The sequence below is a fragment of the Homo sapiens genome, chromosome 21 (assembly GCF_000001405.40).
Source record: "Homo sapiens chromosome 21, GRCh38.p14 Primary Assembly".
NCBI lineage: Eukaryota > Metazoa > Chordata > Mammalia > Primates > Hominidae > Homo > Homo sapiens.
Genome location: NC_000021.9, coordinates 25,627,206 through 25,770,204, shown reverse-complemented (window position 1 = coordinate 25,770,204; position 142,999 = coordinate 25,627,206). Strand labels below are relative to the sequence as shown.

Below are 142,999 nucleotides of genomic sequence, written 5' to 3'. Positions count from 1 at the left end.
ATTTACTAATGCCTTGAAAGGTAAAGTACTACTGACTGATTTAAAGTCTTCATTTTATCAGAAACAAAGGAATATAAGCTGCTTTGCATAATAAACTGGCACTACAGGGTAATTTTTTAAAAAAGGAAGCCATAACAAACCAAAACAAACCTTTATTTTTGGGTTGAGGTATACCTTTTCAGTTTTTTAAATCTCTGACAGGAAAAACAGAGATCATTTTATAATTTTTATAACAGCTGGTTTATTAGAATTAAATGCCTCTCTCAAAATAATTTAAATTCTTGGTCTGACATGAGTAATCTATACAGAAAATCCTTAAAATTGGCTTGAGTTAATAAGCCAGATTTAAACCTGGATCTCCTCCTTCAGCACTGCTCTTTTGCCAGTCAACTTCTTACTGTCCTTTGCTTGCAAATATATAAATAACCTGATACTCTTAGTTTAGTAATTTATTAATATAAATTTATTCGGTATGAACATTTTAGCTCTGCTTGATTAGATGAAACAGGCACACATGCTTTAGCTGAGAAATTCCATTTTCTGGTTCTATGTAAAGCAACATCTAAAGCAGCAGAGAGGGGAAACAGTTATATTTTCAAAAATAGTTAAGCCAGACTGTTTCCTAGAGATACTTCATTTATTTTTCATTTTCAGATACTACTGGCTATTTTTGGTAGGGCTACACATTAATACTGACCAGTTTAGCCTTCCTGACTGTTAAACTATTCCACAATGAACCTGCCTTCACACTGCAGACATTGTGGAGATCCTTTAACATACACATATTCTAAAATATATGCTCAAAGTAAAAAGATCCAAATTCACAAGAGTATGAAATATTTATAAAAAAATCATGCATCAGACTGTACAGCCTAGAAATAAAAGAAGATTCAAATTCAGTAATAAAGGTAAGAGCTATACTTGCTCTAAACATTTTAAGAAAGACTTTGGAGTCTCAGAATGTCCTGGGGCTCAATTATCCTTTTCCGTTTGCAGAGAAGCAGTAGCCAGAGCTACTGCTGTGACTGGCTGGGCAATTCCATGGAGCTGCATCTTTGCAAGTTTCTTCTGTTCACATTCTGTGACCAAACGGTTCAACTCCGCTGCACTGTATCCAATAAGAGTCTTCAAGTCACAGACAAACTTGTACACAAATCTCTTGCCTTGAACTTTACAAATCATGTCCCCATCGTAATAATATCTTCAAAAAGAGAAAAAAAAATTAGAGACTTCAGAAAAAATGAGACTTCTTACAATAATTTACAGACTATTCCATAAGCAGAAGCCTAGTAGAGTACTGCATCCGCCACAATAGCAATTAATATTGAAGCTATGTAGAATATTTAATGCTACTATCAAATGAAACATCCCAACATTATTTACTAAAATTTCAATGCTCACTACTCCAAAACTCTATACATTAAACTTTCAAAACATATTTTCAACAATTAGAATAAAACATTGATTTAAAAATAATTATTAAACAAAACAAAAAACCTTGAGAGCAGTAGAAGAGCCTAAGAACAAGAGCTTTGGAGTCAGAAAGCCAAGATTCAAAACCTAACATTTTTGAGACCACAGGAGTCATATTTTCTCAAAGCTTTTATTCCTCATCTATAAAGTGAGGTTAACAGTGCTTATACCCTCATATCATTGTTGAGGATTAAAGGGATAATCTTTGTAAAGTGCTTAGTATACAATGACTGGCACACAGCCCTCTACAAAATATAAGCTATGTTAATAAAAATCGATAATATAAAAAAAATTAATACATATATTCCACTTCTTTTCTGTCTTGTAAAGAATCCTATATGATGAAGTCATGTCTTCATCTTTATTATTTCACTATGTAAACGCTTTCCAAATTTCAGATAAATTATCCAAGCCCAATAGGGAGCTTTAAGTCTAAGGAAAAGGTCTAAAAGAAACAGAGGATACAGAAAAACAGGTAAAGGACATTGCAAAGAGACAATGTTTCTAAACGTACACAAGCAGAGTTCCGGCAATCATTCTAGAAATCTAGTTTACTGCTGCATTCTATAGAGATGCAAATGGAGCTGGATTTATGTTTCCTTTGGAAAACAGACTTTATTTAAACACACACTATGTATTGCTAATTCCAACAACAGGAAAAAGAGGCAAGTCAAGCTCTTTCCACGACTGGCAGATTGCAAAGCCCTTATTTTAAAATTGCACTGCCCACTGACAAAGGGCTATTATAAAAGAAACAACTATTTGCAAAAGTACCAGATATAAACTATCACATTTAGCAGGATAAAAGTCACTTGGCTTAATCAAGAGTCTATTAATGAAAGGACTGACCTATATACAGGAAATTGTCATCTTTCCCTAATTCCAGAATAGCAAAAGAAAAATAGTTATGTTTGATTTCCCAGTAAGAGATATAACACATTGGGCAGTCTTGTAGTTTCCATTTATGTCAATTACATTAGTACAGAATTTGGATTTCAGCTCATAAACCAACAATTCCTTGCCATCCAGTTAAAAATGCTATAGGCATATCAATTGCTTTAAAAAATTTCTACATTAATATGTAAGACTATACGTGGGGAAAAAAAGGAAAATGGAAAAGGAAAGAGGTTTTATAATTCTAGGAGGAAAATGGAGTTGGCATAATCATATTTCTTGGTAAGAGGTGATAAAAAAGAATATACACACATAAATTTGAATTTTACTGAATACTTCTTTTGATCTAGTAGATGCATCACACAACTGTATATAGTAGCATTTATTCCACTTGTTGCCTCCCTAAAATGAAAGATACACAATACCTGTATTTCATGGATATGATTTCTTTTCTTCCCTCTTTTTTTTTAAACTTGTATTTTTTTAAACTTTTTAATTGCAAATATATCACACAAACAAAAGGACACAGAAGTGAACAGTTCAGTGATTTATTACAAAGTGAACATTCACTCACCTGTTAAGTATCACTCAGGTCAAGAAACAGAACACTGCCAGCATCTAGAATCCCCTTTATGTCCCCTCCCAATCACTCCCCAAATCCTGGCTCTAAAAGGTAAACACAAGCCTGTATCATGATAGTAATTTGACTGCTTTTTCTTTATATTTTTATCACCCAAACATGCATCCCTAAATACTGAAATTTAATTTTCCTGTTTTTTGAACTTTACTAAATAAATGTAATCATACAGAATTTGGTCTTTTGGGTCTGGATTCTGTCACTGAACATTATGTTTGTGAGGTTCACTGGTCATTGTTTGTAGCAGGAGCTTAGTTTTCAAGAATGCAAGGTATTCTTGTATGAATATACCATAAATGATTCATTCACTCTACTGTTGATAGATATCTGGTTGTTTCTGGGGTTTGGATGTTATAAATAATCTGCTATGAACATGTGTATGGGCATAGAAGTACATCTCTGTTTGATGTGTATGAAACAGTTGCTTAGGGGAGCAACTGTTACAATTTACATTCCTATCAAAAGGGTAGAAGCATTCCCATTGCTCCATATCCTCAACAGAGCTTAGTTCTGGCAATCTTTTAAATTGTAGCCACTCTAGGGGGTGAGTTGTACCATTTAATTATGGTTTTCAATTGCATTACTCTGAATACTAATGAGGCCGTACACCTTTGCATATATTCATTGGCCATTTGGATAATCTCTAGCCTGAGGTGTCTATTCAAGTCTCTTGCCCATTAAAAAATTGATTTGTAAGAATTGGTTAGATATTCTAGATACTTCTGTCCGACATGTGTGGCTCTCTTAATAAGGCTTTCAACGAACAGAAATTCCTAATTTAAATATAGTCCAGTTTATTGATCTTTCCCTTTAGAATTAGTCCTTTTGATTCTGTTTAAATGTCTCCCTACCACCAGAAGTTATGAAAGTATTTCTAGATCCTTTTCTATTTTACTTTTTACATGTAGAGCTACAAGCTACATGGAATTGATTTTTGGTACGGCATAAGCAAGAGGTCAACTTTTACTTTTCCCCAGAGATGGAGAGTAAATTATCCCAGCACTGATTATTGAAAAGCAGGTCGTTTCCTCATATGTTTTCTCCCCACTGCCATTTCTTTAAATCAAATGCTTACATATTCCTGGTTCTATTTTGGCTCCCTATTCTACTGTATGGCCTATTTGTCTTGAGAAAATAGCATAACTGTCTTATTACTGTAACTTTAGAGTCAGTCTCAATATCCTGTGGGACAAGTCTTTCCACTTTGCTAATCTTCAGGTGTCCTGACTACCATGGTACTTTATAGTCCCATGTAAATTTTACAATTATCTTCTCAAGTTCTATGAAAAACTTAGTTTGATTTTTCAAATTAAACTAAGTTGCTGCACTGAAACTTAGATCAATCTGGGGGGGAACTGACATCTTAATTATTAACTCTAACAATTTACCTGTAATTTTGAGGGGACTTGTATGTATACAATCTGTATCAACTCTCAAAAATGGCAGCTTTAATTATGATTATAAACGAAGAATCTTTAGACAGTTGGCAATGTGTTTGAGACTGAATGGTAAAGGATAAGCATTTTGAAAACTAAACATTTTAGTTACTCATGAACTCTGAGAAAAAAAGGGTCATTCAGGAAAAGAAAAATAATCACAGCCAACTATGTAATAATAGTTACATGGCCGTAATACTGTAACAATGAATACTCGCTGAACCAAAATTTCCATATAATTATATTGGGATACTGAGATGAAGGGATGGAAAGGGGAAGGGAGAGTGTGTGTGTGTGAGCTAAATTATAATCTTTCAGTGTGAAAATGGCCAAGTGAAACATGAAGAAGCAGTAAAAGCATGCTATTTAGAAAAACTCGTGAATTGCAGAACTATTTTACTATATTCAATCTCCCAAAAAATCAGACATAATTCCGTGATATTCTTATATATCCTTCTTCTCAGATACTTAAATGTACCTGTTGAATTTCCATCACTGTAGTAGGCATAATTTCTGATAGTAATTTCTGTCAAAAAACCTTATACTACTTACGGAGAGTTTGTATCAATGTAAAGATTGGATATCCAGATTTAGGCAGATTGTGTAGAAAATGGGTCAATATTCTGCTTGTAATTGTAAAAACAGAGGACAGTTTCTGCTTACTCATTAAAAACTAACACTCAATTCATCTATGCAAATAATAAAAACCTCAAAAATTAAACATTTTTTTTTGGGACAGAGTATTATAGCTTTCAAATCAGATAAAAACAAACAATCTTAGAGTAATTTTGTAAAAAAAAAACTGTACCTCGAAATTATTAAGATCTTTTTAAAAAGGTTTTTTAATATGTAAAGAAAAAAACATAAACAAGTTTTTAATATCATTACATAACAATGCTTATTACATCTAGAATAAGAAACTATTTTTTAGAAAGTTTCTATTTTTGATAACAGAAAAAAAAGTAATAAAGGCTTACCTTAATGCACGACTGAGTTTCTCATAGTTCATCGTAGGCTTATTTTTACGCTGTCCCCATTTCTGTGCAACCAGTTCAGGCTGATTTAGCTTAAATTCACCTTCATCACCAACCCAAGAAATGCAGTCTCGAGCGTCCTTATCAGTAAGAAGTTCTAGCAAAAACTGCCATAGTTGGATTTGGCCATTGTTTCCTAAATTGGTAAGAGGAACAAAGCATTAGCTATAGTGTTATAGATTAGCCCAAGGCAAAGACAACAAACTGGTCCCGTGGTTTAAATCTCAGCCATGGCAAAAACAATTTTTGTTTTTCTAGAAATGCTGTCTAAAAACTGCCAGAGGGATAGTCCAAATTCACATTTTTCATACAGTAAAATACAACAAAATATACCTAATTAGATAGATATATTTTATAAATACAAGAAAATACAAAAATACCTGTTCTGTTCCCAGGTGAGCTTCTATCTTCTCCTGAAATCCTCGGCGCTCTTTGTACTTTGGCTGCTTTCGCACTACTATTTATAACTTTAATGGTAGTAGGTGTAGCAGATTGCACTGATGCTGGAATAATTTGCACAGCTGCAAAGACAGACAAGGAGAAATTTTTTTTCTTCCAATACAAGCAGGAAAAAAAAAAAATTACTGAAAGACATTATCACTTTAACTAATGCCCTATGAATTACCCCCAAGAAAGTACTTCACTACAGAAAGCCTCAATCCACAATTTCAAACAAAATAACAAAAAAGTTCAGATGGTAAAGTATAACGCTTGCATTATAGTTTGTGCATCTTAGTAAGAGCTAGTATTCTTGTTTGGAAATAACTTAGTGATGCATACACATTAGACAAAGAGTATTTAAACATGTTTGTTCTTAAAACATTTGTTCATAAAAACGGTTTGTCAAATATATTGTACTAAATGTGGACAAATGAGAATTCACACCACCACTTTGAGAATCTGGCAATATCTGGAGTAAGGCTGAAAGGATAGAAACCCTATGACACGAACATCTCACACATGTTCTTACAAATATTCATTCAATGATGTTTTCACAGCATTTAAAAGATACAGCAGTGAAAATGAATGAAACAGCTGCAAGTATCAACATGAGTAATTCTCAAATGATAAAAAAGTTATAAAATAATATGTACAATGTATTATTTTACAAACAATGTTTAAACATGTGGAAAACAATGCTATACAGTGTTTACGATTACATAGTTGGTAAAAATATAAAATATGCAGACAGTAATAAACATAAAATTCAAGATAGTTCTCTGGTAGGAGAGAGGAAAATGAAACCTACAACAGGTATACTTGGTGTAAAAAATTTTATTTCTAATGATGTACACAGGTGTTAGTTATACTTTCTTTGTGTATCTCAAATTCCTCATTAAAAATTTTAGCCGGTTGGGATGATCTTGTGACGTGTGTGTTCGTACCTCAGGTAAAACATAGCTAAAAGCTTATGGCATAAGCGGAAAAGAAAGATGCATGCTGAAAAGGGGGGAAAAATGCCCCAAAAGAGCTCAGCAGGCTTAAAAGTATTCTCAAACTAGACAGTAATGTTTTAATGAAAGATGTTTAAGAGACAGCAACTGTGGTGGTACCCAAACCCAAACATGCCAAGAGAAAATGCAACATGAGGTAAAAGATGGAAAAGATGACATGAAAATGGAGATGGATATTAAGAGAAACAAAAAGACTCTTCTAGACTGTACTTCTAGCAAGTACAGTACCCAATATAGATGAATCAAAGGTAAAGAATAAAGCTGAAGGCAAAGCGAGAGAAAAGAAAGGGGAAAAGCCAAGCAAAAGTAGTGGAGGCGGCGAAGGGTTTGCCCTGGTAGACTCTTCAAGCCTTGGAAAATGCCACATGGGACAGATGATCCATTAGAATGTATACAACTGTATACTTTGATTGCAACTCCCACCAAATGAAAACTATTTGTTTTCCTATTTTAACTTGGCCTTTTTTCTTCATTTCAAACCCATTGTAACTCCTCAAGTTTGTTTTGGACACTTGAATATTTTCTCTGCTGTATCCAACCTATACTGATATTTCAATTGGATGCTACCTAATATCCAGTTATTATCAGGCATGAAAGTTCTGTCAGGTATGAATGTGGTTAGAATTGTTCTTACAACTTGGTAATTAACAGTCAGTAAAGATGAAACAAATGATGTCCTAACAAATTTTGGTGAACTGAGATACAAAGCAAGCTGTTATGTTAATCGTATCATTTAAAAACACATGAGTGGATCTTATAAAGTACTTGTGTCGAGCTTTCATTCCACAGAACAAAAGATATTTTGTGTGTAGAAAAAAAATTTTTTTAAATAATTTTCCTTTTTATTACCTTGCGGTATCAAATAAACATTTCTTATTAATAAAAGGGCAAATATAGGTACAAATACTCACGTTGATCAATTGTAACTATTTCATTCATCTGTTGTTCTTGACTTGCCAATACATCTGAAAAAAACAAAAATTTTTTGTTTTTATTTAAAACCAAAAATATAAAAACCCCAATCCAATAAAACTCAACTTAATAAACATGGTTCTTTTAAAAAGAACTCCACAATTAAAACCAAAACACTGAACTGAAACTTACTGGCATAAAAACCTTAAAAATATTTGATAGTCACTTTAAAAGGAAAAGATACCTTAAGAGAAATAACACAGGGAAAAGCTCCAATGTCTTTTAGTGTTCAGTAAAGTTCTGCAGAGAACTATGGTTTTCTAAATGTAAACATTTGTATTGAAATCCACATAAAGCCATGTAAAAATATGGAAATCTTCAAGATCAGATCAAAGATAAAATATACACCAAAATTAAATTATTTAGGTACGTATCTCCACCAAAAAGGCCTCCTTCCCATTATTTGTTATAACATCCACTTTTGACTAAAGCTGCTTAAGCTTTATAATGCTTCTACTTAAAGACAGCAAATTTTCAACACAATTGTAGCAGTCCTAAATGTCTCAATTAAACTAAATAATTTCACATTTAAAAATATAGTTCCCAAAATAAAAATACTATAAAGGTCCTGAGATAAGGCTTTACAGAACCATTCATTACTTATCTGTTGTTATTCCCTACTTAGATGTTATTCTTTACCTCTCACAAGAATTGCACATCCCAGTCTCTATTACTTCAGCCTACTTTGTGCCCATCACAAATTGCATGCCTCTCTCTTGAAATTGAAACTATACCCTCCAGCAATCATTCTGGGTACTGAGGCCTGGGCTCCCAAGAAGACTCCGCTAAGGGTGCCTTGCCAGGATCCAGTTCCAGACACGCAGAGCTGGAAAAGGTTGGGGAAGTAAAAAGAGGTCAGAATCCTATCAGATGGGAGCTTTGAGGGTCTGAAGACTGAGGACTTAAGAATTATATGGGACTGGCTTCAGACAGATCTGGATTTAGTTCTTAGCTCTTACTGACTATATGACTTTGGTAAAATTACCGACCTCTTTCAACATTAACTTCTTCAAGTTTAAATTAGACACCTATACTTACTGCCTCATGAGGTTATTGTGAGGATTAAAGAAACATGTTTTTAAAAAGCACAGTGCACAAAACAGTTACTTTTTCAGTCAACTGACAACCTCACTGTTTTATCCAGACTCCTAGTTCTGAGCATTCTCCTCCAGAACTGTGGTCTCTCTTGATAAAAAAAATACGCACTTTATGTTTGTAGTAAATTTTCCTCAGAATTTTATAAAAGTTCCTCAAAGAGGAACTATTTGAGACTAAAGGAACCTAGCCTCAAAAGAGGCAAACGAAAGCATCACCATCACACAGCACAGGCATAATCAACTTGTAAAATCACCTTCTAAGTCCTAATTCTCAGATTGGAGTTTGGTCTGTTTCCTGGAAACTCTCAAGACAGAAGGCAGACCACAGGGGGAAAAAAAAAAAGTTTTTGAAAGACTGGTCCAAGACCAATCTCTTCAAAGTACAGGCACTCTGAATATCACATTCCTCCCTGAAACCTCCAAATCCTTGCTACACACAAAGTAAGCAGTCTTGAGAGGCAAAGCCCTGGGGGATATGGAGCCATTTTATGAAGAAACATTAGACACTACAGGAATAAAACAATTATTTTTCCTAAATAAAACCCTTAGCAAACTGAGAACTTCATTTGCCTTTGGTGACAGAAGACAGAGATTCACACCGAGAAGGACATCATGGAACTGGTAGTACTGGGACATTTCCTAATTATCCTCCCATGTATAGTGGGACTTGGATGTAGTTTCAACATAGGGGGGACTGCAGGCAGGTGGTGGCTCAGGTGAATAATCTCATACAAATATCTGAAGAAGGAGCCCTACCTCTTCAGTACTGCTGCTTCTTGAGAGATCACTGAGGATGGATAATAGAGGCTGGGTTATTAACAGTTCTGTCCCAGAATCAGTGCCTTTCGCAGATAGGCTGCAGACTTCTCTCTACAGAAGGGACCAGAGTACTAACTACACTGAGCTCAAAAAACCCTATTCTGAGAAGTAAGACTTGTGAATTCTAGAAAGTCTGTTAGAAATACCCTTACACATCATCCTGCCCATCTCCCAATTCTGAACTGAGCACTAGATTTCCAAAGCAGATGGGATTTCCCTACCCCGGCAGAGTGAAGAACCATGGCTGGATCACCAAGAAATTCCGTGAGACACTCATCTAGGCTGTGGGACTTTGTTGCTTTAAAAGACAAAGCAATGGTTCCAGAGCAGAGCTTTTCTGAGGAAGACTCATTCAACTGCATGGAAATGGAAAGATACACAAGACACCTTTGACTTCTGTTCTGGGAAAAGCCTATGAATAAGCTTTAAAGTTTGAGAAGCAATAAGAGAACCAGAAAGAGACAGCCACAACAAACAGCTGACCTGGGAAAGACTGGAAAAAACGTGGATTTGGGAAAAATGAAACTACCATCTATGCACTATCTTTGTTGTGTTCTTGAGATTTCTTATAAGAAAGTGTTTCAATAAACATGACTCACATGTTTCACAATTCAGAATCTACCTTATTCATTTCAAAACCTCTGCAGGGAAGGAAATCTGTGAAACCAAGGACAAAGCTTCAACCAGGACATTCAACTTACTTATCTAGTAAGAATGGAAATTGGAAATAAATGCTGCAAATACAATGAATGTACTAAGTCTTTTAGTATCATAGATACTTAAAAAAAACATCTGGGAGAATCCTCACAAGAATAAAATTATAAACAATTAAGAAATGCCTCTCTCCAGAGCTCATTTCTTATTCACCAGCAGAGAAAGCACTTTCAACTCCTCATCTCAAGTGATCTGCCCACCCCAGACTCCCAAAGTGCTGGGGTTACAGGAGTGAGCCACTGCACCTGGCCAGAGAAAGCACCTTGAATGAAAACTGCAAGCATTGAATTACGGTGGAAAAATCCCTCCACCAGAGCTCTCTCCTTATTGGGTATATAATAAAACAAAATGCTATCATTAACATTTTCATCCATAACTGATACAAAAGCAAAGTCAGAGTATGTTGTAGTCATGTGTTCTGAAAAATATGTGGGTCTGGCTAGCATTTCTGATATGCAAAACTGTCAAGGAATGGGTTGCTTTCGGTGTCTTAACAGTGACTGAAATATAAGATGGATTAAAATTCAAGCAAAAATAATTTACATTTGTGCCTTGTTTTCTTGGACAGCCAAGTAGTTTCCAAACTTCTCTCTCTCTTTTTTTTCCAATTGAGACTCTTGCTCTGTCACCATGCTGGAGTGTAGTGGCGCAGTCTCAGCTCACTGCAACCTCCGCCTTTCAGGTTCAGGCTATCCTCTCGCCTCAACCTCCCAAGTAGGTAGGACTACAGACACGCACCACCTTGTCCGCCTATTTTTTGTATTTTTAGTGGAGATGGGGTTTCACCACGTTGGCCAGGCTGGTCTCGAACTTCTAACCTCAAGTGATCTGCCTGCCTCATCCAATTTCTTTACATGGTCACTTAATCATAATAATGTCTGAAGCCTTACAAGTTATAAGTGGAAAAACTTATAACCAATGGCTTCCAATGCCAAAAGGTGGCTGCATACACTTCCTTCCCTCTTAAGACTCTATTCAATTAATAGTAAAGACTTCAAAAAAGATTTAATCTCATCAATAATGAAGAGAATGGGTAGGAAGCCACCTGTAAACAAATGATCTCTTCCGTTTCTAGATGAGCAGTAAATGTAAGAGCTGATCAAACAGAAGGCAACAAATGGAATATATGAAGAGGGCTAAGTGTAGGGCACAGCATCTGATTTAAGAACTTGGATTCTAATGTTAGCCTGGGCTTGAATCCTGGCTCTGCCACTTCCTAGCTGTGACTTTATGGGGCTCTCAAAGCCTCACTTTCCTATCTAAAAAATAAGCAAAGTAATGACTTATGGTGTTACTATAGGAATTAAAGAACATATAGAGCTTTCAGCATAGCATTATACAGTAAATAAATGTTAATTATTATTGCTTATTACTTATCATTATCAATAAACAACTAAGATGAAAACAAAGTTACAAGGAAATAAAATTAAGCTTAAATTACAATGTAAAGAAATAACTGTAATTTCATACATTTTCGGAGAAGTTCCAGATGACTCCAGAGAATTTCTCCCCGAGGAACCCGCTGAAAAAAATCTTCTTGGTTGAGACTACATAATTCTCTCCCCGAAATGTTGAGTGTGGTGAGGTCTATATCGGTCATGCTGAATTCCTTCATTACCCAAACCACCCAATGCAGGACTTGGTCTGTGGACCACTGTATGGGATCTAGAAAGAAAAATATTCACTTTAGCCTAGTTCCATTTTAGATACTGTGTAAATTTACAGTTAACTTCTCAATACACACACATACACACAGATGTTTTCTTTCCCCAAGTATATGAGGTAAACTTACTATATGAAGCAAAAAAAAAAAAAAAAAAAAAAATTATGCTGTAATTTTTTCCTCAGCTCCTTTCCAATTTCTTAATCTAAATTTCTGATGCAGTCACTTGGTTCAACCTCAGCTGGAACTGTATCAAGAAAAACAAAATGCAAAACTGCTCTCCAGTGGGCCAAATGAAAGAATAAAATATGAGATTATTCTGGAGAGAATAAAGTAAATTATCCAAGTTTAAAAAAATTTGCAGTTGCATTGAAAAAAAATCAAAAGGGGATTCTAAGAAGCTAGCTTTATTCTCCAAACTATGAACCATATCCTTTTTCCTCCCTTTTCCTTCCTGTAAAAAGCTGGCTGCTCCTGCATTTACCCTTATGATGCATTTCCAATAAATAAATAAACATGGTAATTGCCTGTTTTACTCAGCTGTCCCCTCACAACACACTAAGAAATACAAGAAATGTGTCTTGTAAACCATTCTATCTTTAGAACCTAACAGTGCCTTGCTCATACACTTGTTTAATCTTAAAGAGTATATCCAAATAATTTTCCTTTTCCCTATCATTTACTACCTAATTGAATTCATAAATAAAAAAATATGGCCAATATCTATAAATATTACATTGCTGTATCACCCGCACCTAATAGAGCATTCTATCTGTGTAAGTTTAATACATATTAGCTAAATTAGTTTTGGTTCTGGTACTCCCACTTTAAGAAGATGATCTATTCAAATAATATTGGTTATATACCCAATAAATAAATGCTATTCAATAAGAAAAGTAGAAAAAAAATAACATTTAGGTATCGAGGGCAAATTATAGTGAAAATAAATCAAACATAAGAATTTTATAAAAGTTCTTCAAAGAGGCAAAGTGCTATTGAAACTGAAACTATTCCATTTGAGACTAAAGGAACAGAGGTGCCCTAGCCTCAAAAGGCAAAAGCAAGCATTCTAAGAATACAGGATTAATAGCCACAGAATATATATTTTAAAATTTTTCCATAAAGTTGTTAAGTGAGGATTCTAGGAAGATGGTGGCAAAGTTTTTTAATTTTTCTGAATTGTACACATAAACATAAAAAAGTGACTGGAGAACAAAACCAAAAACCCACGAACATTTACATAAAACCAGGTGACAAGATATCTTCATGGACCTCAAGATACAAGAGGGTAAAGACAAAGCAATAACAGCTATAAGACCTCCATGGTCTTAGCTTGTGTGCAGGAGAAAGCAAAGGGAAGCAAGGGAAGTGTGACCCACTCTGATCATAGGAAAACCTGAGCGCAGCCAAGAAGCATGCATTCAAAGTACAACAGGACAAGATGAAAGCAACGCTAAAAAGCAGTTTCGCCCAATCCAATAGCTGCAGTGTGTGTTAAGATTTAAAGGGCTGAAGCAATGTAGCACCTGGGTGTTTGTCAAACTGAGCCAAGAACCACTTTCAGGAGAATGGCCCACAGTAAGGAGAAACTGGCAGAGTGGAACTAGAAGTGAGCAGCAGAGGGACGCCAAGGAAAAGGAAAGAGGAGAAGGCCCAGGTAAAAGTCGACAAGAACTGAAAAAGAAAGTTGCCTTATCTGTGAGTACTATACTACTTGAAAACAACAGAAGCAGAGTTAAATAGAAAAGCTATCCTGAAACACACCTCTTTTAAAAGAAAAACAAAGTTAATTTCACATAAAAATTTAAAAATAAAAAAAACTCAGGGAAAAATATAATTTGTCTGATTTGTTTTCTCAAATATCAGGACTTCTGGTTTAACATAACTAATTGTCCACCCATGTTCTGCCTCCTTTCTCTAAGACTCTAGTAAAACAACAGTAAAGGAATTTTTAAAAGATGCAAAATCATAGGAACATGAGTACAAAGTGACAGGCATGGATGAAAGATTTAATCTAATGTTTTGAAGACAATAAGCAGAGTGGTAATCGATTTGGCATAGGAGGGGAAAACTATGACCTAAAATGTTTGCCAAGGAGGATGCCAGTAAGAAGTGAGAGAATTCCTGCCTGCAGAACCCCCTTCACTGGTTCAAGTCATGGTGGTTCTGAGTAGCAAGAGGCTTAAAGCTGAAAATAAGGAGACAGATTTAAAGTAGATGGTGTGGTTAGAACCTCCAGGGTCTCTCTTTCATTTGGGGGGCCAGTTAAATGAGTGCACCCCACACATGTGGACACCGGGAAAACATTTATTAATAGATGGGGAGAGACACGAACAGACACTGAGAGAACAATTCCCAGTAATAAAAGCCTATAAACTGAAGAGTGAGACCGTCTCCACCTTCTCTACCTCCTCCCTGCTCTACTTCCTTTTCCAGTTCCACAACACAGTATTCACATACACACCTACCCCAAATGCTCACCCCTATCTTCTACTGCTGACAGGTATCTGCAAAAAGATCTATAAATATTGACACGTTTGAAACTCTTTTCTTTGCCCTTTTTTTTTTTTTTTTTTTTTAGACAGTCTTGCTTTGCCACCCAGGCTGGAGTATAGTGGTGCCATCAAAGCTCTCTATAGCCTCAAGCTCCAGAGCTCAAGCAATTTTCCCAGCTTAGCCTCCTAGGATATTGGTGTATGCCACCATGCCCAGCTCTTTTTTCTATTTTTTGGAGACAGTCTGGCTATATAGCCCAGGCTGGTCTCAAACTCCTGGCCTCAAGAAACCCTCTCACCTCAGCCTCCCAACGTGCTGGGATTATAGGCATGAGCCAACACACCTGGCCTGAAATTCTTTTAATGAAATAGTCAATGCCTCGTTTTATCAGCATATAGTTATCAAATCCTTCAGAACTTCGCATTAATTAGCTTTAAAGTTATTTACTCTTATTTTTTTTCTTTCGAGATGGAGTCTCACTTTGTTGCCCAGGCTGGAGTGCACTGGTGCAATTTCGGCTCACTGCAACGTCCGCCTCCCAGGTTCAAGAGATTCTTGTGCCTCAGCCTCCCAAGTAGCTGGGATTACAGGCATGTACCACCACGCCCAGCTAATTTTTGTGTTTTTAGTAGAAACAGGTTTTACCATGTTAGCCAGGCTGGTCTCAAACTCCTGGCCTCAAGTGACCCACCTGCCTCAGCCTCCCAAAGTGCTGGGATTACAGGCATGAGCCACTGTGCCTGGCCTAAAGTGATTAATTCTTAAATATGAAAAGATGGGCAAAAATAATTAGATACTTGGGAAAGGTTAAAAACAACACAAACAAAAACCACAAGAAAAACAGAATCCACAAGAAACAGATATACCACGGTAAAGCTTTTTAAAAGTTAAAAAAAAATATATAATCAATATACTCAGAGAAGTAGGAGAAAACACGATATTGGCAATATAAGATCAGAATGCTACAGAAAGGAACAAACAAAAATGAAGAGCCCTTGTAAATTAAAAATCAGATAGGTTATATTAAAAACACAAGAAAATCTGGCAGAAAGTAGTGCAGATAGGTAAGATGAAAAATAAACAAGAAAAAAGATGCAGCAGATCAACTCAAGAGATTCAACAGGAGTTCCAGCAAAAAGAACACAGGTATTTATCAAAATAATGCAGTAAGAACATCCAGAACTGAAGGCTACAATTATCAAGATCAGGGCTGTCCAACAGAAATACAATGCAGACCATTATGTAATTTTAAATTTTCTAATAGTTACATTTAAAAAGTTGGTCAAATACATCTTAATAATGAATTTATTTTAACTTAATGTTCCAAATGTTATTTCAACTGGTAATTAATATAAAAAATTAGAAAAGATTTTATACTTTTTCTTTTAATGGGTATTTTTACATTTACAACCCATCTTAATTTTGACCAGAGACACTTCAAGTGCTGACGTGTGATTAGTGGCTACAGTACTGGGCAGCGGAGGGACAGACTGAAATTCTACATTAGCTGTCTGGTTCCATAGCTCTCTTTCAGTTCCATGGGTAAGCTCTCTCATTTACTGTGTATCTTTTAGGTTTGGTTTAAAGAAAGAAAAAAAATGTCCTAGGGAAAACAGTGGTTCTACAATACAGCCTTTCTGTCATCAGCCCTGCTCCCCAGGTACAACCTTGTCTCTAAAAATAAAAAATAAAAAAAGGACAAAAACCCGACAATACTGTTTCATTTACAAATACACTCAGGTCCCCGCCAACTCTTGGAAGATCAGTATTATTTATTTGTTACCCCAGCATTCTTCCTCATCTGCCCCCATTTCTAAGATATCTATTTCTTATAATTCTGTTTTGTCTCGCCAACTCTAGTTACTTCTGTCTAAATTTAAGAATAATCCTCTGATCATCAAATTTAATAGATATCAGTCAGCATTCTTTGACTTTCTCAGCAGCATCTGAGAGTCTTGACCATCCAAACTCTCCCCTCAATTTCAGTGACACTATACATATAAGTTATTACTTTCTTTCTGTCTCTTCAGTTATTTCTTGTCTCCCTTTTCTCCAACCCTAAATGTTTACAGGGTCAAGTGTATATGCCTTTAGTTGTGTGTTCTTTTCCATTTCTCGCTTTCCATCAGGGACTACGTAGACTTTTATAGCTTCAAATATAAATTCAGTGGGAATGAGTCTCATATAACATCTTTGTCTCCAGCCCAAATCTTATATAACTGAAACCATTTTCTGGCTAACCTCCAGCTGAATATAAACTTCCACATCAAAATCAAGTGCTATCCACCTTCTCTTGAAAAAAACATTTCCTATACCAGACTTCTCTACTTCCCCAACTGGGCTTTTGAAAGCATGCTCTTCATAGTGCACCATCTTAATTAAGCCCAGCATTTAACATGGTGCCTGGTGTACGGTAGTGTTCACTAAATATGTAATGATGATGGAACCAATTTTTATCAAGATTATTACTGTTTTAGTCACCAAGATGAAGCTTGAGAAGTTAGATCAATACTTGTATCTTCCCTCTCTACCCTCATAAAATCTGTCAATCTGCTCAGTCCTATCACTGTTTTCATCCACTTTTTCCTTGCTACTCCCAAAGAAATCATCTGGAGTCTGGGCTAATGTAGACATTATCATCCAGTCACAACTATAATAATATGCTCCTGTTTTCCCTTCACTTAGTCTCTACCTGTTCCAACTTATGCCATATATTGCCACCATATTCATTTTTCAATTATCATTTTCATCAATCAAAAACAGTTCTGTAATGCTACAGAGTAACTCCTTAACCACTCCATTTTCTCACTACTCATGCATACCCCCAGGTCTAAGCTTTGCACATAACATTTCCTGTCTTAAATGTCTTTCTCTGCCCAATGGTATCTTATTTATAATAAACTCTTTTCAGCTTTCCCTCAGGGCAACTATGATCTCTTTGAGATTCCAATAGCATACTTCTACAAGAGTTACTGGCAGTTTAAAAACATGTTACCTTTTATGGCAATCATCTCTTTTCATCTATCTTCTCTCTCTTCAACTACACTCTCAACACCCTAAGAGCAGAAATTTTTTAGACTTCTTTGTATTTCCTGCACGCAGGACAGAATTTGTCCACCACATGAGCTTAAATGTGCGTTACAATTAAAAGAGAGATACAGAAAATCAACATTCATCCTAATAACTCTACATGTAAAATAGATTATAACTTACCCTAGTGTCTTCTATGTCAAGCTTAATTCCTATTATTCTACCCAATATAGAATTATGCATTTTATTACCATAGGGTATCCCAAGGCGTTCTTGTTCTTTCCTATAGCCTTCCAGTGCAGCAGCCCATCTTGTCACTTGTTCTGAAGTTTCATCTGAAATGGTTGTGATGTGTTTTGTGCCATCAAGAGTTATCACTTGAGCTTCTTCAACAAGATGTGCTTCTGATTCAGCATGGTGGGCATCTGGATCAATAACAACCTCAACAGTGTCCGCAGGTTTAACAATTTCAAGGATGTTTAACTTTGGTTCAATTCCTGAACAGTGGATAAAAAAAAATTGTAAATCTAAATGAAAACGCAGAAGTCACCAAAAAATAATTTAGTTTATATGTTCCCAAATGGTAGAGAAAAACTACATCGAATAAAGCAAATGTAGTAAAAGTTAACATTTGGGGAATCTGGGTGAAGGATATTCAAGAATTCTTTTACTAGTCTTGCAACTTTTCTACAAGTTTAAAATAATTTTATAAAAAATAAGACACACACACAAACCCTACCTATAAACATCATTAGAAAAAAAGAAGTACCAGTTCTTACCACAATAAAATAAATAGATAAATAAAAATAAAAATTACCAATACGAAACAATAAAAATTAGACTAGGCAGAGTATAAATGAGCAGCTACCTATCCTTGGAATTTTAAAAAATCCTTCTAAGCAAATTAAAATTATTATTTACTGACTCAGTTTTTCTTTTTAAAGGACAAAGTAGATGTGTTAAAAATTATGCCAAATTTACTAAATTAAATTAACCATTAAATTCTAAATTTCATTTTAAATGAGATGAAGAAAAACCCAAATCCTGAATATTTTAAGCTCCTAGTATAAAGGTGTTAAGAACTGTAATTCCTATGGAAAAAATAAAAAATAAAAATAAATAATTTATTAATACAAAGGCTCCTCAACTATCCAGAATTAAATCAAAATTCTGATTTTGATTTAATTCTGGATAGTTTAAAACACATTTAAACTATTAAATTATAATTTGATTATACCTAATTAAATTATAATTAAGCCAAGAAATTATGCCATAAAAACAGTTATTTCATTATGTGTGCAGTACTCTCTATAAGATATACTTTTATTTATCTATTCAAAATGGAATTAGCCCTTTACGAAATAACCTCAGACTAAAATGACAGCTCTAAGACACTGTCATATTACATAACTGCTTCTGTTTCTTACTGAATCTATTACAATCTATATCAAAATTCAATCAAAGTACAGCTTAAAGAAAAAGCACAACTCAACTTCGATCTTCTGTGAAAACCAGTATTGCAAGAAACTACTACTATCATTCTCAGGTAGTTTAAAGAGAATCATTTTTCAAATATACATGATAAAAACAATCAGAATCAAAAATATTTTTTGTTAAAATCTATTTCCTAATCCTTCATCTAGATTTCATACTTTAATGGCTTTAAGCGAACTCTTCTTAAACATACTTGCATCAAGAGGTCACTAGGCTTTTAAAGATAAAAACTACTAATTTATTTCCTATTCCCAATAATCAGTCCTGAGGGAATTAAGGATCAGAAGTACGTAACTACCATTGTCAGAGTCTGAAGAAAAATGTGGTTTGTGAAACATAATTGTGAACAATATATGTTCAGAGATGAAATTATTCTAAATTTTAAAAAGCTAAAATTCAACCTACCAAAAACAGTTTCCTAATTTTCTTTTCTAACTTGGGTACTTATACAAGTTTAGTAAAATACTGTAATGAATAAGGTTGACTGGATGACTCTATGTCTATTACAAATTCTTCTCTCTGTGCTAAACTGTACTGGTTGGATTTCTTTGCAGCTAGGGTTCCAGGCGTGACCAATGCTTTAGAATCACTGGTATAAGCCTTCTATTTGGAAAAGGGTTAAGAGAGGACAAGCAGGCAGATCAGAGGTCCCCAAACCCCAGGCCACAGACCACACAACAGGAGGTGACTGGCAGGCGAGTGGATAAAGTTTCATCTGTATTTACAGTCGCTCCCTTTCACTCACATTACCGCCTGAGCTTCACTTCCTGTCAGATCAGTGGTAGCATTAAATTCTCATAGGAGCACAAACCCTACTGTGAGCTGCACATGCGAGGTATCTAGGTTGCGTGTTCCTTATGAGAATTTAATGCCTGATACTCTGTCACTGTCTCCCATCACCTCCAGATGAAACTGTCTAGTTGCAGGGAAACAAACTCAAGGCTTCCACTGATTCTACATTATGGTGAGTTGTATAATTATTTCACTATACACTACAATGTAGTAATAATAGATACAAAGCACACCATAATGTAATGCGCTTGAATTCCCCTGCCCCAATCCACGGAAAAACTGTCTTCTGTGAAACTGGTCCCTGGTGCCAAAAAAGGTTGGGGACCATTGAGGCAGATAACATCTATTTTTTTATTGATTGACTGATTGAGACAGAGTTTTCCTCTTGTTGCCCAAGATGCAGTGTAGTGACACAATCTCTGCTCACTGCAACCTCCACTTCCTGGGTTCAAGTGATTTTCCTGTCTTAGCCTCCCAAGTAGCTGGGATTACAGGCATGTGCCACCACACCCAGCTTATTCTGTATTTTTAGTAGAGATGGGGTTGCACCATGTTGGCCAGGCTGTTCTCAAACTCTTGACCTCAAATGATCTGCCCACCTCAGCCTCCCAAAGTGGTAGGATTACAGGCGTGAGCCCCCGCAGCCAGCAGACATCTATTTTTTTGACTAGTGTGGATCACTGTAAAGGCAACATGGTTAAAGTGACAGCTACCATGGTAGCTTCCAGGTGTTGTATTTTCCAGATCATGGCAGGGCAGCAGCTTCCTTAGCAGTCCAGTTCTGCAGTGTGGCTGAGGTACTCTTAGGAAGTCAGCTGCAACCTGCTGACTTCCAGTACTCTCTCTGATTCTGCTATTTACTACCATATAATATATCCTTTTATGATTGAACTAAGTAGAATGTGTTGTACTATCTGTTTCACCCTGTCAAATAAAACTACTAAACCCAAAGCATGAATTTTGGCTATTATATCATATCAAGTAATGTAGACAACCATCGAAAACACCTAAAAACTTATAAATTGTATCAGAAAAACATGAGCTAAAATTTTAAATAACTATCATGAAAAGTAACTTACCTTGGTAAGAAATTACCTGTACACTAAGCTGTACAGTTCCATCTGTTTTTACTCCTTGGTCAAATAAACTTCGTTCTGGATCCAGCTAACCATGGATAAAATGAGTAAGATTATTTCAGTGCAATCATTAGATTAAGTCCCTTGCCTTTGGTTTAGAATAAATGGATGTACCAAACAGAACTTAATTACTGAACATACTAATTAAATTATAAGAACACATTATTTAGCTTGTCATATTTAATTCTTTGCCAAAATCTAAAATATTTTCACCACTGAGGAAGTAATTGAGGACAGCATACCACCAAATTTGTCATGTCAGTTTTCTCTACCTCTGGAGTCTAGTTTGGGATTTTAAATAATTCCAAAAGGCAATTATTCATTCTGAAATGTATTTAAAGTAGAAGGTAATGCTATATCTGTCATGAATAAGTAAAAGTGTTTAATTAGTCATGATAATTTATCTAAATATATTAACATATTCTTGTCATATCTGCCTTGTAATCAATGCTACATATTGAAGATAAGGGTTTACTCTAAATCTCTCATCATAAAGTTAATAAAATTAAAGCACTTATGACCTTACTACCTAACCTAGCTATGAATATCTTGAATCCTAATTCTATATCATTTCAGTATTAGTGTTTTTTCCTTCATATATCCTTATAGAATGCATTTCACACTATGGCAAATTGATGATAAAACATTAATTCTGACTTTCAGACACTTTCTGTCATCAGCTTAAAGACAGGCTTCCATTATAATCATCTTGCATAATTTATAACTGTGTCTGCATGTCATAAAGCTGCATGTCCTACTCGCATTCCCAAGAATTCAACTGATGGTGTCGTCATGGCACAAACACATGACAAATGACTATGAATCTAACTTGAACAGGGGAGAAGACAAACTGTGTACGGCTGGGCATGGTGGCTCACACTTGTAATCCCAGCACTTTGGGAGTCCAAGGCAGGTGGATCACCTGAGGTCTGAAGTTCGAGACCAGCCTGGGCAACATGGAGAAACCCTGTCTATACACAAATACAAAAATTAGCTAGGAGTGGTGGCGCATGCCTGTAATCCCAGCTACTTGGGAGGCTGAGGCATGAAAATTGCTTAGACCCGGTAGGCGGACGTTGCAGTGAGCGCCACTGCACTCAGTCTGGGCAATACAGCAAGACTCCATCTCCAAAAAAACAAAACAAAACAAAAAAAAACCTTGTAACCTTGTAGACAGATAGATTAAATATGACAGTTTCATCCATTAATATACATTTCATTAAAAATTGTCTTAATGTCAAGTTTTTTTCTCCTTGTCTGGTGGACACTGGTATTATCCATTAGAAGCTATGGCAAATGTAACTCTGAAAGTATAAGCTCTCAGGTACTGAACATATTAGCAAGTTCACTAAAAGCCAGAACAAGGACAAAACTCAAGCCTGGTATTTGATCTTGTGTTAACACTCTTCAAAAAAGTGCAACTTAGCTGTTGTTCCCTCAGCTTTCAAGTCAGCCCACAGCATTACCATAAGCAGCAAGACTTCTGACTGAAATGTATGTTTGCATTGACATGAAGAACATGTCAGTGTGGTCCTCATATCCTTTTTAAGGAGGAAAGGGGGACAAGGAGTAATGCAAAATGCCCTTAGATCCAAAGCTAGCCCTGAATTCTATGACAATATGAATTATAAATATTACCATTTATCCAACTATTATTTTCTGAGAACTTGGAAGAGCCTGGGTAATCTGCAGGCCATACTTTCATTTTGGATAGGTCAAGTGTTATAAAGAAAGCAATAAATGTTACAGCTGAAAGACAACTAAGAGATCAAGTCCAGATTCTCCTTTATTTTACATATGAGCAAAACCAGGCAAAGTCCAGTGACACTGAGTTATATTCACTATAAACCTTTAAAAAAGTTTTTTGTTTTTTCGTCTCAAACAAGTGAAGAGAGTTCTGGAGCCACAGAGGTCTGGGTTCAAATTCCAGTATACCCTTTTGTAGCCACACATTGGGCAAATTATTTAACCTCTTTAAATCTGTTTCTACATCTGCAGAATGTGACTAAAAATATGCTGATTTCAAAGACTGATGTGAAGATTACGTGAGAGAATTAGAGTGTTTTGTAAGTATTTTTTTCACTCAACGTACCTTGCCCATATAGCTCAAGTTCACCAGTTTTTAATGGCTACCTCGAATTCTATTCTATCAAATCTCATTTTTGGAACATTTGAGGTGTTTTCAGTTTTTGCAAAGCCATGAACATCTTCATGCATATATCTTTACCTACCCAAGTGAGCATTTCTGTAGGAATAATTTGCTGAAGTGGAACTGTTAGGAATTTCACATTTAACATTAACAGATATTAAATGGGAGGTGGTCTTCCAAAAAGACTAAGCTAACTCATCCTCTCATTGTTAAGAGAAAAAAACTTTAAATCCTAAAATTTGTAACACTACTAGACTTTCCCACATGCCCTAGTTTTAGAGGCACTCTATCTTCCCTACCCACCACCAATTACTAGATTTATATTGAAATGAAAAGATTAAAGTATGGTTAAAAGGCAAATAAAATGCACAAATTTTGTTAAAACACTTCAACTTATTGTACAACAATATCTTATTAAAAATAGTAGCAGCATATGATGATTTGAATTTTTAAAAAACTAATAAAAAAGTTCTGTAATATACAGAATACCCATATCACAAGGCAGGCAGGGGAAGGAGTAAAGAATAAAATAAATCAAACGATCCAGAAGATGAAACAATATACATTAATCTAAGTTAATATAAAAATAGTATAAAACTCAGCCAGGCACGCTGGCTCACACCTGTAATCCTAGCACTTTGGGAGGCCAAGGCAGGCGGATCACTTGAGATCAGGAGTTCAAGAGCAGCCTGGCCAACACAGCAAAACCCCGTGTCTACTAAAAATACGAAAATTAGCCAGGTGTGGAAGCATCGGCCTGTAGTAGTCCCAGCTACTCAGGAGGCTGAGGCAGGAGGATCGTTTGAACCTGGGAGGTGGAGGTTGCAGTGACCCGAAACTACACGACTGCACTAAAGCCTGGGTGACAGAACGAGACTCCATTTCAAAAAAAAGAAAAAAAAAAAGTATAAAACTCTAGTATTTAATCATATGTTTAAGGAAGGTCATGGAAAACTGTATGGGCAATCCTATTTAGGCTGCTACCTTTCATACATAAAAGTACTACCTATCTTTAAAACATACTGTAAAATATGACTCGGGATATGTTTCAGACATAACATATTATACTACTACCATGGGTAAAATCCTTTTACAATAAATTCCAGGACCTATCAGTTGATATTTAAATTCTTATCCAAAACTTACTGTTAGAGAAAATAAAGGTAAAACAGAAATGTAGAAATCATTTAGTTAAATGATACGTTTGAGAAGTTAAAAGCTGGCTAGAAATACACTTCAGCTTCAAAAGTCAATGGGCTTCCTACTGTTACTACTTATATTTAAGCTTTGATTCTAATTTATTTAAACTTCTCGTTTTATATTTGTGAAAGTAAAAAACAAATGTTTCATTTGTTTTAGTACTAAATATTTAAAATATAACTTTAAATGGAGAAAACTTTGCTTAAAAACCTTTTTATTTCTAAACACTTAAATTTTACAGTAATACAGGTCAAATCTTCTTACAGAGATAAAGTCTATAGCTATAAAGAAAAGGCTAACAAAAAATATTCCTATGCAGACTAAAATGTTGCAATAGAAATTTACAAAAATAAAAATTACCTGGATATCTTGCAGACAAATTTCATGAGCATCCAAAGAACACTGTAGTCTTGGTTCTAGCAGTTTCTTTAAATTGCCTATTGGTTCATTGATGTCTATGGCCTGGCTTACACATTCAGCTGGCGCGTAGGTTTGTTCTACAATGCTAAATGTTAAAGATGTAAGTGCTAACAGTTACATTTTTTACCCTGGATTTCAAAGCAACAATATGCTAAAAACACAATCCCAAACCAAAACACATTTCTGGTCTTTGAAAAGTCATTTCTACATAGATACTGTGGCAGGCTCATCACCAACTAGTGTTGCCAAAATGAACACTGAATTTCATAGAGAAATGCTAAGCTTGAAATTTAAAGCATCCTTGTAAATATGCCTCATTATGTATGTACATACATATGTGTGTATGTGTACACATATAAACATTGCACATACATTATGTTTGCATTTGCATTACATTTTCAAGTTATTTTGAAGAATTTTAGACCCAGAAAGGAAGACACATTGTCTCCTCAAAATCTGTATGCCATCTCTACTAGTCAATTTCCCTTCCCCACATAAAAAAAAAGAAAGATATAAAAATAGAATAAGTTAAATAAAAGACTTTCCCTTTAATTTAATATGAACACAACTGGTTATAATCAGGACAGCTCAACGTTTAAAAAAAAAATGTATATTCTTCCTAAAAACTGTCTTAGTGCTCTTTCATATTATTTCACACTTTGAATTCAAAAGGGTTAAAATCTTTGGTAAGTAATCCTACATAACTCTTACAAATCCTTATATAGGGCCAAATAGACAAATACTAAGTAATATTTGCTGAATTGGTGAATGTGGAATTCAATTAAGTATTCCAACATGTTTAATTTAAATATGATTTAAATCTTATTTGTGATTGTCAAAAACAGTATGCATTAAAAATCTGTCAAGTTTTCACATAAATTACAAGTAAAATGAGATACATACATGATATTCAATGAATGTATATAGCTTAAACTTTTTTCTAAAATATTTATTTATATTTTAATTTTAGAGAGAGTCTCCCTATGTTCACACCAGGCCGGCCTCAAACTCCTGAGCTCAACTGATCTTCCCACCTCAGCCTCCCAAGTAGCTGGGACTACAGGTGTGTGCCATTGCACTTGACTTAAAACATTTAAAATTTATAAAATAGAACCCTCATGATTAAAAACAAGCTTATTTAAAAATACTAGTCTACTATTGTTATTTGTTAAGGTAAAAAAAAACTTTAAGTAAGCCTTTTTACCAAACTCTTCAGCTATAGCCTGGTAGGTTTTTTTTTTTTTTTTTTTTTGAGACAGAGTCTCGCTCTGTTCCTAGGCTGGGGTGCAGTGGCGCGATCTTGGCTCACTACAACCTCCGCCTCCCGAGTTCAAGCGATTCTCCTGCCTCAGCCTCCCGAGTATCTGGGACTACAGGCATGCGCCACCATGCCTAGCTAATTTTTGTATTTTTTGTAGAGACTGGCATGTTGGCCAGGATGGTCTCGATCTCTTGACCTCGTGATTCACCTGCCTTGGCCTCCCAAAGTGCTGGGATTACAAGCATGAGCCACTGTGTCAGGCCAGTTTTTTCTTTTTTTGTAACAATTACTCTTAAGATTCAAATGTCACTTTTAAAACAAATTTTTAAAGAACTACTTTATACTAGCTGAACATTAAACATTTTTAAAAAGTTTTTATTGCTATCATTTAAACCTTGGAAGACCTCAAATATCTAAAGTACCAATTTCTCTTAAAAAAAAAAAAAAAAGATGATCTCATACTACTAGACCTAAATTCTTGCACAGCAAAAATCTACGTTAGGTGAACGACAATTACTGCCTCCTTCACATAGGTCATACATATTAATTACCAATCTGTCGCCTAACCTAGACTATCCACAAAAGGTCAGATAGTACATACTTTAGACTTTGTGGACCATCTGTGTGCATGCATGTATAAATATATGCATGCTAGACTCCAAGAGGGCTGCCAATGATTCTTAAATTCATGCCCTTTTAAAGTTCCCTCCAGCACTGTACTAGGGTTGGACTGTGTGACCAGAAGACTAAGACAAAGTGATATGTCACTTCTTAGATTACTTAAAAAAGACACTGGGGCTTTCTACTTTGCCATTCTGTCTCTCAGACCATTTGCTTTAAGGGAAGCCAGCTGCCATCCCATGAGCAGCCCTAGAGAGAGTCATGTGATGAGGAACTGAGGCATCTTGCTGAGAGTCTCAAGCATGACTTTGGACGCAGACACCCTAGCCCTAGTCAAGTCTTTACAAGACTGCAGCCTGGGCTGACAGCTTCATTGCAAACTCATGAAATACCCGAGACAGATCCACCCAGGTAAGTTGCTCCCAGGTTTCTCTGAGAAACAATGAGCAATAAAAAATGTTGGGCTTTTTTTTTTTTTTTGAGACCGCACCTTGTCCTGTCACTAAAGCTGGAATGCAATGGCACAACGATGGCACAATCATGGCTCACTGCAGCCTTGAACTCCTGGGCTCAAGCAATCCTCTCACCTCAGCCTCCAGAGTAGCTGGGACTTAGGCACATGTCACCAGGCCAGGCTATTTTTTTTTTTTTTTGTATGTTTTGTAGAGACAGGGTTTTGCCATGCTGCCCAGGCTGGTCTTGAACTCCTGGGCTCAAGTGATCTGCCCACCTCAGCCTCCCAAACTGTTGGGACTACAGGCATGAGCCACTGCATCTGGCTGAATGTTACGCATTTTTAGTTTCTGAATTTTGGGGTAATTTCTAACACAAATATCTATACATGAAATTCCACAGAAGCATGCATTCCCTCTTTCTTATGCTGGAAAAACTGGGATAAACAAGTTGAAAAGCTCTATTAAAAATTTAAGATTTTAAATCTCAACTGTACTCTCAATACTCAGTATCCTCCTTAACCTTAATTATCTTGTCCAGTTCCACTGCAGAAACTTCTAAACCTTTGTTACTCCACAGAGATCTCTAGTACTTTTCAATCCCTTTTACTTTCAGCTTATTATCTCACCTCCTACTTCACGGAGTACAATAGGGACCATTAACTACTACTTTCCTCAGTCTTCTTGTTGACTCCCAAAGTCTATTTCTACCCATGTTCTCTCCTGGATTCTGAACTCATTACTACTGTCCTCCTTTCAAATAAGTATGATTCCACTATTATTCCAAGAATTAACACTTTTCACTACATTTTATGCTTAGTACTGGTCCCGTAAGTACTCATATACCTGTATGTCTCCTCAAATACAACGTGGCCTTTATAAGGGCAGATTAGTATCTTATTTATTCACATATTCTTGTCAATTAGTTGTTTACAACAGTTACTCATAAATATTTGTTAAATGAGTTCAGGTTGAATTAAACTATTTCTGAAATTAAAGCAACCAGTGCTGAGGAAAAGAATAAAGAATCAAATGCCCCAAAGGAGAAAACTATTGAAAGCAATTGCTTTTGATTTCATTTACCCTTTTACTACCATTAGTTTAAAACTGTCTTTCCCTCTCAGCTACAACCACATTAAGTCAGAGGAAATAAAACAATACATTATTCCCTAAAATACTGAGAACAGTTAAAAAAAGACAGTCCAAAAGAACTATGACTTGTTTCCTGGTTTTAATTAGGTATATTGATATTTTGAAAAAAAATGATAAATTCAGAAACACCAACCTTTCTTCTGTGCACTCTGCTTTCTCTGTTCCATCAATCTCAATTTCTATCAGCTCCTCTGCTTCTCTTTTAGTCATGGCTGGAGTATTTCAAAGGATCAGTCCTGCAAGAGTGACTTTTTAAGATATTTTAAAACTATCCACATAAACGAAATGACACACAAGAAGTAGAGACCCAATCCAAATAAAAAGCAAACGCCAAGCAGAAGAGGGGGAAGTAGTCTTTACATATAGAAGAAAATCAGCTGGGTGTGGTGGCTCATGTCTCTAATCCCAGGACTTTGGGAGGCCAAGGCAGGCAGATTGCTTGAGCCCAGGAGTTTGAAATCAGCCTGGGTAACTTGGCGAAATCCTGTCTCTACTAAAAATACAAAAATGAGCAGGGCGTGGTGGCACGCGCCTGTAGTCCCAGCTATTAATACTTCGGAGGCTGAGGTGGGAGGATCACCTGAGCCCAGGAGGCTGAGGCTGCAGTGAGCCATGATCGCACCACTGCACTCCAGTATGGGCGACAAGAGACCCTGTTTGAAAAATAAAATAAAGAAAATCCACAAATGACATTTATAAACTAATTTTTTAAAAAACTGGTGTTTATTAACCTGACATGACAACTTCATTAATCTACTGGATTTACTGAGATGTTTTCGGGACCAATTGCAATCAACAAGTTACCTCAAAATTAAGTTAAGGGTCTGTTAACTATATTAAAGCAACTCAGTCTCAATAACAGATTCAAACCTGAAGCTTAACATGGAGATGAACTATGTTTATTCAGCTGAAAGTTGTACCTTAGTAGCAGAATTTACTGCAAAGTATCACACTGATACAATGATATGCAAATTAATCAGCTAGGATTTGGTACAAATGATGTCTCTTATAAATGCAAGAATATTATAAAACAGCAAAACAAAGTAACAAATTACAGATATGCACATTATTTCCCTGATTACACACAGTAGAAAATTTTTAATGATTTTTTCAGAGGTGGTTTTATTTTAAACAGACCACTACTTCAGTTTTTAATTATCCCATGTAAAATTTTTATCTATTGCTTAAAACCACTGATACAAAAACATTAGAATTTTAAAAATGCTAAAGAATACACAAATAGCTAATATACATAGATATTTCTTTGTGGACATGTCTGAGGTGTTAATACTGTTAAGTACCAGGTTCTGTTATTAACTACCTCGCAGTAGGTCAATGAATGTCTTTGAATTCCATACGCACTTTCAGTCCACAGCACCTTCTGAGTAGTTATTCTAAGCGTACTACCACATCTAAAAAGAGGCGTACCTTTAAAAGGAACGCTCCACTAAATTTGGTATTTCGACATTTACAAAAGAGTTGTGCTCCCACTTACAAGATTTCACTAAATGAAGAATTTAAATGTTCATTTGTATTAACCATTACTCGCCGAGCATCAGGCACTGCATTCAAATGCTTTGCATAGAGCAATCTTATTTTGAGCTCCATCTCATACGAACGCTATTCAGAGGTGAGGCTAAACCACTTGTGGCTCCATGTCACAGTTTTGGTGTATCAACCTAAGTAGGTATCATTCCAGATGGGGATGAACCATGGTTGTCCAAATATAGGCTCTGTATTGCGTATATCAGTACAACAGCCACCACCACCCCTTACCTGGAGTACTGCAACAATCTCCTAAAGGGGGTCCCTGTGTCCACTCTTGTCCCCTCACAGTCTATTCTCAGTCAATACAACGGCCAGAGTGTGATCGTTTTTAAAACGCAGCTAGGGCCAGATACGGTGCCTCATGCCTGTAATCCTAATACTCTGGGAGATCGAGGAGAGAGGACTGTTTGAACCCATGAGTTCAAGACCAGCCTGGGCAACATAAAAAGAACCTGTCTCCTATAAAAACATTTTTAAAATTAGCCAGGCATGGTGGTGTGCAACTGTTGTCCTAGCTACTTGGGAGGCTGAAGTGAGAAGATCGCTTGAGACCAGGAGTCGAGGCTGCAGTCAATGATGATCGTGCCACTGCACTCCCTCCTGGGCAACAGCGAGACCCTATCTCTTGAAACAAATAAATAAAAGTAGAAGGTCCTTAAAAGTAGAAGAGGAAATTGGAAGAGAGAGCCAGAGTGATTCAATGTGAAGATCTGCCGGTTAGCTGTGACTGGCTTTGAAGATGGAGGAAAGGAGCTTTGAGCCAAGGAATGCAGGTAGCTTCTGAAAGCTAGACAAGGAACGGATTCTCCCTCGAAGGCTCTAGAAAAACAGCACTGGCAACACCTCATTTTAGCCCAGAGACCTACTTCATATTTCTGACTCCAAAACTGTAAGATAATAAACAGGTGGTGTTTTTAAGCCACTAAATTTGCATAATTTGTTACACTAGCATTAAGAAACTGAGTCTCCCTTCCCACTTTAGAAAGGGCTATAACTCTCCTAAGTTCTCAATATCTCCAACTATGGGGTAGCTGGTTTTCTGACAAATAGCTGGCACCCAAATCTAGACTGCCTGATACAAAATGATCTAATTTTTCCCACGTAATTAAGGTTGCTCTCAGGCTTGCCCTTTAAGGACGAACAATAAAAGGGTAAGGTTCTCCACTGGGATGGACGCATGCATATGGAGCAGACTGCGCAGGCTCCGTTCACAAGCACATCTAGCCGACTGCGCAGATTCTGTTCACGTGCATATCTAGCAGAATGCGCAGGCTCCAGCAGGCTTTTTTGGGGATGATGAAGAAATGAAGACCCTCTGTTTTTGGTTTTTTTTTTTCTTGCTGATGCTGGTCTAATAAGCCTTCCTTTTCTCCAATAAAGCCTATTCCTTAACTGGTGCTATGTGTAAAATTGTGGAATTCATCCTGAGGGCTGAAGAAAACAGGTGGAAACCGAGTAGGGATCTACCTTGAAGGACAACATAAGCTTCCAGGGCAAGAATATGTGTTCACAAATATATACAAAGTACTCTGAAGAGTACTACCTTCAGCAGGCACTCCACCAATATGTGTTGAATAAATGAATAAGAACTATTTCACACCATATAAAATGAACTACACATGCCTTAAAGGATTAAACATACAAGGCAAAACTATGAAACAGAAGAAAATGGTGGGGACATTTTTGTGGTCTCAGGATAGAAAAAGATTTCTTAAATAAAATTCCAAGAACATAACCGTAAGGAGAAAAATCTGATTACATAAAAATCAAGATTTATGTTCAACAGACAGGCTACAGAATGGAAAGATGTTTCCAATACCCAAAAGTGACGATGGAATAGACAATGGCCTGGAATTTGATAACCAAAAAAAGGGACAAATTAGAAAAGTAGTTAAAGCATAGGAAAAGGATATTCACATAACGGGAAACCAAAATAACTCAGGATACAAAGAAATGCCCAAATTCAAATCATTCAAAAGTTCAATTTAAAACAAGAAACTACCACTTTATACCATGTGTGTGTTGGGGGCAGGGGGCGGCGGCGGCGGCAAATGTCAGAAAATTAAATAACGAGAGCAGTTAGCAGGGACATAAGATTCCCCTATCTCTGGAGATGTGGTGTACACACAGGTGTAGACATTCTGGAGAAAAGTATATCAAGCATACTCATACCTATAACCCAGCAATTTCATCCCTAACTAAGCATTCCAGAAAAATTCTCAAATTGGTTAACAGGATTGATTGACAATGTTCAGGGCAGCTTTATTGGTGACAGCTGGTGCCAATCCAAGTGTCTATTTTAAGAAAGTATTAATCAAAGAAAATGTGGAGAAAGTATACACTATGGAATTTCAGTATTGGTTAAAAGGAAATAATGTCCACACAAAATAGATATATTATAAAAAACTGTTGTCTACAGAAAAAAGTGAGAATCAGGTTTATAGCAGAATAGCACTTAAAAAAAATCACTTATTTTCAGGGCTTATAAAGAGGTCCACTCCCATCTCCACAACCAATTTTTTTAAAATTAGAAAACATAAATTTTCTGGAAACTTTGGCAAGATAGAAAAAAAAGCATTATGATGTAGCCAGAGGCTGAGAAGTGGCCCTAATGGCGTATCAGCAGGGACACCTGGGGCTCCCCTAACATAAACACTAAAATAGGAAGTTGCTACAAAGAAATTTATCCTATGATCTTTCAAAAAATTTATAGACCAATCCCTAGAAAGTGCCAAATAGAGAAAAAACAAAACAAAACAAAAACCCATGCCCTTTTGGAGAAAAAAAAAATTACTCAGTTTCTTAAATGATCTGTCAAAAAATATTACTCAGTCTCTTAAATCTTTCTTTCTCTCCTGGTTCTCTATGCTTAGTCCAGAGAAGCAAAACAGAGATTTGAGAAATAGTCCAAATCTTTCATATCAGTTTTTGAGTGAGTCTTATCTCTTTTTCTGAAACCAATTCCTCAGGCTTCTATGTCAATACTTAGGAAAACTGAGAGAAAATTACTTGCAGTTTCTCCGTCTAAGGGCTGCCCCCGCCAGAACTGCACAGAACAATTTCATATACTTTGACACTCTGGTTCTGCTGGATTAAATCCAACCTGGGGTTCGGAATGTTTCACAAGATGGGATACAAACTAAACTTGAATTTAACGAAAAATTCTGGGAACGGCTAGTGTCTTTTAAAATACAGATAGGTGTAACATTCCCTTTTGAAACTACAGATAAATTTGAGAATTGTCCTTCATTGGAGAGCATTATTACAGAGCTTAGAACATTTTGTTCCCAATATATTATAAGTGGAGTGTGGGGGTACCTGCGAGATTAACTGCACATTTTCCTAAGTTATCAAATGCTTTTCTGTGTCTGAGGAAATTAAAAGACATTTTTATTTTCAAAAATAAAGGTAGCAGTTAAGAAAAAGCAAAGCATACATATCTATGTAATATAAAAAGAGAAAGCACATACAGTGAAAGATTAACAGTTGGGACCCTCAGGTGAAGGGTATCTGCGTGTTCACTGCATGATTTTTTCCCCAATTCTTCTGTAGGTTTGGAGTTTTATATATAAAGAGTTGAGGGAAGGCTAAAGTCAACAGTTTTAATTTAGTACTCGGTCTGATGATTTGCTTCAACCTAACATCTAGCTCATGATTTAATTACTTCATTACTATACATGCCTCATGACAGATGCTCTTGTATACACAATTCAGGTAAAATTGACTTGAAGTCCACTCAGCGTCACTGTATGTCTAAAAATAAAGAAGCTTGGAAAGCCTGGATGGAACCCTGAGAGACAGGCTAGTCCCTCAAGCAGTTGCTAAAGAGTTGAGCGGTTTCTTCTGAAGTTCAAGATAACACTACCGAAGAATGTTATCACCGCCTCGTTCTACAATTCGCTCAAGTGAATCCTGCTAAATCTTTGCTCTTCTCACGAGTCAGACCTACTGCTATTAGTGGAAACTACTTATGAAATGAATTTTATTTCTAAATTTCTAATCATCTTGCAATGCAATATTAGGCATTGTCCTCTCGGTCCGCTAACCTGATCAAACTGGGGTCCCTAAATCCAAACACGCACATACAGCGTGTCTTCTAGTACACAAAAAAATTTCCAAGTAGACAACCCATTGTTATCTCCTTGGTTTACTTCCTTGCTTAAAAACAAAAAAACAAACCCAGATGGCTACCATATACGCTGATAAATGATTCTGGTGTGTGTTGTTCTATAAAGAGAGCGGATTTGAAATGAGTGAATCGCTGAGTCCCGCGATGAGACAGGGTCTGCATTTTGCTCTTAAAATCTCGGGGGCGTCAGGACCACATCCCAGCTGAGCAGGCTGAGACTGCTGAGGAGTGCGGACGGGCGAGGAGGGGACGCGGAAAGGAGGGAGCGGCGACAGGCGACCCGTCCGGCACGGGTCCCGGCGGTGCCCGGTCCCCCCGGGCTCCAGGCCGCTCGCCCCCCGCCCCTCCCCTTCGCTCCCCGCACAGCTCTCCCGCCCCTCCCCACCCGGCTCCCTCAAGTCTCCACGAACGGAAATGGGAGTCACAGCGCCGGGGACCAGCGGAAACAAAACACAGAGGCGGCCGCGGGGGGGCCCTTGTGGGGGAAAAGGCCCCGGAACGAGGCCGGCCCGCGAGGGCCCGCGCTCCCCTCCTCCCCGGCGGCCGCACTCACCCACTCCGGAATCGGCCCTGTCGCCCCCGCCCGCACTCCAGAGCCGGCTGAGAACGGCAGCGGCGAGGGCTCCACGTGCAGCGTCTCTCCGGGTAAGACCTGCAGCTCCCGCGACTAGAAGTGTGAGGTCCCAGGGCCCTTCCCGCGGAATCGGCGCTGAGAAGCCCCAACCCCCCTCCCGCCTCCCAGGCACCTTCGGGTCCAGGACTACAACTCCCGGCAGGGTGCGCAAAACGACCGCCCAAGGCAACGGAGGCTCACGAGGTACAAGGAAGCACAACGCCCCAATCCGCTTTGTTTTACACAGTCTCACTTTCCCTGCACCTTTATACACTTCGATAACCCTAACGAACAGGACGCTGACTCGGAGGGGAGCTTGAACTAGGGGAAAGGCCACTCAAAGAGCGCATGCGTACAGAGCAAGGTTTCAAGGAGGGGAAAAAGAACGGGTCAAATTAGGCGAAGAAAAGATGGCGGAGGCTGTGCCAGGGGACCCGGAAGCACTTACCCTCCACTTCCTCCTCCTGTTTGGCTTCTGTCTCACCTAGACCCGTCCGGTCGCAGACTGTCTCCGAGACGCTTCCTGTCCGGTGAGCGTCGACCGACTGAAACGGCGGCCCATAATGCATTGCGATGGCGGGTAGGCGTGTGGGGGCGGAGCCAGGGCCGGAAGTAGAGCGGAGGTGGTGGCGGCGGAGGCTTTGGCAGCTCGGGACTGAGTGCAAGGTGACTGGGAGGGTAGCTAGATCAGCGTGGCCTTTTGGGACTCCAGTTCTGGGTTTTTTCACGAGGCCTGGGCTGCCTCTCACCTTTACTAGGAGGAGAGAGCAGCTCTGTGTCCTGGGGACCTTCACGGCCTGGCCCGGGGTCACAGCTGACCTCTACGTTTGTAGACCTTGGAGTTTGCCGTAGACCCAGAAATAAGATCGATACCCTCTCTGAGGGCAAATCGGGGCGGCGCGGGGGGCAGGGAGGCCCGGGGGTCTCGGGCCCGCAGCCTGGCTGGGGCAACCCAAGGTCAGGCGCGCGGGAGAGATTTTCGGCCAGGCCTACCCGCCCCGGGCGCACGGGAGCGTCTAGGCTACTTAGGCAGAACGTGTACCATTAAGAGGGAAAAAATTAGTCATAATATTGAAAGTTTGCATCCCACCTAAAAACGATGGTGCTAACACTTCATTAGGCGACTTTATGGATTGTTCATAGGAATATGCACTGAAGAGGCAGCGAACCTACTAACCTTTGGCCGGTCAGTCATCACTATAAATAGAACCATGCTCCCACCCAGAACAAGGCCTCTGCTCAGACTAGTGTTTTCTTACTGTTGCCTTCCCCAGTCTTTCTGATCATGTCAGACGCTATCATATGCTCTCGTGGCACCCGATGGTACTGGAATAGAGAATTTATGTCAGGTGGTATTTCACAGCTATTTGTGTAATGACTATCTTCTGCGTTTTAGTGGACAATATGCATTCACTAATCAGTGAAAAAAAATGAAAGGGATTAAAGGAGAAGGAACAAGTTTTGATATGGGATTATGTGTTCGTTTTTTGGATGAGTTCGTAGGACTTATAAGGGAGATGAGAACTGTTGAATGCTGTGGATAGATTTGGGGCTCAGGATGAATACTAAAATTAGAAATGCGATTGGGGAATCATAGGCACTTACATGGTGGATAATTGAAACAATGAAAGTGGATTTTACCCGTGTTGCAGAAGGAGTAACATCTATGCAGTCAGACTTAGAGCAAATTAACTGTGAGAATACGTGCAGCTTAATCTTTCTTAGATACAGTTTTATCATCTGTAAAGCAGGGATAAGAACACTTTAACTCTTTGAGAGTATTGCTGTAAGGGTACAAGGAAAGGATATATATGGAAGTACTTTGCACAGTATCTAGGGCTAAGCAAATGTCGGGTGAACCTATTGCTGAATGTTAAGCATGTCCTTAGTTTGCCAGAAGGGAAAGTGGCATTGAATTGCACAATTTTTTTTTTTGCATATATGTGTTAAGTTAGATTTTGCTGTGTAACTTTGACCAGATACTTTTTTTTTGAGACAGAGTCTCGCTCTGTCGCCCAGGCTGGATTGCAGTGGCACGATCTCTGCTCACTCCAAGCTCCACTTTCCAGGTTTACGCCCTTCTGCCTCAGCCTCCGGAGTAGCTGGGACTACAGGTGCCCGCCACCACGCCTGGCTAATTTTTTGTATTTTTCAGTAGAGACCGGGTTTCACCGTGTTAGCCAGGATGGTCTCGATCTCCTGACCTCGTGATCTGCCCGCCTCGGCCTCCCAAAGTGCTGGGATTACAAGCGTGAGCCACCGCGCCCGACCACTTTGACCAGATACTTCTAATCCTCAGTTTCTGTGTGTTTAAACATAGGAATGATAATAAGTGGCACATGACCTTGTGAGGTCATTTGTTGTTTGCTTGTAGCCTTTTCTCAAGTATTTTTCCCTGATGGGGTATAAAAGTGATATGTTATGAATTCTTTAATTTCTTCAAACAGTTTGCTTTCATTCTGTCAGGTGAAGCATATTTTGTTGATTGCATTGATAGTAGGATTTCTTTTTTTTTTTTTTTTTTTTTTTTTTTGAGACAGAGTTTCACTCTTGTTGCCCAGGGTGGAGGAGTGCAGTGGCGCGATCTCGGCTCACCGCAACCTCCGCCTCCTGGGTTCAAGGAATCTCCTGCCTCAGCCTCCTGAGTAGCTGGGATTACAGGCATGTGCCACCACTCCCGGCTAATTTTGTATTTTTGGTAGAGACGGGGTTTCTCCATGTTGGTCAGGCTGATCTTGAATCCCTACCTCAGGTGATCCACCCACCTTGGCCTCCCAAAGTGCTGGGATTACAACAAAGTGCTGGGATTACAGGCGTGAGCCATCACGCCCGGCCTGATTGTAGGATTTCTTTCTTTCTTTTTTTTTTTTTTTGAGACAGGGTTTCACTCTGTAACACAGGCTGGAATGCAGTGGTGCAATCACAGCTCACTGCAGCTTCTACCTCCCAAGCTCAAGTGATCCTCCAGCCTCAGCCTCCCAAGTACCTGGGACTACAGGCACCCACCACCGCACTTGGCTATTTTTTTTTTTTCTGTAGAGATGGGGTCATACTGTGTTGCCCAGGCTGGTCTTGAATTCCTGGGCTTAAGTGATCCTCCTGCCTTGTTCTTCCAAAGTGCTGGGATTACAGGCATGATCCGCTGCACCTGGCTCATTGTAGATTTCTTTTGATAATTTTTACATGCCATTCCAGAGTTTGTCAACCTTGGCATTATTGACATTTTGACCAGATAATTCTTAGGGGTGGGAGGGCTGTTATTGTCGTTATAGTGTTTGGCAGCATTCCTGGCTTTGTACTCATTATAAGCCAGTAGCACTCAGCTTGGTGAGAACAACCAAAAATGTCTAAAGACATTGCCAGATGTCTCCTTGGAGAGAAAAAAACTCACTTCTTCCCCCACCCCCAACCCTATTTTGAGAACTATTGTGCGACTCTACAGTTTTCTAGCTAGTGCTGCTCAAACTCTGAGTGGTAAAGGGCCATTCTCACACCCACTCCTGTGGACACTTTTGAATACAGTGAAAATGAATTACAAAAGAAATGAAATTTAAAAAACAAAACAATGAAGTCACTTAAAATACAAGCTCTAATTTTTTAGAGACAGGTTCTCTCCATGTTTCCCAGGCTGGTCTTGAACTCCTGAGTTCAAACAATCCTCCCTCCTCGGCCTCCCAAAGTGCTGGGATTACAGGCATGAGCCACCTCGCCTGGCCTCTAAATACTTATATCTAATTTCTATATTACTTTAGACCAATAACATAGTTTGTATACTTCCACTAGTCCTATTATAACTTAGTAGAAGTCCGGTGTCAATGTGATGATGACAGTATTGCTATTAGGAAATTTGGGGAGGGCATGGGAAACATGTTAGCATATCAGATTTTCACTTGAAGATTCAGAAATTTTACCAGCCAGGGCAATATGGCAAGACCTCGTCTCTACAAAAAAAAAAAAAAAGTAAAAATTAGCCTGGTGTGATGGCACACAACTGTGCTCCCATCTACTTGGGAGGCTAAGGTGGGAGGATTGCATGAGTCCAGGAGGCTGAGGCTGTAGTGAGCCGTGTTCATTCTGGGCAACAGAGTGAGACCCTGTCTGAAAAAAAAAAAGATTGAGAAATTGTACCAGGCTGTGGTGCATTGTGAGCCTTTTGTCACCGTTCCAATATGGGGTTTGGCAAGCCCTGTCAGTTTATAGACTCGGCCTTAATCTGAGAAAAATGTATTCTACTAATTATTTATGGTCTCTTTTAATCATTTCCTTTTTTTTCTTTTTGAGACAGAGTCTTGCCCTGCATCCAGGCTGGAGTGCAGTGGTGTGATCTGGGCTCACTGCAGCCTCCGCCTCCTGAGTTCAAGTGATTCTCCTGCCTCAGCCTCCCAAATAACTGGGATTACAGGCACGCGCTAGCACGCCTGACTTATTTTTGTATGTTTAGTGGAGACAGGGTTTCACCATTTTGGGCAGGCTGGTCTCGAACCTCTGACCTCAAGTGATCCACCTGCCTCGGGCTGAAGTGCTGGGATTACACACATGAGCCACCGTGCCTGGCCCTCTTTATTCCTTTTCTTCTAGAATTCCTGTTTGTACCTATTTGTTGTAATTTGGATTATTTTTTGCATTTGATCTTTAAATCACTAAAGTAAATCTCAACAGGAATTGTCCTCTACTGAAATGTTTTAGTTAGAAAGTAATATATTTTAGCTTAAGGAAGTCTAGGGATTTGAAAGTCTTTAAGTCTTTTTTTTTTTTTTTTTTTTTTTTTTTTTTTTTTTTTTTGTGAGACGGAGTCTTGCTCTTGTTGCCCAGGCTGGAGTGCAATGGCACAATCTCGGCTCACTGCATCCTCTGCCTCCTGGGTTCAAGCAATTCTCCTGCCTCAGCCTCCTGAGTAGCTGGGATTACAGGCATGCGCCACCACGCCCAGCTAATTTTTGTATTTTTAATAGAGACAGGGTTTCTTTTTGTTGGTCAGGCTGGTCTCAAATTCCCAACCTCAGGTGATCCACCAGCCTCAGCCTCCCAAAGTGCTGGGATTACAGGCGTGAACCACTGCACCTGGCCATAAGTCCTTATTTTTAAAATTCAGACTTCCATCTCCTTCACCAATTTATTTCACTGATAAAGTTGGACTGCCGGATCCTCCCCACTGTCATGCACAGCTCATTTGGACTGGCTGCTGTTTTTCTTTGCTGGTTCTTCTGGACTTTGATTTAGTTGTTACAGTATTCTTAAATGGCTGGAATCCATTTGTAACAGGCAGAGCAGTTTCTCCCTCTGTGGGCCTGTGAAGTACACATTTTCAGGTTGTCATGCCCGGCTGAGGTATGGGAAACCTTGTACATTAGTTTGGGGGCCAGTGTACTTTTCCTGTTAGGAGCGGACAGTGTTGCAACAGTCTACCTCTACTGTTTTCTCTGATCCATGACTAAGTTCAAGGGGGAAGAAATACCTCACCTCACATTTTGTGCTCTAACCCTGATGAAGCTTCAGGCCTGAGTTTCTAACTGTTCCATTATCCCAGAGCCTTTTGGTTAAGACCTAAAAAACTTGCAATGGGGAATAAGGAGGAGAAGGGAACTGTGGTCAGGTATAGACTGAGATCTGATATGATGTAATTCTGTAGCAATTAGTAGAATTTGATTCTCATGATATATTTAGAGGTGATTTATAATAAGTATATTAACGTTTCTGCTGCTTGTTTTCTGTAACAGAATCAGCATGATTCTTCAGAGGCTCTTCAGGTTCTCCTCTGTCATTCGGTCAGCCGTCTCAGTCCATTTGCGGAGGAACATTGGTGTTACAGCAGTGGCATTTAATAAGGAACTTGATCCTATACAGAAACTCTTTGTGGACAAGATTAGAGAATACAAATCTAAGCGACAGTAAGTGAATAAATAACTACAGTGTAAATATAAATATTCAAAGTATGTAAGTTTCAAGGTGGTAATAAAAATGACTTGGTATTTGAAAGTATTAGACCTTCACTGAGCTCATCTCTGACATAGAGGTTCATTAGGTGCCCTCAAAAAAGAAGATAAGGATCTTGATTTTTTTAAGTCAGAAACTGTATCTTTATATGAGTTACAAGGGAAAATCCTACTAAATTTATTGCTGTTTAAAATACATTCTTACTGTCATGTCATGTATTATAAACCACATCAATTTATAGAAATACATAGGGTCTTGGAAATCATTTAGCAGCTAAGTTTGAAAAAAGTAACTCCCTTAGACATTGATTAGCCGAAGATCATAAAACTAATTGGGGAAAAATATATTATCAAAGTATATTTTAGCCTCAATTTAGTGGCCTTTCTGTGACATTGTAATTTGGGGGAAATGTATAAACACAGCTCTTTTTTTTAAAAGGCTATTTCCATAGTTACAGATCTCTGAGAATGTATATTAAAGGACAAAAGACTCTGAAATGACATAATGTAAGTCCAAGAAAAACAATTGTAGAACCATAGTTTTGGAAAGGAATGACCACCTTAGCTGTCATCAGGTCCAAACCCAAATCTTAGGAACAGTGAGGCGCACCAATTCATAGTTCCATTTTCTTTCATATAGTTGTCTACTGTGTGTAAAGCACTTGGCTATTAACCGTGATGGGCCACAGGGCATTTTTACAATATTCTTAAAGTCCGATAGGAGTAGAAAGCTTCTAAGCAAATAAATACAATATAAGGTAAAATGAGTTAGGTGCTAAGGTAGGGAAACGCTGGGTGCTTGGGGAGTTCATAGGAAAGAATACTCCTTTCCAGCTAGAGGCATTTTAGAGGCTTCTTGGAAGGCAGTGTTTGGGTACTCATCCCTCTTGAGAATCTCATGGACAACTGTGGATCATCTTCCCAGTTTAAAGAAAAAAACGTGAAGAATTTACTCACATCATTTTCCTTATAGCATGAAACAGTTCTCAAACCCACAGGAGGCCTTCAGTAGACCTGTACACCCAGGGGTTTACTCTAGGTTTTAAAGATCAGTGTATGAAGGTTGGACAGATAAATGAGGGTAAGAGGAGAGTATCTTTTAGGAGGAAAGAATGGTGTGAACTAAGGCATGAAAATGCCTTAGTTTGTGCTAGAAAGCACAAAATATATTTGGTGAATGGTATAATTCTATTTCCCTGGAGTATAGGGTATATGAAGAGTATAAGGATGGTATGGGGTTAGAATGAGGGATTATGGAAGGCCTTGATTGTAGACTGAGCAAGTAAGATATGTGGTAGGCATTTGTGAGAAATTACAGCTTTTTGAACATGACTGTGGGGATGGAAGATTACTCTGAATTAGGAGGATAATTTTAACCAGGGTATTGGAAGGATTGAAATGAGAAGAGAGCAAAGACAGACATGTTAGCAAAATGTAACCTAAGCATTAGTTGATGAGAACCTTGACTTTATAGCAGTGGTAATGTAAAAGTGACAGAGTCAAGACATTGAAACACTGATGCCTGGTTTTGGTGAGCTGCTGGAGAGGAAGAAGAGGGAACAATAAAAGAAAACTGACTTTTGAGGCGAGGTAACTAACAAAGGTGTTACCATTGCCAAAACTGAGGAGGAGAAATAGTGAAGGGATTAAAATGTAGTAAGTTACTCTGTGCTTTGTAGACATGGTAATGAAACTCTGACAACAACCCTATAGATGTTACCCCAATTTTATATATGAGAAAACCAAGGCTGAAAGTTAGAATTTGCCAAAAATCATACTGTTAAGTAACCAGATGTGCAGGACTCGTCAGGGAATTTTGAGTGTCTTCTGTCCAAATGTGGTGTTATATTAGAGTATTGATGCTGTTTGCATCATTTTAACTGTCTTTAAAAGCCTATCTAGTAAGAAGTGAATTCTTAGGTGTACCCTATATCTAAGGAGTCTTGTTTGTGGGTCATTCATTCGTTTGTGCAAACAAACACATGGAGAGTTCTGAGGGTAGACCCTGGGCTGGCATCCAGCACTGCCACTAATTAGCTCTATGACCTTGGGCAGGTTTAACTTCTGTAGGACAGTTTTCTCATATGTAAAAGGAGGATGATGGTAGTACTTACCCATTTCATAGGATATTATAAAAATTAAATTATTCAATACATTAGCATGCCTAGTATTTGCTAGTGAAATGAACAAGTATCTTCTGAGTGACTGCTTTGTCCTAGGCATCATGTGAGAGCCTAGGAATATAGTAATAAGCAAGATAAGCAGCAAGACTTACATTCAGTTGAGGAGGTAGATGATTTCTGGCCTCTTTTTATCACAAGAGTGCATATTAAAGTTAAAATAGCCATCATCCATCTGTAACCAGTATTAGAGTATCTAGTTGAAGGATCTATTTAGAACCGCAGTGTCCATTTTGGTTGCCGTTATCCATGAGACTATTCAAATTCTAATTACAATTAAGTGTATTTATAAATTCAGTTTCTCATTTTCTCATTCATGTTAGCTATATTTCTAGTGCTCAATAGCCAGATATGGCTAGTGGCTGCCACACTGGACAGCACAGACAGAGAGCGTTTCTAACATCACAAAAAGGTCTATTGGACAGTGCTAATCTAAAAGAAAATTGGGTCTCTAACAAGAAATATTGATAACAAGTTCTTAAATTGGAGCCACCTATGTATTTTTTGTGCATGTTCTTTAACTTAAATAAGACTGTATACTTTGATCATAGGCATGTGTAAAAATGTTATTACCCTTGAAGGAATTTTCATGTGTACATTTTTTTACATTTAGAATATTGTTCATTGCTAGGTAGGCAGTAGTATTTATGACAAAAACAGAAGAATTTCTTCAAAGAATTAATGAGACCCAGTTGGCCCTGCTGCTGGTCCATAATGCTATATTTATTTTCCCAAAATGCACAAGTCTAATTTTGTCATTTTATTGCTTGGCAAATAAAATACAAACTCCCAGGCTTAACATTCCGGGCCTCCCATGATCTGGGGTCTGCTGGTTTTTCCATCTAGACTCCTTAGCATTCCCCACATACAGCCAATCCCTTACCACCTCTATGTCTTTGCTTTTTCCATCTTAGAAGGTCTCAAAATAAACCCTGGCCCCAGATGCCTGATGTTTCTCAAATGCCACCTTTTTAAAATGAAATTTTCCCTGATTAGCTTAGCAAAAGTAATCTCTTCCTCAACTTGAATAGCTTTTTGTTAAATCATGTCTTTGAAGCTCATCACATCACTCCTTTACAGCATAAATGTTTGTAAACATGTAATTTTTTTCTTCGAAATTGCAAAATCTCTGAGGGTAGGAAATAATTTGCTTCTTTAATAGGACCCCTATGGTAGAAACTTAAAAGTCTAAGGTCTTTAAAAGCCATTTAGTGATGGCTGACTTAAAGCAGATGATATTAGTAGATAATAATTGAGTACTCACTGTGTGCCAGGCACTGTGCTTAGAGGTACGTGTGCATTTACACCCTCGTTTGGTAGAACCTTCATATTTAGTTGTGGAAACTAAAATTTAGAGTGCTCTGTGCCTTACTCAGGTTTACGCAGTTGCTGAATAGTTGAACTTACACTCAAACAGGACCAGTCTTTGACTCCAGAGCCTGTAGACTTAACGATACACCTTTTGCAACTTAGACCCTGAGAAATTCTGACTTAGTGAGTGTCCGTGATTCTGAGAAACCTTGAATGTTAGAGATTGGTTTGAGGATACCTCATTTATGTGAAACCTCATCGTAATAAAATAGTTTGAATTGAAATTGAAGTAGAAATACTTATTTTCTTTCTGAAGTCTTTTCTTTGACTACATGAATGCTTTAAAAAGGTCTATTGGCCGGGTGTGGTGGCTCACGCCTGTAATCCGAGCACTTATGGGAGGCCGAGGCGGGCGGATCATGAGGTCAGGAGATCGAGACCATCCTGGTTAACATGGTGAAACCCCCTCTCTACTAAAAATACAAAAATTAGCTGGGCATGGTGGCGTGTGCCTGTAATCCCAGTTACTTGGGAGGCTGAGACAGGAGAATCGCTTGAACCAGGGAGTCGGAGGTTGCAGAGAGCCAAGATCATGCTACCGCACTCCAGCCTGGCGACCAAGCAAGACTCCGTCTCAAAAAAGAAAAAAAAAAAAAGATCTGTTGGAATGTGGTGGTGAAAAGTAATTTTGTTTTTGTAAGCTAGTACACAAAATTAATTTTTGTTTGCTCATTTACTTAACAGGACATCTGGAGGACCTGTTGATGCTAGTTCAGAGTATCAGCAAGAGCTGGAGAGGGAGCTTTTTAAGCTCAAGCAAATGTTTGGTAATGCAGACATGAATACATTTCCCACCTTCAAATTTGAAGGTACGTCTTATAAATCACAGATTCATTCTTGTGGGGGATAAGTGAAGAATATTTACACTTACCTGGATTTTTAGAGAACTGAATGACAGTGTTGACATGTGAATTTATTAGGACCATGACGTGTGCCTGAGAAGCTGCCGGCTAAATGTTTGCTGTTAGAATAAGAGCAGTATAGGAGATCACATAACATAGTGATTAAATGGTGGGGATCTGAAATCGAACTGCCCAATCTTGAATCCTTATAATCACTTTCAGCTGTGTAATCTTGAGTAATTAACTGGTGCATGTCTCCTCATCTGACATTTGGGGAGAATTATAGTATCTTCTGCATATGTAGTTAAATGACATAATATATGCAAAGTCAATTAATGGAATGCATGGCTCATAGAAAGTGTTGCATAAATGTTTAGCTATATTTCTATGTAAATGTTTACAAACAGTGTTTACTAAAAAAATCAGAAAATTGATGAGTTAAATCTTGAGCATTCTACATAATCCATTTTATTGCAATTTGGCTAAGCTTGACCCTTTTTTCCCCCTCTTCTTAGATCCCAAATTTGAAGTCATCGAAAAACCCCAGGCCTGAAGAAATAAAGTAAAATTAATCTGGTAATTTGTCACGGATTAGTTGTACAACTAGTTAGAAGTTTCAGAATAAACATGCATTTCATAACTGTCAAATGTTCTTTTAATTCTGAGTCCAAATAAATTATTTGGTGATGTTGAGTGTGTTCTTGATGAATTGAGTTCTGTGTGTTAGAGTTGTTTTTAGATCCTTTCATTTGGTTATAATAAAGCAGATGGAGACCTTGGATGAACTGGACACAACTTGCACATAACCCTGCTTGTTGTGGAGGGATGTTACCCTTCCTTTAGAACATGAAGAAATGGTTTATAAATTCTTGGTCATAGCTTTCTCAGAAATCTGAGTGTAATTTTTTATATGTCTTGGAACATCTATTGTGTTTAACTTTGATCTCCTCAAATGTTAAATAATTTTCTCCCAGTAACCCAGGTCCCTCATCTTTGCTTGCAGATCACAGAGTCTGTTACAGTTCTGTTCAGATTGATGAGGGAAAGGTAGGGATGACGGGGGTTCTATAAAGGAACTTACTTTAAAAGAGTAAACTTTATGGTGTTGTTTTGTCCTAATAAGAAGAGTTCCAGCAGATACATTCTAGATAAGTGGCATATCAGACATGGTCAAAATTTTAGTGACTATAACTGTCTCTCAAGGAAGTTATTTTAAAAAATATTTTAATGGTCAAAATCAGGCTTAAAAAAAGTAAATTTTAAAGGAAAAGCAGCCATGTCTTTTTAGTATTTGACAATATCTCTGATATGTGTTAATAAATATAGGTCTTTAATAGATTTTTAAGATTTTCTTTAAAAGTGTAAAAGTGTGAAGCCAACAGTGTTCTTTTTTTTTTTTTGGAGATGGAGTCTCGCTCTGTTGCCCAGGTTCAAGCAATTCTCCTGCCTCAGCCTCCTGGGTAGCTGGGATTACAGGTGTGCGCCACCATGCCCGGCTAATTTTTGTATTTTTAGTAGAGACAGGGTTTCACCATGTTGGCCAGGCTAGTCTCAAACTCCTGACCTCAGGTGATCCACCCACCTCGGCCTCCCAAAGTGTTGGGATTACGGGCTTGAGCCACTGCGCCTGGGCCAAAGGGAATAGATTTTTATTATGGCATACTGTAGCTGAAGGCAAAACCTGCTAGGGAATACCTTTTTGAAAGATCTACAAATATTTCCTAATGACATAGATATGATTAATACGATGTGTAGAGACGGAATTGGGGAGGGCAGTACAGTAGGAAGAAACAGCCCACTTTTCTTCAAATGTGGCTAAGCAGTGACAGAACAGTTGAACTACTTTTATTTAAATAATTGCAGGCTTTGGAACAGAGAATCGGGTGTCTAATTATGGCACTATCTAAAGGTAATCGAGGAAGTCTAGTTGTCCCAGGGTCTTCCTTTAACCTCCCCTGAAACAGCTCTCCTCCACCTACCTGTGGCTGCAAAGCCATCTTGTGTCAGCTGGAACTGCCAGTCAGTAGAGAACAAACTGACCTTTTCTGCATATGCTTCCTCTCCCTGTCTCTTTACCTCCTTCTTCATTCAAAGTTTAGTTGAATTTTACCTTTTATCAGCTAACACAGTTATCTCATAACACATTTTTTACTTGTCTCACAACTGTGGAATTGCTTGCATGTCCCAGTCTCTTTGTTCATTATTGAAACAGGGTTCTGTTTGACTGTAAGAAGCATCCTATTCTCGTGCCCTATATTACAGGGCTGTGCATTTACATTTAAATTTTGGTCAGGCAAGCACTCCCTGTTTTCCAACTGAACCTCTCGTGGTGCTGTGAGTCACAGATCTTAACCAAGGCTTCGTCTTCCTCAGAGCCCCTTCCTCTTTTTGGCTAGGCTGCTCCAACCCTGCAAATGCTGGCCTTTGTGCAGCACTTCAGCCTGCCAGGTCACTCCTTGTCCTGCACTTAACCATTCAGAACCACCTTATGTGATTATGACAAATGATCTCAGCCTTGTGGTTATTTAAAATGGCTATTTTACCCCTTGCCTGGTGTTATGAAGAATTGTGTTTCCCCAAAATTCATACTTTGATTGAATTGAAGCCCAACCTCCAATACCTCATAATGTGACTTTGGAGACAGGGACTTTAAGTTAAAATGAGACCTTTAGGGTAGGTCTTAATCCTATCTGACTGGTGTCCTTATACGAAGAGGAAATTTGAGTTGAGGAGAGGTAAGGGGAACTAGAAAGGGACATGTGTCTGTTACTTACATAGCACTACCTTTAATAGTAACCCAGGAAGGCTAGGCAATTTTTACTTATTTAACATTTAGTGTAGGCTTTTTTGTTTGTTTTTTACTATTTCTCTGATTGTTGCTGCTCCTGGTGTAGCAGCCTTCCAAATGCTAGCTCTCTAGTAAGGTGCATGTATGAGTTCTTGCGGGGCCCTGTGGCTGAGGTCTTCCCAGTTGTACAGATTCCATTCCCTTAAATGGCAGGTTCATGCCAACTCCCTTCCAAACACCCCTTAGCTCCCACTGGAATGGTAAGTACACACTGTTTCCAATGTTTGGTCTGGTGAGACACTGGCAAGAAGGCTGAACGCCAACTACTTCCAATGGTGCCTACTGGATCCACGGGACACTCATGTCCTTGACCTAAGAAATCTTGGGAAAACAGGTATATTTCACCATCCTCCCCTACTTTGCTCTTTTTTTTTTTTTTTGAGATGGAGTCTTGCTCTGTTGCCCAGGCTGGAGTGCAGTGGCGCGATCTCGGCTCACTGCAAGCTCCACCACCCGGGTTCACGCCATTCTCCTGCCTCAGCCTCCCGAGTAGCTGGGACTACAGGCACCCGCCACCATGCCTGGCAAATTTTTTTCGCTCTCCTTTTTTTTAAGAGATGGGCTTTTGTTCTGTTGCCCAGGCAGTGGCTTGATCATAGCTCACTGCAGCCTTGAACTCCTGGGCTTAAGCAATCCCCCCAGTTCAGCCTCCAGAGTGGCTACAGGCTACAGGCATGCACTACCACGCCTGGCCCTCCCCCTCTTCTTGATATTTTTTTCCAGCTCCCTTTCCACTGGCTCAAATAGCTCCTATTTCCTTGGCAGGTGCCTTCAGTTTTTGCAAGTGATGTCTTAAATATTCTCTTTACTTCCTTTGGGGGTGACCTGGGGGAATAGTACTCCTTATGACTTTGGCAAACTCATTCTCTGTCTCTTTCCATCCCCTCGTTCCTTCCCATCCCAAATCCATCCATACACACTTCAGCTTATATGGACTGTGTGATGAGGTGAAGGGTAAAGAGTAGTGGTGGACTGGAGTAATTATTTCAGGGTGGCTGTCTCTTCATCAACAGTGAAGGGGTATTTATACCCAATGTATTTTTTCTTTTCTTTTTTTTTTTCTTTTCTTTTCTTGAAACAAGGTGTCACTCTTTTGCCCAGGCTAGAGTTGCAGTGGTGTGATCACAGCTCACTGCAGCCTCAACCTTCTGGGCTCAAGTGATCCTCCTGTCTCAGCCTCCCGAGTAGCTGGGACTACAGGTGCATGTCACCACACCCAGCTAGTTTTTCAGTTTTTTGAGACAGTCTCACTACGTCACCCATGCTGTTCTCGAACTTCTAGATTCCAATGATCCTCCCACCTCAGCCTCCCAAAGTGCTGGGATTACAGGTGTGAGCCACTGCGTCCAGCCTTCATTTTCCCTAGAAAGTGAGATACTTGTTTCTAGTCTTTAGGCAACAGAGAAAGTCCCAATTAACATCCTGTTATATGAACATAGCGTCTTTGTAAAACTTTTATTCATTCTCTTTGGTATATATTATCCTAAAATTTAGAAAGAAAATGTTTCTTAACCTACAGTAACTTCAATTCAGCAGTAGTTAAATTCCATAGTAAATATTTGGAAAGAAAGTTTGAGAATGAGAAATTAAGAAGTTGGCTGGGCGCAGTGGCTCACACCTGTAATCCCAGCACTTTGGGAGGCCGAGGTAGGCAGATCACTGAGGTCAGGAGTTCAAGATCAGCCTGGCCAACATGGTGAAACCCTGTCTCTACTAAAAATACAAAAATTAGCCAGGCATGTTGGCCGGTGCCGGTAATCCTAGCTACTCAGGAGGCTGAGGCACGAGACTTACGTGAACCCAGGAGGCTGCAGTGAACCAAGTTTGCGCCACGGCACTCCAGCCTGGGTGACAGAGCGAGACTGCATTTCAAAAAAAAAAAAAAAAACCATAAGCAACTTTAGGACTCCAACTATAGCTCTTGGTAAATCTCTATTTTTATACCATCTTTAAGAAACTTTATAAATAGCACACTTGAAGTTGAAAATAAAGGATCATGAAATGGAGCTTTGAAACAGCCTGCTTTCAATCTCAAAGAAGGTAAACAGGTCCTTTGTTGACACACACTTAACTTGTTTTGAGAGCATTTTCTTGGTGGAAAGTAAAAAGACATTTTACACTCCAGTTTGTCTTAATTAGTACATTTTTTCAAACCTGGTCAAGTAAAAACTTAGCATATATTGAAAAGTAAACAAATATTGAAAGTATCACAAATGAAAGCTTTTAGTTTACCTTGAATTTCTTAACCAACTGTTAACACTAAAAGTGTTCCAAAAAGAGAAAACAAAAGATGAAAAATTAAATTTTAAAATTTGAAAGTTGGAAAAATATTTGAAGAGCTTCTTAAGAACTGTGTGGAAATTCATGTCTAATTGCTAAAAGACTGGTATGAGAAAAATAGTTTCCATCCAGCCTTCATTCATGGAACAACTTTGTAACTTCACATATTAGATAACTATTATAATTACATATTTCAGAATACAATCATTTATTAATATTTGAACTAAATTTATGGGGAAATTTTATAGTTAAATACTAAATTTGCTCTTTGACAAGTGTTCCTTTGATTTTTAAAAATTCATTTATCACATTAAATACCAACCACGTTAGATGCTGTTAAATTCTTTGGGTCTTATAAAGTTGTGTAAAACATGGTTCTTTTCTCAAAATGCTTCCAGATTGGTAGGGGTGTCAAACATGTTCATTCCTATTATGGGGTAGAAACCAGTAAGTGAATCAAGGGTTACGGAAATTCAGAGAAGAAAGAGTTTCCAGCAGGGGAAATGAGAGAAGGCTGTCCTAGAGGGGGTGGAATTTGACCTGTCTCTTAATAAGTAGATAGAATATACAAGTCTTGTGGTTAGGAGAATTAACATTCCAGGTGGATAGGGTGTTATAGGTAAGTGTATAGAGGAGGGGGAAATGGGTTAAGATAAAATGACCATAGCTCAGTTTAATGGGTACATGAGGCAACCGAAGAAGTTAGTAGAACATATAGCTGAATACGTAGGCTGTGGCAATATGATGGGATATGTCTGTGATGGGTGGGAAACCTTGAATTCCAGGCTGAGGAGTTTAGATTTTGTGATAGACTAGGTAAAGGAAGAGTGAAAGGGTTTAGCCAGGGGAAAGGAGAAGGGAGTTGACATGGTTCGAGAGAAATGGGGCAAATTGATGGATGGGGTGGGGGGAAGAAGAGATTAGAGGGAAAAGGAGCCTTTGGAACTGGAGAGATTGACGTTGTGACTGAGAGGGTACTGGAGGGTGGAAGTTCCCGGAGATAAACGTTGAGATGCTATTGAAAGCCTGAGATAAAAGGATGAAAGTAGTGACTGAAGAATCAAATAAGACAATGAATGATGTAGTCAGTGAATAAATGGGAGGCTAAAGATGGAGAGATTTAGAGATAGGAGGGGGCAGTGGTGGTGATAGGATTTAAATGCATTCATCCTGGTTAGCCTCAATATTTTTCAAAATAATATTAGAGATTTGGGCATCTTCGGAGAATGAGAGGAGAGTGGAAGAGAATGAAATGGCCCACTGTGATATTTAGACTGGGTTAGGGGAAAGGCATGACAAAAAGGTATTTTGTCTGGCAGTGAGACCAGGAAGGCGATGAGGGGCCAGAGATAACTGGGGGTGAAAGGAAAGTGTGACAGAGAAGCGCACAAGAATTTAAAAGGACTGGGCTCGGCTGGGCACAGTGGCTCACGCCTGTAATCCCAGCACTTTGGGAGGCCGAGGTGGGCAGATCACAAGGTCAAGAGATCGAGACCATCCTAGCCAACTTGGTGAAACCCCATCTCTACTAAAACCACAAAAATTAGCTAAGCATGGTGGAGCGCGCCTATAGTCCCAGCTACTCGGGAGGCTGAGGCAGGAGAATTGCTTGAACCCTTGAGGTTGCAATGAGCTGAGATCGCGCCACTGCACTCCAGCCTGACGACAGAGCGAGACTCCGTCTCAAAAAATAAATAAATACATAAAATTTAAAAATAAATAGATAAATAAAAGGACCGGGCTTAGGCCTATAGTAATGCCAGCAGTTTCGGAGGCCGAAGAGGGAGGAGCGCTTGAGTCAAGGAGTTTGAGACCAGCCTGGCGACGTGGCAAGACCCCCCTTCTACAAAAATATAATAAATAATTAACTGGGCATGGCACACACCTGTGGTGTCACCTATTTGGGAGGCTGAGCTGGGGGAATCACTTGAGCCTGGAAAGTCAAAGCTGCAGTAAGCCGTGATCGCGGCACTGAACTCCAGCCTGGGTGACAGAGCAAAACCCCATCTCAACAATAACAGCAAAGAATTTAAAAGGAAGTCAGCCTGGGGGTAGAGAAAAACATGGTGTGTGAAACATCCTGGATCAGACTGATCTGGGTCCCCACAGACCCTGATTCCTCACTCCTCAGCTCCATGAACTTGACAAGTCAGTAACTCTTGTTTCCTCATCTGCAAAATGATGACATTACCCACTTTATAGTATCGCTGAGATGAATGAGATTTTCTACATCCTCACCCCCATCCATCCCCACCTCTGACATATATAAAGTGTTCAATAAATAGTTGTTGCTTTTTATTTTCAGAGCATTTTTCTCAGCATTTGAGAAGTTGGCAGCCATCCAGAGATGATGACATTCTAATCTTAAGCAGCTAACCAGCAGCTAGCCTTGTAGCTACAGAAGGTAAGAGGGTGTAGTTTCCTGGGTTTTATGAATAACAATAGGTGGATGACTCTTTCCCTGCACTGTTATATGGGGCTAAAAAGTTTAACAAGTTCAGCTATTTTTATTAGTGTAGACTTTAATCGAACAAAGCCACCTGTGGAAAAAGGAAGTTCTTTGCAAAGTTGTATTGAAAAGCAATCAATTGGTCCAGACTTAGGTCAAACCTCCAACTAAAAATAAATTAAATCTAGTTACAACAGCAACAATAATTAAAACAAAACAAAGCTTGCTAATAAGATTTTAAAGCCCTAATCTTTACACAACACAATTCACTGCAGGAAAATAAAGTCAAAATGCTGTAAGAATTACAATGGGATTTTACCAGTTGTTAGTGTTCAAGTTCCTCAAGTAAACACAAATGCAAATACAAGTCTGGACACCAGTGACCCACAGATACATATATATACTTTTAATAGGAAATTAGTGCTCAATACTCTGCCCTTTGTGTGGGGGAAAACATTCTTTTATACAAGGATTTTTACCTAGCTATTACAATAGTTTAAGGTAATGTACAATATATATTTGACACAGAGAGTGTTATTAGATGTTCGCACTGCATAAAATGAATCCTCTAGCCTTTGATGTCTTAAAAAGAAGTTTTACAACTATTAGTGAAGCTAAGGCACTACATATTTTCCTTCCACAATATGGATTTGTGTCATTTAAACTGAAGAAGTTGATCTTGTGTGATGACAGGTATGTCTGAAGAGGCGTCTTTCAGAGTCATCTATCCTCTTGGCATGCCAATGCAAGAGGAAAGCATTCCTCAAACCAAAGAAATCTTCCAACCAAAACATAGGTAACATTTAGCCTGATTTCTTACAAAAGCTTGTAGACAGGTGTTTTTTTCTGTACTTCACCACCATGAGTTGGGAATCTATGCCTGTGGGCCAAATCTTGTCTGTGCCTGCTGTTTTTGTAAATAAAGTCTTATTGGAACACAGACATGACTACTTGCTTGTTTTGTCTGTGGCTGCCTTTGTGCTACAATGGCAGAGTCAAGTAGTTGTTAACAGGGACCTTATGACTTAAAATATCTACTTTCTGGCTCTTTACAGAAAATGTTTGCCGATCCCTGACTCGTGGTGAAAATTTTATTTTGGGGGCAGAGCCATGTTACAGAAGCCCGACCTCCAGGAAGGGATCTGGTGAGAGACATAGCATGTCATAGACAAGTCAAAGGGGGAGCATCTTCCCGGTGGCCTGGTGTCCAGGCACATGCTAGGCACTCAGTGGGTGCTTAATCCATTTGTTCGGTGAATCCTGGGGATTTGCTTCGCCAATTGGGTAGAAAGAGCAGACTCTTTTGAAAGAAGATTAACCTGCCCAGTGCAGTGGCTCATGCCTATAATCCCAGCACTTTGGGAGGCTGATGGGGGTGGATCATTTGAGGTCAGAGGTTTGAGACCAGCCTGGCCAACATGGTGAAACCCTTCTCTACTAAAATACAAAAATTAGCCAGGTGTGGTGGTACACGCCTATAATCTCAGCTACTTGGGAGGCTGAGGCAGGAGAAGTGCTTGAATCTGGGAGGCGGAGGGGAGGCGGAGGTTGCAGTGAGCCAAGATTGTGCCACTGTACTCCAGCCTGGGCGACAGAGTGAGACTCCGTCTCAAAAAAAAAAAAAAAAAAAGAAAGAAGATTAACCATCATGTTCATAGTTGTCAAAGGTAGCAAGTGACCTTTTCATCCACATTTGCCCAGAAGAATAGGACATGCCCTAGCCATATTTTGTTTTTAATATCAATTCAGTAATTAAAAGAAGTTACAAATGATATGAATTTTTAACATAGTCTAATTGCTCTGGTAAACGGATCATTGGAATTTTCACATTGTAATAGTAGCTGGAAGCTTTTGTGGTTCATCGGTTGAGAAACCCACATTAGATCCACTTTTCGTTTGAGCCATTGCTCATGTGCCCACTGTGTTTCAAGAGGGGTACCAGATGCAGGGAGTCATACTGAGCTTTTTCGTCTCATTTTCCTGGTAGACTATTACTTCTTCCCTCCACATCCCTCCTTGTCCAAAAGCAGAATTGTCAACCCCTGACTAAGGGACTTGGCCCGGAATGTCACTGCACAATTTTTAGAGACAGAAAGATGTGAAGTCACCACTCCTGCAGGGAAAGGTATCTGCAAACTTGTGTAGGCTCCAGTGGTGAGTTCTGATGTCAAAGTCACTGATCCTCTTCAAAGAAATCTTACAAGAAGGAAGCAGTGGCAAGCAGCAGTAGGGGTGAAATAAGCCACTTGGGTTTGTGTTTGACCATCTAAATTACGTTTAATGAAGAAATCAGTGACACACACCAGGCAAATCCTGTGGTGCACACCTGTGGGCTCCAGCCATTAGGCATTTCTTTTGATGTTGCTTTTAGTTCCCAGGAATGGAAGTAAACACAAAGTGCAAATCCTTGGGCATAAGACCCATCCCGCTTCCTCCTTTCTGTGGGTGTGTTAGTGATGAACGAGCATCAGAATAAGGATGATATTAGGGGAGAAAAGAGGATTCTGGCAGAAATGAGACCAGAGGTTCCTTTTGCATCTGTCAGAGTATTTGTTGGACCCCCTAAATCAGACTCTCGTGCAGAGTCTGATTTATATTTTCATGACCTGTGGATTGACTTCACAATCAGTATGTTATATTTTAGTAACGTTCTCTAGAAGTTAGGACGTGGTTAACATTTCCCAAAGCCCAGGACATTACAAAGTATTTTAATTCTTTTAACTTAGTCCAGACACAAGAAGCCAGATTATATTTTAGGTGTCGACAGAACTATTTGTTTAAAATAGCAAGTTCAGGTGAGTTAGTAGTCATGAAAATTAAAATGAAATACCAATTCCATTTCCTCGTGTACCTCTTTGCAAATGTCGGACAAAGCAGAGTTTTATAATAGTTTAATAACTTGTGTAACAACGGTGGCTTTGGTGTATCTCTAAAGTGGAGTCTTTAAATTATAAAGGATTTTGTGTGCTTGAAATCCTAGGAAAAGAAAGAAAAAACAGGTTTAAATATATGAATTCATATTTAAAGAAACATAAATCTTATGAATATCAAGCTATATTTATTGTAAGAATTCTACAGGTAAAAACCAGTATTTATTTATTTATTTATTTTATTTTTTGAGATGGAATCTTGCTCTGTTACCCAGGCTGGACTGCAGTGGCGTGATCTCAGCTCACTGCAACCTCCGCCTCCCGGGTTCAAGTGATTCTCCTGTCTCCCAAGCAGCTGGAACTGCAGGCACATGCCACCATGCCCAGCTAATTTTTGTATTTTAGTAGAGATGGGGTTTCACCATATTGGCCAGACTGGTCTAGAACTCCTGACCTCGTGATCCGCCCGCCGCGGCCTTCCAAAGTGCTGGGATTACAGGCGTGAGCCACTGCACCTGGCCAAAACCAGTATATATTTAATTAAACTTGTTTTATGGGGAATTAACTAACTAACTCCTAGCAGACAAGGTACTCTGAAGCTTTGCCTAGAGAGTAAAGAGGTAGGACTGGAAGGCAGAGGCAGACAAATCCTGTTAGGAGGATGCCCCGGCATCTGGTGTTGGAGGCCAGGCCTGTGGCTACACATCCTATGATGTACAGGACAGCACCTTACACCAAAGAATGATGTGGCCCAAAATATCAGTAGTGCTGAGGTTGAGAAACCCTGTGGTAGGGCACAAGAGAACTGAAGGGGACTCTAGCTGTTAGTTGATAAGGGCAACTGAGAGGAAGGCAAAGAAAAAATAAATGGCTTTTGTTCATTCAGTTTAGCCACAATGTGCTTCATACTGTTTGGAGGGATGGGAGTATTCGATTCCACACTCCAAGAGTACTTTCTGTAAATTGCAGAAACAAAGACTTTCCATAAATTGTAGGCACAAAAATGGTGGGAACAAAGTTTCTTGTCCCCTAATTAAACATCAGTAAGCTTTCAGTGTAGTAAACCACAAAATAAGGTGAATTCTGTAATAGTTTCTGGAACAGTTTTTGAAAATCAAATTTTTACAGAAAAGTGGGTAAGCATTTAAAATACTGATGTCCAGGCTCCCCCGCCCCACCCCACCCCCCAGACTCTACTGAGAAGAAATCTGACAGAATTCCTGCCATAGATGAGTAAAGCATTTCTGAGAACCCATGCTTTGTTTCTCAAGAAACGACTTAGGCCTCTAAAACCATAGGAACTCCCCCTGCCCCAACCCACTATATTCCTGAGAAAATCATCCAGAAGGCTGAATATCCATCCAAAGAGCTACAAAATCTGAGTAACAATGGTATTTGCTGCATCAATGTAGTGTTTACAAAGGGTCCAAGTGTCTAAATTATGTTCCTTAAAACCTCTGAGTTAGGTAATTACTGCGTCTTTTCAAACATTTCTGAAATGTTCCTTTCAATTATAACAGGATATTCTGTGCTCTGGTCTGAATGTTTGTGTCACCCAAAATTCATATGTTGAAACCTAATCCCTAATGCAATACTATTAAGAGGTGGGGCCTTTAGGAGGTGATTAGGTGATGAGGGCAGGACCTTCATGAATGGAGCTAGTGCCCGTACCAAAGAGGCCAGAGGGTGCTTGTTTTGCCCCTGCTACTATGTGAGGACACAGCAGGAAGTCTCCATCTATGAGGAACAGGCTCTCACTAGACATTGAGTCTACTGGTGCCTTGATTGTGGACTTCCTGGCCTCCAAAACTGAAAATAAATTTGTTGTTTGTAAATTACCCAGTGTATGGTATTTTTGTTATAGCAGCCCAAATGACTAAGACATTGCATAGCCCTAAAATGTTCCAAGTGCTTCACATAACCAAAGGTGAGTCCTAGAACCACAGCTCTGCTGGAACCACTCTGCTTGGTCAAGCTACAGGGAAGAAAAGAGCCTGGGTCCCAGCTCCACCACTGTTACCCTGTAAGAACCTGTGTTTTAATTTACTCATCTGTCAAAGGGAGCTGATAATGCCAGACCTAGTGATACTAAGAAGGCAGACTAATTATAGAAAATACCATGAAACAAATAATGATATGATTAAAGATCACTTCTGCTATTGGAAATGCCAGGTATCTTTATCATGCCATCCTAGACAGGGTACAGAAGCTAACATCTACTTAGCTCCTTTTAAACACCAGTGATAGACACTGGTGCAAAGTGTATTAAAAGTGAAAATTCACAAAGTCCATATAATTACTTCATTTCCCTGCCCTATTCCCCAAACATATTCATTCTATAAATATGCTTTAAAGATACTCACATTTTCACTCATTGTCGTGGCTTTAGATGAAGAATTACTCTTCCTGTTTGTGGAATATAAAAGACAATATTTACTACATTATCACTTCCAATCTGGAACATATATGCTCTTTTAGTTAATTTTACTTCCATACATTTTCTCAGCAAGAACATGAACATATATCTTAGGTAGAAAAAAAGACAATTCTTACTGAATTTCTTATATTTACAGACAATATTCACAGAGAAAGTCATGCAACAAAACATCAGTGTGAAGCCTTGTGCACGTAAATGTAGCTTGTGGCTAGTATACTAAAGATTTTTGTGGAATACACAAACCAGAGACTTACTAACTTTTAATTTAATATATTAACATTTAATATTTTGAAAGCTTGACTATTATAATCTCAAAATTTATTTATTTTTCCGTGGAAAAAGTTTTACATGGTGACTAGTGTTCCAGTCATCCATTTCGTTATTGAACATATTTTGAAGGCCACAGATTTAATGAATGTGAGGGCATATGTCTAGGAATGAAGTTATTCCCCACCAGATTACTACTTGATTTGCTAGAGATACTGATAGAAGAATAACCTCCCTCACTGCAGCTATGTCACCCTTCCCACTTACGTAAGATGATGTCTCCCCTCTGCTCAAAACCTTCCAATTACTTTTCGTGTCACTCAATAAAAGCAGAAGTCCTCACAATCACCTGGAGGTTAGGGGTGGGAAGTAGCAACACTTTCCAGCTACCCTGCCCTTCTGAACTCACTGGCTTTATTACTGCTAATTCTTGATAATCTGAACTTCAACCTAGACTTGTATTAGGATCTTACGAGACTGAGAGACCAGGATTGAGCCAGAAATCTGGGAACAGGAAGTCAATGGCAGATGATTCTTCAAAGGAATTAGGAGATGACAAACTGTCTGAAGCCATGGCTTCAGTATATCTTCTCCACTCCCAGCTGCCATAGCCTCAGATAGTTTGTCATCCATCTTCTCTCTACGCCCATAGAGCCAAAGTTAGGTCTGCCAGATCTGTACATACAAGAAGGACAGTCATAAAACAAGTACACACAAACTACAGGGCGTTGGGGAGCTCACCCATATTTCATGTACCAATGACTCCTACAATTCCATTTCCAGTTATTTCCCCAAACTCTAGATTTTGAATATTCAGTTACTGATAACCTCTACTTGGAATCAAATAAGCATATCAAATATTAAAATTCCAAACACTCCAACCTCTCCACTTATTCCCATCACCACTCCCAAACTCTCTCCTCTTAAAATCTTCCACACTTCCGTAAATGGTAATTCCATCCTTCTCATAACCTTGAAGCCATCTTCGATTTCTCTGCTTCTCTCACAGCCCACATCCAACAGATCAGCAAGTTATTAAAACATTATATCCAAAACACTGTCACTTCTCAGCATCTCCAACACTGCTTTGGCACCAGCCACCATTTTCTCTTGCCTCACTTAGTGTGGTAGTTTGCTAACTGATCTCCCTGCTTCCACCTTTTGTCATCTCATAGTTTATTCTTAACAGAGAAGCCAGTGTGAGTTTTGAAAAATTAAAATGACACCACTCCTCTGCTTAAAGCCCTCCAGTGACTTTCTATCTTACTCAGACCAAAGCCAGACTCCTCACGACTGCCTAAAAGGGACTCCTTACAATCTGCCCCCACCGCTACTTTTGTACGCTCATCTCCTCTGTTTCTCTCATTCTGTTCCAGCCACCCTGGTCCCGCTGACATCCCTCAGATATTCTAGGCTTGCCTGGCCTCAGGATCTTTCAATTTGCTCTCTCCCCTCTGCCTGAACGCTCTTCTCATGGTTATTTGCACAACTTGCTTCCTCACCCTCTTCAGGCCTTTCTCAAAAATCACTTAGTGAGATCCTTTCTGACCACCCTATTTGAAATTAGAATCTCTACTCCTACCCTTTGTATTGTATATTCTCTTATTTGTTTTATTTTTCTCCATAATGGCCCTATCTGATATACTATATAGTATTACCTGTTTATTTTCTGCCTTTCTCTACTAGAATGTAAGCTCCATAAGGCAGAGTTTTGTGGGGTTTTTGGCCTGTTTTGTTCACTGCTGTATCCCCATTCCTTAGAACAGTGTTAGGCACAAAATTGGTATTCAATTAATATAAAAAAATGACTGTTAACTAAAATTTTATTTGAAAATTTTCAATTTAGCAAAATACAGTAAATTTTTTTTAAGTTAGTTTATACAAATGCCTATGAAATCAAATTAGTGACCATATTTCTTGTCTGGGTAATCATCATTCTCTCTGTACTACCATTTACAAGTAGGCTGGGTAATCATCATTCTCTCTGTACTACCATTTACAAGTAGGTATGAAGTGTGAAGTGGGATGTTGATAGAGTCTGGATATTTGCCTTGCCCAAATCTTATGTTGAATTGTAATCCCCAATGTTGGAGGTGGGGTTTGTTGGAGCCGATTAAATCATGGGGGCGGATTTCTCATGAATGGTTTAGTACCGCCCCCTTGATGCTGTCCTCAGAATAGTGACTGAGTTTTCTTGAAATCTGGTTGTTTAAAAGTATGTGGCACCTCCCCAACCTTGCTCCTGCTTTTGCCATGTGACGTGCCTGCTCCCGCTTTGCCTTCAGCCATGAGTAAAAAGCTTCCTGAGGCCTCCCCAAAAGCCAAGCAGTGTTGGTGCCAGGATTGTACAGCTTGCAGAACCGTGAGCCAATTAAACCTCTTTTTACAATAAACTACCCAGTCTCGGGTATTTTCTTACAGCAATGCAAGAACAGCCTAATACAGATGTATTTCTTGATAAACTTGAGTAACTTCTTGTGAGAGTAAACCTACACAAATAACCCAACTTCTCTCTTTTGACTTTAAACAGATGATTAATAGAAAATTAGTTGACATAGGAGAAAGACATGCATTGTAGGAAAGTATACTTACTGGAAGGAGGTTTCTTCTACAAAAGAAAAAGTATATATCATTAATGCAAGGGTTATTATGGTATGATACAGATTCATATAAAAATGAGTTTGGGTTTAATTTATTTTTATTAATTTTAATCTTCACTTGCTGACGTTTATACCTTCTAAATTAAGAGTTGGCAAACTTTTTTGGTAAAGAGCCATACAGCAACCATTTTAGGCTTTGGGGCCAAGAGGATACTATATAGGTACTTAAGTAACAAGAGAGCAAACAAATTTCCAAACATTTTTATGGATAAAATAAAAATATAATAATAATAATAACAATAATAATAAAAGTCTTGAAAAACAGGCCTACTAGTTAGAGAAATGGAATGCTTTTGGGGAAGATAACATTTCTCTTAATTGGGGTTCAAAGTCAGCGGGCCCTATCATCAAATAGATTGTAAATGTTCATCTGTAAAGCCATTTTTGTTCATAGGCCATAGAAAAATAGGCGGGGAGGGCAGATTTGGTCCACAGATAGTAGTCTGCCAACCTCTGTCCTAAACATATATTCAAGAATATGCTTCTCTTGGATAGATTTTTCTGCTAGATGAAAAATCAGAGTAACATTCTTAGGTAACGAACTCCTAATATTCAAGTCAACTTTTAATTAATTCAATATTTTAGGAAAATTTTTTTACTAACTCCTCATTAAAAAAACTCAGACCAGTATTATTTTAGGCTATAGATAAAGATGACAAGAGTTTTGGAAGAGTTATCTTATTTGTCTGTACTTTCACTGATGACCAGCAGGGGGCCACAGCTGGATTCAATTCATAAAGTTACATTAAAGTGGGCTAAATTGAAGCACTGAACAAGTATTAATTGACAGAGCCGCTCTTTTTGTTTGTTTGTTTGGTCAGTGTCTTGCTCTGTTATCCAGCTTGGAGTGCAGTGGTGAGATTACAACTCACTGCAGCCTCGACCTTCTGCGCTCAAGCGATCCTCCTACTTTAGCCTCCTGAGTAGCTGGAACTAAAGGTGTGTGCAACGATGCCTGGCTTATTTTTTATTTTTTGTAAAGAAAGGGTCTCCCTATGTTTCCCAGGCTGGTCGTGAAGTCCTGGACTCAAGTGATCCTCCTGCCTCGGCCTCCCAAAGTGTTGGGAATGCAAGTGTGAGCCACCACACCCAGCCCAGTTATTCTTAATTATAGGGCATCTCTTTGAATCCATGTCCACGGAAACATTTTATGAGACATAATACCTAGTTGTAGGTATTATTAGGAACACATTTTATATTTAAGTTTATTTTTGGCATAAAATATATTTTTAAAGGCCAAGAGTGGTGGCTCACACCTGTAATCCTAGCATTTTGGGAGGTTGGGATGGGAAGATTCCTTGATCCCAGGAGTTCAATACCAGCCTGAACAACAGAGCAAGAACCTGTCTCCACAAAAAATAAAAGAAAATTAGCCAGGTGTGGTGGTATGTGCCTGTAGTCCCAGCTACTTGAGAAGGCTGAGGTGGGAGGACTGCTTGAGCCCGGAAAGTCAAGGCTGCAGTGAGCCTTGATCACACCACTGCACCAGGCATGGGTGACAGAGTGAGACCCTGTCTCAAAAAAAAAAAATTGTTTTAAAAATCTAAATTCCGAAATTAATGTTCGCTGTAAAACAATGGGTCTAGAACTTGTATATGCTATAAATTTATAATTCAATTAAGAATTTTATTTTACACACTATTGCCAGTGGCCCTGATAGAATGCTGCAGCTTCTGAGCTCTCCAATAATATTAAAGAGGGAGTGAAGAAATGCATTAAGAGAATAAAACATTTTTAAATCCCACCCATTTACATCAAACCTATTGCATTATCAAATGGAGGTGTGAAGTTACAAGAGGTCTAAATTTGAAGAATTCAAAACTGTGTACAGAAGTAGCTCTCATAAATACAATAGGTTTCTATTTTTGACTGAACAATTCTCTTTTTTTGTTGTTTTTTTGAGATGGAGTCTTGCTCTGTCACCCAGGCTGGAGTGGAGTGGCATGATCTTGGCTCACTGCAACCTCCACCTCCCAGGTTCAAGTGATCCTTCTGCTTCAGCCTCCTCAGTAGCTGGGACTACAGGTGCATGTCACCACTCCTGGCTAATTTTTGTATTTTTAGTAGAGACGGGGTTTCACCATGTTGGCCAGGCTGGTCTCGAACTCCTGACCTCAAGTAATCCTCCCGCCTCAGACTCCCAAAGTGGTAGGATGACAGGCATGAGCCACCACACCCAGCTGAACAATTCTCTTCTAAATACAGTTGTCCTAAATTTAACATTCAACATTTCACTGTTCTACACTGATGAAATATTTCACTTATTTATTTCAATGAAATTTCTTAAAGAATTTGAAATCAACTTATATCTTGAGATATACAATTCCTAACTTAAAAATATCTTGTCTGGGCGCGGTGGCTCACACCTGTTATCCCAGCACTTTGGGAGGCCAAGGTGGGTGGATCAGGAGGTCAGGAGATTGAGACCATCCCGGCTAACACGATGAAACCCCGTCTCTACTAAAAATACAAAAATTAGCCGGGCGTGGTGGCGGGAGCCTGTAGTCCCAGCTACTCGGGAGGCTGAGGCAGGAGAATGGTGTGAACCTGGGAGGTGGAGCTTGCAGTGAGCCGAAATTGCGCTACTGCACTCCAGCCTGGGCGACACAGTGAGACTCCGTCTCAAAAAAACAAACAAAAAAAAATCTTAAAAACATGCAAAGATACTATAAATATCCGTTCACATTGAATATCTCTGTCTCGCTGCACTGCACCACTCCAAGGATGCCTCTTGCATATTCTGTGGTGCTCCCTGGAATGTGCAACTAGGCAGTTCTGCCTTTTCTCCCTAGGTTTGCCAAGGTGTTTCATAAGCCACCTGCATGTCATCCTGAACATTTTCTATAGCAGAAAATAAATGAACAATATTCTCCAGAGTTTGTTAAAACTTGCTAGGAGAGGGCCGGGCACAATAGCTCACACCTGTAATCCCAGCACTTTGGAAGGCCAAGGCAGGCAGATCACTTGAGGCCAGGAGTTCGAGACCAGCCTGGCCAACATAGCGAAACCCCATCTGTACTAAAAATACAAAGATGAGCTGGGTGTGTTGGTGCACACTTGCAATCCCAGCTATTTGGGAGGCTGAGACATGAGAATCACTTGAACCTGGGAGGTGGAGGTTGTATTGAGTGGAGATTTTGCCACCACTGCACTCCAGCCTGGGCAACAGAGCAAGACTCTGTCTGAAAAACAAACAAACAAACAAAAAAACAACTTCCTAGGAGAAACAGTATCTCATAAATAAACTCCATAGCCATAGAAAGTTATCTGCCAAAGAAGGGTGAAATTCACTTACTTGAAAAGTAGCCTTTCCTCTGAGCATAGCATACACCAAGGCCACAAACGGAAATCACTAAGGCCACAACTACTACGGCTGCTATGATGCCACTTATGTTGAGATCATCTGGAATGTAAAATAAATTACGCATAAATATATGTGGATTACACGGACAGATGCAGTCATTAAATTGAAAAGGTTCAAAAAAAGATCCCCTTTGCAGCTATATCATAAAGCATACTTTAACGATTGTGAAGCCTGTTCAACTAACTCACTTCTAAGACATGGTTCAAAATTGATTAAAAATATTAACAGAACTTAAGCTTTGGAAAAATACTAAATTTTAAAAACTTCTCAGATTAAAAAATAAAATGTATTCTTTTGCATTCATTTGGAGATGTGTAATAATTCACAGGATTAAAAGACTGGAAGCAATCTTTGAAGTTCAATGAGTTCAAGTATTCTACTGCCACTCCCTACCCCACGTCTTACTTAAAATTCTCCTACATCATCAACTGTGTCAATTTCACAAATAAAGAAAAACTCAACGTCAAAGAAAACACATGGTGCCAGGCATGTTGACTCATGCCTGTAATCCCAGCTACTCAGGAGGCTGAGGTGGGAGGACTGCTTGAGGCTAGGAATTTGAGACCAGCCTAGGCAACATAGCAAGAATCCATCTCTAAAAAATAAAAAAATTAAAAAAATTATCCGGGTATGGTGGTGCATTCCTGGAGTCCCAGCTACTCAGGAGGCTGAGGTTGGAGGATCACTTGAGCCTAGGAGTTTCAGATTATAGTGAACTATGATTGCACTACTTCTCTCCAGTCTGGGTGACAGAGCAAGACTGTCTCTTAAAAAAAAGCACATGTCATTGTTATTCTGTAAAACTAAGTGTAAGAAATACGTTCCTTCTTGAATTATATGGGTGTAGATATACAATTATATGTATATGGGTGTATACACACATACACAGTCATATACATATATGCAACTAAACTGTCATCCCATTTATGAAAAATGAATTAAATTCTCTGAGGCTTTTCCTATGACTGTTAAGGCATCCGTCCTCTAATGTAATGCAACTGGATTTTTTGAACCCAAGTTTGGAAATAACTACTGTGAAGTTTTTTTCTTCTTCTCAGATTGATTCTGTTGCCTAATAATTACATTATTAACCTTCCAAGCTTAACATTTCTGCAAATTGAGAATTTTATTAAAAATACTCTCATTCAAGTCATTAATAACATGATGAACATGGATTTGTTTAGGAAACAACTATGTAACAGGCTAGCAGACACCTCCTGTCATACAACACAATTTATTAACATTCTCTGAGCATGGGATTCAACTGTGTGTGGATCCACCAAAATATTGTTTGGACCATATTTCTCCATCTTGTCCATGAGGATTTTATGAGCCACACTCTTCTGCCATTTAGATACTTCCCATGTATTTATTAAAGGAGCAATTCTTCAAAGAGTTCCCATTTTACAAAGCAAGTTTTAATTAGCCTATGATTAAATAACCTAGAGAAAATATTACATAGCATTTTCTCAAAAATAATTTAAATATTTTAAAGCAATGTACATTTTGGAAATGATCTTTTTAGAGATACTGTTTAAGTGAATCTGCTTATCATAAAAACTTCTGGTCTCGAAATTCTTTCCTAATGCCAAGTGTGTTATTAATTTTCTTAAATACCTCCAAAATATTAATTGATTTTTTTAAAAAAGAAAACTTGATAAGTCTTTTGAAAGGTTAAGTAATTTGACCAGAGTAGAAAACATTAATTATTGCTTGGTATAAACTCAGTTTGCTTGGGTATTGAGAGGTCAATAAGATTCAGCTTTTTATTTACTTGGATTAAAAAGAGCAGAGAGAGAAAAAAATCTACAGTAATCATAATCTTAGGCAAAGTCAAATCAGTAAGTGAAATTCCTGAGAACCAAAGTGTACCTTCTATTTACTTTGTAGTAGTCATTAAATCTGACATCTATGAAGCATTCAAAGTAAGGGCTATTATCTGACAAAAAAAAAAAACTGTCTTGTAGTTTGTCAATGAATTTGACATCTATGAAGGAAGGATTCACCCTAAAAGAAACTACTGACAAAAAATTGTCTTGTTCTGTAAGTGCTAAGTTGTAGTATGAATTTTATGTTATTTTTCTTCAGTGAAATGGGAGACAGAAGAGTAATAGATAAGGAGTAAGTTAACTTCTTACATCCTGTTCACCATTTTCTGTGATGTTGAGCAAGTCATACAGCCATATTATGCCTCAGTGAAGAGAAAATGTAACATTAAGTATGAAAATATTTTGTGTTTTTTTTTTTTTGAAAAAAAAGTCTTTATAAAAGGAAGGTACCATTTTTTTTACTGAAAGAAAAGGAACTAAACTGCTGAAAGGCCCAGTGTGGGTGGAGTCTGCTGGAGTTTTATAGTGAGGCAGCCATAAACAACCAACAAATCCATGCTTTACTTGCTGCACTTTGAAAAAATTTCTTTAGGACAGTTAACATATTCTAATTTTGGTTACATGTGAATATAGTTATAATTCACAAAGAAAACCAAAAAAATGAATTTATGAATTTGTATGTATTTCAAAAGATGTAAGTCCCAACCAAGGACACAAAACACCTCGGATCAATGGATGACCGTTAAACAAACTAATTTTAACTTTTAAGCTAACTTGTACTTAGAGTAGATATGTGAGAATCATGTTCAAATTAAAGTGGTCCTAGTGGAGAAACAAACATTTAAATTTTATTCGTTATGTATTTATTGTGTGCTAAGAAAAAGTAACTAATACATCAAAACCATGACTTCCTGGATATGATTCCTTAAGAGAAGGCAAAGGTAGATGTTTAAATTAAACAGGACCATTTAAATGGAAGGAAAAATAAACAGAAATAGTGCTGGTAGGACAAGGTAATGGTAAAAACCATGAGGACAGGCCGGGTACGGTGGCTCACACCTGTAATCCCAGCACTTTGGGAGGCCAAGGTGGGCGGATCACCTGAGGTCAGGAGTTCGAGAGCAGCCTGACCAACACGGTGAAACCCTGTCTCTACTAAAAATACCAAAATTAGCTGGGTGCGGTGGGCATGCCTGTAATCCCAGCTACTTGGGAGGCTGAGGCAGGAGAATTGCATGAACCTGGGAGGCAGAGGTTGCAGTGAGCCGAGATCACGACACTGCACTCCAGCCTGGGCAACAGACAAAGACCCTGTCTCAAAAAAGCAAAAACAAAAACAAAACAACAACAAAAAAAACCCATGGGGACGTATGTGAATAAAGGAAACAAAGAAAACAATGCCTTAATTTTTAAACATGTTGTGATGAATTTTTTTAAATGATAATTTCAAAGCAGCATTGAAAGGGATACTTTCTGATTACTTAAATAAGTGCTACGTTGACTATAAATGTCAACACCTGAATTAATTTGGTGAATAATATCAATGATATACATTCCTGAATTTTAAAAATATCAGAAATTCAAACTTCTGGACCTTCAACAATTTAGACTACAAGATACTTAGCTTTTATTTGAGAGAAAGACTACTTAGAAGAATGTATTTTAAAAACGATTATTTAAAAAACTAAAAAAAGTTGTTAAATACAATACTAAGTATTTTTGGCTTATTTGGGAGATGGCTTAAAAACAGCATCTTTGCTTCTTTGCAACACATCATATCAAGTTAATTTTAGTCATTCTCTCCTGTTTATTCTTCAAGTCACTCAGACATTTCCTGCTCCTTGCTCCTTGTACCCCCAACTGCTGTACTTCACAGTCGAATTGCAAACCATTTGTTCCTCCCAATATTTCATGCTTACCTACTTGCATTCGTTTCCCAGGACACCTGCGATATCCAACAGAATTGCGGGCTTCACAGGAATATTCTCCAGTGTCCAGTTTGGAAACAGTATTAAATTGCTATTTGTGGATGCAAAAATATATTTTTTTAAGCCATAGATCTATAAGTAGACTTTTTAAATAACCCTGTCCCTCAAATTTTAGCATTAAGTTTGTCTTTCCTTTTTAAAAATTTGGGACTTTCTGTCTTTACTATGAATTTAAAAATCTGCCATGACTTCAAGGAGTTTAAGCTAGACTTTTGCTTAATTTGACGAGAAGAACAAAGATAAAATACATACAGAGAAGTTCCTTTTTTTTTTTTTAACCATGAAAGCAGTACTGTTAGGAAGGCAATGAGTGTTTTTTAAAGTTCATAACACATGGTAGTATTAAGTAGTGTAGGTATTTCTAATTCCTAGGAAACATCATTTATAAATGAAGGGCAGGCCTCCCTGGTAAAAGGGTTAATGCACTTTCCTAAGTCACAAGCGAGTTCACTGCAGCAGCCAACAATAAACACTTCCTTTAAAGAGCCAGTTACTACCAGGAAGTAGCTTAGGGCCTAGGAAAATCTTAATTGGTATCGGTTTATAGGATTGTCGATTCTATCAACTCTAGAATTTTTTTAAATTTGAAAAGAAAAGCCAGCCCTTGCTCCTTCCCATCCCTGTCAAAGCAACCAAAAGCTAAGATTGATATAATAGACTTCGTTATTTTTATCAGTAGTTTTTATCCCCTTGGAGGATATTTGGAAGGAATGAAGGCAGACAAAAAGGAAGAAGAGGAGAAAAGAAAGAAGAGAGGGAGGGAGGGAGGGAGAAAGGAAGGAAGAGAGGGAGGGAGAGAGGGAGAAAGGAAGGAAGGAAAGAAGAAAGGGCTGGAGGGAGGGAAGAAAGGGAGTGTAATCCTGGTCACCTTGAAGGGTCATTGTCTTAGATCCTCCTAGATGGAGGGAGAGAAAGTTTTCCTGTTTTTCTTTTTTTCCACTCTATGGAATCATCTGTCACTCTCCTCAAAGCCAGAATGCTTTTAGAATATTCACCATGAACTCATGGCCAAGGTTACATATAAATAATATGTTAGACTAAAACCCAAAATGATCTTCCAGCATATTATAGCTGGTAATTAAAAGGAAGTCATTGGCTTCCATACACTGGAGTCTTTGTTGTTCATTTCTCACATAAGAACCTATCTTAGTTCAATCCAGGTGCATTCCTTTGACATCACAAGCTATTTCAAGGGTTGAGGTTAGCTGAGGAAAGTGAATCTGTATCCTTTCAGACTTGCCTTGGGGCTTTTACCAACTGCCCTGAGAAAAAATAAATTTGAAAAGTAAATATAGCAAAGTGTGACAGCAGGTTTTTCTGCCCAGTTGCTCAGTGTAAAATCACTCAGACCTGCTGACTGCGCCTGCTGACTGCTGAGAGGCCAGAGCTTAAGAAGTAACTGCATCCAATAGGCTTTATTATTCAGCCACTTTAGCAATTTGCTTTCTTGTTTATCAGAAGATCTGTTTGTAAATGTTACTGTGCACTTGTAGATGAAAGGAATGAAGCATTATATCCTCCTTTCAAAATTCATTAAAATTGGCTGGGTACGGTGGCTCACAGCTGTAATCCCAGCACTTTTGGAGGCCCAGGCGAGCGATCACTTGAGGTCAGGAGTTCAAGACCAGCCTGGCCAACATGGAGAAACCCCGTCTCTACTAAAAATACAAAAATTTGCTAGGCATGGTGGCAGGTGCCTGTAGTCCCAGCTACTCTGGAGGCTGAGGCAGGAGAATTACTTGAACCTAGGAGGCAGAGGTTGCAGTGAGCCAAGACTGCGTCAATGCACTCCAGCCGGGGCAATAGAGCAAGACTCTGTCTCAAAAACATTTTTAAAAATTATTAAAATTGTTATTATCACCACGCCTTTAAGTTTTTTTTTTTGATAATCGCTGTCATAGTGATTCTGCGTTGCTGGAAGGCAGACAATTTTAAACTGACATAGAATATTACATTGACTGAATTTTTTTTAAAAAGCTTCAAGCTTAATGACCCTTTTTTAAACTTCCACTTCTATTCCTATAATCAAAGATGAAAAAGTAAAATACTTTTTATTTTTAAATGTAATTAGCTTCACAGAGCTTGCTTATAGATTGTCATCAGTATTCCTAGAAAGTCTTTCAATAAGAATATTTTACTGGAGGAAACAGAATATCTGGACTCTAAAGTAATAGATACTAAAGTCACAGAGTCAACTGTTGTTGATCTACAGTCATGGAAATATTTAATGATATAGGAATCCTACCATGATTGACTACAGTTACTATTTTCACATGGTCAGGGTATCCCCAAGCAAGTTTTCATGCATTTTCCTGATGTTGTAAATTGAGACTGCACTTAGTAATTTTCCAGGCCAGAAGACAGCTGTAGATAACTGCCTGATTCATCATCATGAATCAGGCTTAGTGGGCTTTGGGGCACTGTTACTTAAGAAGGCAGCATGCATTTTTTTTTTTTTTTTTTTTTTTTTTTTTTTTTGAGACGGAGCCTGGCTCTGTCACCCAGGCTGGAGCGCAGTGGCGCGATCTCTGCTCACTGCAAGCTCCGCCTCCCGGGTTCACGCCATTCTCCTGCCTCAGCCTCCCGAGTAGCTGGGACTACAGGCGCCCGCCACCACGCCCGGCTAAGTCTTTTGTATTTTTAGTAGAGACGGGGTTTCACCGTGTTAGCCAGGATGGTCTTGATCTCCTGACCTCGTGATCCGCCCACCTCGGCCTCCCAAAGTGCTGGGATTACAGGCGTGAGCCACTGCGCCCGGCCGCGCAATTTTTAAAGTTTATAGCACATGGTAGTACTCAGTAGTCTAGGTATTTCTAATTCCTAGGAAACACCACCTATATAAATGAAGGCCTCCCTGGTAAAAGGGTTAATGCACTTTCCTAAGTCACAAGTGAGTTCACTGCAGCAGCAAATAATAAACATTTCCTTTAAAGAGCCAGAGTTACTACCAGGAAGTAGCTTAGGGTCTACGAAAATCTTAATTGGTATCATTTATAGGATTATCAATTCTAGAATCTTTTTAAATTCTGAAAAGATAAACACACAGCCTTTGCTCCTTTGTTTCAGGAGCCTTTGCCCCTTTGCTCTTTTACTGGTCCTTGCACAGTCAGCTCCCTCAGTCTCTGTTTTCTGTTCCCATGTCCTGTAGTAGCTCTTTCCATCACTTCGTGGTACAAGTGCTGCCATCTTTCCTGGTGCCCCTGCCTCTCTCCACTTAGCAAGCAATGGTATCAGCTCTCTATTAAACGTCATCTTAAGTTCTAATAATTTTTTTATCCAAATGCAAGACAGTTATCAAGTCAAATCTTGAAATGACCTTACCAGAGTTCCAGTTTTTGTATTCATTGTGTATGAGCTGTTGGTGCTTTGGGAGCCAAGTCTGGGATTTTCTAGCAAACGGATGCCATCCTTAAACCATGTGTATTCAGGAGCTGGATTCCCTTCTTTGTCTTGACATCGTAGCTCTACCACAGTTCCACTCAGAGCAGAAGAGGGTACTTCACATGATGGAACTGCTGGAGCCACTGAACAATGGAAGTCAAATGATATTGATTATTTATAAGCTAATCAAGGTTGTTTATTTTCTTCAAAGCTGTTGACTTTGTCTCTACAATCAATGGTTTTAATAGCCAGGTAAAGAGGTGTGATTACTGGACCCTGTGATAGAGACTGCTTACTTGTCCAACAAACCCATCTTCTTTCTTCATGGGCACACAGTCGACCATGTTTCCCAGCACTCTTGTTGCCAGATGGGGTCATATACATGAGTTCTGGCCAATGGAATGTGGGAAAAAGTGATATATCCCATTTCTGGGCCAGACTAATTAAAAACCTCCCACATGTTCATTCGTATCCTCCACCCCCTGCAACTACCAAGTAGGTGTCAACAACAATGGTGACCTTGGAACGTCATATATTGAAGATGTCAGAAGATTAGGTTGAGTCTCTAATGATTTCATGAAATAAAGTAATATGGCTCCTCCACCACTGTCCCAACTATTTAGGCTTTACTTAAGTGAGAAAGGAACTTACTATTAAGCAACTCACTGAGAGTTAAGGGCTTATCTGTTATAATAATAAGCATTACTTTAGCTTATACAACAGCTATTCTTTATTAGATAAACGATCTCTACTGTTTTCTTCAATTGGTTTATTACCACTTATATTTAAAAGAAGCCTAATGAGAGAGAGGGAGAGAGAGGGAGAGAGAGAGAGAATGTGTGTGTGTGAGAGAGAGCGAGAGAGAGAGTGTGTGTGTGTGTGTGTGTGTGTGCAGATAGATTTTTTTTTTTTGAGACAGAATCTCACTCTATAACCCAGGCTGGAGTACAGTGGCGTGATCATGGTTTACTGTAGCCTCAACCTCCCGAGCTCAACCCATTGATCCTTCCACCTCAACCTCCCCAGTAGCTGGAATATAGGCTCGAGCCACCACGACCAGCTAATTTTTAAAACTGTTTTTGTATAGACAGGGTCTCACTATGTTGCCCAGGCTAGTCTTGAACTCCTAGGCTTAAGCAATCCTCCTGCTTTGGCCTCCCACAGTGCTGGGATTATAGGCATGAGCCACCACGCCCAGCCAAACCTGAGTATTTTTTTCAGGCCCAGTACTCAACTATAAATCCCATTCTGTCTAGAACTGGCCAAGTTAGAAAATACCTGGTCCAGGTATTAGTGTTATTCTGGTCTCAGGGACTGGAAAGTAAACCAAACTTCATTAGGTGACCTATTTATTATCCAGCAAAACCCAGAACTGGCTGTATTCTAAGGTAGTCTCCCAAGATTGCAGTATTTCTACTGCAGAATTCTAAGGTGGTCTCCCAAGATTGCAGTCCTTGGTATAAATACACTTTTTTTCCAGTTATTCAATCAAACACTAATCTAGGTACTGTAGTAGAAAGATTTTGGAAATGTAACTAAGGCCCCAAAACCATTGTCTCTAAGATAGGATGATTTCATGAATGGGTTTGACCTAATCACATGAACCTTTAAAAGCAGAGAGTTTTCTCTGGCTGATTACAGAAGGAAAAGTCAGATATTCAAGGCACAAGGAGAAGGCTAGGTGTAGTGGCTTATGCCTGTAATCCCAGCATTTTTGGAGGCCAAGGCAGGAGGATCTCTTGAGGACGGGAGTTTGAGACCAGCCTGGGAAACATAGTGAGATCATGTCTCTACAAAAAAAAAAAAAAAAAATAGGTGTGTGCCTGTTGTCTCAGCTGAGATGGGAGGCTGAGATGGGAGAATCACTTAAGCCAAGGAGTTTGAGGTTGTAGTAAGCCGTGATCTGGAAGACAGAGCAAAATTTTGTCTCAAAACAACAACAAAAATGAAGTACAAGAATTTGATATGCTTTTCTTTCATTGAAGATGGAAGGGACCATGTAACAGGGAATGTGGTGGCCTCTAGGAGTTGAGTGTGGCCCACGAACTGATAGCCAGCATGGAACAGAGACCTCTCGGTCCTACAACCACAAGGAACCAAAATCTGGCAACACCAAGAATGAGCCTGGAAACAGATTTTCCTCGTAGCCTGTGGATGAGAACTCAGCCTTGTCAACACCTTTATTTCAGCCTTGTGATACTTTGGGCAGATACCCAGTCTTCTTGTTGGACTTCCGCTCTACAGAACTATTTAGTTGTTATGTAACACTAGAAAATGAATAAACTGGCCGGATCTGCTGCAAGGTTTTCTGATTTAAATTTCTCCTATACTAGTGCATCACTAGTATTTCAGAAGGAGCATGAACAACATGAAAAAGGAAGGGGGCTCCCTCTCCCTCTCCCCCTCCTCCTCCCTCTCCCTCCCTCTCTGTCTCCGTCTCCCCACGGTCTCCCTCTGATGCCGAGCGGAAGCTGGACTGTACTGCTGCCATCTCGGCTCACTGCAACCTCCCTGCCTGATTCTCCTGCCTCAGCCTGCCGAGCGCCTGGGATTGCAGGCGCGCGCCGCCACGCCTGACTGGTTTTCGTATTTTTTTGGTGGAGACGGGGTTTCGCTATGTTGGCCAGGCTGGTCTCCAGCTCCTAACCGCGAGTGATCTGCCAGCCTCGGCCTCCCGAGGTGCCGGGATTGCAGACGGAGTCTCGTTCACTCAGTGCTCAGTGTTGCCCAGGCTGGAGTGCAGTGGCGTGATCTCGGCTCGCTACAACCTCCACCTCCCAGCCGCCTGCCTTGGCCTCCCAAAGTGCCGAGATTGCAGCCTCTGCCTGGCCGCCACCCCGTCTGGGAAGTGAGGAGCGTCTCTGCCTGGCCACCCATCGTCTGGGATGTGAGGAGCCCCTCTGCCTGGCTGCCCAGTCTGGGAAGTGAGGAGCGCCTCTTCCCGGCCGCCCATCTTCTGAGATGTGGGAAGCGCCTCTGCCCCGCCGCCCGGTCTGGGATGTGAGGAGCGCCTCTGCCCGGCCGCGACCCCGTCTGGGAGGTGAGGAGCGTCTCTGCCCGGCCACCCCGTCTGAGAAGTGAGGAGCCCCTCCGCCTGGCAGCCGCCCCATCTGGAAAGTGAGGAGCCCCTCCGCCCGGCAGCCGCCCCGCCCCGTCTGGGAAGTGAGGAGCATCTCCGCCCTGCCGCCGCCCCATCCGGGAGGGAGGTGGGGGGGCGCCTCTGCCCGGCCGCCGCCCCGTCCGGGAGGTGGGGGGCCCCTCTGCCCGGCCGCCCTGTCTGGGAAGTGAGGAGCCCCTCTGCCCCGCGGCCGCCCCGTCTGGGAGGTGTACCCAACAGCTCATTGAGAACGGGCCATGATGACGATGGCGGTTTTGTCGAATAGAAAAGGGGGAAATGTGGGGAAAAGATAGAGAAATCAGATTGTTGCTGTGTCTGTGTAGAAAGTAGACATAGGAGACTCCATTTTGTTCTGTACTAAGAAAAATTCTTCTGCCTTGGGATGCTGTTAATCTATAACATTACCCCCAACCCCGTGCTCTCTGAAACGTGTGCTGTGTCCACTCAGGGTTAAATGGATTAAGGGCGGTGCAAGATGTGCTTTGTTAAACAGATGCTTGAAGGCAGCATGCTCCTTAAGAGTCATCACCACTCCCTAATCTCAAGTACCCAGGGACACAAACACTGCGGAAGGCCGCAGGGTCCTCTGCCTAGGAAAACCAAAGACCCTTGTTCACTTGTTTATCTGCTGACCTTCCCTCCACTATTGTCCTATGACCCTGCCAAATCCCCCTCTGCGAGAAACACCCAAGAATGATCAATAAATACTAAAAAAAAAAAAAAGAAAGAAAAAGGAAGGGGAGCTGTTTTAGTCTTGTAACTTGGTAGATTATACACCACCAATGAAAGAGAAGAGATCGTGTTCCTCCACAAACTACCATCTTGAGCTGTTACTATCAGTGATTCTTTTTATTTTTTTTTTTTTTGAGAAAGTCCTGCTGTCTCCCAGGTTAAAATGCAGTGGCACAATCATAGCTCATTGCAGCCTTGAACTCCTGGGCTCAAGTAATCCTCCAGCCTCAGCCTCCCAAGTAGCTGAGACTACAGGTGCATAACAACACAAATGGCTTTTTATTTATTTTTTTTTAGAGAGAGCGATATAGGGGACTCACTATGCTGCCCAGGCTGGTCTCAATCTCCCTGACCTCAAGGGATCCTCTCACTTCAACCTCCCAAAGTGGTGGGATTAGAGGCATAAGCCCCTGTGCCTAATCTATCCATGATTCTTATAGAAACTAAACATACTGGTTTTGGAGTTAACCCCATCTGGATTCAAATCTTAGTCCAGACACTTTCTAGCTGTATGGCCTTGTTAAATCATTTAACTTCCATTTGGTCATCTATAAAAATCATATTAATGAAGATGAAGTAAAATTACTTATGTGAAAAGGGCTAACATATCAGGTATATAATCAATGTCAATTTCCTTTATTTACCAAATGACTTCTAATCCTACCTTCAGTCTACTTTTTTGTGTGTTATTGCTTCTCCACCATCTCATGTGATACTACTTTAAATGGTTGGAGAAACTGTGTATATGCTGAAAACTATTGAAAAATAAACTCTCAGGAAAGATACTCCTATGTATATTGTAGGATCATTAGGAATTGCCTCCACCTTTAACAAAGAGATACTTTGTGATAACGCATTACTAAAATTTCAGCAGCCAATGAGGAGAGGGGGAGAAATGGCCAGGAGATTGCCAGGAAGGTGATGCTTATGGTCTCTGTAACTTGACTGGTTGAGGCTCCCAGTTGATGCTGGCATGTTTATGGACCAGTGCTTGCTTGCCCCCAGGGCTGGGTGGTGGAGAAGGAGTGGGAGACGTAGTCACACACATACATGCACATCACCTAATACTTCCAGAGTGACTGTATCCTCTTCCAGGTTTTGGCCTTGCTCAGATGGGGCACTAACTTCACAACGATATTTCCCCGCATCACTTCTTGTCACATTTTTGATCCGGATATTGAAATCTATCATCTCAGCTCGATTTTTAAAATCACCTTTTAGAAAAAGAAGACATTGATGTTAGTAATAATCCAAGTAGCTTTCTGTGTAATACCTTCCTCTAATCAGTTCATTTAGTAACCAAAGCATTTATTTCCCTTTTAATAAACTCAAGTTTAAAGCCTAAAAGTTGTATATAGATGCTGTTATTTAAAATTTTTCTTTTGGAAAGGACAGTTTTTAAAATGTTCAAAAGGCCAGGCATGATGGCTCACGCCTGTAATCCCAGCACTTTGGGAGGCCGAGGCCGGTAGATCACTAAGTCAGGAGTTCAAGACCAGCCTGGCCAACATGGTGAAACCCTGTCTCTACTAAAAATACAAAAAATTAGCTGGGTGTGGTGGCGGGCGCCTGTAATCCCAGCTACTGGGGAGTCTGAGGCAGGAGAATTGCTTGAACCCAGGAGGCGGAGGCTGCAGTGAGCCGAGATTGTGTCACTGCACTCCAACCTGGGCGACAGAGAGAAACTCAGTCTCAAAAAAAAAAAAAAATTCAAAAAAGCATAGTTTTATATTCTCATATTTTATTTCATTTTGATATCTAATTTTAGTTTACTGGCTAACTTTTTTGGCAGTGTTGTAATGCCTATGTTCAACCTTATACTTCTCACTGAATCAAAATTTTGAAATCTTTATGTGTAAGGTTAATAACTGTCAGTTAAGCAGTTCACTGAGCAATTAATGTTTTTGTCCATATGCAGTCAGATCTAATTGCTGCTGTAAGATAGTCATAATTTCTCCAGTTTCAGTCTAACATATACCTTATAGTAACAAGATGCAGGTGTGTACATATTTTCTAATTAGTTGGATGGCCCTTAACAAGCCATTTTAGGTCTTTGCCTTCACTCACATAAAACAGGGATAATAATATCTTTTTTAAAAAATTTACTTTCTAGGTAAGCAGACATAAGGCCATGTGAAAACATTTTGCTAAAAGTTGCTAAACAAACGTAAGGCAAAATTTGTAAGGTATTGTCATATTAATTATTTTCTAATATTTAACTGACCTTTTTCTAATGTAACAAATATAAAAATTGCGTATTTTCAGAACTATAAAATTCAGTAGTTATACAAGGTGAATTAAAACAGTAAAGTTGGTCATAATAATAAGTTCATTCATGTATGTTTTTATTTAATTATATTAAGAAATAATTATAAAATAGGTAAAATTTAGTGAAAGCATTGCTATTTATTCTGCTTAGGTGGTCTTGCCCATATCAGTGGATTGTCTGGCACTGGCCACTCCATCAGGTACTCAGACAGTCATATGGCCCATAGATTTTGTCAAACAGATTTGGCAATACAACTCTGACCTGTCTGTCAGTCCATATGCCAGATCAAGCATGTCAATCTCCTTGTCAGTGATTGTGTCTAACTTCTCAAATATGTGCTTTTCAAAAATGAGGTGACAGAGCAAGCCAAGGTTCCCTGCCATGCAACAAACCCATCAATATCTACATTATTTTCAACCACAACATCTAGCAAAGAGTCATCAACTTTTCCTTTGTTTGTTAATGTTTCACTGTTGGTTTATAAAGTGGACTGTTATTTTATCTTCCGAGCTGCTCTGGGCCTTCACTGACGTGTTTGATCTCTGGCTGACCCCAGTGCTCCCACCCCATCTCCGAGTGCCCAGCTCCCTGGCAGGCTGTCAGCTCTAGCATGGGCCCTGTGAGGAGCAGCTGCCAGCAGGCCTGGCCACTGAGGCCCTTCCACATTATGTATGTAAATTTTTTTTTTTTTTTTGAGACAGTCTTGCTCTGTTGCCCAGGCTGGAGTGCAGTGGCGTGATCTTGGCTTACTGCAAGCCATTCTCATGCCTCAGCCTCCCAAGCATCTGGGATTACAGATATGCACCACCACACTGGCTAATTTTCGTATTTTTAGTAGAGACGGGATTTCACCATGTTGGCCAGGCTGGTCTCGAACTCCTGGCCTCAAGTGATCCGCATGCCTTGGCTTCCCAAAGTGCTGGGATTACAGACATGAGCCACTGTGCCCAGCCCCATGTTATATTTTAAAGAATTGAGCTCAAATGCTTGCCTCATTCCCTTTCTAGTTCCCTTGTAAAAATATTCATGTCTTCAGAAAACCAGGGAGTCTGGTTTAATTGACTGGAACAGTAACTTTATGTGTGGTGGCTCACGTAACACTGCGGCACAAGAAAAGATGGTTAAAAACATTATTTTATTTTTTGATAGTAACATATTCAGAATTAAAATAGTGTTTTGCACCCGGTGTGGTGGCTTGCACCTGTAGTCCCAGCCAATTGGAAGGCTGAGTGGGAAGATTGCTTGAGGACAGAAGATTGAGGCCAGCCTTGGAACATGGCCAGATCTCATCTCTTTAAAAAAATGTAAAAATTAGGCAGGTACAATGGCTCAAATAAATAGTGTTGCATAAAATAATAGTTTTGCATTTCTGCATATGCCAGAAATGGCAACTACAAAAAATTCAAGTGAAGACAGCTGTGCTATTAACACCTTACAGCTAGTAGTCTTATCTTGACAGATAAGAACTTGAGCAGATATTTTAAATTTTCTATAAACTTCAAACATTTTCACTTAATTCTTTAACATTAAAGAAATACATAGTATTTTAAAATCATAACATGTTTATTTTAACTTGTAAAATTGTATTTCCAGCTTTAGAAATATTTATAATGGAAAGATTCAAGCATACACAACATTAGAAAGTGAAGTGAATTGTACCTCAATGTATCATTGACCAGCTATAATAGTAATCAATGCATGGTTTATCTTGTTTCATCTGTATCATTAACCACTGGTTTATTTTGAAGCAAATGGACATTATAACAGTTCATCCATCATTATCAATATTTTAAATTATAAGTTCATCACATATTCAATGGCAAGAGTAGGTAGTAGAAAGAAATGTATAACAAAAGAAAAAAAAGAAAAGAAAGCACTTGATAATGGTTGCTGTCATAACCCACCCATAAGTCTTAACTCCCTGAGCTTCTCAGTGGTGGCCTACCTTTCAAATGGAGTTAAGGAAATAGGGTGACAGCATTATGACTGAGAAGCAACCTTCCATTTCCAAACCACACCATTTTTTAATTCCTTTCCCTCAGGAGTTTATCTATAGCCAGGCAAGTGGCTCACACCTGTAATTCCAGTACTTTTGGAGACCGAGGCAGGAGGATGGGTTGAGCCCAGGAGTTCAAGACCAGCCTGGGCAACATAGGGAGACCTCACCTCATCTCTACAAAAAAATAAATAAATAAATAAAATTAAATTAGCTGAGCATACTGGTGTGCACCTGTAGTCCCACCTACTTGGGGACTGAGATGGGAGGATAACTTGAGCCCTGGAGGTGGAGGCTGCAGTGAGCCATGATCATACCACTGTGCTCCAGACTGGGCAAGAGAACAAAATCTTGAAAAAAGAAAGAAAGGCAAGAAAGGGAAGGAAGGAAGGAAGGAAGAGAAAGAAAGAAATAAAGAGAAAGAAAGAAAGAAGAGAAAGGAAGGAAGGAACGGAGTTTAATCTACTGAGCCAATAAGAGCAATTGCATTTTGCATACTTTATGCCTGAGTTGAGAGAGAAGAGTCCAGGGATTCAGTGGGCTTCACCTCCCTCTGTTCTCTGCTTTTGTGGCTATTGTGTTTTATGTCTCAGACATGGTTGCTTTCATCTCACACTTACAAAAACACATTTTCAGTAATCAGTCATGTCCGATCTCATTTGCCAATTAAAGGATCCTGGTTGTACTTGGCATTCTCTTGCTCACACCTCTTCAAGCCTACAGCTGCTTACCTTGAAGAGTCTGTTGATAGTAGACAAAGGAGACACTCCGACCCAGTTTCTTCCACTCTAATCTGGAGGAAACAGTCTTCTTTGGGGTTTTGCAGGCTAAAATAGCCTCTAGGAACAACAATAAAAATACTTGTTTTCTAATTGTCCCCATGAATTTATATTTTACTTAACTAGGTAACAAAATTGTAAACAACTTTAAATTACTCCTTTATAGTTTTATTCATTCATTCATTCATAAATTACATCAACAGGTCCCATGAATTGGAAGCCTTCTAGCTCTTCCACATAGTAACTGTATGACACTGTGCTTATTTCCCTGGTTATCAAGTTTGAGTTTTCATCTGTAAATGGGCTAGTATTTCACAGAGTTGTTGTGAGTCTTCAAATGCAATAAGATATGCAAAGCACACAGGCTTGGACATAGTAAGGACTTAACAAATGGCAGCTATGATTAACTATGTGTCTTATTATTCCCAGTGTCAGTCTTGAAGGAGTCTACCATCTGGTAGAAGAGGCAACTAAGATAATGGCGTTTCAGCCCAGTGTTGCTGAATACCAGCTATGCAGATGGTGATTCATGCTTAGTACCCAAGAAAGGCACTGAATCCAGCCAGGGACATGCTGGGAAACTCAGAAAAGTTTCCACAACATGCTATATTCTCACTCAGATCCCTTCTTTGTCAACCTTCTCTACAAATACATTAATACCTATCCAATATGGTCTCCTAATAAATCATTGATTTTTACCCCCAAACAACTGCCTATATAACCTTGCCTCAGTCCAGATAATTATTAAAGTATTAAATCTTAGCATCAAGTGTAACTGCCTCAATGTAGCTAAGTTCTTTTATTACAAGAAATTTACTGCAATTGTGTCATTAATACTTGGAGCCTCCAAAGGAACCCCCTTCTTTTCACTGTCCAAACGAGATGTCTGAGAGAAAAAAAAAAAAACAAAAAACCCAGTGCCAGTCTGGGAACTGCCTCAAGTTGCCAAATGGAAACCTCCAGTTATAAATATTTTTAAAAGTATTTTTTTAACCAGGCTCTCTAGAATGTCAATTCCATGTTTCTGAAATACTTTTTTCCCCACAAGGCATATGGTTTGACCTAAAAAAGCACAGTATCTTTGACCAGAAATTATTTTAAAATCCTTTTCATACCTTTGATTTTAATGTTAAGCAAATGAATGTTAAAAAAGAATGCAGAATATTTAGTTTCTAATTTTTTTCATTCCACACATATTGCTGGACATACAAAAATGGAATAAAAGGTAATGGAAAATAGAAAGTAGGGCAGAGAAAAGAAAGGCAAGGAAGAAAAGAACCAAAAGTTGTTTTCAAGAATGTCTAAAGTTTTTAAAGCAGGTTTTACATTACAAAGAGACATCATTTTACAGACATGTTTACAATTATGCTACAAAGACAAACGTGTGCTAAGGGACCTGTCTGAGGAAACACAGTTCTTTTCTGTTGATTAAGGAGAATGGGTGGTGACCTTCCGGAGTCTTGAGTTGTAGATAGGTTTCCTTCCGGTATTTTGTGAGTTTCCAACAATTAAACACACACCCACACTCATTTTTAGCCTATTCCTCATGTCTTCTGTGTCTTAAGAGTAATTTTACACTTAAATAATTGCATTGTTTTACATATTTAGATACGCATGTGTGTGTGCGTGCGTGTGGGCGCGTGTACACACACATACACACACACACACACACACACACACACCCCTCCTGGTGAATTCTTCCTAATTTCTGTCCTTATTGCGCTGTGGAAAAACCTCTATGAAACTTATACTAGAAAATATAGCAATAATTTTCCTAAGTCCAGTGACTTCACTCCAGCCTCTCTCTCGCTGGCCATGTAAAATGTCGAGAAATGGTTTATCCAATTCATCCAAAATAGGTTGAGTACTTACTGTCTGCCATGCATTGTTCTTGAGCTGTATCAGTGAACGAAACAAAGATCCTTGCCCTTTGGGATCTTACAATTTAACAGGGGAAGTCAGATAAACAAGAAACATAATAAAGTGAATTACTTAGTACGTTAGCAGTTGATGAGGGTTATGAAGACAAAAGAGAGCAGAGCAGAGTACAGGGGGTTTGCAAGTGCTAGGGACAGGGCTACAATTTTTGAAAAACAGTAGCCAGAGTTCACCTTATTTAGAAGGTGATATTTGACCAAAGGTTTAAAAGAGGGAGAGAATTCATTATATGGTTCTTTGAGAAAGAAGATCCCAAGCAAGGAAAGAGCCAGTGCCTAGGCCCTTGGGTACTAATGCCTTGATTTTGAACTTCTAGCCTCCAGAACCATGAGAGAATAAATTTCTATTGTTTTAAGTCACCTGGTTTGTAGTATTTTGTAATGGCAGCCATAAGAAACAAATGCAGAGAATAAAAATACTGGAATCATGGGGTCAATATCTGAGGATAAGGAAGTAAATGAACTTACAACCTAACTCTCATGAATTCTCTTCTCTCTCTTCAGCCAAAATTCAGTACTTATGCCAGCATAATTTTCTGTATCAGGCTTTAGGGTTATTGCGCTATAACATGGTAGCTTATAGCAGAGGCTTCAGAGTTAGACCTCTACCATATACTCCGTATGTGATATTGGGAGAATTACTTTTTTTGAACATTATATCCACATCTGTAAAATGATAAAAAGAACAGTACTCATCTTACAAAGTTGTCACTAAGATTAAAGAGACACTATATTTACATGTGTGATGCACATGGCACCACCTTACATATAGTATGTGCTCTGTAAATGGTCATTATTGTTTTCACCCTTGAAGAATTTCTCTTAGTTATAGTTGCAAGCTTGCCTTGACGTAGAAATATATACTTTATACCATCACAAATTTACCTATAAATCACTCCAATTTGAAATAAAATGTTATCTCTGTAGGAGATAGCAAAAAATATAGATATAAATTATATTTTCTCAACCTAAGGCATATTAAAAACAGGAAAATATGCCAAGTCTTTTCTATTAAGGGGATTATTTCATTGCCAAAATATCTATTTCCTTTAGATCAAGAAAAGAGAATTCTTTGTTTATAAAAAGCATTAGCAACAACATGTGGCAAAATAATCACATTTAGGAATCGCATAGATAGAATCATTATGAATTTTAATTTTCCTGGATTCTGTACTGCTAATTATCCTTTGATTTCATTCTCAGGGCTCAAGTTAAAAATCATCAAAATCATACATAACACAAAAAGAGAATTGATACTACCAAAATAGCTCTGACTTAGCAGAAATTACTTCTGTGAAGAAATGCTTGCTATTAAACTCTAATTTATAGCTTTCAGGTTTAGACTCCCTTTGCAGAGGGCTGCTCATGTAATTTACAAGCCTGGCAGAGCTGCCCTGATTTCAGTCTCCTTCTGCTCTTGGCACTATCATGGGAAGTGATACAGCACAGCAGCGCTGGAAAGAAGGAATTAATTCATAATTTCTTGACCTCAGAGAAACAAGGCATAACAAATGAACAAATAGGGTGAAACACACATACACATATACACAAATCATAAAATATTATAGACTTACGGCAAAATTAAGTTACTGCATCTAGTCCTAAGACTAAAATGTAGAAGAAACAGAAATGTATTTATGCCTTATGAAGAGCCAAAACTGGAATGATGGAGACACATATACAATAGAATTAAAATGAAATTCTTAATTAAAAAGAGGTGAGATGAAACAAGAAAATAGAAAACACTTATTTTGGAGTGAGATTAACATTTGCTTGCAATACATTATGGAAGGATTTTCTATATTAAAAATAAAACATGCATTAAAAAGTAATGCAGATGGGTACAGGGTTTTGTTTTGGAGTGATGAAAACATTTTGGAACTAGGTAGAGGTGGTGGTTGCACAAAACTGTGAATGTGTCAAATGCCACTGAATTGTTCACTTAAAAACTACAAATCTCAGGTTATGTGAAATTCACCTTGATACATTTTTTAAAAAATAATGTAAGGTTAAAGAATATAATTTTGATGTCCTAACTCAGATATGATGGGAGAGGATATACATCCACTGCACCCAGTTGGACCCAGCATTAAGAACCTCCAAGAAAGTGAGAAGTGGAACTGAACTTCACTTCCTTGGTCCCTCAGGGACATCCTGGTCCATTTACCCCTCTCGCACTCTGTGCTCACCCTTGTGGCCTTTCCAGCTTCCATTCTGGCATCTCACCCAGCCCTGTTTATCCATCCTGGAGGTGCTCCATAGTCCCAAATTCCCTCAATCGTTAATTTCCTCTTCCCACCTCTCTCCGTTTAAAACTAACTCATACCAGAGTGTTCTATAGCTTAAGCATATAAAATGTTAGAACTTAAGAGAACTTAGTTAACCTAATAATTTTTTAAGTAATTTGTTATTAAATTACTCATTTTTTAAAATGATGAACTTTTTTTTTTTTTTTTTTTTTTTTGAGACATTCTCTCTCTTTGTTGTCCAGGCTGGAGTGCACTGGCATGGTCATGGCTCACTGCAGCCTCAAACTCCTGCACTCAAGTGATCCATCCACCTGCCTCAGCCTCCTGAGTAGCTGGGACAACAGGTGTGCACCACATGTCTGTCTAATTTGTTTGTTTTTTTGTAGAAACAGGGTCTTCATGTTTTCCAGGCTTATCTCAAACTCCTGGCCTCAGGAGTTTGAGATTACAGGCATGAGCCACCACTCCCAGCCAGGACTGATTCTTACTACAGCATATTTTTACTTAACAAGCACACATAATTCATATTATGTGTTAGGCACTATTGAAAGCACTATGTAAATATTAACTCATTTAATTCCCCCCACTCCAGGCCTTTACTTCAATCTTTGTCTCTTTCCTTCAAACCTATCTTTCTCCAGCTCCAGGAACCTAAGACATACCTGATGATGAGAGATCAGACATTTAGGATCTGTTTCTTAAATGTTAATAAGCTCTGGCCTAAACAAGTATTAAATTTAAGAAATAGTAATTCTTCTGATTGCCCAATATTATTAATTGTATAAAAGATAAAGGATCCTTTGGAAAAGTAGTAGGTGATCAATATTTGAAATAAACTTATAGGGCAGGTGTGGTTGTTCATGCTTGTAATCCCAGCAGTTTGGGAGGCCAAGGTGGGCAGACTGCTTGAGCCCAGGAGTACAAGACCAGCTTGGGCAATGTGGTGAAACCCTGTTTCTACAAAAAAATACAAAAAATTAGCCAGACATGGTGGCCTGTGCCTGTAATCTTGGGTGGCTGAGGTGGGAGGATCACTTGACCCCGGAGGTAGAGGTTGCGGTGAGCCGAGATCATGCCACACTGCACTCCAGTGTGGGTGACAGATGGAGATCCTATCTCAAACAAAATAAAGCAAAACAAAACAACAACAACAACAATGAAAGCTTATTAAAAAGCCCATATATAGGTTACTAGTTTCTTTTGACAATTTTTTAACTGTGGCAAAATAAACGTAAAATTCACCATCTTGACCATTTTTAACTGTATAGTTCAGTAGTATTAAGTATATTGTTGTGCATATAACAATCTCCAGAACTATTTTATCTTGCAAAACAGAAACTTTATGCTCTTAAATTAACTCCTCCTTATAAACATTTTTAAGAAGCTAAAATAGATAAGAACATGGTACCCCAAAGTAAGCTATATTAACATCACCTTAAATACACAGAGTGGAGTTTGAAGTGTTCATTTCTATGTATCATATCTAGCTGGCTAGAAACTTTCCAAGCTCTCCATCTCCCAGTTTCACAAATTAGATTTGCTTTGTGCAGATAATTTAAGTTATAGGAGACCTTCTTTGCACATCCGGTCTTTTATTGAATATCGAAAATTTCCACTGAGGAGGTGGAGTAAATGTTCTTGAGGTGGAGTCAGCATGAAGCAGCATTTCAGGCAGAGGAATTAGTAGAAGGTAAGGCAGAGAATCCCAACAAATAGAAAATAACATCACACGAGTCACTCTCGTGAGTTATTTAAACAATACAGCCTGTGAAAATCAGTAAGATACTGTACCTTGGTACTCTACTGCTGTGACTACTTGTTGGTCTTTTGGGGCAGAAAACCCATAGGCCTTATGATCTGAAAGATTAAAACAGATAGGATAATTAAAATTATACAAAAGTTCATTTTCAAATGTCTGAATGGGATGCAATAGTCAAGAAAACTGTCCTAAAGTTTGGTGACAAGTTTACCCAATTCATAACACATAGTTTTAAAGGATCAAAATAGGAAAAAGCAAATGAAACTATACATGTTTATTTTCTAGATTGTAGCTTTGGCCTTTAAGCATTTTCCAAAGTAGAATCCATGCATCTATTTGGACCCCACCCCAGACAACACACTCCTGCCAGCCCGATCATTGAAAAATAACTTACATCCTTAATTCAGCTTAATATGCAATCTAGTGTCACACGGTATTGCCCCACAAATAAAAGCTAATTCTCTTTAGGCTTATTTAAAAGTATAAATAGCTTTATGAATTTATCCTTGACAATACCCATGTCATATAGAAATGAGTCATTTTACATACTTTTGATGAAATTTGTATATATATATAATAAATGTATATAAGCTGTATATGAAATTATGATGAAAAATTCAAGCAGAACATCTTTATTTTTTTCCCCAAAACATTTCAATGATTTTTGAGAGCCGGTCTATAGACTGAAGTAACTGACTGTGGTGGCTACCACTACTGTGATCTAATAGTTACATGACGCTGCTGTTGCTTATTATCACTCCCTTAAACTAACACAGAAATTTTCATTTAAAAAGGCACCTTTGATACAGATAGGAGACAGGAAGTACTGGGTAGAAGAAGGCAGTTCCCTGGCAAAGGCCCCACCCTCAGGCCTGGAGACCCGTGACCCTCAAAGGGGACAGGCATTCCTGTTTTCATGCCCCAAAAGTTGCCTTTTGTCCCACCATGCCCCTGTCCTGTACCTATATAAACCCCAAATCCCAGGTTCTAGAAGCAGATGAGCAGGCGAGGAGATGAGGAGACAAGCAGACAAATGGCGGAACAACAGGGCAAAGAAAGATAGATGAGGAGAGACGTCTGAACACCGAGAGGAGTTCGACTGGGGGTGGTCAGAGAAGTATTCGGCCTCTGGATGGCCAAACTCCAGGAAAAGACCATCTTCCCACTCCATCCCTTCTTCCAGCTCCCCATCCATCCTGCTGAAAGCTACCTCCACCACTCAATAAAACCCTGCATTCATCCTTCAACCCCGTGTGTGACCCGATTTTTCTGGGATGCTGGGCAAGAGCTCAGGATACAGAAAGCTGTCACACTGGCCCTCGGCCCATGCGAAAAGGCAGAGGGTCCGTTTAGCTGGTTAACACTCAGGCCATCTGTGGATGGCAAGGCTAAAAGGGCACATTGTAACACACACCCACATGGGCTCCTGCAGCTGTCTGTCTGCATGCTGCCCCTCCCCTCAGGGATTCAAGCAGCGGTGGCTACAGAACAGGTGAGCCACACCCCTGTCGCACGTCCTGCGAGGGGGATCAGGGAACTCTCCCATTTCACCTTCACATACTTGCTTTTATGCTGTAAAATTCAATATTCAAAATAACCTGGTGTGGTAGGCATTATTAGTACTAAAGAAGAAAGTATCAGAAAGTATCAATATAACTTTCTAATTCCGTCTTTGATCTACATCACTTTCTTTATGGATGTCATTCTATACTCCAGTGTAATGACCACGTTTAAAAATAATTTAAATACTTTCCTATAAGTATACATATCTAAAATATAAATGCTACAAGTGCAAGTCTGTCGCCTGTTATAGTCTCTGAAATTAACGCAAACACTCAGAACAGTGCCTGGCATAAAGCAAGACACAATAAATGTTTGTTGAATAAATGAGCCCATTCCTTATTGTATACTAATGAGAAAAGTCCAGTAAATGAGGTCGGATCAAACTGATACTAAGGAAGAGTTCCTGAAGGCAAGCAATTCTTTTTTTCTTTTTTTTGAGACGGAGTCTCGCTCTGTCACCCAGGCTGGAGTGCAGTGGCACAATCTCAGCTCACTACCAGCTCCGCCTCCCGGGTTCACGCCATTCTCCTGCCTCAGCCTTGGGAGTAGCTGGGACTACAGGCGCCCGCCACGACGCCCGGCTAATTTTTTGTATTTTTAGTACAGACAGGGTTTCACCATGTTGGCCAGGATGGTCTGGATCTCCTGACCTCCTGATCCACCCACCTCAGCCTCCCAAAGTGCTGGGATTACAGGCGTGAGCCACTGTGCCCGGCCAGGCAAGCAATTCTTTGGGGAAAGTATTGTAAGTATACAATATTGGATTGGTATTAATTGTTTCAAACTCAGAATAATGCAAAGCATTATTGTTGGTTGATATGGTTTGGCTGTGTCCCCACTCAAATCTCATCTTGAACTGTAGTTTCCATAATCCCCATGTGTTGTGGGAGGAACCTGGTGGGAGGTAATTGAACCATGCTGTTCTCGTGACAGTGAGTGAGTTCTCACGAGATCTGATGGTTTTATAAGGGGCTTTTCCCCACCTTCACTCTGCACTTCTCCTTGCTGCTGCCATGTGAAAAAGGATGTATTTGCTTCCCCTTCTGCCACGATTGTAAGTTTCCTGAGGCCTCCCCAGCCATGCTGAACTGTGAGTCAATTAAACCTCTTTCCTTTATGAAGTACCCAGTCTCGGGTATGTCTTTATTAGCAGAGTGAGAACAAATACATTGGTCATCTCAAGTAGACAATTTAGGCAAAACAATCCAACTGCTGTCCTTCGTTATTCACCCAAAAAATTATACATGATGTAAGAATGAATTAAGCCTATCATGAAAATCTAAAGAAGGTTATTTCTCGACTATATATTTCTATAGTTTACTTGAAATGCTATTTCTCCACTCATGCTACCATCTGTTCTCTGTCTTCCTGTGGTCTACTGACCCTGTTTTCACCAAGACGAAAATGACCTATCTGTTGGCATATCTAACGGACACTTTTCAGTCTGTATCTTACCTGACCTCTCTATGACATGTGACTCTGTTGACTCCCTTGTATTCTGTAACTTGATTCTCTCCTAGTCTTCATCCTTCTGTTCTGATCCTGGTGCTTCATTCTGTCTGCTTTGTGAGTTCTTCTTCCTCCTCCTTGTTCTGCCCATCCATCCATCCATCCATCGATCGTCATCCATCCATCCATCCATCCATCCAGAAACTGCTTTTCTGACTAAACTACCTCCTTTTTATGGAGTATTTTGTACTCTCATTGACCCAACTAGCATTTATTTGCTAAAAAGTCATAACTCCACATCTCCAGCTCCAATCTGTCTCTTGAAATTAAATTTGTAAGCCCAGCTTTCTGCTGGACATCTGTATTTCCATTTCCCACAATTACCACAAACTCATAGGCAAAACTGATCAGCTTGCCCCCAAACTTTGTCTTATTTTTACAAATCCCATCTCTATGTAAAGCATCACATTCCATGTGGCCACTCACACCAGAAACTTAGGTGCTGCCCATGATGCACCCATCCTCTCATCCCTTCATTCATCAGCTTCCATCTGCAGACTAAGAATTGTGAGTCATCCATGAAAATGTTCTGAAGTATTTTTCCTTCCATCTCTTTCCCATCTCTCACCTTTATGCCACAAAGTGCTCAGGGAAGAGATATGGACAGCCAAACCTGAGAGAGAAAAATAGGGTATGTTCTGCCTTTCCACATCAAAAGTCCTAGCCATTAGATTAATGGAAAACATTCACAATTTAGGCAAACATTTAAGAGAAACCATCATGAGTAAATTACACCTGCTTTCCAGACTTAGAGTACAGAGAAGGAAGTAACTTAGAGGACAAGGACCTTGATGGACCCTTGAGAAAGGATAATAATAGCTAACATTTATTAAGCACTTGGCGCTTTACAAGTATTAACTCATTTGACTCTTACAATTCTCTGTGGCAGGGTACCATTTGTACTCACATTTTTGAGGGTGGGAAAACTGAGGCACAAAGAGAGTAAGAAACATGGCCATGATCATAGAAGAAGTAAGCGGTGGCATTTGGCTTTGGACTCAGTCAGTACCTGAAGCCCACATAGTTAATTACTGTGCTATACTAGGCCCACACCGTGATCCCCGCAAGCTGAACACTAGCAAGGATTGCAGATTAACAAAGATTCCAGGTGGAAAGTTTCATTGGTCTAATGAAGACAGGAGAGTTTGAGAAATTGGTGGTTAGAATGAAGGCAAAAGACTGGCTCTGAAGCACAAAAGGAAGGTGGAAGCTAAGAGGCTGATCTAGGAAAGTAGGACACCAACGTAACCCCAGAGGGGAGGTCTAGGTGAGGGTTTCTTCATCTTGACACTAGTGATATCTGGCACTCAATCATTCTTTGTTGTAGGGGGCTGTCCTGTGCACTGTAGGATGTTTTGCAGTATCCCTGGCTTCTACCCACTAGATGCCGGTATCACCATGCCCCCAAGTGATGACAACTAAAAATGTCCCTAAATAGTAAATGTCCCCTGAGAGATGGGTGTAAAGAAATCACTCCTGGTTGAGAACCATTGCTCTAGACTTAGACCAGTTTGAACAACCAGGAACAGGAATAAACCAATAGACTATAAAGAATGGCAAAGAACCATGAATTCTAGGATTTTGAAAAGTTTGTATAAAATCAGAATTGTGTAACTATGAAAGAGAATTGATTATACTCCTGGAAAGGAGAGAGAAATCTTTCATATGACATGACAACTCTTCTTTGATTTATTCATCTCTATATATCAACATGTAAATTAGTCTTCCATTGTGCTAGATTTTATCACTCTTAAGGAGCACACGCTATTCTGGAGAATTTCTTTTTTCCCTTAAAAGCCTGGACAGCAAATCTAATTGTGAAGTTAAAATTTGCAGAACTACTTTGAGAGGCCAAGGAAGGAGGATCACTTGAGGCCAGGAGTTTAAGACCAGCCTGGGCAACATAGTAACATCCCCCATCTCTACAAAAAATTTTTAAAAATTATCTGGGTGTGGTAGCACCTGCCTGTAGTCCCAGCTACTTGGGAGGCTGAGGCAGGAGGATCACTTGAGCACAGGCGTTTGAAGCTGCAGTGAGCTATGATCGCACCACTGCACTCCAGACTGGGCAACACAGTGACTCAAAATATATATTTTTTTAATTTGCAAAAGTCTGTGGGACACAAATTACTAGATTTCTAGTATAACAGGAAAACCAGTGATATGCAGGTTCAATAGCTCTAAATGGCAAACATATTCAATAGGGAAACTGGCAAACGTGGTGTCTATGTGAAGAGTACAGGACTGAACTGATCCTTTCTATTGACAGCTGTAAATATGTCTGTAGAAAGCAGTGACCCATGTGGCTCAATCTTAGAGAGGTGTCAAGTCCACCAGGGAGTCATTTCAAAAGAACTCTTTTGCTTGTATATTTCAAGAACCATGAAAGGGGTCCATGCAATCTTTTTAAATATCCTTTTCCACACACTTTGATCACATAGCAGCTGTTCTTTCTTTTCTCTTCCCCCATATCCCTTTCTTCTCCTGCATTCCTTTATTTCCTAGCTTCTCTTCTGCTTCCCACATGTTATAGACTCCAAAGATAGAGTCTGAATCTTCAGAGAGCAGAGGAAGGAATGAGACAGGAGACCAAGCCAGAATCCTCTTCAGTGAGGTAGGGAAGACGGGACCTACCTTGTTGCTTTACTCCTACTTTTATTTATTTTTTATTTTTTAAATTTTTGAGACTGAGTCTCGCTCTATTGCCCAGGCTGGAGTGCAATGGTGCAATCTCGGCTCACTGCAACCTCCACCTCCTGAGTTCAAATGATTCTCATGCCTCAGCCTCCTGAGTAGCTGGGATTACAGGCATGCGTCACCACACCCGGCTAATTTTTGTATTTTTAGTAGAGACAGGGTTTCACCATGGCTGTTCTCAAACTCCTGACCTCAAGTGATCCACCTGCCTCGGCCTGCCAAAGTGCCACCGCGCCTGGCCTACTCCTATTTTTGATGACAAAATCTCTGAACATTTTTGCCAGTGATTCCAATGCCAAACCATTGTTCTGTGAAACTTTCAAAGTATACTTTGAAAAAGTCTGTTTGTCTCCTTTAACACTGTGTGAATTAATGCCCTCGGAGAAACTCTACTTATGACTGACAATTCTTGTGATTTCTGAAATATTTTATTACACTTTTTAGAGAAAACAATGAAGACTCAAATTCCCTGAAAACCAGTCGAGGAAAACCTCGGGGCAAAATAGGGAAAGATAATCTTTGTTCCCTCTGTATCATCATACCTTTGAACTTTTCAAACATCACACTGCCTACTGAGAATGTTTATTTTCTTCAGTAGGTTCTGGCCTTCCTTCATTTCAGGCAAACTTTAGTACACTCTGAGATTATAAGATTTAGGAACTGGGTTTCAGGAATCATTGAGAAAGAAAATCATTTTCTCTTTCTCAATTACAGTTTTCTACTTGTTAAAATTTCCTTTAAGAAACATTTCTTAAATTGTCAAAAATTACTATAAAATTTCTGTGAAAAATAACAGCTGTTAGCTTCAGGAATTTTGTTAATTCCCTTGTACATTTTTTATGTGTATATTAATATTTGAACAGAAAAACGATGTATCACAGATGTTAAAAAAGAGGATTAGTTGAATTGGCAAAATTATGTAGGCAAAAAATTATAAAGGGAATTAGCTTTAATAAATTAATTATCGGTAGTATTTCTTAGTAGCTGAATATTTATTTCCTTTTTTTTTTCTTTTTGTGTGTATAAATTTAAGGGGCACAAGTGCAATTTTGTTACATGGGTATATTGTGTAGTGGTGAAGTCTGGGCTTTTAGTGTAGCCGTCATCCAAACATACATTGTACCTATTTTTGTGATTTTAAGTATCTTCTCCTTCTAGCTACCTTTCTTCCTCTAATTCTATTTACTTCAGGGTTTACCAACAAATTAAGTAAAAATATTTAAAATGTATGGTCACTTATGTGGAACTTATTTGAACAGAAAGCTCTGAATCTTTAAATTAAAAAAATTTATAAGATTTCTACCTTGTTTTAGCCTTTCTAGTCTTAGAGTTCCTTTTTACAAAACTTGTACCTAATAACTCTTTTTATAAAAACAAAATGTTGGATTTTATATCAGCATATCACTAGCAGATGTTAGGTATAGCCCCTGTTGGCTGCATTCTTGAAGTGATTTTTATTTTTTCTTCACTTTTCCAGAACAAATTAAATAGGAAAATAAACAAAAGAAAATGGTCATGTAGGCCTGCTGGTTGAGGTCAACAATTGTCTTAAAGTTAGCCTCAGAACATCTTTAACAGTTATGAACATGTTCCAAAAGCACTGGCAGAAGTTCATAAAATAAGGTGAAGAGATGATTATTTTCATAACTGCTAACAACTCCAAGTCAAATAATTCCCAGTCAAATGAAACCTTTTGTGTTTCTTTTCCTCCCAACTTTAAAAACAAAAGTTTTTGTATTCTCTATTACTCATCTAAGATAGTCTGGTTTGACTAAGAATATATACTTTATATTATGACAATTTTAAAATTACTATAAAGGTGTTATTTAAATTAACACTTTTAATTGAAAACATGACTAGGAAAAACTGGAGAAGTGTTACATAAGTTGTTTTTTTTTTTTCTTTTTCTTTTTTTTTTTTTTTTTGAGACGAGTCTCTCTGTGTCACCCAGGCTGGAGTGCAGTGGCGTGATCTTGGCTTACTGCAACCTCTACCTCCTGGGTTCAAGTGATTCTCCTGCCTCAGCCTCCCAAGTAGCTGGGACTACAGGCATGTGCCACCACACCTGGCTAATTTTTGTATTTTTAGTAGAGACGGGGTTTCACCATGTTGGCCAGGCTGGTCTCAAACTCCTGACCTCAAGTGATCTGCCCACCTTGGCCTCTCAAAGTGGTAGGATTACAGACGTGAGCCACTGCACCCGGCCTGAAGTTTTTTGTTTGTTTTAAATGTATAGTATCACATTATCATGTATAAAAGCAAATTATAAAAAGTATGGATATCAGTTATATCATAAGTTTCATAAAAATAAAAATTTATGGCCATGTGGTTTTGATAGTTACTGAAAGACAATTATTATACTGATATGGTTTAGATCTGTGTCCCACCCAAATCTCATGTTCAGTTGTAATTCCTAATGCTGGAAGTCGGGCTGGTGGGGGGTGATGGGATCATGGGAGCAGTTTCTCATGAATGGCTTAACACAATCCCCTTGGAACTGTTGTCATGATAGTGAGCGAGCTCTCCTGAGATCTGGTTGTTTAAAAGTGTGTAGCCCTTCCTCCCTTCCTCCCTTCTTTCCCTCCTTCCCTCCCTCCCTCCCTCCTTCCTTCCTTCTTTCCTTCCTTCCTTCCTTCCTTCCCTCCTTCCTTCCTTCCTTCCCCTCCTTCCTCTCTCTCTCTCTTTCTCTCTCTCTCCTCTCTCTCTTTCTTTTTCTGAGACAGAGTTTCCCTCTGTCACCAAGGCTAGAGTGCAATGGCGCCATCTTGGCTCACTGCAACCTCTGCTTCCCGGGCTCAACTGGTTTTCGTGCTTCGGCCTCCCGAGTAGCTGGGACTACAAGCATGAGCCACCATGTCCTGTGAATTTTTGTACTAATAGTGGAGATGGGGTTTCACCATGTTGGCCAGGGTGGTCTCAAACTGCTGGTCTCAAGTGATCTGCCCACCTCAGTTTCTCAAAGTGCTAGGATTACAGGTGTAAGCCACCGCGCCTGGCCAAAAAGTGTGTAGCACCTCCCCACTTTCTCTCTTGCTCTAGCTCACACCATGTGAGATGCCTGTCACACCATGTGAGACGCCTGTGCCCCCTTCGCCTTCCTCCATGATTGGAAGCTTCCTGAGGCCTCCCCAGAAGCAGAAGCCACTATGCTTCCTGTACAGCCTGCAGAACCGTGAGCCAGTTCAACCTCTTGTCTTTATAAATTACACAGTTTCAGGTATTTATTTATTTATAGCAGTGGGAGAACAGATTAGCACATATACTAACAAATATAAAAAGTTGCACAGGGTTGGCATTGACAAATAAAATAATGCCACCCAGTATTTATTATGGATAAATATGTATATTAATAGAAAGTAACCCAATGAGGTAGGAACTAATTTGGAGCTAGATATTATGGTCATCTATCTCATTATCGTCTAACCATACTAGATTTAGAGAGTAGGGGAGAAAGAAAAAGAGGCAGACACATGTCTTTACAGTCTCTCGAACTAGACAATCTGGCCCTTCCTCTTAATGAGACATTGGTATCCTATTTTCAGAGAAAGGGAAGCCACACCAAAATGCAAGGAGAAAGAAAAGACACACTTGACTTTAGAGTTACTGGTGGCTGATGTCCTGGTCAGTTTATGATCATCTTAGGAATTTAAGGATAATTTTCACTATGAATAAATTCTCCCCTTAAGAACCTAACTTCTAAGTAAGAAATGACTCCACTGCACTAAAATCCTCATTTGACAGATATATTAGTCTGTTCTCACACTGCTGAGACTGGGCAATTTATTTATTTTTTATTTTTTATTTTATTTTATTTTTTGAGGCAGAGTCTCGCTCTGTCACCGAGGGTAGAGTGTAGTAGCACGATCTCAGCTCACTGCAACCTCCACCTCCCAGGTTCAAGTGATTCTCATGCCCCAGCCTCCTGAGTAGCTGGGATCACAGGCACGTGCCACCACACCTGGCTAATGTTTGTATTTTTTAGTAGAGATGGGGTTTCATGATGTTGGCCAGGCTGGTCTCGAACTCCTGACTTCAGGTGATCCACCTACCTAGGCCTCCCAAAGTGCTTGGATTATAGGCGTGAGCCACTGCACCTGGCCAAGACTGCGTAACTTATAAAGGAAAGAGGTTTAATGGACTCACAGTTCCATGTGGCTGGGGAGGCCTCACAATTATGGTGGAAGGCAAAAGGCACATCTTACATGGCGGCAGTCAAGAGAGAATGAGAGCCAAGCAAAAGGGGAAACCCCTTATAAAACCATCAGATCGCGTGAGACTTATTCACTACAATGAAAACAGTATGGGGGAAACTGCCCTCATGATTCACTTATCTCCCACCAGGTCCCTCCCACAGCATGTGGGAATTACAGGAGCTACAATTCAAGATGAGATTTGGGTGGGGACACAGCCAAACCATATCAAGAGATATGACAATTGAGAGTAGTTAAATAAGTTGCTGGAGGTCACAGTGTTTTAGAAAGCAGGGAAGCCAAGATGTCCATCTGCTTAGTCTGCTCCACAGTCCCCTTTCCTCTCTCCCTGCCCTCAAATCAGTACAAGGCATTATGAGAAAGTAGCTCCAGACATAAGACCGCCAGACACACTGTAATGGCTTCATAGCCATTTTCAACCTTTAGGGTTGTAAAGATATTATTCAGAGAGTATACTACAAATTTCCATCTTAACAGAGACAGTGTTAATGAGTAAACGTTTATGGTGAATGAACTAATTTGAATAAACCGTGTATATTTATGCACAAAAGTTTTATGCCCTCTCCCTTTTCTGGTTCTTCGACAACTTAAGTATAAGAGGGACTACTGATGATTCAGAATTGAGGATAAAGTTATTTTCATATAAGTTACATGCATTACTAAGTTCAGGAAAACTTCCAGGGCATTCCATTGCACAAACAACTAGATTAAAATTTTTCAGTGATATTAGAAAGAGATGAAGTAATTAAATTAACTTCTCGAAGTAAAATAAATTCCCAAAAATTTCAAAAAAAATTGTCCTGCACATGTTCAATTGTGTAATGGTAGCCAGTGGTACAGGAAAACCATCAGTGGCTGAATGTCTCACCAGGCACTCCTCATCAGACATGAAGAAGCCATTTTAGGATTCTGTAGTCTTTGATTTTCCCCAAGTGACAATCTCAGCCAAACACAATTCATTTACCTGTGACATTAACTATAGATTTTAGATAGACGGCAACAGTCAATTCAAATCTAGTAGACTATCAAGACAAAATAAGGAAATACCCCTTCCAAAATGGATGCTAATAAGAGCCACATACTCAGTGGAAGCCATGGTTATTGGCCATTCTGTGTTCTAATTGCTTCTCCTTAAGAGTAAGTTACCAGAAAACAAAACGATGGCCCTAACACTTCATTAGTGGATAGTAGAAGAATATGAAAGATGTCAGACATCAAAACAGACACTTGGCGTAATGGCAAAGAGAGAAAGAACAACAAGCCTGGGTGCCCTCCTTACTAATGAGACATGGTCTGCGTTGTGTATAGGCGCACCTCTACAGCAGAGATGGTGCATCAGACTTTGAGAGCTATATAAATTAGGATTATTCATTGCTCTTTAATCTGAAATTGTAGTTACCTAACTCCTAGACCTAGATACAGCTTTTAAAGATTAAAAGTACAGAACCACTGCCAGCATTTGGCAGTTCTATTTCTCACTAGAAATATACTTACTCATTTACTTGTCAAATAAATCATTTTTAAGATTAGGTATTGTAAATCATTTCTCCAGAGTTTGATCAGCTCTGGGCAAGTGGTTAAAACTGAGTCTCTGAACCTGGATTTGAACTCTGGTTCTGAAATTCTGTGAGAATCTGTGCATCTCTGCACAAAACACCCTAACAGCTGATACACACCCAGATTTCTCAGGGGCTGTTTGGGTCAGGGATAGAGAAATAATTATTCCACAGGTATTTGTTACTTACTAAACCACCTGGATGTGGTGGCATGCACCTGTAATCCCAGTTACTTGGGAGGCTGATTTGGGAGTATTGCTTGAGCCCAGGAGTTTGAGACAAGCTTGGGCAACACAGCAAGACCCCACCTCAACAAAAAAAAAAAGAAAGAAAGAAAAAGAAAAATAGCTGCTTAAACAATGTATGTGACAAGATACATCACTACCATCTACTAAACTCTCTCCACCTCCCACGCTACGTAGATGTTTGGTATTGTTTCAAACTTCCTTTATATCTTTGTAGTTTTACTTCTCTGCTTTACTGAGTGAATTTCCACAATCACTAACAGTTTAATGTGTTTGGCAGAGATTAGCATAAAAAGAGATCAAAAGGATTCTCTAATATCACCAATCTGTTAAATGTATAATCTGCAAATGAGGTTATCTTAGCATTTCTCAAACAAAGAGAATCCTTTTCTGCTGGGCGCAGTGGCTCATGCCTGTAATCCCAGCACTTTGAGAGGCCAAGGCCAGCAGATTGCTTGAGGTCAGGAGTTCGAGACCAGCCTGGCCAACATGGTGAAACCCCATCTCTACTAAAAAAATACAAAAAATTAGCCAGGTGTGGTGGTGCACGCCTGTAGTCCTAGCAACTCAGGAGGCTGAGGCAGGAGACTCACTTGAACCTGGGAGGTGGAGGTTGCAGTGGGCTGAGATTGTGCCACTGCACTCCAGCCTGGGTGACAGAGCAAGACTCTGTCTCAAAGAAAAAAAAAATAAAGAAAAAGATAATCTTTTTCTAAAATAGGTTGTATATAATAAATAGGCACATAAAGGGATACAGGTTGACCATGAGTTTAATAAGGCTTAAGTTTTGGGACCAACCCTTACAAGAGTACTTACCAAGGCCCAAGTGAGGGTGGGTGGGGAAGGCTTAGCAATGCATGCACATTTTGTAAAATTTGCAAGAATAAGCATTTTTTTGTATTATTTTTCTTACACAGGGAACTAATATCCCACTCCACATAATTTTGGGCTTCTACTTATTAATGAGTTTACTAAGCTTTCTCGATTTTACCACCCACAAAGCTGGGAGAAAGAAATGGTCTCCACGGACCATGATCTGATATTCAGCCTTTAAAATACTAGAGATTTTATATGGCCAATGATTTAGCATGCACACTTTCTATCAAACTTCATTTCTTAAAATATGAGAGCTGTGTGAATTTTATTTTTCAACTTTCCTGCTGGAAGATGACTCATAAAATCTTGGCCCTTACATTACATACAAGTGTTATTAATTAAATTCTATTACCACAAGTGCTTACAGAAGAAATTTGAAAACCAAGGGAAACTTCCCAGCCATTGTTGCTTCATGCTTCCTTTGATTAGTCCTCAGGAAGCCAAAAAACAAGAACCATTTATTTTGAAGTGCAGAACATGGAAACAATGGTTTGGCATTGCTTAACTGTCATATTCACAATTGTCAGGCAAGATTCCTAAGAATTAGCTACCCTGATTTCTTGGGTCCTGTAAATCCAGGAACCACAATTTCCCTTTTCTTTTGGTAAAAACAGTTCTCTGACTTTTTTAGTTCAAAACTAGTCCTACACATCCAACTGTGAGCTAACACCAACACGCACTTTTTTAGGATCAGTGAACTAGACCAATAAAATAAATAATTTAGTGAATATCTGCACACATTAAAATCAGTGGGACCTTTGGAGCTGCTTCCTAGAATGGTCAGGAAATGAGTTTTTGTGCTATTGGATAAAGGTCAATTTTTTTTTTTTTAAATTTTGACACAGGGTCTTGCTCTGCCACCCAGGCTGGAGTGCAGTGGCGTGATCATAGTTCACTGCAGCCTTGATCTCCCGGGGCTCCAGCGATCACTGCACCTCAGCAATCCTGAGTAGCTGGGACTGTGGGCACATACCACCATGCCTGGCTAATTTTTGTGTTTTTTGTAGAGACAGGGTCTCTTTACGTTGCCCAGGCTGGTCTCGAAACTCTGGGCTCAAGGGACCTACCTACCTCGGCCTCCCAAAGTGCTGGGATTATAAGCATGAGCCACCATGCGCAGCCAAGGTCAAATTTTTGAAACTCTTTCAAATTGAGTATTGGAAAGAAGAACAAAGGTATTTGTGTCCAGATATGGTAGGCAAAAGTCTAATTGTCGTAATATAACTCAAGTGAAATGGCTGTTTGATGTTTGTCATAGCATGAAGAGAACTGGATTTATGACAGAATCTACCAAAAGTTTTGAAATTATTTAGAGTCAGCCTTAGCACATAATCTTAGCACTTAGTCTTAATAAGGTGGTATCAGAACTGACTTTACCCCCATTGGGATAAAGAACTAAATTGTATTCTACCACTATTATTTTCAGCAGCTTGGCTTTTTGAGTAAGTATCATCTAAAATTAAATAAAAGACAACATTAGAGTCTAGCAAGGTAAGAAAAGAGTAGTCTATTAGAGAAATGCAACTTAAGTCTTAGTCTTCATTATAGATGGAAACAGAATCATTCTGTCTTTAGGAAGTCATAACCCAGTATTTGAAACCCAGTGCTGTGAATTACTAGCCACGTCACCTTGGATAAGCTACAGCCTCAGTTTAAGTAAAATGAAGCTAGTAATGCCTTCCCTAGCTGGTTGTAAAGATGAAATAAAATCATGTACATAATTGCTTAGCCTACCTCTTGGCACACAGTAGATTCTCTATAAATACTTGCTTCTCATCCCTCTCCCCTCACTTCACATTGCTTTTTATCCAATGTGGTGACGCAGATAGAACATTTCACAAATGATTCTACAATAATCGCGTATGAGGATGTTCTATGAAAAATGAATTGTTAGGGTTATACTTTTCCCCCATCTTCTTTTTTTTTCTTTTTTTCTTTTTTTTCTTTTTTTTGAGACAGGGTTTCACTCTGTTGCCCAGGCTGGAGTGCAGGCGCGCAATCATGGGTCACTGCAGCCTCAACCTCCCCGGGCTCAGGTGATCCCCCACCTCAGCCTTCCGAGTAGCTGGACCACAGCTGTTAGCCAACATGTCTGGCTAATTTTTCTATTTTTTGTAGAAATGGGGTTTCACCGTGTTGCCCAAGCTGGTCTCAAACTTGTGGGCTCAAGTGATCTGCTTGCTTCAGCCTCCCAAAATGCTGGGATTATAGGTGTAAGCCACCACACCTGGCCTCCCCTACCTTTTTAAAGGTAATGACTATTTCATTACAGTGGAAAAGCCCTGGGTTTAAATTCTTCCTCCTTTTTTGTCCTTGCTATGATATGTTTTGGATAGTTAAAACCTCTTTGGCTGTGTCTCGTCCTCTGTAAAACATAATTTATGATGATGCCTTCCATAACTACCTCAATTGACACAATCCATCACACCCTTCTTCTTAACACGCTTTCTACACTTAACGTCCAGGACAACACACTTTCCTAGTTTTTCTTCTCATGGCTCCCATCCTTGGTCAAATCTACTTCTCTATCTGTATTTCCTTCTTTAATGATGTGATCCAGATTCCTGGCATTAAACACTCTGACATGCTAAACACTCCCAAATACATATTTCCATTCTGGACATCTTTGCTGAACTTCAGATCCAAATGCCTATCACCTGAAAGTTTATGAGACATTTCAAACTCTACATCCAAATATCATCTTTCTTTCTAAACCTGTTCCACCTTCTCCACCTCAGATGATGGCAACTCAATTATTCCATTGCTCTGGTTGAGAAAAATCTGGCATTTATCTTTAGTGATCCCACGTATCACAGCCCATTCCTATTCATTAGCAAAACCTACTGACTTTACCTTCAAAATGCATTCCGAATCTGACCACTTCTCACTCCTCCCATAGCTACTACTGTGGTCTGAGCACTAACATCTCTTTCTTGGATTGCTACAATAGCCTCCTGACTGTCCTGCTTCTGTCCTGCCTTTCTGGAATCTAATCTCAACACATCCACTAGAGTGACCCTTTAAAATGCTAAGTCAGATCATGGCACTCTTCTGCTCAAAACCTTGGACTGGTTCTTCATTTCCCCAGAGTAGAAGGGGAAGTTCTTTCATTGGCATAGAAGGTCCTATGCAAAGTGGCCCATTGCTTTCGAACCTCCTTTTCTTGACTCTTCCCTCCCTCTGCTCCAGGGACACTGGCTTCCTTGTTCATCCTCAATCAGGCCAGACTCTGGCTGTTTCCTCCATCTGAAAGACTCTTCCTTTAGATGTCTATTAACTCCCTCACTTCTTCAAGTCTTTGCTCAAAGGACACCTCCTTAATAAAATCTCCTCTGATCTCTCTATTAAATATTTCAGCTCACCTTCAGCTCACCTTTCCCCTTCGACATTCCTGATTCCTTTGATCCTGCTTTTCTTTTTCTTTTTTCATATTTTCAAACGATATACAATTGAAAATAGCATTATTATCTTCTAATGCATTATATATGTGTTTATGTACTGAAGGTGGGGCCCTTTATTTTGGCTACTAATTTTTGTTAATAATCCCAAGGGCGAAGAACAATGCTTGCCATATGGTACTCAGTAAATATTTGCTGAATGAATGGAAGTGAAGTGAATTATGGAGAAGATGGAATGGAACACACTAGTCCCCCCTAATTCATGAGAGATACGTTCCAAGACCCCCAGTGGATGTCTGAAGCCATGGATAGTACCAAACCCTATATACACTCTGTTTTTCCCTATACAAACATACTTATGATAAAGTTTAATTTATAAGTTAGGCACAGTACAAGATTAATAACAAGAATAATAGAACAATTATAACAATATGCTGAATAAGAATTATGTGAATGACGTCTCTCTCAAAATATCTTATTCTACTGTATTCACCCTTCTTGTAATAATGTAAGAGATAAAATGCCGACGTGATGAGATAAAATGAGGTGGGTAACAGGCATCGTGAGGTAGCATTAGGCTACTATTGACCTTCTGACAATACATCAGAAGGAGAATCATCTGCTTCAAGTGATCCCGAATCATTCAGCCACAACGATGTCACTGATTGGATGACAGGAACAGGCAATATCAGTGACTAACAGGTGGGTAGCTTCTACAGCATGAATACACCAGACAAAGGGATGATTCCCATCCCAGGTGAATTGTTTATTTCTTGAACTTTTCATTTAGTATTTTTCGACTGTGGTTGGCCACGGGTAAAATTGCAAAAAGGAAAACTGTGGATAAGGGGAGACTATGATATAATGAATATACCACTTTAATTTTTTTAATTAAGAGATAACTGCCCGGGATTAAAGAACAAAAGATTTTGAAGTAGCCAATTCTGACACAAAAGACATTACTGTGCAGAAACAATTTTCACATTATGCTGCAACAAAAAATTACATGAATATATTTGATGCTTAAAATGATAGAGTCAATTCCTAAAATATTTTTCTAGATAGTAACTTAAAAGGAGATTTTAAAAGCCACAACTACCAGGTGCAATGGCTCATGCCTGTAATCCCAGCATTTGAGAGATGGAGGTGGGAGGATCACTTGAGGAGTTTGAGACCAGTCTGGGCAACACAGTGAGATCCTATCTTTACAAAAAATAAACAAGTTAGCTGGGCATGGTATGTGCTCCTGTTGTCCCAGCTCCTCAGGAGGATGAGGTGGGAGGATCACTCGAGCCCAAGAGGTCAAGGCTGCAGTGAGCTGTGATCTCGCCACTGCATTCCAGCCTGGGAGACAGAGCAAGACCTTGTCTCAAAAAAATAAAAAAATAGCCTGGCCAACATGGCGAAACCCTGTCTCTACTAAAAATACAAAACTTAGCCGGGTGTGGTGGCGGGTGCCTGTAATCCCAGCGACTCAGGAGGCTGAGGCAGGAGAATAGCTTGAACCCGGGAGGCAGAGGTTGCAGTGAGCAGAGATCGCGCCATTGCACTCCAGCATGGGTGACTGAGCAAGACTCCTTCTCAAATAATAATAATAATAATAATAATAAAAGCCGTAACAATGTAATTTTTAAAAATCTCTATTACTATAAAATCAAAATAAGCTTAATAAAGCATTCTAAATTTAATAACACAAGGTGAGCAATTTTTTAAAATTATTTGCTTTTTTAAAATGTTGATATACAATTGAAAATAGCATTGTGATAGTTAATTTTACCTGTCAACTTGGCTAGGCAATGATGCTCAGATATGTGGTCAAACATTCTGGATGTTTCTGTGAGGGTGTTGTTGGATGAGATTAACATTTTATTATTATTATTATTTTTGAGATGGTGTCTCACTCTATCACCCGGGCTGGAGTGCAATGGCGCAATCTCAGCAAACTGCAACCTCAGCCTCCTGGGTTCAAGCGATTCTCCTGCCTCAGCCTCCCGAGTAGCTGGAACCACAGGCATGCACCACCACGCCTGGCTCATTTTTGCATTTTAGTAGAGATGGGATTTTGCCATGTTTGCCAAGCTGCTCTCGAACTCCTGACCTCAAGTAATCCACCCGCCTCGGCCTCCCAAAGTGCTGGGATTACAGACGTGAGCCACTGTGTGTGGCGTGAGATTAACATTTAAATCGGTAAAGCATGTTGCCCTCCGTAATGTTGGTGGGTCTCATCCGGTCAATTGAAGGCCTAAATTGAACAAAAGACTGACTTCTCTCAAGCAGGAGGGAATTCTGCCAGCAGATAGCCTTTGGACTTGAACTGCAGCCTTGGCAATTCCTGGGTCTGTAGCTTGCTTGCCTCCATAATCACATGAACCAATTCCTTAAAACAAGTCTCTTTATATACATATATGTACATACATGCACACACATACACACATGTCTTGTTGGTTCTACTTGTCTGGACAACCCTAATACAAGCATCATAATGAATTATAGTGGTAAATTAATTTGAGTGCCTACTTAAAACTAGTGAGCATTGTACCTTAGGAGTTCCTTTGGAGGTCTGGCAATACAGTCTTTTAAAAAGTGTTCCATAGTCTATTTTGTTCTGAGAATGCTGATCTAAAACAACCTTACATAATCAAGCACTTGCCTTTAAACCTTAATACCATCTTCAGAGGCATGTCAAGGACAAAGGAGATGTTCATGTAGCCTTTCTTATCCCTTGTACAGCCCTCACTCAGAGAGGAGGTACAGGCATGGGTGGGAGTGCTGTCTCCTCCCTATTACAATTTTCTCCAACCCTCAAGACCCCTCTTAAGTCTCACCACCTCTAGGAAGTTTTCCTGTTAAAGCCCTAGGCAACACTCTAGACAACCCATAGAACTTTTCTCTTCAATCTATGTTGATGAAATTAAGTAGCATTTTATGATTTGTCACATTTTGTGGCTATTGTGACACTATTCTCTTCTTTCACGTTCTTTTCCTGCATCTTCTCCCTCAGACTGGCCATTGACATTTAGTGTTTCACAAAGGGATACAGATTCCATGGTGATAAAGAAACACTGGGTTGAGAAAGACTGGGTTAACAAGTTAAACAAAGTTCTCCATTGTATAAAAGGACTTATTGGAGCCTCTAACATGCTAAGGAGCACTGTGACTCTCTAGGGAGGAATATAATTTAGAGCAGGAAACACTGGAGTAGAATAAGAGAGAAAAAGTCCAAGAGGAAACCATGTAAGAGATTGAGAAGAGGCAATTGGAGAAATAAGAGAAACTAGGACAGAATGATGTCATGGAAATCACGGAATGGCAGACTTTCAAAGAGGGAGTGTCAACAATGTTCGATGTTCTAGAAAGGTCAAGTAAGGTTTTGACTTAAAAAGCAAGCCATGGGCTGGGCGCAGTGGCTGACGCCTGTAATCCCAGCACTTTGGGAGGCCGAGGTGGGCAGATCACAAGGCCAGGAGGTCGAGACCAGCCTGGCCAACACAGTGAAACCCCATCTCTACAAAAAATACAAAAATTAGCTGGGCATGATGGCGTGCGCCTATAGCCCCAGCTACTCGGGAGGCTGAGGCAGGACAATCACTTGAACTCAGGAAGTGGAGGTTGTGGTGAGCCGAGATCACGCCACTGCACTCCCGCCTGGGAAACAGAGAAAGACTCTGTCTCAAAAAAAAAATAAATAAGTAAAATAAAAAATAAATAAATAAAGCAAGCCATGGACTTAGGAACTAGTAAATTATTGGCGATACAATGATAGTAATTTCAATGGCATGGGAAACAGGCAATGTGCAGTGAGCTGAATGGTCAGTAAGAAAATTGACATAATAAATATATGTCACTGTTTCAAGAAGTTTCCTTGGAGAATCATAGTGGGGTTCTTTCCTACATTAAGTTGTAGAGATTTGAGCATATTTATAGCCTGTGGTAAGAGAACTAGTAATGAAGATAAGTTGAAGATACATGACAGAGAGAGGAGATTAATTGCTGCAACAAAGAATACAAGAGACTGGAAAAATAGGATCATGCACACAGGTGTGAAATTAGCTTTGGGTAGGAGAGACCCCTTATCTTCATCTGTTTTCTGTTGCTGATAATGGAATACCTGAAATGGGGTAATTTATAAAGAAAAGGAATTTATTTCTTACAGTTATGAAGGCTGAGAAGTCCAAGGTAGAGGGGTCACATCTGATGAGGGTCTTCTTGCTGGTGGGGACTCTCTGAAGAGTCCCTAGGTGGTACAGGGCATCACAGGGTGAGCGGGCTCAGTGTGCAAGAGTGCTAGCTCAGTTCTCTCTTCCTTTCCTTATAAAGCCACCAGTCCCGCTCCTATGATAACTCATTAATTCCTTAAATTGTTAATCTATGAATGGGTTAATCCATTCATGAAGGCAGAGTCCTCATGAATCGATCACTTCTTAAAGGCCCTACCTCTTAATACTGCTACATTAGGGATTATGTTTCAACATGAGTCTTGAAGGGAACAAATATTCAAACCATAGCAACCCTCTTCCTTTGATTCAGGAGGGAAATTGACAAGGATGAATATAGATGTGGACAAGTTTGCAGTTCATCCTCCTTACTCTTACATGGGTTAGAGCCTTAAAATACTATCTGATATTTAGCTTCCTTCAGAGGCCTCCTGTTACCTTCAAGATGAATTCCAGGTTCCTTCAAATGGCCTTTCGGAACAGGCTCCCATCTTTCCAGCCTTCCTTTGACTACTGCCCCTTACAAACCCTATGTTCAAGGCACCCATGGTGGAGTTCCCAGACACTCTGGCTCTCTGCATTCTCCAAGCCCTCTGCCTGGAATCCCCTCTCTCCAACACTCCCCTGCCGAATGATGAACTTCTATGTTATTTAACACCTGACTTAACTGTCAAGAAAAGTAAAGCTTTCGCTGGCCCCTTCTGTCCTCCCATACAGAGTCAAACCTTCTCTATCTGACATAGTACTTTTTATAAGACTTTTAAAAAATTAGGATGTTTTACATGTCTGATCCTCCCATTGGATAGTGTTAGGAGCATGATGTTGGAACTATTTGATACAAGATTGTGTCTACATCATACTTAACCCACAATAGGAAGTAATTAAATGTCTGTTATAAACAAAAGTGGACATATTTTGTCTTCAAATCAAATGTATAAACTTCTTGTACTGTATTTTAAGAATAGTATAAGCTATATTTACATATAATATAAAATATACTTAAATATAGTATTAACTGTCTATTGTTTAATGTATTGCAATACTTAGGCTATGAGACCAACAGACAATACCAGTTAAATTAAAAACTAAGTATAGCCAGGTGCGGTGGCTCACACCTCCTATCCCAGATACTCAAGAGGCTGAGACAGGAGGATCACTTAAGCCCAGGAGGTTGAGGCTACAGTGAGCTATGATCACGTCACTGCACTCTAGCCTGGGTGACAGAGTGGGACCATGTCTCAAAAAAATAAAATATAAAAATAAGGCCGGTCACAGTGCTCACGCCTGTAATCCTAGCACTCTGGGAGGCTGAGGCTGGAGGACTGTTTGAGCCCAGGGCTTCAAGAGTGGCTTGGGCAACATAGCAAGACCCTGTCTCTACACAACAAAAACAAAAACTAGCCAGGCATGGTGGCATGAGCCTATAGTCTCAGCTACTCGGGAGGCTGAGGTGGGAGGGATGGCTTGAGCCAAGGAGGTTGAGGCTGCAGTGAATTTTATTGTATCACTGCACTCCAGCTGGGGTGACAGGAGTGAGACATCTTCTCAAAATATATAAATAAAATAAAAAAAAGTATTAAGTTTTATCTATATGTTGACATTTTTGATAATGTTACAGGTTTATAGCCTGTTTGCACAAAAATCCAAAAGTAATTTTGACACCGAATAACTCAAAAACTATCCTTACCTTAACTACATATAAAGGAAAAAAAATACTTAAATAGATTTTAATGAAACACACCCACATCTATACATATCCACGGTTATTCTGCAGCATGTTCTGCAATTATTTTTTAACATTTTTCTCCCATTTAAATTTTTTGCTCATGTTAGCTAAAAATGAATCTTGGAAAGGGAAAAACTGTTTCCCTAAAAATAGAGTATATAATTTTGTTTTCAACCACCACAAACCTAAGAATTTAGTGCAGTGATGAAATACATGTAATTTGCATTCATTTATTTTAATTTATTGGTTCTTAACACTATCAGACCCTCATTTTATAATAAATTTTGATGCCTCCTTTATTATCCTGAAATGAAATTTATAGATAATAAACATTACATATACAAACATATAATTTATATACATAAAATTTATATATATGTAAAATTTGGGAAATAATGTAATGTCCCTTTAATGTTAAAGAGAAATAAAAAAATACATATTTTAATTCATAAATGCTTATACGTGAGTACACTAGAAGACACAATGAAGTCTACACTTATTTTTATTTATTTTTCTTTTTTTAGAGATAATGTCTTGCTCTGTCACCCAGGCTGGTGTGCGGTGGCATGATTATAGCTCACTGTAACACTGAACCTCTGGGCTCAAGGGATCCTCCTGCTTCAGCCTTCCAAGTAGCTAGGACTATAGGCATGCACCACCATGCCTAGCAAATTTTCTTAAATGTTTACTCTCATAGAGATGGAATCTTGCCATGTTGCCCAGTCCAGCTAGTCTCAAACTCTTGGCCTCAAGAGATCCTCTGTCTCCACCTCCCAAAGTGCTGGTATTACAGGCATTAGCCACCATGCCTGGTGTACACTTATAATGTTAAATGGGATTTAAGTAAAATCAGAAACCATTCCAAATAGTACAGGAATATAAGAATAGGGTTATTGGCCAGACGCAGTGGCTCACGCCTGTAATCCCAGCATTCTGGGAGGCCGAGGTGGGCGGATCACCTAAGGTCAGGGGTTCCAGGCTGGCCAACATGGTGAAACTCCTGTCTCTACTAAAAGTACAAAAATTAGCTGGGCGTGGTGGCAAGTTTCTATAATCCCAGCTACTCAGGAGGCTGAGGCAGGAGAATCACTTGAACCCAGGAGGTGGAGGTTGCAGTGAGCTGAGACTGTGCCATCACACTCCAGCCTGGGCAACAGGGTGAGACTCTGTCTCAAAAAAAAAAAAAAAAAAAAAAAAAAAAAATATATATATATATATATATATATGGTTATTGTGAGCATTAGAATACAAATTTGTATATTTAGTTATATGATAAGACTGTCCAAAAGAATATTTGTGTTTATAGGTAAAACAGTGTAAGTTACAGTATAAGCTCAGATAATTATGAAGTTTTCACTTATATGAACATGCAGCAGGACTTTGGAGAGTTATGAAAAATGAGGGACTCAGGAAAATTCTTTATTTTGCAGGACTGTCTGGCACACAGCAAGCTGTTTAAGAGGCCTGGTCCCTGCTCAGCAAATATATAGCAACCACTCATCATTGTGACAATGGAATAGGTCCCATAAAATTTCACAGTACCCCCTGGGGGAAGTAATCCCCTTCCTGTTGATAATTCCTGATTTAATTCCTTGAGCACACTCTCTGTTAATAGAAAGTTGAATGCTTTTTTTATAAACTGAGGATGTTTTTGTCTTATACAGCTAACGTAATGTGACCATAATGGTAATTTTTTAAAAGTAAAATCTATCATCTACATTATTTTCCATTGACCATACTTGTTCTCACAATAAAACTATAAGAGGGGCTGGGTGCAGTGGCTCAGGCCTGTAATCCCAGGCTTTGGGAGGCTGAGGTGGGCGGATCACTTGAGGTCAGGAGTTTGAGACCAGCCTGGCCAACATAGTGAAACCCCGTCTCTACTAAAAATACAAAAAAATTAGCTGAGCATGGTCGGGGGTGGCCTGTAGTCCCAGCTACTCAGAAGGCTGAGGCAGGAGAGTTGCTTGAACCCAGGACGCAGAGGTTGCAGTGAGCCGAGATCCGCACCACTGCACTCTGGGTGACAGAGTGAGATTCCATCTCAGAAAAACAACAACAACAAACTATAAAAGAGGTATAGGAGAAGACACTAGGTTTATGTTATATTTCAAAGAATCAATTTTCAGCTAAGGATAATTCAACTAATTTTGATGCATTTAACTGGGATAATTATTGTTTTAAGTCTTCTTATCTGTCAAGAATAGTATGCATAATATATTTAATTTTTTCAGGCATGTATTAACACATTTTTAAATGATCTTAAAGCTCTTTGATCCAAATCTCTAATAAAAATCTTTGAAAAGGCAAACATATTATGAAATCATAACCCAGTTTTTTCCACCTTCAAAAATAAAACACAGAAAAAGTCTCATATTAATTAAACTATAAGTGCCTGAACCCTAATTAGAAATCTTGGACTCAACATTTTGAAAGAATCCCAAATGCTTTCCGATTGATCCTGTTCCTATGGAAACTAAAGTTGGGAAGTAGTGAAAGACAAAAGAAATTACAAAATGGCACCAAAGAAATCAGCTAAAAGAGTTATTTATTTATTTTAAAAGGAAGGAAAAACACAGCCTTGTGTCCTATCATCAGACACACATAGCAATTTTAAAAATAACACATAATTGAAATTTAGGAAATGCATGACGTATAATAATACTTATCTTTGCTTAAGACAATATTAATGTTATTCTTTTAATATGAACTTACAGCAAAAAAAAAAAAAGGCTAGAAAATTATGAGGATGTTTTCTATTTTCATTTTAAATGATCTGCTGTGATGTTGTTAGGATGACTAAATTGGATAATAAACCCCTTCCAATATGGAATGTGTTCATTTTTGGATATTTCTCCCATTTAGTTAAATAATATTTTCAGAACATGAAATATTTATTACAGGCTTATGGCTTACCCTTCAGGTTAATATTGCTTTGAATTTGATTTGAGTTGTGAATATGGAAGGCATTTATATGTGGTGAGAGACAGGGACACTGAAAATATACTATTGGTTGGTACTTTCCAGCATGTTCTTTTTATCCTTGTCTTCCAGATAGCAAAGAATGTGGGATTTTGAGTAAGTAACTCTAAGTCCTGCCTTGGAATAAGTCCTAAAAGTACTCTAAGCTCCCGTGTTTCTCATTTATGACACTGTGAATAAAAATAGTCCTGTGGGTCTCACAGTAATGTTAACATGAGAATTAAGTAAAATAATTCCTCTGAAAGTGTTTTGTCAATTGTAAAGTTCCATTCAAATGCTAATTTTGTTTTTTCTTTACTTTTTAATCCCCTCAGGTTACCCAACAATTCACCCTGATCTTTTCCCTTCATTCTTCCTGACCTCTAGATAACAATTGACATTGCAAAATTCCTCCCCAGCTTCCATGACACTGGTTCTGTTGGTTGTCCATTATTACTCTGGGCACTTGTTTTGTCATTGTCTCTGCTCTTTTATATTCTTTCACAAGTATGTTTTCCAGAGTTCAGTTTTTTGCCTCCTACTAATCTTCTCCATGTTTTTCCCAGAGTGGTTATACATTTCTCTTTCCATTTTACCACTTAAATACAGGGGATAGGTACAGATCATGATCATCCACTCTCCAATGGTCTTTAGAGACACATTTAGTTGGCTATTTTATTGCTTCCTGAAATATATATATATAAATAATTCCTTCTCAATTAAATACCATGATTTCTCTGGTTCTACAAGTTTACAACCTTGGAGTTACTGTTTTGATTTCTTTGATGTCCCCTATATTTAATCAATCACTGCATTTTATCAATTTCTATTTTCAATGTCTTCTGGATTCTACTTTTCCTAAACGATTTTGACAGCCTCCAGTTTAATCCTGGATCTCATTACCTAAGGCCTGCCTTACAGTTACCCTTTCTTCCCAAGTCTAGTCTATATGTAAGGGGCAAAATTATTGTTTATCTCCAATATTATTTTTTGATATATTATTCCACTCTTCAAAACCTTCAACAACTTCCTGTTGCCTACTGCATCAAACAAAAAGTTTATAACATGCTATACAGTCAACTTTATGAATATCCAGCATTTTTGGAGCCTATTTTCTTGCTTCCTTCCAAAACAGGCTCTGTTCTAACCAATGAGAATTCTAAAGGAGGCAGTTTAGAATTTTAAAACATGTTCTTAGCTACATATAACATAATTTTATTATAACAGGCTAAAATATGGTACATTTTCCCATTTAAAAACATAAAATGTTCAATTATAAACAATACAAATAATCATTAAATCAAACCCTTTCATTTAACAAATGAGGGAAAAAAGACTCATACAATAAGGTAGCTTTTCTAAAACCATATGATTACTAAGGGCAGAACTGACTCAATCTAGCCCATTGGAACTCTAGTTCCATTTTATTTATATTATACTTTTTGCTTCTTTGTGAACAAAATTTGACGTTTGTGGTTAGATATAAGGAGGTCCTTTGAACATCTAGTAGAGACATTTCACATGGATATTTAACTTATGAATTCAATAATGTACCACTGGCAAATACATATTACAAATATAATTCATAAAATTAATGAGTTTAAAAAGTGAAGGTGATTCTGTCCACCAACCCTGTCCTTTTGAACCTGCCATGAGTCACCTTGTAAGAGAAGATGTGACTAATACTCTTTTAGGTAAAAGATGAAAGTCAGGTTGGTTGCAGTGGCTTACGCCTGTAATCCCAGCACTTTGGGAGTTGGAGGCAGAAGCATCACTTGAGCCCAGGAGTTCAAGACCAACCTGGACAACATAGTGAGAACTCATCTCTACAAAAAAATAAATAAATTAGCACAGGCTATTATTGCACCACTGCACGCTAGCCTGGGTGACAGAGAGAGATCCCATCCCAAAAAAGAAAAAAAAAATAGATCTAAGTCCATTGTTCTCTGAAAAGAAACATTTGTATTCAATATTCATATAAGTGGGATAACTGCTCTATAAAAGAAGTGTTGCAATAGCCCACTCCCAAAATGTTTTGTCCTTTCATTTTCTAATAATTAGAAATAAATCTCCTTAAACATTCTAGCCCACATAATGAAAAAGGCTGGTCTTGATTGGTCTCATCATTACTCAGCAAATTTTGGTAACTTGTGGCCAAATATAAATAGTTGAACATATATATAATTGTACAAGCAAATAATATGTGATTGTTCAAATTATTAGGACTCTGAATATATATCCCATGGAGGGCTGTGATGCAATCTTGCTTCCACTCTAAAATTAAGACGCAAAGGAGTGGGAGGTGAAGTGAAACTTCTTCCTCCATTAACATCTACATTCCCTTGCTCATAAATTCATAGTGTATTTGGAGAAAGTGTTGTCCAGCACAGAAATAGCTTCTGACACAAATGGCTACAATGACAGTGTGCATATGCTGCTGACACAGGCCCCAGGCTATTCTATTGTGGCTGCTAAATGCCTCTACTTCTTCCATTCTTTTCCCATAACCGGCATCTTCTCTAGAGAATCCTTATAGATTTGGGGTCTTCAAGGCTAAAGGAACTATGAGAAATTAAATCATATGAAGAACTCACAGGAAGCTTGATACTAAGTTATTAATGACAAGAACTTTAACATTAAATGAATATTTTAGAAACTACGGCCAATTTTGAAATGTGCTTGAGTTGATGTGTCAAATGTAAGATATCTGCAGGTATTCTCTTTACTTGTTTAGAAGGAGCCTGGGGGTGGACAAGAGGACCTTGATGGAACCAGTCTCCACTAAACAAATGCAAGACAAACATTTTAAATTTTTAGGAATTTAATCAACTCTTTTTTTATATTCACTTTTTCTTGCCATCAGTCTATGAATGTGGCATGCATTCATCTGATGAGTATTTTAACATTTTAGGGAATAAAATATTAAAGTCCCTTTCAAAAGAAATTCACTGAAAGGTCCACGCTACATCATTAAAAAAAAAATGTAGCTCCTATGCAGTGGATTTACTAACAGACTTTGCTGTATAACCCAGGATCTTGCAGTTCTAGCTGATGACAGGGTTGAATTGGTTTTCTTTTCTCTTTTTTTAAAAGGCATTAAAAAAAAAAAACTATTAGTGGGAAATAGACTAAATAAATAGCTTTTTAAAAGGGACTATTCAAACATAATTTGCATTTCTTATACTGACTACCCTGGTTAAGGCACAGGATTTAAGAGAGCTGGTGTTTCGACTGGGCACGGTGGCTCACACCTGTAATCCCAGCAATTTGGGAGGCCAAGGCAGGCGGATCACCTGAGGTCAAGAGTTCGAGACCAGCCTGGCCAACAGGGTGAAACCCCGTCTCTACTAAAAAAAAAAAAAAAAAAAAAAAAAAAATTAGCTGGGCGTAGTGGCAGACGCCTAGAATCCCAGCTACTCGGGAGGCTGAGGGAGGAGAATCGCTTGAGCCCGGGAAGCAGAGATTGCACTGAGCTGAGATGGCGCCACTGCACTCCAGCCTGTGTGACAGAGTGAGACTCCGTCTCAAAAAAAAAAAAAAAGAGCTGATGTTTCAAATATTTCAAGTAAATTCACTTTGTTCTATTTATTTTCTCTTTAAACCTATAGGGTGAAAAGTGGAGCATACAAAAAAGACCAGAGGGCTTCAAGGACAAAAAAAAAAAAAAAAAAAAATAGAATTTCAGTATATTTATCATGTTACTATCTTTTTTCTATTTTATGGATTTAAATAGTTTTTTATTAAGAAAATTTTCAAATATATACAAAAATAGAGACAATAAACAATAAACACCATATAGTCATCATCCAGATTAAAGTTATAAAGATTTTATCATGTTTACTACATTTACTTTATTGAAGAATATTAAAGCAAATCATATATATCAAATAATTGTCTTTATTACTTTAGCAAGCACCACTAAAGATTAAAGACATATAACTATAACACCATTTGAACAACTAACAAAAATAATTCCTTGTTATAATTTAATATCTAGCCACATTTCCCTGATGTCTTATTTGAATCTGGATACACACTACATGTCAGCATCACATTTGCTTCTTAGGCCTTTAGATGCATGTGTTTCATCTAGCACCGACCTGCTCTTTCCTCTCTCCCCCTTTGTTTTTACCTTTCATGCCACTGACTTGTTGCAGAAACCTGGTCAGTTATTCTGCAGAAAAACCCACTTTCTGAGTTCATGCACGTGCTACCTTGTGGTGTCATTTAATTTGTGCATCTATCCTTCTGTAATGAAAGTTCGCTTGCTGAGAGGCTTCATTCAAGTGAAGGTCATTTTCTTTTTTTGGAGGGATGGGCAAGAATATTACACAGGGAGTGCTATGTGCTTCCAATTTTTTTTTTTTTTTTTTTTTTGAGAGAAAGTCTCACTCTGTTGCCCAGGCTAGAGTGCAGTGGTACAGTCTTGGCTCACTGCAACCTCTGCCTCCCAGGTTCAAGCGATTCTTGTGTCTCAGCCTCCCAAGTAGTTGAGATTACAGGCACGAGCCACCACACCTGGCGAATTTTTGTATTTTTAGTAGAGAGGGGGTTTCACCATGTTGGCCAGGCTGGTCTCAACTCCTGACCTCAAGTAATCCACCCATCTCAGCCTCCCAAAGTGCTGGGATTACAGGCGTGAGCCACAGCACCTGCCCTGGTTGTCCTACTTTCAATGATGCTAAGATTAATCAGTGTTTCAGGTGATAACAGACTGATCCTTCCATTGTAAAGCTCCAATCAACATTTTGTCTAATGATTTTAGCCATTAATAATCATACCCTAAGTCAATTACATGCTGCAAATGATGATTAGATTCTATTATTTTTTCATTATCTATTTTCTTTGACATTCATTAGCTTGAATTCTATAAAGAAGAACTTTTCCTTCTAAGTTAAGGCTATGTGGTTACACATACATGCCTAAAAGAAAGCAGAATAAAGATAAGTATTTATTTTGATTGCCAAATATCAGGGTAAGGAGTAACTGACCTAGTTAATTCTAATGGTGACCAAAGTGTGATGACTTTTAAACATTTTATTGATTTTCTTTTTTGTATCTTTATAATTAATGCATTTTGAAATAAATTCAACACATTTAAATCAATTGCATTCAGTATATGTTTTCTCTTTTGACTCTCATCTTGCCTCCAGTTTGGCTAAAGAAAGACTTTTTAGGTTAATTCCTTTGTCCTTTGGGCACAATCTCATTAGTCTTTGATAGCTACCTTGCTTTCTAAGTGATATGGTTAGGCTTTGTGTCCCTACCCAAATCTCATCTTGAATTGTAATCCCCATAATCCCCATCATCCCCACGTGTAAAGGGAGAGACGAGATAGAGGTAACAATCATGGTGGCAGTTTCTCTCATGCTGTTCTCATGATAGTGAGTTCTCACAAGATCTGATGGTTTTATAAAGAGCTCTTCCCCCTTCACTTGGCATTGTCCTTCTTGCCACCACTTTGTGAAGAAGGTGCCTTGCTTCCCCTTTGCCTTCTACCATGATTTTAAGTTTTCTGAGGCCTCCCCAGCCACACTGAACTGTGAGTCAATTAAACCTCTTTTCTTCATAAATTACCCAGTTTCTGGCAGTTCCTTATAGCAGTGTGAAAACAGACTAATACACCAGGGCAACAAACCGTCCCAGGCTCATCTTAAATTGCCTAACCTTAAAACTGGAGTCAGGTGTCCCTCCAAAGTTTCCTAGTCATTGTTAGTGTGGAATGGTATTTAGGGATTATAGTCTATATGCTAAGTATGCTCATTTTCAAGGGGTTGTAGAATAGTTTATATTATTATCCTCAACTCCTAACTCCCTTCTCATTTATTATTGTATGATTTCTAGGGCCTCCCAGCAGGCAGAACACAATTCTCCATCCCAGTTCCACGTTTGGCCACGTGATGTGCTTTGACCAATGGGCACATATCATGTTAAGTAGAAGCTTTTAGAGCTGTTAAGGACAGAGCTAAGCTTTGTCCTTTGCTTTTCCCTAGGCCACAAGGACAGTCTGTTCCAAACAGGGTCAATTGCTTCAGCTTGAGTCCTGGAAAAAGAAGATTGTAGAGAAAAGACTCAGCAGCTGATCTGGAGCCACCAAAATGGAATACAAGCCAAATATATAATGCATATGGTGGCAAACTACTGAGGTTTTTAAGGTTATCTGTTACTTCTTCAAAGCTGATTGATACAGGCTGTGATGTCTTCTGGGCCTTTTTAGTAGACAGATAGGAAAAGCAGCTTTGAAAAGAGGAAAGCATTGTGAGTTCAAACTCAATTCAAATAGAACATTTCCAAATCAGATAGAACATTATAGGACCTGTACTTAATTTTTAAAAACTTTATACATATATCTCTTTTTTCTACACTAAAAATCTTAATTTCTATTTACATTAGTATAATTACTGATTTGTATTTCCTATAATATAACATAGTGTCAAAATAACAAAATCATTATTTTAAAGTACTAAAGTTTAAAACATATTTGTAGCTATTTTTGTCCTTAAGATATATTCTACTGTTTGGTGGAATATTATGTTTTTAGGTTCAGATTGAAATAATTATTTCCTTTATGTGGTTATATCACTAATTTGATATACAGTAGGTTCATTTCCTTATTTCTTTTTTTTTCTTTTAGAGACAGCATCTTTCTCTGTCACCCACGCTAGAGTGCAGTAGCACAATCACAGCTCACCACAGCCTCGATCTCCCAGGACCAAGCAAACCTCCCACCTCAGCCTCGTGAGTAGCTGAGACTACAGGCATGCCACCATGCCCAGCTAATTTTTATTTATTTTTCTTTTTTGTAGAGGCGTGGCCTTCCTATATGGCCTAGGCTGGTCTTGAACTCCTGGTCTTAAGCAATCTTCCTGCCTGGGCCTCCCAAAGTATGGGGATTACAAGTGTAAACCACCATGCCCAGCTCAGTAAGTTCATTTATTTCCATTTGTTTTCCATTTTTAGGGAAGGCTATTTTAGTGAATTTTATCTTTTGAAATAAAACATTTAAAATTTCAAAATGAAATCTATGTAATAAGCTATACATAGTAAGAGAAGTCTGTTCCATTCCTGTTCTACCTATTGTTAATAGTTTCATTAGTTAACAGTTTAACCTGCCAGTGTTTCTGTCATACACAAAATGTAGCATGTTGCACTAGATTGTTCTGCATCTTACTTTTTTCACTTACTATATTTTGGAGATGACAGTACAGAGAGATCACCATCATTCCTTTATATCGCTACAGTGCCTACCATTGTGTTATTTATTTAGCCAATCCCCTATAAATGGGCATTTGTTTTCAATCATTTTTATAATAGTTGTGAAATAAATAATACAATGCATAAAAAAGAAATAACACCATGCATAAAGCATGTCCTGTTTTTGCAACTACAGCTTTAACACAGGTTCCCAGTAACGGGGTTGATGGGTCAAAGGGCAAATATAGAATTTTTCTACATATTGCTGAATATGATGGGTCAAAGGCTAGATGTAGAATTTTTCTACATATTGCTGCTCCATAGCAGTTGTATCATCTCACAGCTCCATCAGCAGTATGTAGAATGCCTATTTCCATACAACTTCAATAACAGAGTATGTGGATGAGTTTATGTGATTTTGCTAAGGGAAGAAGTGCTATCTTTGGGACAATCTAATTTGCATTTTAAGTTATACTGAGAAAAGCTTCATATTTGAAGAACCATTTAAATTTTTCTTCTGGGAACTCTGGGTTTTTTGTGTGCCATTTATAAAATTTTGATATTTGTATTTTAATTTTTAGGGGTTCCTTTTATATCAGTGATAATACTCTGTCAGAGATGTAACTTACAAATATCCTTTCCCAATTAGTCATTTATCTTTGGATTTGTTTAGGGTGTTTTATTTTTTCCATGCAGACACTCATTTGATTTATAGTCCAGTTTACAGAAGAACAGATCCATACTTTGTTTTTTTTTTTTTTTTTTTTTTGGCGGGGGGAGGTATGGTTTTATTTATTTATTTACCTATTTACATTTAGATCTCTGATCCATTTGAAATTAATTCTCATGGAGAATATCAGGTTCTGATCCATTTTTCCCTCAAATGGTTCCCAGTTGTAACAATATTGATTAAGCATTCTCCATGGTTTCAAATGCTACCATTTTACACACACATACACACATACACGTGATTTCTAAATGAAGTTGGCATAATTTCCGGACTTTATATACTCTTCCATTGGCTTGTCTGTCTATTCATGTACCAATCTCACATTATTTTACTTATAGAGGCTTTATAGAACACTATAATATAGGGCTATAACCACTTCATTTCTGCCCCGTTAGTGTATTATTAATTCTCCATTGTCTCATTCATTTGATATTTATTCTATGTATTATATGTTTTATGATTAATATGTTGATACAGAAATACATATTACAATTTATTAAAACACACGTCAGGACATATCCTCTTTTAAGAAATGAAGTAGGATATGTAATATAAAAAAGTTTGAAGATCACTGATTCAGTGTTTTTTGAACATGCCAGCATCTTTAGATAGCTGTCCTGGGTGGCAGTAGCACAATGGAGCTGAGATTCTTACATGTATCTGATTTTGGCATTTGCCTAATGCTGAATGAGATTCTTGGCAGAGACAATGACTCACCTGGATCCAGGGGTAATTTTTTAAGTGCTAATGAGCAAGTGTCAAGATCCCACAAAATCATTAAAAGTAACGGCTAAAACTGCAGTTACTTTTGCACCAACCTATAAAAATACTGGACAAGAACACCTAGGAAAATCATCTTTGATTTGGAAATGAAGATCACTTTATCAGGCTCTACAATGGTTTAAATGTGTTCCTCAGAATTCATGTATAGGAAATTGAGTTCCCAGTATAATGGTGTTGAGAGGTGGTAGGACCTTTAAGAGGTGTTTGGGTCATGAAGACTCTGCCACCCTCACGAAGATATTAGTCCCATTCTCATAGGACTGGGTTAATTCTCACAGAAGCAAATGAGTTCTTGTTCTCATGGGACTAGATTAGTAACTGCAAGAGCAGGTTGTTAAAAAATGAGGCCATCACTTGTGTTTTGTCTCTTTTGCACATACTTGCTTGCTGCTCCTGCAGGTGTTTCCACATGTGATGCCATTCACTATGCTTTAATGTAGCATGAGGGCCTTGCCAGAGGTAGCTGCCCAATGTTGAACTTCCCAGGCTCCAGAACTGGGAGCCAAGTAAACCTCTTTTGTTTATAAATTACCCAGTCTCAGGTGTTCTGTTACAGCAACAGAAATAGACTAAAACAGTCTCTATTGTCTCATCTCTCTTAATAAACTTTTGCTCATTATGGGATATAGATTGCTATTATATCAATTGAGTAACAAAGAGATTAGGCCATGAGGGGAAAGTCTGGAGATTCCCTGCTCCAGAGAGTAGAACTTTTACAACTAACATGCTAATACGGTTTGGTTGTGTCGCCACCCAAATCTCATCTTGAATTGTAGTTCCCATAATCCCCACATGTTGTGGGAGAGACACGGTGGCAGGTAATTGAATCATGGAAGTGGTTACCTCCATGCTTTCTTTTCTCATGATAGTGAATGAGCTCTTATGAGATCTGATGATTTTATAAAGGGCTTTCCCCGCTTTTGCTCGGCACTTCTGCTTCCGGCCATCAAGTAAAGAAGAATGTGTTTGCTTCCCCTTCTGCCATGATTGTAAGTTTCCTGAGGCCTCCCCAGCCATGCGAAACTGAGAGTCAATTAAACCTCTTTCCTTTGTAAATTACCCAGTCTTGGGCAGTCCTTTACAGCAGCGTGAGAACACACTAATACGTGCTTTGTTCTAGTCTAGATTAAGCAACTTTTGAGGGGTGTATTGTTTGACTCATCTGAGTTTTTAATCAATGCTTACTAATTCAAGAGGAACTTATGTGCTTTTAGGATATAAGGAGGCATCAGGAAATCTGGAAAATTTCTTAAAATCCTATAAGGCAGACCAGTCTTTATATTTCCTTATATCTTAGGGAGGCCACTGTTAAAAAGAGGAGGAGGGAGTTTTAGGAGCAGTAATATTATGCATTCATTTGAGACTATTAATTTTACATATGTCTTGAGGTTTTTATTGCTAAAAAGTTATATAATTTTATGAAGCTACAAAACAAATAAACATTAAATTCCAGCTTATGTAATTCTACTTAATCAAGTATTAAATGTGCCAGGCAGTACTCTAGGTACCAACGACCTAAAGATGTGTTGTCTCTGCCTCCAGCAAGCTCACAATACAGAGAGATATACATGGAAAAATTGTAACAGTACAGCTCAGTAAGTGCCATAAGAGAATAAAGAATATACCAAAAGCACCAGAGTATAATATACAGTAGACATCAGCTTTGAGGAATTGATGAGTTGGAAAGAATTAAGAGAAGGCGCAAGGAATTTTGGAGTTAGACCTTCAGGGAGAAATTGCATTTGGCCATATGAGGAACAATAGCAACAACAACAGAGATGAATGGAGGTTGGGAAGAAGTACTGTATCTAGATAAAATGGCATAGATGTTCACTCGTTTACACACACACACACACACACACACACAAACACACGGCACAAAAGAACCTGACTTGTTCTGGATCCAAAAGCACTATATGGACAGTACAATAATCTCATGTCTCCAATATGCTTAGGTACAATTTTAATGTTTTATGACATAGATGGCTGCATGTTTCAGTTATTGGACAAATGCATACTTGAGTTATTGTTTATTCCATTGTGTCAGTTCTGCTTCTGATCAAAATCCATTCCTATTTGAAAATGCATCTAGTGAATTTTTTTTTTTGAGACAGAATCTTGCTGTGTTGCCCAGGCTGGAGTGCAGTGGCACAATCTCAGCTCATTGCAACCTCCGCCTCCCACGTTCAAGTGATTCTCATGCCTCAGCCTCCTGAGTAGCTGGGACTACAGGTGCATGCCACCATGCCCAGCTACTTTTTGTACTTTTAGTAGATACAGGGTTTCACCACGTTGGCTAGGCTGGTTTCAAACTCCTGACCTCAGGTGATCCACCCGTCTTGGCCTCCCAAAGTGCTGGGATTACAGGCGTGAGTCACAGCGCCCAGCCCTCTAGTGCATTTTTTAAAAAACATAAACACCATTCTCTCTTTTCAAATTTAGCACTTGCCCAGAAGTTTGACATGTTCCCTTTTTATTTGTGGTCATTATTTCCTCTTTGGTCTCCTTTAAAAATAGCACCCCTTTGCACTTGTCTGTGAATCTTAGCTGGTGCTAGTGTCTCTGTCCTCTCTGGGTGCACACACGTTCTCCTTTGGACTTTTTAACTGGATCTTGCTTGGAATTTTTCCCTTTCCATATTTGGTTACTGGTTTGGAAGTTTATTTCCCTTTGTTTTACTAATCATTTTGTTCCATTATTTTTGGTGGTTCTAGTTAGAAAATAGCTCCCACTGCATTTTGGTGCAACAATTTTAAAGGCCTCTATAAGATGTTATCTTCTGTCCTGCTTGTAGACTGAGCTTTAGGTTGTACCTTAATTACTAACATAAATAACTTTTTGGAGCAAGGTGCACAACACTATATATAATATGATTTGATTTTCTGGAAGGTATACAGCAGTAAGCATAATAAATTGTGATCTTTATTTCTAAAGAAATTATAAGAGTATGCTTATATATACTGGAACTATTTCTTTTCTAATTTCCTGAAACCATTTGCAGGAAACTTAAGGATGGTCTATCTGAGAAGCAAAGGAGTCAGGAAGGCTGGAAAGGAGACTTATTTCTTGTTTTGTAAACTTACTGCTCTGTTTGAATTTACCCTAAGCATATATTATTTTTAGTTAGACATATAAGAAAATGTGTTTAACAATTCATTCATTTTTATCTTTGGTTTTGTCCATAGTATGTATTTAGGAAGTTTCACAATGTGAAGAAAGCGAAGAGTAAAAACAGCAGGTGACTGCATTGACAAAATGAAAGCAAGCAAATTGGACAAACCTAGCATAAAGAAGACAGACCAGGTTATGCATTTTTACTCCTTACAAATATAAAGACAAGCCCGTCCTAAATTATCCCAGTAGAAAATTTTGACAACTACAACAAAACAGAAAACCCAACAAAACAAATAAAAATTTGATGCTGATGACATGCGATAAAGAAAAGCAGAGCTCTCCAGTAAAAACCAAAATTCCTGTCTGTTAAGTTTACAAGGATTCTTCCTTAGGACTTTCTGAGCCAAGACAATGGACAGCTAAGAGGGCAGCTCTTGAAATACTTTCACAGGATTTGCTTCTCTGCTCATAAAATGTAGGAACAATTCAAACTGGAGAGCATTTCCTACCCATTCACTGGCCTGAAGATTCATAGAGTAGGGTTTTGTGTTGCTGTCAGCAGGCATTTATCTGAGCACACATCCATCCATCCTCCCTCTCTCTCTCTCTCTCCTTCTCTCTCTCTCTCTTTCCCCCCACACCCGATGCATGCATACACTCACACACTTTGGAACTTAGAAGGCCACTCTTCTGAATATCAAATCAAGTAAAATGACCATTCTAAGGGTGACAACTCAGGGAAACTCTGGAAACACTGGAAACAAATACTGAAAATAAACTTACGTGTGGGAGAGAGAATAACATTGAAAGAAGGTATACATAGTAACCAAAAGAGCTACTGTTTCATGTTTATAGGTTGGGAACTGAACAGAAAGTTGAAAACACAGCACACATGATTAAAAAATTTTTTCCTTAAAAACCAAAGAGCCATTTTTCTTAAATTCCTGATCAGATTTAATTAACTACATTTCAAATGCAGTCATGCACTGCATAATGACATTTTGGTCAACAATGAACCATATCAGTGGTCCCACAGATTATAATGGAGCTGAAAAATTCTTATCATCTAGTGATGCTATAACGCCCGTACTGCTGTAACACAAGAACTTTATTGTTTTATAAATTTAGTGTAGCCTAAGTGTACAGTGTTGATAAAGTCTACAGTAGTATACAGTAATGTCCCAGGCCTTCACATTCACTCACCACTCACTCACTGACTCACTCAGAGCAACTTCTAGTCCTGCAAGCTCCACTCATGATATGTTTCTACACAGGTGTACCATTTATCTTTTGTGCTGTTTTTACTGTACCTTTTCCATGTTTAGATATGTTTAGGTACACAAATACTTACAACTGTTTACCGTTGCCTACAGTATCCAGTACAGTAACATGCTGTATAGGTTTGTAGCCTAGGAGCAATAGGCTACACCATATAGCCTTGGTGTGCAGCAGGCTCTACCATCTAGGTTTCTGTAAGTACACTCTATGATCACACAATAACAAAATCACCTAACGACACATTTCTCAGAACACATCGCATCATTAGGTGACAACTGTAAAAAGCAATTGTCAGTGGTTATATGTGTATGTGTAATTATGTGAGTATATTTATCAATAAACTATATAAAATAAGTACTTACACAAGCAATTGCCTGGACTACTCCAATAACTTCTAACTGGTCTCCCCAGTTTGACTCCCCCCACCCCAATCCTTCCATTCACCATACTCCATCCAATGCATTCTCTTTAAAATGCAAATCAAACTGATATTCAATGTCAAAAGGCTTCAATGGCTTCTTCAGTTTACTAAGTGTGTTATACATGTAATTCTCCCTAAACCTCTATGAGGTAAGCACTCTTATTGGGATTATCACCAACACTGATGAGTAAACTGACATAATACAGGTGTTAACCTGTATAAGATCACACAGCTGGTAAGAGCACAGAGTGCTGCATTGGAGTGCATGTTCTTTACCACCATACTATGCAATTTGAAATACAACTAATAAAAAATATAGCTTTAGGCCAGGCGCGGTGGCTCACGCCTGTAATCCCAGCACTTTGGGAAGCCAAGGCAGGCAGATCATCTGAGGTCAGGAGATCAAGACCAGCCTGGCCAACATGACGAAACCCAGTCTCTACTAAAAATACAAAAGTTAGGTGGGCGTGGTGGTGGGAGCCTATAATCCCAGCTACTCAGGAGGCTGAGGCAGGAGAATTGCTTGAAACCAGGAGGTGGAGGTTGTGGTGAGCTGAGATTGCGCCACTGCATTCCAGCTTGGGTGACAGAGCAAGATTCCATCTCAAATAAAACAAACAAACAAACAAACAAACAAAACCAAAAAACCAACCAGCTTTATATCACTATGAGTTATACTTTAAAGGTAAAAGTTATGGTGGCTTCATGGAATCTAGAATATTCTTGGCTACAGCACTGAAAACACTGTCGCTGTGCATAACCTCATTTTGGCTGCTGTGAGAAACAGAATAATAGCCCCACAAAGATGTCCACATCCTACTCCCCAGAACCTATAAATATCTTACTTTACATGGTAAATAGGAATTGCAGTTGTAGATGGATGAAAGTTGCTAACCAGCTGACTTTGAAATGGATAAATTATCCAGAGTTACTCAGGTAAGCCCAAGGTAATGACAAGGGTCCTGATGAGTGGAAGAAGGAAGCAGAAGAGAGAGAACAAGAGAGGTGGCAGCCTGGTGTCGCAGGGCCGTGAGTGGGGACAGGTGGCAGCCTGGCAGGACAGGGCCGTGAGTGGGGCGCCTCCAGAAGCTGGAAAAGCCATGGAAACAGATTCTGCCCTAGAACCTCCAGAAGGAATGCTTCATGCTGATACCTTGATTTTAGGCCAGTGAGACCTGTTTCAGACTTCTGACCTCTAGAAGTTTAAGACAATCAATTTGTATTGTTTTGTTTTTGGTCATGTGTTTCACAGAAATAGAAAAGTAATACAGTTGGGTTATTTTTTCTGAGTTCTAGCCTTGTTAACAGTAACACCGTCCAAGAAAACAATCCCTGGTTTTAAGTTTTATTTTGCTGCTTTTGCCAAAGGAGGCACCTGACCCAGGTTCTGATTCCCCTTTTCCATCTTCACCACCATCTTCCTCAAAACATCAGTCTAGCAAGAGGGGTATACTGGAGTATTGACTCAGCAGTGTTACTACTATATTGCTATGGGATGAAAAAATATTATTTTAAGAATGGCCTTTATAGCTTCCTGGTGGTCTGACTTCAATAAAGCTAGCAGCTCTTACCTCTATATTCCAATACATCTTCTCTATGAGGAAGGCCCACAGGAGGAAACCAATGCAATGGAAACCATGGGTGGTGAACATCCGTAAGCTCCTGTGGGCTCCTCTCATTAAACTGCTCATGTGGGAGGATAAATGAGTGTTTTCAGTCATAGGGAACTCACTGTGCTCAGGCTGAAGTTTTTGTTTTTGACTTCATTCTTTCTAATATAATTTCTTTCATAGTCTTGAAATGGTTGTTAAATCCACCTACAAGCCCATTTTAGCGTTTCTGTTCATCAGATAATTGAGACTGTGCCAGCACGGAACCACTTCTCTCCAGCAAATTGATTATGGCAGTTGCTTCTTAACAATAGATACAGAGGGCAGAATTTTCCTAGTACCGGTTCCCTGGAGTGCTGTTTTGGGTCAGTTCTGGCAAAAAGGCAGAACCTTGTGATTTTACAAAAGATTCAGACCTCTCTCCCCTACCACAATCTTTATCAGTTGATGAGAGATTAGACTCAGGCTAAGCGCCTGGATCAGGTTCCAGTCCAGATCTGAGGACCAGCTGCTACTGGTTAGGTGGAATCAGGAACTGATTCATGATCAGCTCCTTGGCTCTGAGAGACCCCAAAAGGCATGACAACACCCCACCAAACACGGAATACTCATTCCTATTATTTTTTGACATATCAGCTTAAATGATGCCTCAGAGAAATCTAACACTCCACCTACTTAACATGAAGTTAGAGCTTCATGATTTATATTGCAATCAGTTCAATCTATACACTTCTTTTACCTACCCTACCTCATCCCCATTCCATCTGCTGTGGTTTATGTCCCCCCACATTCATATGTTGAAATCTAATCACCAATGTGATGGTATTAGGAGTTGAAGGCTTTGGACCGTGATCTGGTCATGACAACAGTGCGCTTACAAAGAGACCTCAGAGCTGCCTTGCTTCTTCCGCCATGGGAGGTCACCCTGAGAAGGCTCCATCTATGAACCAGGAAGTGGGCCCTTGCCTGACACTGAATTTGCTGGTATCTTGATTGTGAACTTCTCAGCCTCCAGAGCTGTGAGAAATAAACGTTGTTTATAAGCTACTCCGTTTATGGTATTTTGTTACAGCAGCCTGAATGGACTAAGGCACCATAGAATCAACAGGCATATATTTATACCTACTATTAACCAGGAACTTTGCTCAGCACTGGACATATAGTGGTGAGCAAACATCAAGAAATTCCTTTCCTAATGGAGTGGGAAAGAAAAATGTAATTCAACTAAACACACACAAAAATATCCATATATCAACAGGGATACTGACATCATCGTTTAAATAACAAGAACAACAACAAAAAAGCAATCCTCCAGACTACTAAGAAAGATATAAAGAATGCTGATAAACAGCAGGATAAAAAGGAAAGAAGGGAGTAAGCATGATATTATAAATGATAGGAGTGGCCAAAAGAATGGCACAGTTACATCTGGGAAGAATATTAAAAAGATGAATATGTAATAACAGCATAAGAAATCCACTAAGTCTTTAATAAATAAAATAGTATTGGATTATAACCCAAAGTATAAAACAAATATTTATGAGCCCATACTGATAGAAAAATAAATGATTAAATAAATAAATGAAGGGAAGGGAGAGACCCATCTCCCATGCAGAAGAGCTCCAAATAATTTATGAAGATACTCCGCCTTCAAGGAGATGGAGCATAACTCTCCTTCCTGAAGAAGTGTGGGTTGCATGTAGTGACTTCCTTCCAAAAAAATCTAGTATGGAAATGAAGAAAAAAGGGTAGGTAATCTGTGGAGAAAACTGGTATGCACTACATTAGGAGTATGATTACAGGTGACCTAGGTTCACATCAACAGCAATAAGTCATGTGTACGGTATGTTCCCTGGAGATAATGTGATGAAAATGTCACTTTACCTAGGCCCCTTACCACTTTCTGATCTTCCTCCAAAAAACCTATAACCCCAGTCTAGTTATGAGAAAAATATCAGAGAAACAGCAATTCGCAGTCATTCTACCAGATACTTGACCAGAACTCCTCAAACCCATTATAGTAAGAGAAAGCAAGGGAAGCCTAAGAAACTGTTACAACCAAGAAGAACCTAAGGAATCAGGACAACTAAATGTAATATGGTAGCCTGGATGGCATCCTGGAATAGAAAAGGCATTAGGTAAGAATGAAGGAAATTTGAATAAAGTGTACCATACTAATGTAAGATATTAACAATGTGGGAAACTGGGTGTGGAGTATATGAGAACTCTCTATACTAGCGTTGGAATTTTTATTTAAATCCAAACTGTTCTAAAATTGTTTTAAACATAAAAAAAAAAACACCCACATACAAAGAAAACACTCTTGCAATGCCAGATCTTTTAGTATCCCAGGAACAATATAGAAAAGTCCCCACAACACTTCCAAATACATCCCCTATAGGAATCAAGTTTAGCAGAGACAATGTGTTATATTTACCTAAAGCTTGAAGAGGTCACTCAGCCCCATTCATTTATGCTTTTGTTCGCCTCTTGGTTGTTTCTCCACTACAATTTCAGACTTGGGGTGTATTGTTTCTATGTTGGTGATTCAATAGGAATAGCACAGCAGAACGATTTTCTGTTTTTAATTAGTGACAATTCTACACTAAAAGGCACACTCTTTTCTATTTGAAATTTAGAATTTCAGCAGAATACATAACTTTCTCAGTTGTTCTGTTAACGATTTCTCCAGCCTACCTCTCTGTTGCCTTTTAGCATGAGTGCATTTTTTTTCTTCTGTGTGTTCCATATGATACCAATTGATATTTCAGAATTGCACAAGGGTTTCATTGTGAAACTTTGGCTTTCTGGTTTGACTTTATATAATATTGGTCAGTACATGTCCCTTGCCTGAGACAATGTGCACCTTCCTCCTCCACAAAGGGACGTGGCTCACATCACTTGAGCTGTGCGATGATCACTTGGGCAGCGAGGGCGTGAGAAAATATCATTGTATTGTGGTATTAGACACTCGTCCCGCAGGTTAAGTATTATAAGTGTTACTTTACCAGAACGTGAATAGCAACAATAACTCATTTTACAAAAGAAAGAAAGAGAGACAGAAAGAAAGAGAGAGAGAAAGAAAGAAGAAAGAGAAAGGAAGGGAGGAAGGAAGGAAGGGAAAAAAGCAAAACAAAAAAGGTGAGAGAAAAAAGAAAAAGCAAAAGTAGAACTGCATTGCTTAGTCTATTGTAATTTCCTCCATTTTCCTAAAAAGTTAACGCGAAGAAAACAAAATAACGGCAACGTTCCCAGGATTTCAAATCTCATGAGTCCAGAATCCGTGAAAATCCTGTTTAAAATCATCCGGTGAAATTGGCTTTGGGACGTCTCCCCAGCTACTGGATCATGTGGCTTCTGAATCTTTCTAACAATCGTCCCGTTGGATGTCCCCTGAGGACAGAGCAGCTGGCTAGAGTCCCCAGACCAGACTTCTCTAAGTGAATGTAGATGTGCAGGTGGAGAGGATAAAAGTAATTCTGGCTCAGCAGCCACGAATTCCCTCCACCTCCGCCCCACAAGTGCGCTGCATATCGCCGGCTCAGCTGGGACGCTACAGAGCCCAGACCACGCGGACGCTGCCCCCTCCCCGGGGACTCAAAGTGTGGCCGGCGCCCGCCTCCCAGTGATGCCATCTTTCTTGGGGTCTTAGCATCTTACCAGTGGGTAGTGAGTTTTGCATTCGAATCACGTCCCTCTGTCTGAAAACTTACCCCAACTTTGCAAACAGATGAGAACCTGCTAGTGGGAACCCTTAATTTTCTGTATCTAGAACTGACAAAATCAGACGCAATTCACAAGAAACCCACGACCTCGCGCTCCCTTGCTCCCAGCGTCCGCTCGCGGGCACCCTGGGTTTCCCGCTCGCCTGGGCGCAAGGTCAGACGCCCCGCGGCGACCTCGGCCCAGAGCCGCCCAGACACTGTCAGCCAGCGCCCCGTGGGGGGCTGGAGGGTGGGGGCAGGCTGGTCCAGGCAGGAAGGGTAGAGGAACCCGAGCAACTTACAGCCCAGGGCGACCACCAGGTAGCGCAGCAGCAGCAGGAGGAGGCGGTGGCGGCTCCTCCTCGCCATCTTCCCGGGGCGGCAGCCGGCTGCTCTGAGGAGGTCGAGGGTCCCGGCGGCAGGAGCGCAGGAGGCCGGGGGCCCTTGAACTTCTGGGGCGGGAAAGGAGCAGAGAGTCGGGAGGGGAGGAAGAGGAGGGACGGCTCTAGATGGGATGTCAGTTTCCCCCTCCCCGGGGCGCCTTCTCAGCTGGCTGCCAAGAGGCGGGTCCTCCAGCCCAGGGATGGGGGTCTGTTCTGTTTTGGGGGTGTGGGGGTAGGGGCTAGAGGGCGTGAAAACCAGACGAGGCGTCCGCCGGGTCCTAGCGAGGGGGCAGCAGGAGGAGAGCAGCGCCCGGGAAAGCCCCGGCGGGTCGTCCCTCCGCCCCCACGCCTCCGGGATTGATCGGCTTTGTGTCTGGTCCGCGCGGGGCTGCCAGCTGTCCCCAGGGCGAGGAGCTGGGGGCGGGAGGCGCGGGCAGGCTGGGGGTGGGGGGATTGGGTGTCTCGGGGACGGGGATGTATGCGGGTAGGGAAACGCCTCCTGTTTTGCCCCAACTCCTTTCTTCCCCTCGTTGGCTCAAAACTTCTTTCTGGCTTTTCAGCCTAGGGGTGGAGATATTTGGAAAATTCTGCCCAACGGGCGAAGCTGAGGGGGTGGCGCTCTGAGGAGATGGGGTTCGCGGGCTCCGCCTCGAACTCGAGAAAAAAAAAAGCAATCAAGACTCGTGCTGGAAGTCAGGTCTCAGATTTTAGTACAGCCTTGGTCCCTTCTCAGTTTAAGCTTTTTGCTCCTTGGAGATTTGAGGTGCATTTGTCTCGCGTTCTTGTTCTTTGCTTTTTTTTCAGTGTCAGAGTTGGAAGTTCATCTAATGGTGTGAAATATTTATCATGTTTCTTTCAAGTTACATAACTGCTGCTTGTGGAGTTTTCCACGTGTTAAAACTCTACAGCTGCCCTTTGTCAGGTTTATTTTTGGTCTACTGTGCTTTTAAAAGGGAAACCCATTATGAATGCTCTGTTGCGTGCTTTAAAATTGCACCACACTTACATTGGACGCACGTACACTGGCAATTTTTATATTTGTTCCTAGGGACCAAAAATGTATGGTGTATTCAAGAGTATTGGCAGGTCTGGAAAAAGGCCATTCCCAGGAGAAGAAATTAGTATACATCAGTTTTTTTCTTTTGTTTTTTTGTTTGTTTTTGTTTTTGTTTTTTTTTAAAGGTTGAATAATGGATGAAGTTCTGTACAGCAGATAGTTGATTTAGTGGTGTATTTAAAAAGAATTCAGCTAGCTCAGTGGACAAAGGCGACCAGAGTTTAGCTGTGCAGAACTGTGAGGAATGAGGCATCCTTGCTGTTGCCGTGGTGACAGTGATGAAAACTTAGTACCCAGGGAGGGGGTGGGAGGAGAGGACCCAGGGGACCCAGAAAGGAAAGTCAAAATGGCAAAATGTTAAAACTCGTACTCCAGTCAACCGAGGAGAAGGGGCACAGATTTAACAACAGCTTATGCCAGTTTTTCTGGGCAGTAATGAGAAGGATTTGATGCTTAAAAAGAAAAGTTGTTGGCATCTTCTTTTTTCTAATTCTTGCTACAGCTATATGTCTTTTACTCCTCCCTAAAAATATACACAAAAATGTCATACTTAAAAAAATTCTATGCAATCCTATGTGAGTAACTGACTAAGTTATTTATTTGCCACCCAGCCAAGGCATTTGACAAATGGCAACAATGTGCTGGATGCTGAAGGACAACCATGAACAAGATAGAGGCTTTCTTGCTAACAAGCTCACAGTCTTGAGGGGAGACAGAGTCTTATCAGGAAAGATGCCTGATACCACATGGTAAATGTTACAGGAGGACAGAAAATAATAACAGCTATTTTTATTGCATGCTTTCTCAGTGATGGAGTCTGAATAACGCAATATCTAATCCCCCAACAACTCCATAAAAGAGGAAATGTTATCATTCCCACTTTGCAGATGAGAAAACTGGGCGGAGAGACACTAAATGGCTTGTCCAAGGTCCATGATAAGGGGCTGTTCCTTTTGTTGGGAGTGGGGCCAGGGCTTTCTTTATTAAACCTTGAAAAATGGGTCAAATTCTGAAGGGAAGGACATAAAGGAGAGGCATTCTACATAGAGGAAACAGCAGGATCCAGAGCTAGGAGATTGAAAAATTATGGTTTATTTAGAAAAAGCAAGGTTCTACAGTACTAAAGTGTATGTGGGATCGGGATAGTGAGGTAGGTGGTGGTGGTGGTAGAAACTGAAGGGGAGGTTAGAGTACGAAGAGCATTCACGCTACTGTCTAGACCTCATCCTACAGCTAATGAGCTTTTTGAAAGCAATGAGATAAGAAAAGACTCATATTTTAGAACTGTGGTGTCCAATATGGTAGCCTATAGATCTAAGTGGCTATATACATTTTTTTTGTTTTGTTTTTAATTTGAGACAGAGTCTCACTTTGTCACACAGGCTGGAGTACAGTGGTGCAATCTCAGCTCACTGCAACCTCCGCCTCCCAGGTTCAAGTGATTCTCCTGCCTCAGCCTCCTCAGTCCAGTAGATGGGACTACAGGCATGTGCCACCATGCAGGCTAATTTTTGTATTTTTTGTAGAGATGGGGTTTCGCCATGTTTGCCAGGCTGGTCTCGAACTTCTGACCTCAGATGATCCACACGCCTTGGCCTCCCAAAGTGCTGGAATTACAGGTGTGAGCCACCATGCCTGGCTGGCTATATAAATTTGAATTCAATTATATGTAAAATGCAGTTCTCCACTGACACTGATCACATATGAATTTCTCAATAGTCACATGAGGGTAGGGGCTACCATATTGGAAAATGTATTTCCATCATTGCAGGAAGTTCTACAAGAGAGTGCTGCTCTAGAATGATGACTCATATTGAAATGTGCAGGATGGATTACAGAAAAGAGAATCAGGGTGTTAGTCAAGTCTAAACTATTACAATATCCTGAGAAAGAGACCAAGTTGTGAAGTAAATGGTCACCGTGTGATAAATGAAAAACCGGGTGGATTCAGATGATATTTCACAAACATGGTCAACAGGATTATGTTATCAGCTAGATGTAGGGGTGAGAAAGGAGAGAACATGTAGGTATCAGATTTCTAGCATAGGTGGCTGTATGTGGAGGTTATAAATAGTGTCATTAAAGGAATAAGAAACATAGAGGGCATACATAATTCCTGCAGGTTTGGGATGAGTTGAGAGAGAGAAATATAGCTGGGGTGACCAGTAGACTGTTAGAATGAGTGCTCTAGAGAACAGGAAACCCTCAGGATTGACTAAAGAAATAAATATAAATATTAGCAGCATCTTCTAGAACAGTGATCACTGGACTATCTTCTCCCCAGAATCCTTTGGAGCTCCTTCATTATGATTCTTTCCTTAAAATTATGTTAAAATTCTGAGTTTCAGAAGTTTTAATCTCAGCAGCCCCAGGAAGCTGTATTATTAACAAGTACCTTGATTAATTCTGATGCAACGAATCTATGGATTATTGTTTGAGGAACTTTCTAGAAGGCAGGAGCAGTGAATGAGATCAATCAGACAAAGAAGTGAATGTTTATGGATAAATCTAAGGAAATAACTGCAGTAAGAGGTAGGAAGAGAAAGAACCCAGAGAAAGAACACAAGAAAGAGCAGTCAAAAAGTACAAAAGGAACTGGGAGAGAATCAGGAGCTAAAGGTGGAGGTGTTTGTACAGTCCAAGGCTAAAAAGAGGGTTGAGAATTGTCTCTTGTATTTAGTGTCTATGAGGGTATTGCCCACATGGATAATAGAGAAAGCAAGCCTCCAAAAAACATGTAGAAAAAATTTGCAGACTTGAGTTTTATACTTAGTAAAGCAACTAATGCATAAGATATATTAAAAATATTTAAAAATTTTTTTAATTATTATGGGTACATAATAGTTTTATATATTTATGGGGTACAGGTGATGATTTGATACAAGCATACAGTGTAGCAAGCAGGGTAATTGGAATATCCACGTCCTCAAGCATTTATCATTTCTTTGTGTTAGGAATATAACCACCCAATGGGTTCACCTTGCCCGATGCCCAGATAGAGCTGATTTATCAAGACAGGGCAATTGTAATGGTGAAAGAGTCATTCACGCAGAGCTGGCTGTGTGGAAGATGGAGTTTTATCATTACTCATATCAGTCTCTCTGCATTCAGGGATCAGAGTGTTTAAGGATAATTCTTGGTAGGTGAGGGAAAGACCAGTGGGTCGAGAGTGCTGATTGGTTGGGTTGGAGATGAAATCATAGGAAGTTGAAACTGTCCTCTGTGCTGAGTCAGTTCCGGGTGGGGGCCACAAGATCAGATGAGCCAGTTTCTCCGTCGGGGTGGCACCAGCTGATCCATCAAGTGCAGGGTCTGCGAAATATCTCAAACACTGATTTTAGGAGCAGTTTATGGAGGGTCAGGATCTTACAGCCTCCGCCTGAATGACTCTTAAACCATAATTTCTAATCTCGTGGCTAATTTGTTAGTCCTACAAAGGCAGTCTAGTCCCCAGGCAAGAAGGGGGTTTGTTTTGGGAAAACGTTGTCACCATCTTTGTGTCAAACTATAAACAATGAACTAAGTTCCTCCCAAAGTTAGTTCAGCCTACGCCCAGGAATAAACAAGATCAGCTTGGAGGTTAGAAGATGGAGTTGGTTAGGTCAGGTCTCTTTCACTGTCTCAGTTATAATTTTGCAATGGTGGTTTCAGGAACATTCCAAGAAAAAAACTATTCATGACGCTTGTTAAAGATGGTAAGGCAGACTTTATTCAAAGGGGAGGCCATGGAGATAGGTATGGGAACTACTGCAGCAGTGGGGGAGAAAAATTGGACTCAATTCCAACAACAAGGACAAGTGGACTTCTAACTCAGTAGCAGGGTTTGGGGGGGTGTCAGTGGACAAAAAAGTACTAAGAAGAAACATCAAGGATAAGGGGTTTCTAGCTAAACTGATTTGTTAGGGTTCTTGCTGAAGGCAGGCCAGGGTGACAAGATATCGAAGGTCAGATACTGGGTGGGGGGAATTTTCAATAAACTGACTTAGCAGGATTCTTGCTCAAACTGGATTCTACAAAGACAGAGAGGGAAGCCTAAGGTTGGATCTAGTCAAGAAAAGGACTCAGAGGGCCCTGACTAAAGTTTTGGTCAAAGGACAGTGTGTTTTTTTACATAAAAACAAATAATAAATTCCTAACTTAAAAAACATCAGCAAAAGGATGGTGAAAGAAATGGCGGCAGTTAATACTGCTTCATTAACAAGTGTTTGGGAACTGGTTTCGTTGTGGTTCTGCCTGTAGGAATCACTGCACCAGGGAGCATGGGGCAATTTGGGAGGAATGGGGAGGAAATACTGTCAGAGTTCCTCTAAGTTCTGTTCTCTTCTCCTTGAGCATAGTGCCTGCCCCCACCTGTCACAATCACTTTCACTCTGACTCTATAAGCAGTTTTGTCAGGTAAATATAAATGAGGACTTGGTGTTTTGGGACAGCTTACCATTTTTAATTCTTTCCACCCATTCTAATTCTGAATTCAAAGTAACACTAGGGTGTCGAGGCACATTTCCTAAAACAAGCAATGAAGGAAAGGGCTGGGTTTAAATGGAGTGACTTCTCACATCTCAGATTTGGTATTTCTGTGTTGGATGGTTTATTTTTCCCCATGGGTGTGGAGAAGGTGCTGGAAAGTGTGCCCACACTCTGAAATTTAGAGAAAAATATACTCCTATTTCCAGAACCACATACATTCCCAAGTGTCTCTCATGTAAGTTTAAGCTCTTATGGATAGAATGTAAGGTTTTTAACGGGTTCCCAATTACCTAACTTCTTTTATTCCTCACCATTATCTTCTCAGATCACTTTTTTTTTTTTTTTGAGACAGGGTCCCCCTCTGTCACCCAGGCTGAAGTGCAGTGGCACGATCTCAGCTCACTGCAACCTTCGCCTCCCAGGTTCAAGTGATTCTCCTGCCTCAGCCTCCTGAGTAGCTGAGATTACAGGCGCCCCCACAGCGCCCAGCTAATTTTTGTATTTTTAGTAGGGACGGGGTTTCACCATGTTGGCCAGGCTGGTCTGGAACTCCTGACCTCAAGTGATCCACCTACCTCAGCCTCCCAAAGTGCTGAGATTACAGGTGTGAGCCACCGTGCCCGGCCCAGATCACTTTTTGAAATAAGCCTGACTTCAACATTGTGTCCTGATGAGCCCACAAGCACATTCATGCTGTGCCCCTCCCACCCTCTTTTCTAGCCAAATAAACCTATTCAGGGAAGCCCACGGTGTCTCCAGCATGTAGCTTACCTTACTCTCCCAAAGTGACACCTTCCTTCAGGTATTTTATAACAATACAGTACTCAAAACGTACCTTCAAGAAACATTAACAACTCACTAGCCTCACCTGGTTTTAATTACTATAAGCAGGAACATTCTCTTTCAGGATTGTCTGCTTCTAAATTACATCATTAGATTAGTTTTGCCTGCCAATTAAAATCAGTAAAAAGCACTTATTAGTGGTTCTTTCTTTTATAGTGCTTTTTTTTTTCTTTTTTTTTTCGAGATAGAGTCTCGCTCTGTTGCCCAGGCTGGAGTGCAGTGGCACGATCTCGGCTCACTGCAACCTCCGCCTCCCGGGTTCAAGCGATTCTCCTGTCTCAGCCTCTGGAGTAGCTGGGATTATAGGCGTGCACCACCATGCTCGGCTAATTTTTGTATTTTTAATAGAGATGGGGTTTCTCCATGTTGGCCAGGCTGGTCTCGAACTCCTGACCTCAAGTGATTCGCCCAACTAGGCCTCCCAAAGTGCTGGGATTACAGGTGCTTCTTTCTTTTATAAAACATATTTATTATCAACTCAGTAGTTGGTGCTTTACTGAATGTTAATTAGCAATTTTATAAGAAATTAGGTGATATGAAAATGATTTTTAATGGAATTTTCTTGGGGGAGAAAATAACATTTAACAAACACTTGCCAGGATCAAACAAAGGATGGACAGGCATCCATTAGTCTACAAGCGTGAAATCCTAACAATGAAAACCTTTGGGGAGAATGTACAGATACTTTCCAACTTCACTCCCCACCATTTCTCCCTTATTCATTTCACAGTTAAGGAAAATGAGGCCCATAATGGTGAAATGGCTTATTCAAGATCATTCTCCAAGATAAGAAAAGAGCCATGCCTGGAATAAACACATTAGGTCTTTCCTGTGCAGTCTCCAAAACATGGGCAGGGAAAAGATTTGTCTTTCTGCATATAACATGACTTAAGTTATACTTTATTTCCCGCGAGAGTCCCTGCTTAGGACAGCTATGCTTAATATATGTCCTTAATTAAACAGCAAGTGGGAAGGGTAGGAACTCTCCATTCTGTTGCAGGGAGTTATGCAGTCTAATGCAACATCTTGTACCTTGGGTAATATAATCCAGATGAGAGGATGCTGAAAGGAATTGAGATAGATTCAGTAATTCTTTCCTTTGGTCCCTGCTCTCCAGAGCACTCTTAAAGACAATGATGATAGCCAGGCACAGTGGCTCACACATGTAATCCTAGCACTTTGGGAGGCTGAGGCAGGTGGATCACTTGAGGTCAGGAGTTTGAGACCAGCTTGGCCAATATGGTGAAACCCCATCTCTACTAAACATACAAAAGTTAGCTGAGCGTGGTGGTGTGTGCCTGTAATCCCAGCTACTCAGGAGGCTGAGGCAGGAGAATTGCTTGAACCCGCAAAGCAGAGGTTGCAGTGAGCCAAGATTGTGCCACTGCACTCCAGTCTGGGTAATAGAGCAAGACCCAGTCTTAAAAATAAATAAATAAAAATAGGATGATGATATTAATTGTTAACATTTATTAAGGCCCATTTGGATGGCATTGTGCAAAACACTTTATAGGCAACATCAAGCAGTTTCGTGAGGAGGTACTATTATTTCCATCTTACAGATGCGGAAACAAAGGCTTAGAAAATTCCCTAACTCAGGACCAGGCAACTAGGAATAATTGAGCCAGATTTAAACCAGATGTTTCTGAGTTCAAGACCAATGCTCCTAACCACTGCTATGGTGTGCATGACTGTGTCCCCTCAAAATTCATATGTTGAACCCTAACCCCTGAGGTAAGGATATTAAGAGGTAGGACCTTTGGGAGATGATTAGGTCATGAAGGTGAAGTCCTCATGTGTAGGATTAATGCTCTTATAAAAGAGGCTTGGCCAGGTGCCGTGGCTCACACCTGTAATCCTGGCACTTTGTGAGGCCAAAGCGGGCGGGTCACCTGAGGCCAGGAGTTCGCGACCAGCCTGGCCAACATGGCAAAAACCCTGTCTGTACTAAAAATAGAAAAATTATCTAGGTGTGGTGGTGTATGCCTGTAGTCCCAGCTACTTGGGAGGCTGAGGCATAAGAATTGCTTGAATTTGGGAGGTGGAGGTTGCAGTGAGCCAAGATCGCGCCACCGCACTCCAGCCTGGGTGACAGAGTTAGACTCTGTCTCAAAAAAAAAAAAAAGAAAAAAGAAAAAGAAAAAGAGGCTTGATGGACCTACTTTGCCCTTCAGCTATGTGAGCACACAGCCATAAGGTGCCATTTTTGAAGCAGAGAGTGAGCCCTCAGCAGATATTGATTCAGTCAGTGCCTTGATCTTGGAATTCCTCGCTTCCAGATGTGTGAACAATAAGTTTTTGCTATACATTACCCAGTCGAAGGTATTTTCTTAAAACAGATTGAGTGGTACAAATTAAAACAAAAACAAAAACAAAAAACCTTGAATAGACTGAGGCAACCACAAAAGTGTCTAAAAAGATGGACTCTAATGCAATGTATTTCTCCCTTCTAGAAAGAAAAAAACCATCCTTAATATTGTCACTTGATCTCTGTAATGACAATGTCATCTTCACATGTTTGACACTTGATATTTGGAAAGTATTTTCATGTGCATTTTCTCTTTAGATCTCTGCAACACCTTAGCGGGAGCTGGGGGAAAGGTATGATTACGCGTATTTCAACAACCCTATCTATAACTGATGGATATCAGTAAGTACCTAATAAACTTCAGAAGCCAAACCATTAGGAGTGTCTCATTTATGTATCATCAATATTCAGGGTGCTCCAAGTGACCAGCCTGGGGATATGGGAAGCATGCTATCGGGGGTCTGTGTGGCTGGGATCAAGTTCTGTCTCTGTGTGGCTCTTAAAGAGGATTCAGTGACTTCGTAACTTGTCCATATTGATAGTTAGTGACCTCAAGCCTTGTATCCAAAGACTCTGCTCTTCTTCATTCACTGGCTTAAGTGAGTTCCCATGTTCTAAGGACTCCTTAGTCTACCTCTCTTGACCTCCACACCTGTTTTCAGAAACGGCTACCTAGATGTACCACTCAAAATCAATGTCTGAAATTGAGCTGGCCTCAATGCCTCCCCACCCCACCTTATTTTCCTCTACTTTTCCTCCTCCCTCTTTCTTTTCTATTCTTTCCATCTTCCATTATCCAGTGGGAAATAAGAGCCTACAATAGGCCAGTCACTATGCTAGTGGCTGGGACACAACTGCACGCAATAACAGACAGTGTCTCATCTTGTGAAGATGTAGGTGGGAGAGAGAGACATAAATCAGGCAAAGCGATCACTGAGGGTGCTATTAAAAAAGAACGTGCTATCAGGGAGGTCAGGGAAGACTTCACAGGGGAATCTGAAGGCTGGAGTCTGAAGGAGGTAGGAGAAGGCAGGTAGAAAGAAGAGTCTGTGAAAAGGGGACATCACGGGCAAAGGCCTTGTCACAAGTACTACAGAAAGAGAGTCAGAAGGTGTGGCTGTAGCAGAAAGGTTGAGAGGAAGAGGATGGAGCCCACAGAGTGCCCCTGCTTAAATCCTCAATGGTTTCCAGCAGTGTTTAGAATAAAAGCAGAACAAACAACAGGGCTTCATCTTTTTTTCTCATTGAGCTCCCACAGAGCCTTGGCATATGCTGCTTCTGCTATGCAGTTGATTTGGTTCTTCATTCTTTTATTTCTTTAGTATTATCTAACATTTACTGAACAGTTGCTATGCATTAGGCACTAGGCTAAGCTTTTTTCATAGTGTCTTTTAAGAATTTAATCCTCATAATCATATTGAATAAGGAAAACTATTATTTCCATTTTACAGGTGAGGTCACTGGGACAGAGAAGTTGAGCAACAGGCCCAGAGTTGTGACAGCTTGTGGGTAGTTGTTATGTGTCCCCCCAAAATTGATGTGTTGAAATCCTAACCCCCAAAGTGATGGTAGTAGGATGTGGGGCCTTTGGAAGGTGATTAGGTCATGATGGCAGAGCACTTATCAATGGGATTAGTGCCCTTATGAGAAGAGACACAGAGTTTGCTTCCTCTCTCTGCTTATATGCCAGGCATAGTGGCTCATGCCTGTAACACCAATACTTTGGGAGGCCGAGGAAGGCAGATTGCTTGAGCCCAGGAGTTGGAAACCAGCTTGGGCAACATGGTGACATGCCCTCTCCACAAGAAATTAGTCAGGCATGGTGGTGCGTGCCTGTAGTTACAGCTATTAGGGAGGCTGGGGTGGGAGGATGTCTCGAGCCTGGAAGGTTGAGGCTGCAGTGAGCTGTGAGCATGCCACTGCATTCCAGCCTGGCCAACAGAGCAAGACTTGTCTCAAGGAAAAAAAAAAAAGGATACAATGAGAAGATGGCCATCTATCAACCAGAGAACAGATCCTCAGAGGCACCAAATTTGCCAATACATTAATTTTGGACTTCCCAGCTCCCACAACTGTGAGAAATAAATGTTTGTTGTTTAAGCCACTCAATCTATGGTATTCTATCTATTGTATAATCTTGGACTTCCCAGCCCCCACACCTGTGGGAAATAAATGTTTGTTGTTTAAGCCACTCAATCTATGGTATTCTGTTATAGCAGCCTGAACTAACTAAGACAGTGCTGGAGCAAGCTTTGGAAGCACACCTGGCTGACTCTAGACTCAATGTGCCTAACTGTTATGTGCACTGCTCCTCATTTATATCCATCTCATCTAGTCAAAGCCTACTCATCCTTCTGCCTCTGCTTAGCTGCCATTTCTTTAGGAAACTTCCCTGCCCTTCCCAACTGAATCCAACCCCACTCTTGCAAGCTCTCATTATCCCCTTCCTCTCTTGCATTATAGCTGGGGTTTCACACTTAATTGATCACAATCAGTCATGAGCAGGACTCTTTGAAGGCAAAGTCTGTGTCATTTTTGGCTTATTGTTATTATATAGTCTTTTTGCCTAACAAAGTGCTTGTCTGTTAATAAATGCTCAATAAATATTTGGCTACTGGATGAATATATAAATCCATATGTCATTTGACAGGAGTATGATTATATAACGTACATAAGTTTTTAAAACAACAGCATATTTGTTAAGCCGATGGTACTTTTAAGCTTCAGTATCTCAATATGCCAGTCTCAGTGCCAAGTGTTCTATTTTCATTATCAACTTTGATTCTTCACATGAAAGAAATGAAGGTCAGAGTGAGATAAATTTCCAGATCATCCAGTTGGCCAACAGCAGAACAAGGACATGATTCCAGGTCTATCTGTATCTGAAGGCTTTACTCTACAGCTCAGCCACGTTACCTTCATTCTTACAACCATCTTTCCAAGTTAACCAATCTACTGCAACATCAGCCCTGACGGCACCATTGTGTTGGCCGTAGGGATATAATAACTTGTTGAACAAACTGCATTTTATTTACTTTTAGGTCACTTTGATTTTTTTAAACATTTTAAAGCTGTGATGCACATTCTTATACATTTATACCCTTGTCTAATTATTTCTTCAGGGTACTTAGTAAAAAAGTCAGGCAGTTTTTAAAGTGTTTCATTCATGGGGCCAAATTGGCAACAGTAATACTTGAGTTATTAGTAGCTGATTCTATTACTTTGCCTATTCGCCAAGAGAATATTTCTCCCACTGTGCCAACAAGGAAAAACACAACTTCAGAATAATCCTTTGCATTTTTGTGAATTTGTCCTGGGGTACAGAAAAAAAAAAGATTAAATCCATTGTTGCCCTTTTTTTGGATCTAGACCTTAGGACATTCTTTTGAAGTACAGAATTTATTAGGTACTCCAACTTAAGACAGATAAATAAGAGTGTACGTAGCAACAACAGGCTGCTTATGATTTATTTGGTGTTTACTATGTATCCTGAACGCATTTTTTCTCTAATGAATAGCTGTAAACATTTATATATATTTTTGTTAATCAAATTCTTAATGATGACGGAATTCTATACCTAAAATAACAGCATCAGCTGCATTCTTTCGTCTTTAGAAATCTTTGAGAAGATGTCAGAGACCATGGATAAACTTGATCTCCCTTGCTACAATGAAAATTGGATGTACAAGAAACAGAATGATGCATTTTCACTTCCAAAGATTTAGAAATTCCGCTGTGTTCTTGGATCTGCCCCCTTTAAGCCAGGTGGATGATTTTAGTCTTTCTGGAATGCTCTTTTAGGCCCTACTGAAAAGTAGCTTACTGGAACAGCAGCAGATTAATGTTTAGTTTCATAACTGATATTCTGTTAAGTGACAACATTCTGTCTACCCCACTAGCCAAGATTTCTGTTTCTCAGGAGAAGTC

At 39.3% G+C, this 142,999-nt stretch overlaps 3 protein-coding genes, 2 long non-coding RNA genes and 3 pseudogenes across 21 annotated transcripts in view, besides 13 other annotated features; 4 read left to right on the top strand and 4 right to left on the bottom strand.

Annotated features, from left to right (window-relative positions):
- The window catches only part of GABPA (GA binding protein transcription factor subunit alpha), a 37,489-nt gene extending 2,256 nt beyond the window's left edge, over window positions 1-35,233 (bottom strand). The window contains exons 1-12 of one of the 8 annotated variants that reach the window (XM_047440738.1): window positions 34,820-35,233; window positions 30,173-30,325; window positions 29,718-29,808; window positions 28,530-28,632; window positions 24,851-24,995; window positions 21,085-21,169; window positions 17,971-18,216; window positions 12,001-12,195; window positions 7,840-7,893; window positions 5,855-5,995; window positions 5,418-5,610; window positions 1-1,201 (exon numbers count right to left, since the gene is read on the bottom strand). The exon at window positions 1-1,201 is cut by the window's left edge and continues 2,256 nt beyond it. In XM_047440738.1, the coding sequence (XP_047296694.1) occupies window positions 973-1,201; window positions 5,418-5,610; window positions 5,855-5,995; window positions 7,840-7,893; window positions 12,001-12,195; window positions 17,971-18,216; window positions 21,085-21,169; window positions 24,851-24,995; window positions 28,530-28,606 (1,365 nt within the window). In that variant the 5' untranslated portion in view covers window positions 28,607-28,632; window positions 29,718-29,808; window positions 30,173-30,325; window positions 34,820-35,233 and the 3' untranslated portion in view covers window positions 1-972. Of the gene's footprint in view, window positions 1,202-5,417; window positions 5,611-5,854; window positions 5,996-7,839; window positions 7,894-12,000; window positions 12,196-17,970; window positions 18,217-21,084; window positions 21,170-24,850; window positions 24,996-28,529; window positions 28,645-29,717; window positions 29,809-30,172; window positions 30,326-34,626 lie in introns of all 8 variants that reach the window. The other 7 variants (XM_047440737.1, XM_024452062.2, XM_047440739.1 and 4 more) reach the window with 7 other exon arrangements.
- Window positions 6,824-7,566, top strand: LLPHP2 (LLPH pseudogene 2; annotated as a pseudogene).
- Window positions 34,240-34,449: a silencer, noted in NCBI's record as "silent region_13234". NCBI's record gives its function as "represses an Ori minimal core promoter by ATAC-STARR-seq in GM12878 lymphoblastoid cells {active_cell/tissue: GM12878}" and the evidence as "EXISTENCE:reporter gene assay evidence [ECO:0000049][PMID:35858748]".
- Window positions 34,510-34,649: a silencer, noted in NCBI's record as "silent region_13233". NCBI's record gives its function as "represses an Ori minimal core promoter by ATAC-STARR-seq in GM12878 lymphoblastoid cells {active_cell/tissue: GM12878}" and the evidence as "EXISTENCE:reporter gene assay evidence [ECO:0000049][PMID:35858748]".
- ATP5PF (ATP synthase peripheral stalk subunit F6) lies at window positions 34,552-45,705 on the top strand. 7 transcript variants are annotated; one of them, NM_001320266.2, is made up of 5 exons: window positions 35,301-35,352; window positions 35,830-35,872; window positions 40,404-40,574; window positions 44,855-44,979; window positions 45,528-45,705. In NM_001320266.2, exons 3-5 carry the CDS (start codon window positions 40,411-40,413, stop codon window positions 45,563-45,565), a joined length of 327 nt encoding a protein of 108 aa, NP_001307195.1. In that variant the 5' UTR covers window positions 35,301-35,352; window positions 35,830-35,872; window positions 40,404-40,410; the 3' UTR covers window positions 45,566-45,705. The 7 variants fall into 7 exon arrangements, with proteins under 7 accessions (NP_001003697.1, NP_001003696.1, NP_001676.2 ...); NM_001003697.2 differs by lacking the exons at window positions 35,301-35,352; window positions 35,830-35,872 and adding an exon at window positions 34,552-34,718; NM_001003696.2 differs by lacking the exons at window positions 35,301-35,352; window positions 35,830-35,872 and adding an exon at window positions 34,552-34,890.
- Window positions 34,826-35,481: an enhancer, noted in NCBI's record as "NANOG-H3K27ac-H3K4me1 hESC enhancer chr21:27107035-27107690 (GRCh37/hg19 assembly coordinates)". NCBI's record gives its function as "activates a minimal SCP1, AML or CMV promoter by ChIP-STARR-seq in naive H9 embryonic stem cells {active_cell/tissue: H9 hESC(naive)}" and the evidence as "EXISTENCE:reporter gene assay evidence [ECO:0000049][PMID:30033119]".
- Window positions 35,150-35,269: an enhancer, noted in NCBI's record as "active region_18319". NCBI's record gives its function as "activates an Ori minimal core promoter by ATAC-STARR-seq in GM12878 lymphoblastoid cells {active_cell/tissue: GM12878}" and the evidence as "EXISTENCE:reporter gene assay evidence [ECO:0000049][PMID:35858748]".
- Window positions 35,290-35,399: an enhancer, noted in NCBI's record as "active region_18318". NCBI's record gives its function as "activates an Ori minimal core promoter by ATAC-STARR-seq in GM12878 lymphoblastoid cells {active_cell/tissue: GM12878}" and the evidence as "EXISTENCE:reporter gene assay evidence [ECO:0000049][PMID:35858748]".
- Window positions 35,590-35,689: a silencer, noted in NCBI's record as "silent region_13232". NCBI's record gives its function as "represses an Ori minimal core promoter by ATAC-STARR-seq in GM12878 lymphoblastoid cells {active_cell/tissue: GM12878}" and the evidence as "EXISTENCE:reporter gene assay evidence [ECO:0000049][PMID:35858748]".
- Window positions 35,800-35,879: an enhancer, noted in NCBI's record as "active region_18317". NCBI's record gives its function as "activates an Ori minimal core promoter by ATAC-STARR-seq in GM12878 lymphoblastoid cells {active_cell/tissue: GM12878}" and the evidence as "EXISTENCE:reporter gene assay evidence [ECO:0000049][PMID:35858748]".
- Window positions 37,172-38,009: an enhancer, noted in NCBI's record as "H3K27ac-H3K4me1 hESC enhancer chr21:27104507-27105344 (GRCh37/hg19 assembly coordinates)". NCBI's record gives its function as "activates a minimal SCP1, AML or CMV promoter by ChIP-STARR-seq in naive H9 embryonic stem cells {active_cell/tissue: H9 hESC(naive)}" and the evidence as "EXISTENCE:reporter gene assay evidence [ECO:0000049][PMID:30033119]".
- Window positions 45,706-49,703: 3,998 nt separating the features above from the next.
- On the top strand, window positions 49,704-73,687 carry LOC124905002 (uncharacterized). Its single transcript, XR_007067827.1, has 2 exons — window positions 49,704-52,544; window positions 73,371-73,687. It is a non-coding gene; the product is annotated as an uncharacterized LOC124905002 (long non-coding RNA).
- JAM2 (junctional adhesion molecule 2) lies at window positions 52,643-130,947 on the bottom strand. Of its 4 annotated transcripts, none has more exons than NR_072999.2 (10): window positions 130,317-130,947; window positions 86,257-86,322; window positions 80,232-80,339; window positions 76,297-76,449; window positions 71,326-71,528; window positions 67,940-68,035; window positions 64,119-64,226; window positions 60,756-60,771; window positions 57,823-57,865; window positions 52,643-55,565 (listed from the first exon to the last, which is right to left on the bottom strand). NR_072999.2 is itself a non-coding variant. In NM_021219.4 (10 exons), exons 1-10 carry the CDS (start codon window positions 130,381-130,383, stop codon window positions 55,533-55,535), a joined length of 897 nt encoding a protein of 298 aa, NP_067042.1. In that variant the 5' UTR covers window positions 130,384-130,947; the 3' UTR covers window positions 52,643-55,532. The 4 variants fall into 4 exon arrangements, 3 of the variants coding, with proteins under 3 accessions (NP_067042.1, NP_001257336.1, NP_001257337.1); NM_021219.4 differs by having other exon boundaries at window positions 67,936-68,035; NM_001270408.2 differs by lacking the exon at window positions 52,643-55,565 and adding an exon at window positions 55,631-55,974 and having other exon boundaries at window positions 67,936-68,035.
- Window positions 77,065-78,026, bottom strand: FDX1P2 (ferredoxin 1 pseudogene 2; annotated as a pseudogene).
- Window positions 88,293-88,452: a silencer, noted in NCBI's record as "fragment chr21:27054065-27054224 (GRCh37/hg19 assembly coordinates)". NCBI's record gives its function as "represses an EF-1alpha promoter that drives an FKBP-Casp9 reporter gene in an ReSE screen in phorbol 12-myristate 13-acetate-treated (for megakaryocytic differentiation) K562 erythroleukemia cells {active_cell/tissue: K562(+PMA)}" and the evidence as "EXISTENCE:reporter gene assay evidence [ECO:0000049][PMID:32094911]".
- On the top strand, window positions 115,568-127,357 carry LOC124905001 (uncharacterized). The gene is made up of 2 exons (XR_007067826.1): window positions 115,568-118,103; window positions 123,073-127,357. It is a non-coding gene; the product is annotated as an uncharacterized LOC124905001 (long non-coding RNA).
- RNGTTP1 (RNA guanylyltransferase and 5'-phosphatase pseudogene 1) lies at window positions 125,986-126,660 on the bottom strand (annotated as a pseudogene).
- Window positions 129,937-130,437: an enhancer, noted in NCBI's record as "H3K4me1 hESC enhancer chr21:27012080-27012580 (GRCh37/hg19 assembly coordinates)". NCBI's record gives its function as "activates a minimal SCP1, AML or CMV promoter by ChIP-STARR-seq in primed H9 embryonic stem cells {active_cell/tissue: H9 hESC(primed)}" and the evidence as "EXISTENCE:reporter gene assay evidence [ECO:0000049][PMID:30033119]".
- Window positions 129,965-130,034: an enhancer, noted in NCBI's record as "active region_18316". NCBI's record gives its function as "activates an Ori minimal core promoter by ATAC-STARR-seq in GM12878 lymphoblastoid cells {active_cell/tissue: GM12878}" and the evidence as "EXISTENCE:reporter gene assay evidence [ECO:0000049][PMID:35858748]".
- Window positions 130,765-130,954: a silencer, noted in NCBI's record as "silent region_13231". NCBI's record gives its function as "represses an Ori minimal core promoter by ATAC-STARR-seq in GM12878 lymphoblastoid cells {active_cell/tissue: GM12878}" and the evidence as "EXISTENCE:reporter gene assay evidence [ECO:0000049][PMID:35858748]".
- Window positions 131,175-131,314: an enhancer, noted in NCBI's record as "active region_18315". NCBI's record gives its function as "activates an Ori minimal core promoter by ATAC-STARR-seq in GM12878 lymphoblastoid cells {active_cell/tissue: GM12878}" and the evidence as "EXISTENCE:reporter gene assay evidence [ECO:0000049][PMID:35858748]".

Coding starts and splice junctions, on each gene's coding strand:
- ATP5PF (NM_001003701.2), top strand. Junction 40,575..44,854: donor GAATACAAATCTAAGCGACA/GTAAGTGAATAA, acceptor TTTACTTAACAG/GACATCTGGAGGACCTGTTG. Junction 44,980..45,527: donor TCCCACCTTCAAATTTGAAG/GTACGTCTTATA, acceptor CCCTCTTCTTAG/ATCCCAAATTTGAAGTCATC.
- JAM2 (NM_001270408.2), bottom strand. CDS start 130,383: ATGGCGAGGAGGAGCCGCCACCGCCTCCTCCTGCTGCTGCTGCGCTAC. Junction 71,529..76,296: donor AGTCACTCTGGAAGTATTAG/GTGATGTGCATG, acceptor TCCATTGTTCAG/TGGCTCCAGCAGTTCCATCA. Junction 68,036..71,325: donor ATACAAAAACTGGAACTCTG/GTAAGGTCATTT, acceptor ATCCACAAATAG/CAATTTAATACTGTTTCCAA.